The 144,179-nt window shown below is 39.3% G+C and overlaps 2 protein-coding genes across 2 annotated transcripts; both read right to left on the reverse strand.

Annotated features, from left to right (window-relative positions):
- Window positions 1–5,824: 5,824 nt before the first annotated feature.
- On the reverse strand, window positions 5,825–16,249 carry LOC128742430 (E3 ubiquitin-protein ligase CHIP). The gene is made up of 5 exons (XM_053838793.1): window positions 15,825–16,249; window positions 7,416–7,756; window positions 6,794–6,899; window positions 6,676–6,732; window positions 5,825–6,608 (listed from the first exon to the last, which is right to left on the reverse strand). Exons 1-5 carry the CDS (start codon window positions 15,942–15,944, stop codon window positions 6,366–6,368), a joined length of 867 nt encoding a protein of 288 aa, XP_053694768.1. The 5' UTR covers window positions 15,945–16,249; the 3' UTR covers window positions 5,825–6,365.
- Window positions 16,250–24,533: 8,284 nt separating this feature from the next.
- Window positions 24,534–69,603, reverse strand: LOC128740385 (uncharacterized). The gene is made up of 7 exons (XM_053835926.1): window positions 69,530–69,603; window positions 42,069–42,183; window positions 29,518–29,616; window positions 29,222–29,420; window positions 28,954–29,132; window positions 25,487–25,652; window positions 24,534–25,417 (listed from the first exon to the last, which is right to left on the reverse strand). Exons 1-7 carry the CDS (start codon window positions 69,601–69,603, stop codon window positions 24,534–24,536), a joined length of 1,716 nt encoding a protein of 571 aa, XP_053691901.1.
- Between the last annotated feature and the right edge of the window lie 74,576 nt (window positions 69,604–144,179).

Genomic DNA, 144,179 nt, shown 5'->3' on the forward strand with positions numbered 1-144,179 from the left:
TTGCGTGTTATAAAAACTACGCAAAAAAGAATTACAAATAATTGTCAAAGCTTTCGCACGTATATCGCCTCCACTTTGGTACATATATGTTCTTATATGGCGTGAAATATAACTTTTTCGTACAGATATGATTTCGTATATCTCAGTTGCAATCGAGATATACAAACCAAATGGTTTACTGGGAGCTCCCCATTAGATTTGTACAGCCACCCACCCAGTAAACCATTTGGTTTGTATATCTCGATTGCAACTGAGGTATACGAAATCATATCTGAACGAAAAAGTTATATTTCACGCCATATAAAAGCATATATGTACCAAAGTGGAGGCGATATACGTGCGAAAATTTTGACAACTATTTGTAATTCTATTTTGCGCAGTTTTTATAACACGCAACTAAATACTCCTGAATATATGATATAGATATAATCAAATATTGCAATTGTCTATCCTGCTTTATAATTCACAGTCATGAATTGTATATGAAGACACGCACGACTGTAAAACAACTTATTGTTCACTTCGATTTGACATACTCTAATCATTATACAACTCCGATATGAAATTGACATGAAAACGATTTAATGTGAACTTTCTATTACGATTTTGTGTTATCTGGGCAGGTGAGTGGTGTCAGTGACAATCGCAAATTAAGCTCTCACCTAAAAAGTTTAGCCCCCGTTCTTTCGACACTTGACACTCGACGGTGACTGAGTCGAGTGGAGTTGCTCGACATACACTTAAATAACAGGGCATACAATTAAAATAAGATCCCATAGTGACCTACGTTGTCCATAGAAAACTTGCCCATTCAGCCGCATTCATAGCAGCCAGTCGTTCAAGGCGCAGTCGCGAACCTTGAATGTATTCTCAGGTCTTTTTGGACCGATTTTGTATCATAGCGCTTCTTTGTATTTCTTTGTTCTGAAGTTATTATCGACGTCTTTGTAGCAATAGCTTGTGTGCAGGCAGAAATCTATTCATACAAGTAATGCAGGAAATGTATGAAGCATTATACCGGTAGCGTTGAATTTGTAAGCTACGGACGCCATCTGCTGATTGAGATCTTACTTGACGAAACGAAGTTTATGTGTCAAAGTAGGATCTACTGTTTTTAACTGCTTCTCGAATCGATCTGGAGTTCCGCAAGACAGCAATTTGTGCCCACTTCTTTTCTCGATTTTTATAAACGACGTTGCGCTTTTGCTTCCGCTTGACTGTTGGCTGTTTTATGCTGATGACACAAAAATGTCACCTGACTAACGAACTCCGAACCAAATCGACCATATTCTCATCGAGGGCCTGTTTTTCTCGAACATCACCAACGTACGCTCCCTACGAGGTGCGGATATCGACTAGGACCGTTAGGGTAACCAATTTTGGACCCCTTCAGCAGTTGTACATAATTTGGACACTTACAGCAAAATCAAATGGAAGTGTCCAAATTATGTATAGCTGCTGATGGGGTCCAAAATAGGTTGGTTATCCTACTTAGTAGCAGTACACGTGCGCTCAAAGCTATCGACGGTTTATACCTCGTGACAAAGCCGCCCTCCTTGGTTAAACATTCGGCATCTAAACCCGCCAGTTGCCGAAAACTACGCACGAGAACTGGATGAAGCCTCTGCCTTCCTCTGTGGAGCTAGATGCTTCGACCCTCGATGCTCCGACGGATGGAGCATGATACGCTCGGCCGTCAACGAGGCCGCAACCGCGGTGCTAGGAGTGGAAATTATTGATTTGACGGGGAATGCCAACAAGCGATAAAGAAGAAAAAAGAGGTTGGAAAACTATCTAGCATATCCACGAGAGAGAATTTGGCCAAGCATCGACGAGCGCGGATGAGTTGACTACGATCCTGAGGAGGAAAAAGCGCCAGAAGGAGGACAGAGATCGTGAGGAGCTGGAACAACTAATTACACGCGCAAGTTTTACGAGAAAGTGAACCAAACACCTGAAGCTGACATGTGTAGGGACGAAAGGAGACACAATGGAAGTTAACCTGACAACAGTGTGCCGGCTCCCGATCTCGAAGAGATCCGGCAAGAAAGTCGTCAGCTGATGAATAATACAGCCGCCGAAAAGAACCGACTCCCGGCAGAGCTCTACAAAAATGGTTAAAACCGCTAGCAATGGCATTTTATTGGATAATTTCTAGGATTTGGGAGAAGGAGAAACAACTGGAGGAGTGGATGGAAGGTGTAGTTTGTCCCATCTACACAAAGGGCGACCGGCTAGATGGCTGTAATTACCGCGGCATCACGTTAGTCAACGCCGCCTACAAGGTGCTCTCTCAGATTTTGTTGCGTTGTCTATCCCCAGTACCAAGAGAATTCGTAGGGCAGTATCAGACGGGTTTTATGGGGGCCCGTGCTACAACGGATCAAATTTTTACTCTACGACAAATCCTCCAGAAATGTTGAGAGTACAACGGGCCCACGCTTCTTATTTTCGTGGATTTCAGAGCGGCATATGGTACAGTTGAACGAGAACGGCTACAGCTACAGATAATGCAGGAGTACGGGTTTTCCGGACAAACTGACGCGGCTAATCAAAGCTACTCTGGAGCGAGTGGTGTGCTATGTGCGTGTTTTGGGGACACTCTCGAGTCCTTTCGAATCGCGCAGAGCAAGAGGGTTGCGGCAAGGGGATGGACTGCCCTGTATGTAATTCAATATCTTTATTGAAGGTGTGATCCGGTGAGCGGGCATTGAAACGAGAGAAACTATCTTCAGTAAGAGTAGTCAATTACTAACCTTCGCTGACGACCTCGACATCATTACTAGAAACCTTGGGACGGTGGAGCTAATCTACGCCAAACTATAAAAGGTAGCTAGGACGATAGGGTTACAAATCAACGCGTCGTAAACTAAATATATGGCAGGAAGAGGCTCCAGTGAAAGCAACGATTGCCTCCCACGGAGAGTGACTTTTCATGGTGATGAATTAGAAGTGGTTGATGAGTTCGTATATTTGGGATCTATGGTCATCGCCGACAATAATATGAGTGAGGAGATCCAACGACGCATTCCAGCTGGAAATCGAGCCTACTTTTCCCTCAAAACGCCAATCAGACCGGTAGTCCTCTACGGACTTGAGACAGTAACTTTGCTTACGGAAGACGTACATGCACTACCCGTATTTGAACGAAAGGTGTTGCGGACTATTTGCGGAAAGCGGAGAGTGGCGGAGGTGTATAAATCACGAGTTACAGGCACTACTTGGAGAGATTCCCATTGTACACCTGGCGAAAGTTGGGAGACTACGGATGCCGGGTGACTATGCAGTGAAATCCGTTCTCTTCAAGAACTCCACCGGCACCAGGAATAGAGGGACCCAACGCGCTAGATAGCTCGACTGGGTTGAAGCCGACTTGCGTTTGTCAAGATGCGCAACGAATTGGTGACGAGTAGCCCAGGACCGAGTACAATGGAGATGAATTCTTGATACGGCAAGAGCCATCCTGGCTCTCGGCTGCAAAATGCATGTGATGTGTAATAATGTAGCTGGTTTCTTGCTTACTGACAAGCCGGCGTTGGCAGCTAGGTGGAAGGAGTACTTCCAGACGCTGTTGGGTGGAGAGGTAAACGTGGAGCAGGAACCGGATAAGAATTGTAGGCGATGGCCAAGCTGCGAAACGGTAGGGCTGCTGGGAAGGACGGTATCCAGGCTGAACTTCTGAAAGTGGGAAACGAGCGGCTGTACGAAGCAATGCACTATCATTGTCAGGATCGGCGAGAAAGATCAAAGGAATGGGAGGAATGGGTGTACGGTCTATTTTCAAAAAAAGGCCATTGACTGGAGTGTAATTATCGAGGCAATACATCGCTCAATTCAGCCTAGGTACAAGGTGCACTATCGTATTTTGTTCTGTAGAGTGACACCGTTAGCGAAGTACGTCGTCGGCGAGTACCACGCTAGTATCGGTTTTCGGCAGAATGGGTTAAAATCATGCGTCAGAATAACGGGAGAGCGCATTTGTAGCGTTGGATGGAATGAAGCAAGGAAATGCACTGTCTAAGCTGCTGTTCACATTGCCCTGGAAAGCGCGATACGAAGTGCAAACGAGGAGAGGAACGGGACTATCATCACGAAATCTCACATGCTTCTTTGTTTTCGTATGACGTCAATATCATCGAAATCAACTGCAGAGAAGTAGAAGACGTATCCAAGTGCTTTTTGGTTGAAGCATGGCTCAACTAACGAACCCTCAATTCGAGAATTTTTGCTGTATCATGGTGTCCCTTAGTTGGTTTCGAGGTACAATACTGGTCAAACACGCCAGTCGTCATATGTTCGAATCTGGTTAGGCGGTGCTGCTAGATAGAGTCAGTAGGATTGTTGTACTAGCCTCGTAACTGTCCTGTACTCCACAAACCGGCTGCGAAGTCTGTCGATAAAGAAGGGTCAAATTAGAAAGGACGTTTAAGCCCAAGGCTTTGCTTTTTGCTGTACATGGTTGCTGGCAGGGAGTCCAAGTGATCTTAGTGCTGAGGCGAAGCTGGATGGGTAAAGAAATGAAGTAGTTGAGGAATTCGTATACCTTGTTACGCTCGTGACATGTGACAATAATGTACGTCACGGAGTAAAACGACTAACTGCAGTCGCGAATCAGCTTTCTACAAACTTAGATTATTGAAGAACATAGATAAGCCACTCTTCGCAGATTCAATTGTCAGTAAAGTGGCTCCTGGCAGCAACAGGGTTTATTAACCTGTCGTAGTGTTCGTAGAGCGTTTTCATATGCATACGTTTGACTACATCATCTGTCACTAACACTTGTGTAAAGTGAGAAGGCGATACAAAGACTATGATAGTCTAGTTCACCCTACCGCCAGTACCTAGTGCTAGGGACATACTTTTTACTCATGTATGAGACTGGCGTATCTACTTTCTTGAGTAATCTATGCTACAGCTTACGTAGCCAGCTGAAGTTTGCAAATTTGCACAAAACTAGCGCTCTACAGAATATTAATTTTTCCAGTGGCCCTTTACATACATGAATCACAGACGCTAAACGCTGATCGACGAGTGCTTGGAGTTAATGAGCTTAAAATTCTACGGTCTATACTTGGTTTTGACGCAGACGCATGAACCACGAGCTATGTCAAGTCTACAAATATGCAGATATAGTGAAAGTAGTGCAATGTGGTAAGCTGCGGTCGGCTGGGCACGTGGCAAGAATGTCCGACGAAAGAGTAAGCAAAACTATTTTCAGCAAAGAACCAGAAAGGGGCCGCCGACGTCGGGCAGACCCACCATCCGATGGAGTTGTCGAGAACGAAGCACGTGTAGCTAGTTTTCGAGGGGATTGCACCACGGTAGCTCAGGACCGACATTACTGAAGGTTGGAGACCCCTAACTCGTTCGGCGCACGATCGATAACGGACCGTCGCCACTAAAGTAAAGTAAGTAAGAGATTATATAAGTGGTGTATAGAAAAGGCAATTGTAGAGTTTGTCTTGTTATTCCGTGTTAAGTATTCTTACGTTAAACAAAAGCAATTAATTTAAGAGTTGATCTACAATATTGTTGAAGAAAGTTAAGTTTTACCATTCTATTTATGGAGCAATGGGACCGCTACCCCGTTGGTAGCAAAAAAAAAACACTCTTGCTATGCTCTCTAGACCACGGGTACTCTCTAAATGAACAGGTACCTTACCATACAGCAATACAAATATGTCCGTCTCTGAAAGAGTAATAACCCCTTGTAAACTGCCTGCACTGAACTGTGTATTGGCAACTGGGCATCTTCGAATAGGTATTATGAAAAATTCAATGGCATGAATAGTTTACAGAAATACAAATTTTGAACTTGCTTTGTTCCATAATTTTATTTCTCACGATGCCTTTAATGGCCTATACAATAAAACTGTGGTTACAGTTGGATGATATAATAAGCTATCACAAATCTGTTGCAAAGAACACCCTGGAACATCAAATTTGTGTAAATCAGAGAAAAATTCAATAGAAAGAAGATGTTTTTTTATGATTCACTTTTTGAAAATGAAGTAAATCTTGCATATCAGACATTTCTTTGATATCGCTGCTTTTTTTAGATAACAAAATATCTTTTAAAAATTTTGAAATTTTATCTAGACGTAGTAACAGTTTTAAACGATTTAACTAAATCTTTGAACATTTTTAGCCGAAAAGGAACATTATTTTCTTTTTTTAATATCTTTAACATTCAAAAGTCAAAGTTTGATAAACTATGTTTCGGCAGCACCATGAAGTTTCTAGTTCATGTGCCTAATATGTCACTATCTTTATATTTTGCAATTACATCACGGGATTTCGCGAACAACCTAGTGCATTATTTTAATTAAAAGTTTTTTTTCAGGTCACCTAATTCAATACATAATTCAATATTCCAACGCCCATTCGTTTTCGGCAAGGAAAGCATCTACGACCTCTTTCATGGAGTAGTTGGAAATAAGTTGATCCTGCGTCAGTTTCACCCTAGTAACCGGATCAAAGTGACCGACGCGTTGTAAATGCTCCTCGATATCCTTGCGCTCGTAAGTCATACCGGACGGAGTAATAACAGGGTCGACTAATAGTTCGAAACTGATTTTTCCGCACAGGTAGTCGGGCACCTCACGCTTCTGTAATTTATTATTAGTTATTTGAATCAGTTCTGATTAAAGCAAATAAACCATTCGGAACTCTTACCCTTCGTCTATCGTCGATTTTAGCAAAAATGTTGTTCAGTTCGGTGGTGTGATTTTCCTGAATTCGTAATGAAAAAAACCGTTATTATGTATCAAAACGGGACATGGAAAAGCCTTACGGATTCACGCTCGAGTTCCGAGGTTTTTTCGCGAGCTGCATCCTCGTTAAGTGTATCGTCTAGTTTAAGCTTCGCTATTCTGTTTTCCATATCCTCATGTATTAGTCTATAGTAAAGATAATAGGTCAGAATAATAAGCGACATGACATATATGACTAATCGTTTCTAATTGTTAACGGGAAACTAGCAGTCGTTAACTTTTCGCCAGAAAGCCCAATTTCGGAAGCAGTTTTTGGGCACAAAAGCGGGGTTCTGTTTATAGAAATGTATTCACTGCATTCTTCTTACTAATCTGAGCACAGCGAATATGTTTTCATGAACAAAATTTTTGTTTCGAACTTTTGAAATTTGCAAAATCGATGACAACTAATTTCACCTCCAACAAAAAGAAGACTGTTGCGACTTCATTGAGGCAAAGGAAGACGCAATAAGCAAATAAAATTAATGGCAAGGTACGTCGATGTCATGCGAATCCTTTATCCTTTACTATCCATCAGTATTAATTAAGATTTGAATTATATTGTAACATGTCTACTAATCTGAATATTCGCGTCTTCGGGTGCCTCAAAGAGCCACATACGCAACGACTCTACTTTTAATATGACTAAATTAAGTTTCTAACCTGTTGAGATAGCTTTGCAGTTCGATCTCTTGACAGATTCGCTTCTCTTCCTGTATATTCCAGCGCTTTTTTCGTGCCAACCGCAGCTGCGAAGCTATATCGTCTCCAAAGTTCAGTTTCTGCTCCTTGGCCAAGTCGTGTGCACGCATCAGATGTTTGATCGCCTCATCGTACGATTCTAATTCCATCAGGCTAAGGCCGAGAAAGAAATGGCCTTTCACCAGGTTGGGATCCATGTCCAATGCACGCCGGCAGTCCGTACAGGAAGACTCCCATCGTTTCATTTTGATATGGCAAAGGGCTCGGTTGGTGAAATATGTTGCATTGGTCGGATTTTTTATCTGCAATAGATAAATAAGAAAAATTTTAAAAATAATGTAGTATTATGAAACAAGTAACAATGAAAGTGTTTAATTTGTTGAGCTAATTTAGCTCATGATTGAAACAAAATGAATTGGCATTATAATAGGTACCTAGACTTAACCTCATGTTTTAGAGGTGACTTATCAATGATGTCAGACATTTGAATATTTTAATAATGATAATCTTTACAATTGATGAAATTATACGTGACACAAATATTTTTAGAGCAGGAGCATACGTGAACGATAAAAATGGAAAAATTAGACAATCACAAATCATGTTAATTTTTTTTGTGCGAGTTGATGGGCTGCAGTGTATTGGTAATTGGGTCTCGGCCCGACACGCGAGTTAACCAAGCATAAGCCGGCTGAACTAACCTATGTTTGTCGATTGATCGCCGTTGCTCGAAGCAAGAGGACTTAAGTTGCCCGATAAATTTTGTTTTATATGTATAATCCATACTTAGTGATAAAATGGGGGCGGGATGTGAGTCATTCAAAGGCCACTAGTATTTTTGCGAAAGGTATTTCACTAGTTGTTCTGAGAAATGGTCCACTAAAAATATCCTTTTCTGTAGCTTAGATTGCATTGAAAATTTTCGATGAAGTTTTCTCTTCAATGAATTACATTTGATGCAAGTCAACCTGGAAAACCTGACAATCGAGTCAAAAACCAACAAAACGCTCAATTGTTTCATGTTTCTGGTAAATTCATACAAATGCAGATATTCTGGAGTAGGGTCCATTCTGGGGAATAGTTTTCTGTGAAATGGTTCATTCTATGGAATGTTTTTCTCGGAATTGGTTCATTCTGGCAAATACTTTTCTAGCAAGTGGTTTTCGGGCAAATGTCATACAATCAACAAGATTATGTGCCAGTACTTTTGGTAACGCCGCGTCTATTTTTACCGGTGTAAAAACTGTTTCCTGAACGTTTCCATGCATACTTACTTGCGGAACTGGTGAAAGTTCTTTTGAAAACGTCTTACGTTTTCTCCTGGCTCCCTTGGCTGCTTCGCATGTAGGGCAGTACCAGTCCTGGTACTCTATATCTGCCGTAACATCAACACAGATGAAATGATACCAGGCGTTGCATTTATCACACTGGACCATGCGACTGTCGTCCAGGTTCAGGCACATCGGACAATGCTGGTCCATTTCAGCATCGGCGGCATCTGTATCTTGGGGCTCCCTTATACGTCGCGACATGCCGGAATCCATACGAACTTACAGGTGCAAGTAAACAAACTTTTTATTTTGTTGACGTAATCAACAAGAGTGAAACAGATTTCCAAGCTTCTGATTTTGTATTGTGGATAACGACGACGACAAAAACTTCCTGTGTAAATACAAATGTACACAGATAGTATGTATATAGAAATATTTTTTCTACACTATGGTTAGTGTTTCAATCTACTTTTTCTTTCTCTTCTAACATCTCTCGTTCCTATTCGCTACCATTAGCGTTCTCCTCTATCTTGCATTCTAAATTACTAATTTTATTCGGTTTAGTTTAATCTTGCATGTCATGTTTAAATGTCTAACTGGTTCAACTTGTATAATGAAATTAATCATTAGCATTAGGGTAGAGTATTCGTACTATAGAACGTAACCTATAGAGCGATTTTTTAACAAGTTAGATTTAGTTTGCTTATTATATATTTACCTAGCATTTAAGCACTACTACGTAGCTTAGTCAAGTAAGTAGTTTTAGGTTCTAGTATGTAAGTATTTTATATCTAGTATTTAATCACAAAGAATTCATCGCACCGCGTGTAAATTAATAATTTTTTACCTCGTCCTCGTGATTAGATTGTTTACTTTTTAGTTTTACTTTTATTACCTTTATTACTGATGTTGACATTAGAGTGACTATATACAGAGTGGCGACAATGTCAAAATTGGAATGATAATTATCTGTCAGTGTCATTCCAATCGAGCAAACAACCTATCCAACGCGTATGAAGGAAAGAGAAAGAGAAACCTAGGATAAACCGCATTGCATACATTTGGGATGACTTGGCGCCACTCTGTATATAGTCACTCTAGTTGACATTATTGCTCCTACTGGGTTGCCAGATATTTTGGATTGTCGCAGAAAGTTAAGGCTGTGAACCAGGGGGCTGATATGACGTCATATATTTTCGTTGCTCACATGAAAAACATTTAACATGTGTGCTCACCTGTACCTTACATTAAATCTGTCGGAAGTAGTGCGCTGTATATCAAATTAGATGTGCTATACAGCGCACTACTTCTGACACGAGATTTAATGTTCGGTACGGAAGAAAAATCATTTGCCGTTTTTTCGGAAGTCCTGTTTTGTGCTGGATACCACCCCGCTGTCACAAATGTCATTCCCATACATTTTTCGTGTAGCCAACATCTCATCTAGCCCACAACAAACTTGTATTTGTGAGTAGCCCGCTCTAACTTCAGCCTCGGATGAATCTGTATTGGTAAGCTCCCGAACAAAGTTACTTTTTTGCTTTTTTTCTTTTTGTGTCGGACGTGTAGGAAGCGTAAAAAGATGTTAGCTACTTCTTTACCCTTCAGTTTCATACGCCTGCCTGCTGGATACACAATATGTAGTTTGACAGCAGAGATGCCAGATTTGCAGACATTTGTGCATGCTTAAATTTGGGAGTCACCAATTATTTCAGTTTCTGTTAGTTCCGGTTCTACTAATGGTCCTAAAGATTAAAGTACTTCATAAACTATGTACATTGTAGCAAAAATCAGACCGCAAAAATGAAATACTGCGGAGAAAATGATGGGGTCCCAAATTTAAGTTGATAGCCACACCACCGAACAGGGGGTCGTCACAAACTAACTTATTCTTAAGTCTCAGGTTCAAAAAATAAGCTGTCAAGCTTTATACGAGCCATAATGGCGAACGTGTTCGTAATATTTGAACGGCATTTTTGACATTTCCCTAATACATCGCACGTTTTCTTTCTGCGCGCTCACGGTATAACTAGAAGAATGTGCGGAAAGAAAACGGGCGATGTATTAGGAAAATGTCACAAACGCTGTTCAAATATTACGAACACGTCCATCATTATGGCTCGTAAAAAGCTGGATAATCTATTCTTCAAAAACTAGCTAGCATGAACATTTAAAAGATCAATATGAGCGAATTTTAAAATGTAAACAGAAAAGATGGGCTGGTACCGAATCGCCGAAACACAAATGGCCGAAATCCAAATGGCCGAATTCCAACAACAGTCACAGAAGGCCGAATCACGAAAGGCCGAATCGCAAAAAGCCGAGTCACGAATGGCCGAACTTTCCCGGAATACCTAAATAACTATTCAAAAAACATGAAATGACAAACAGTTGACAAATAACTTTAATCAAACAAAAAACAAAATAAGCAACACAGCTATCTATACCTATAAAAAAGGATTTCTGTCTGTCTGTCTGTCGGGATGTTCCTTATCCAGCTTTTTACGCGCTACAATGGAGGACGCTATAAATTGTGTTCGTAATATGCGAACAATCTTTTTGACAACTCTGCATACATCAAAACTGGGCACTCTTCTCCTGCACGGCAGTGTTGCTCTTTCTTTCGTTTACGCAAAAGAAGGAAAGTAATAGTTTTGTTTACATTTTGCACATTTTTGCTCTCCTTCTTTGGCGTAAACGTAAGAAAGAGCACGGTAGTGTTGCAAGAGAAGAGTGCCAGATTTGATGTATGCTGAGTTGTCAAAAAGATTGTTCGCATATCACGAACAATTTATAGCGGTCACCATTATAGCGCGTAAAAATCTGGATAGAATCGAAAACTACTGAACCAATCGGCGTGAAAACTTGCAAGTTTTCCGCAAAATGGTATGCGGCGAAATGTTATATAATCATGGCGAATATTTTAATGCTAACCGCTTTATTTTATCAGGCTAAGCAATGGGAGGTGTTGTTTTCTACTTTACTGAGGAAATTTTTTATATTAAACCACCCACAAACTCCTCAGAAACTAACAAAACTCGAGATTGTGACAAAGGTCATCCGAGATTCAGGATTTATGTACAACATAGGTTAATTTGTGACAATACGAAGTTTGTCGGGTCAGCTAGTTTACTATAAAACAAAAATACATATACTTCGAGAACACCTTTGTTTAGCACTTAACAAAAGTGCAACTGCGTCAACAAAATTTTTATTGCTCATTTTGTGAGACCTTGCACATTTTGAATAAAGGGGTAAGCCCCCCGCAGAAACCACTACTATTTAGGGGCATGCAGTTTCCTATAGGTTTACTGACTAGTAGGGATTATCTCTTAGTTAAGTCCAAACGAGCGGCAGCGAGTAAGGACAGCATATACTCAACATTTGAAAAGGGCGGATAAGCCAACTGGCAAACAGAACGAGTGAGAGTTCATTTTCCTATGCTGCTCCAGCAAAAAATAACTCTCGCTCGGTGTGTTTGACGTTTGGCTTATCCGCCCTCTTCAAATGTTGGTCGACATTTGTGCAGGGTGAAGGCCGTGATTATTTTCGACCGAATATGACGTTCGGTCATTCGTGTTTCAGCCAAGGGTAAGTCGCTTAAAACGTTGAGGCAGGCTCAATTTAGGGAACAGCTGACCTCATTGATTGCAATAGACCAAATCATCATACCGTCAATTGACAGATAGTGGCGCCCTTGTTTACATTTTGGAAAATTTTCCTTTTCGTTTATAGCGAATATAGCGTGTGTTTTAACATTTTACAGGTATAATGGCGTTTTAAATTCAGTCATAATGCTGTTTAAACAACAAACTTGCCGTTTAACAGCTGAAACTTTTTTATTATCTGCGGTCTGTTTGTAAACAAGGGCGCCAGTATCTGCCAGATGACGTCACCTTGATTTGGTCTATAGGCGAATAAACGCAAAACTAATGAAGCCCATGCGACTCCTACATTTGGCTGTTTGAACTAGGAAAATGATGATCAGTTACAAATTTTCGCTGGACGGATATACAAATCAAAACATTTTTCAATTAAATCTCAGTAAAATGAATATTGCGAACATTGAATTTTCTGCAGCGGGTTAGAAATCTTATTAACCAGCTAGCGCACTGGTGGTTGCAAATGAAATGTGTACTTAGGACAAGTAAATTGAGATCCGGATTTAGTTTAGGTGTGTGTGGTTATGTTTATAGGTTCCAGACCGAAAAATTTAGATCCAGATATATTCATGAAAGTGTTCTATATATTGTTTAAGGTAATTTCAATGATTTTAAGCAAAATTATAACAATATTTCATACAAGGCATGTTGAATCAATGTCCTTATTGTTTAGTATTTATTATGTAATAAAATTATAAATGGTTTTAAATAAAATGCAGGCAAATAAAAATTATAGTAAGTATATATGTTATTTTCTAACCCAACCATAACATTTGATTGATTCCAAAGCGCGCAGTTTAAAAAAAAATTCAAATTCGCTTCTTATGATTTTAGTTTTCTATGTGTTTTGACAGCTCGAAATAAAAATATCATCATTTTTACCGCGGCGCCAACTACTTGTCGAATGAAGCTTTTGTTCACCTATTGCGGTACCCTCATTTCACAGTTTATGGCACACTGTGGCCATCCTTTTTGACAATTAATTTTTGAAATGTGAGAAATTGGCAGCCCTGCCAATGTTTGTTAATGTCAAAACAATCAAACGGTCAAGCTGCAGCTCACAGGGGGGATCTATCGGTAAGGAATTGTGAAACTCACATGTGAAGGGGCAGGCAGGTGACCATAATTTTCAATGCCGCTCTTGCTACTTTTTTTCTTACCGATTTGCTGCTCTTACCTGTATGTGTAGCTTCCGAAAAGTTTATTAGTTTGTTTTATTTACGCTAAAAAGCAAATAAATCCATTATCGGGATCAAAACAATACAAACGACAATTGCGCTGCGTGTTTGGGTTTGAGTTTCTGTCAACTGCAGCAGACAAAAATAGAGTTGCGAGTCCCTTGGCTCGAAATCAATCACACGCCGTTTGGTCCATGACAGTACAAACGTCATGGACCAAACACCATCTGCGGTAACGCACACATGTATGGAATCTGACAGCAATAGATCCCCCCTGGCAGCTCATGAGCGCAGGCGAATTTGACAGGTTTCACATGATGAGCACCTCGGCAGCACAGTAAGGCACAGACTGAACAAAATTTCCATGAAAGAGGTGAACGGAATGTTCTCAGCGACTTACCCTTGGTTTCAGCCTTTTGTGATTCGGCCGTTCGTTTTTCGGCTTTTTCGGCCATTAGATATAATATGAGATATGACATTTGTTATTTCGGCCATTCGTAGGTAATTCGAAAAGATATTGCGGAGTTTCCACCTGTGGTGATTTTCTGCGTTTACCACACATGTTGCAATTTAGCAATTTGAACCATCAGTTTTTCGTTAGTGCCTCCCCACTGCACCCCTCCTTGCTTGACAAGCATATTTTCAATGTATTTAGTAAATACAGGATCAAAAAACGAATTTGTGTAGGACTCGTAAAATTGCTGCCAGGTGCAATATTTGTGTATGAAAAATATAAAGCTCACTGACTTGTTGCTTTGAATGCACGATTTTACCCTTTACACTTGTATTGACGCAAAGTGGAAACGCAAAGAATGGGACAATAATCTGGAATACCTACATATACTATGAAACACCCACTTGATATGCAAAGTGCTCCTGGTATGCCAAAAAATTTCTTCCAGTTCCCTTTTACTATTATTACAGGTTATTACCTGAGCGAAGGCTTACTATTGACGAAGCCGCACGTATGCTGTTCCATTCTATGGAAACTTCGAGCCGTTTAGTTTAGAATGAACTCTTTTGATATTAAACATTTAAAATGGAACTTGATAGCACACTACCAACGATAAGCTTTTGCTCATGCCATACCAGGCAACCGAACTTCGTACGTTGAGCAAGAGCTGGACTATTTTTATGTCTATAGCGATTATTCGCTTTGTTGTTTACAAATATTTTGTGGCATTATGGCATACTCTATAAGATTTTTTTATGAATGAAACTATCCGAGCTGCCGTAACATAAATTGGAATAGTATATTCGTTCTGTTAAATTTAGTAATCGTTAATTAATACCAGGATTGAAATAAAACAGGATTAGGTCAATGGATGAAATTGATAATAGATCCAAACTAGTATTAGGTTGTTTAAATTATCGATTCAGGTGTGTATATCTTCCGTTAGTTGAAAGATTTCTATATGTTTTCCGTTCAAAACCTTGGATAAATGTAACTTAACCGTAGGCAAACTGACTACGTTTGATAGGTACTGATAATAATTTTGAAAAATGTTGGGTATTGAAACCAACTTATCCAGCTTCTAAGCAGGTTTCCCAAAGCAAGTACTAACATGCTGAAAATACTGCAAATGAAAAATTACTATATTGACAATAATCATTTTGATATCCTATATCCTTTCAGTTTTATGTTAGATCCTGGTTTTAAATGTAAAAATCAATACAAAAAATGTTGAGAATTTAAATACATTTATACAATTAAATATATTTATTATCATTACTCAACTTGACGAAAATTTAGTTATGCCTAACGAAAATTTAGTTATATTGAACAATATATAAACGGATGATATAAAAGGTAATCACCTATGTGGTTAAAACCCAGCGAGAGGATTAGTCCTTGTTTTCTCATAAGTTTGTGAAATATATGTGTTATGATAAAAAAGCACTATTTTGTTTATGACCAAAACAATTGCAATAACTGCTACTGGTTAATTTGTCTTTTGCTTTTTATCTTGGTATAATTCAAATAAGGAGAAACCATATTTTTATTGATATAATAGTGACCTTGAACTAATACAAAACAACGGCCCCGCTTGGCTAGACCGATAAATTTAATCTTTATTGGCGTCATTTGACTGCATCGAAAAACAACACAATATCTCTCGAAACAAAAGAATGTTATGAAATAAACTTTCGCAAGCCTCTCTTTATTGTTGTTTGGTAGGAACACTTATACAATTTCATACGTAATATTTAGCTGTTGAAATGCCAGAATATATAAATCTGTGAGTTTTCAATACTTACAATTGCTTTTGTGTACAGATTAATTGCATCGTCATATTTTCTGGCCGAAAACATACGATTGCCCTGATCTTTCAGTTCAACGTCCGTCAGGTTTGCCGTCGAATACATATGTTTACTCATTGTGTATTATAAAATATTCCGAAACTGATTAGCTAGAAACAAAGCAAAATTTCCGAAGCGCAGTTACTCCAAATTAATCACAATTTTCCCTCAGTTTTGACACTTATTTAGTAATATTTGACGTCAATCCTTAATCAAGCTTTGACAGATTTCTGTTCCGATTGCAGACCTCAGCTGAATATTCAAGCATTCATTTATCCAAAGATTGAACTCCTTTTCGGTTCAAAACACAAATTTTCTCCAGGAGATTTTCAACTATTTTGAAAATGAAATGAAAATTACGCCACTCCCGTGAAAAAACTTTCTTCGCAATACGATTTGTATGGCTGTCAAATTCAAACTGAGCGCAATATCAATATCAAAAGCAAAAAAAATGACATTCAAAACAAATCAAAAGAAAAGGGAAAGAGGAAAAAACAGTCCCCGTAAAAAAATTGTTGCTGCAGAATTTTACAATCGACAGAGTCGACTATTACCGTTTCAACCGTTTGAGAAATAGAGATTAGTTTACTATTTGATTTAGTTGGTGTTCAATATTCCGGCATGACAGAGCTGTTAATATTTTTCTGTGCTTTGTGTTGAGAACAATATGTGTTCAGGACAGATTTCTTGTAATTTTGATGTGAAAAAGGACATCTAGAACAAAATTATTGACGCCAAATTTTTGTCAGTAATTTATATGCTGTATTTTAATTTTGTAATAAATATTAATATAAATAATCTGAGTTGAAAAAATATCTGGGTAAAGCGTTAGACATGAAAAATGAAAAAGGCAAATTGAACTATTTCTTACCTGGAGCTCCTCCAGATAACTATCGTATCGTTTTTATACGATGTTGCCCGTTAGAGAGCTAAACTGCCACTATTCGCATAGCAGTCCCATTTATATAGGAAACTCCATCGAAAATGCGAATAGCGGCAGTCAATGGGTTATATAGCCCAATTAACGAGAGCCCGATTAAAACGTATGGTACAAAGATAGCTCAATGAGCGAAAGTTGGTGGTAGTTTCTTTCTAATTTCTGTCAGAGATATTCCGAATAAAAGCGGTTTTAAACTGATTGGGCTAGTTTTCCTCTTACGAAATATTTTATGCTTAAAAATGCCCGTTTTTGATCTAAGCTTTACAACAGAACCAATTTAGCAAGGTATTTAATATGTCGCGTGATTTGTTGTTGCTGTTGGAAGATTTTGCACGTTTTTTCCGCGATTCTCTACGCGGGTGTCGTCCTGAAAGTAAAAACAAGTTAGATAAAAACTTCTCGGTCAGTGGTTTCTACAGTTGACGGAGGAAGAGACACAATTTGCGTGTCTAAAAATAACCCAAAACCAGATACGTCGCTGCATTAATAAGGCGGGTTGCGCAGTCTCCTTTTGTCCAACGCCTCTATGGTTCAAAGTAGAGATGGTCGGGTATGAAAATTTGAAAACCCGAACCCGACCCGTACCCGATTAAGAAAAAAATTAAAAACCCGTACCCGACCCGAACCCGCAAATTATTTTTTTTCAATACCCGAACCCGACCCGAACCCGGCGGGTCCGGCGTAGTTACGTATTCCCCCCTTACCTTTCCACTCTTTCCCCGCCATTATCAAAAAAATTTTCATTACTTTCCCTACCGTCCCTTCATCAATTGTAGAACCATCGTTTCAAAAAATATTAATAAAATATGTATGACCTCATTTCAAGGTCAAGACTAAAAACTCGAGGTTGTTTTTTTGTTTTCCCACAGTTATATCCCAGTAAAAAAACATACGGCGCGGTGAAAAACGACAAGTTTTTATAGCATTTCCCAGTGGGCTTAGCAAGCCCTATATAGTGCACAGTTTACATTCAATGTGATTTGTGTGTCTTGAAACTAAACTTCTATTAAGAGGAACAATTTATGTTTTATTATTTACATTCTTATTATTGGCTTGATGAATGGCTAGATGATGCGAACAGACCCCATCGTGGTCCTTCGCTTCTTATTCAGCAATTCCTATTCTTATCTACGAGCAATCTTAGCGGAGATCGGGTAACCAACCCCGGTGCGGTGGAAACTAAGATCGCATACCGACAGGAAAAGGGGCACTGTGTTGTCTCGGTATTATAAGAAAGCAGCCCTATCACGAGACTCGGTTGCGCTGTTCTAGTAAGGCAACCTACCTAAACCCACCTTATTACAAATATTTAAGCTAATACGGATCAGAACATTCGGCATCGACCTAGGCGACGAAACAAGGATGACGAATGGATACTCGGTACTAGTGGAACTGCAGGATGCGTAGATAGTGAACATGTCCTGCTCCAACAGCTTGAACCCCGTAAACCCAACGTAGACAATGAGAAGGAAGCATTCTACACGAGGCTGGAGGCAACGTACAACAGCTGCTCGCAACGGGACATCAAGATCGTCATTGGGAATATGAACGCCCAGGTCGGTAGGGAAGAAATGTATTGAACGATGAATCTCTTAGCCTGCGCACCGACATGAACGATAACGGTCAGCGATGTATAAACTTCGCAGCTTCCCGAGGTTTGGTGATCCGAAGTACTTTTTCCCACGCTATCCACAAAGCACAATCCACAATCCCAAGATATCCGCAAAGCCACTTGGAGATCACTTGACCAACGTACAATTAACCACATGTGAGGGACGAGGAAGGGAATTTAATTACAAACGAGTGCCAGGTGATGCAGGTGGAAGCAGTTCTTCGATGAACACCTCAATTGCGAAGTTGCATAACAAGACGAAACGGAAGTTAGCCTAGGAGTACCCAAGGAAGATAATAATGTCCCGGCACCTGATCTGCATGAAGTTAAACGAGAAATCGGGTTACTGAAGACCAACCAAGCCGCTGGTAAGGATCGTCTACCGGCGGAGGTTTATAAACATGACCGAGAAATGCTGGTAACGGCTCTACACTGGATAATTTACAAGATTTGGAGAAAGAGAAGCCAATCTACAAAAACAAAAGGCACGGCTTATCCGCATGCTGTTCAACATCGCTGTTGAGGAGGTGATCCGACGAGCGTGCATCTAAATGAGAGGCATGATTTTCACCTAGGGTAGTCCTCCTAGGCTTTGCAGATTACTTTGATATCATAGCCAGGAGCTTTGCGACGGCGGAGGCAATTTACGCCAGAGTGAAAGCGGAGTTTAGAAGGATTAGGCTAAAAATAAATGCGTTGAAAATCAAATTCATGAAAGGAAGAGGTTCAAAGGAAGTAAACGCGCGCCACTCACGGACGGTAACTGTTGACGGCGACGAACTAGAAGTGGTAGATGTATTCATGTATTTGTGATCGCTGGTGACCGCAGACAACAATGTGACGCTGGTCACAGAGGACATACGCGCCCTTGCCTTGTTCGAGCGCAAGGTACACACAGAAAGCGGAAAGTGGCAGACGCGTGTGAATCACGAGCTAGAGGCACTGCTTGGAGAGATTCTCATCGTACATCCGGCGAAATTCGGTAGGCTACGGTATGCCGGATACGTCGTAAGGCTGCCGGACGACAATGCGACGAAAACAGTTCTCTTCAACAACCCAACCAAGGTTAGTCAAGAGAGGTTTTCTGATGTTCAAATTTGTTTATCATCCCCACTGTGTTACCCTTCAAGATCACCGAAATTTTCAAAGCGAAAACTGTTGAATGTGATAAACAACGTCGATGGTTGCTAACCACTTGCTCCGCGCACTTCTGTTCTACAAACTGTGAAAACTAAATCACCTATTTTAACTCACCTTGAACCCAACGGCACCAGAGACAGCAGGGCTCAACGTGAAAGATGGCTCGACCAAGTCGAAAGTGGGAAATCGAGTGGACAACGAGTGGCCCAAGATCGAGTTGAATGAAGACGACTGCTTGAAACAGCACGTGTAAACCTGGCTCTATGCTGCTGCTGATAATGATGATGATGTTGCATCCTTATTACAGTTTTCATGACCAATTTGATCACCAGAACCGTAATAAGTGTCTAATAAAACCCCAATTGTTACCAACATACGTTTTCGTAGACTTTGTAAATTAAAAAAGCGTAATTTTACCTACAGATAGGCATTGTAGGCATCATTCGGCGTTCGAAACAGATATTGGTTTGTTGAGCGGTCATTTGGTATTAGGTGAAACTATACTTTTAAATATAATTCACTGTACACTGAGCATTTATTTGATTACTGGCTGAGTGCCCGATCTTACTCGGGGCGCTTTTGTCTCACAGCCAGTTATTGTAACCAAAATGCTTATAATGCAAAATTTTAATGTTTGTTCCTCTTTTGGAAGTTCCTCCATAATTGTCAACTCTCCCTCTTTTGTCTACCCGGCTTCTTGCACATCTGTTTTCTTTACGGAAATCTCTATAAAACCCAATAAACAAAGAGAAACAAAGACATTCGTACCTTCCGCATTTAACAATGGCCACCGCACCAATAGGAAATGCATAGCTTTGTTATTGTACTTTTCTAAACACAGCTTTTTATTTATTTATTAGTTTAGTACTACAGGGATACCTCGATATAAGACAATTTATAATTTCAAAAAGTTGTCTTATATCGAAATTGTCTTATATCGAAACATGATTTTTTCACAAAAATTGGGCATTAGTAGGCACCAATTTTGCTCTGTGTTGTGTGTTTATGTTTTTTGAACTATTTAATATTGTTTGAGCTATCAGTTGTTTACAATTTTTAGGATTATTTCGAAATAATGAACAAATTTATTGCGCCGCTTTTGGAATGGAAAATGTGCTCTGGTGTCGTTACCAACTATGTCAAAGGGATTTGTCTTATATCGAGGTAAAAATTGTCTTATATCGAATTGCCTTATATCGAGGTTGTTTTATAATGAGATTGTCTTATATCGAGGTATCCCTGTATGTACATACTATCCTAATAAACAAAAGTAGAAGGTGCAGCAGTGTTTCTTCCATGGATACAACAAACCTTGTATTCCTTTCATCTCACTTCAAGACAAAACCTGTTTGTAAACAATGTTTCTAGTTTCACCAATTCACAAATTATTGGCATAGCCCACTCTGGAGGATGCCACGTAAAGTTGACCATGGGAAAGACATGCTGTTCTTAGATCAATTCCACACTGTTTGAATGATTGCCCCTGTGACTCAAATAGAGTCGGCCAACAACACTTAGCACTTAAGATCGAACACTTTTTATACGAGTCACTTTGATTCGGTGCATAATTACAGTTGGTAAATCTACAGCTGCGAGCATTGCAGTTTAATGTTTCGCATTCTGATTTTTCCAGTTGTACGGATAAATTGTTGCAGTTAATGTGGGCATTACTCCCCCCTTCCTGACAGCAACCTCCGGTCATCAGCGACCACTTTTGTCCCACCGTCACGTCACTTATGGGAGAACTGTCCAAACATTTCGGAGAGTCCCTCTTTTGTAAACCCCTCAGTGTTGATTCCCTTATATCAAGGAACATGCGTGCCAAGTTTGGTGCAGATCGGTCAAGGTGTTCTGGAGTTATGGTGGAACATACAAACATACAAACATACTCACACTCACTTTTATATATATAGACTAGCTGATTGCCCGATCTCACTCAGGGCCGCTTTGTCACTCAGTCACATCTCTTTTGTAACGAAAACTCTCAGAAACAAAACCCTTTTTTCATTTGAATATGTCTACTCCCTTTGTTAGTTCCTCTCACGTTGTTCGTCGACCACTTGTAAATCTGTCTTTTTGTTTTTGAACCTCCCCCTTTTTAATGGCCACCCTATTCGCCCTTTCAGAAAAAAAACAACCATTGGCGGAACTAGCGCTCATTTCTAGGGGGGGCTATAGCCTCCAGCATTGTTTTACACCCTTTTATTGGTCGGCCAAGTCAATTTTTCTAGGGGGGGGGCTAAATCTCTCCTAGCCCCCCCCCCCTAGTTCCGCCAATGAAAACAACTTGTACAACTGCTATTGTTCCAGATGCAATAGTAACGCACCCTTTTACCCATTTGAACCTTTCTCTTCCCTTGTAAGAGACTGACTCCCTCTTTTCTCAACCACCGGCATAAAAGAATCAAGCTAAATAACATGTGACAAACGACGTTTGATGAAGAACCCCGCTGGTTTGCACGACGTGCAAATTAAAAATTGTTCAAATGTCATTCTCAACAAGCCATCATTTGCTTATGCAGACAATGCACATAAACACGATTTGTTTGTAGTAGTCTATCGTGTTTAATATGTTTCACATTGCGTTTTCCCAACGATTATGATAGAAATCCGATCGGAGAATGAAATATTCGCTGCTTGCATCTACCAACTGAATTAAACCACCAAAACAATAACAAAGAGTAGGGCGGCCAGTTCATACAAGTTCCAGCATATTTAGGGTTGCCAGTTGTTCAAATTAAAAACTAACCCCGTTAGTTTGCATGAGGAATCGTTCAAACGAACGGGGTTCCACAGTATATATAGATTAAAATCGGTTTTATTTACATTTCTGAACAAAAAAATCGCTCACAAATCACATAGGCAGGTTACAATGGTACAGCAAATAGCTGAAGGATCGAGGGACGTTTTATGTGAAATGGGTTTGAAAAAGCATTTTATTAATAATTTTTTATCATTTGTCGTTTATTTCGCCATTTGTTACTCCCTTTCTTTTGGTTTCTTCAGTACATCTTGCGTGATTTTACTTGTCTAAATATTTTCCTCTGTTATATACTGCCGCTTTTGCATTTCTGTATTTTGCTCATATTCCATGCCAACTTGCTCTATTAGTATAGCTGGTATTGTTTCGTCTCATATTTTTTTATATTTCTAGATTACAGTTGATGTCCATTTAGCACGTTTCATTTGCCATTTATATAAACGGTTACGTTAAGCTACTAGTACCATCGATATTAGTTTTTTTTATTTGGTTTACACAGTTTTGCTTGCTTGCGTTTGCTTTAACAACATTCAATGTTATTGGGTTTACTGGTTGCTCAGCATGTTTTGTTTATTTTGTTTATAGTTTGCAGTAAACATCGCTTTTTGCTGCGGTTTTCTTGTCTACATGGTCGACATTCACACAGTTATGGAAAAGCATATCGAACATGCAGGATACACTTTTTCCGCGTTTTCTTTCTCACTCCGTTTTTTTTTTGTTTCAAATTCTGCTTTGCTTAGTTGAATGTGAATACTTATTTCTGTTTATCGTCGTTTCGGTGTAGTATGACGTATCATAGAGACTTTCCTTGATATATCGTTCCAATCTTTTCTCTTTGTAGTTTGTGCAACGATTGATAGAAAACATATTAACATATTGCAACAAAAATATACTCTGTGTTCTGCTTTCAACTGAATAATTTCTGTTTTTTCTGGAAGCAATGGGCTATGTACATGAATTTTGTTTAAAATCTCTTGGTAATATAGTTTATGTATCACTTAAATTTTTTCATATGCTTGAGTTTGATAAATGATATTTCGTGTTATATTTTCCTCTGCCTGGTTTGATAAATATATATATATATCGTTCTATGGGGCGTCATTTCGACATCTTATTATCTCGTTCCGCAGTATTGAATATACTTTAAATATATAGTTGTTTTCCTATTGATTTATAAAGACTCCATCAAAATATTGACAAACGCAAACACAAAACAGACTTAATTTGTAATATATCTAGTAACTGATTATATGCTTCTATGTAACATTTTGCTTTGATAACAGGTTGATAATGCTATATGACTACATTGGCTCTGTTGCATGGTTACACAAGTAATCTAAAAGCGGTAATTGATCAACTCGTCAAGAAATCGTGTTGTTTTTTCGGCGATAGAATAGTAAACAAACAACAAAACCTGATAGCTACTCAATTTTTGGATCCTAAACTTGACCAATAATACTTAGATCGGTTTAAGCTTCATTCTTTTTTCAACTTAAACGCTACTGAGCCGAACACATTAGTGTTTCATGTTACATGTTGTTATTCATTGTGGTTTCGACATACTTATACTTTTGTAGCAGTTTGGAAGCGTTTATGGGGTCACAATTAGGATTGGGATTCGTGGGATCTTCCTAGTTCGATATAGAGCGCAGACTAAAAATTTAAACGGCTTGTATTACCGTATATTTGTCCAAAACAATTATAATTTTATAATTTTGTTTTGAAAAAAATATGCTAAATTTAAGATAAACATTAAATTGAACGTTTTCAGAAACACCCAAATGCTTAGATAGTAGAAAATTGAAAGAAAAACTGTTTGATCACTGGTGGACTAATAAAACTGCATTATTAATTTTACTAAATGGTTTCTTTCCTAAAATTTGAAACTACAGAACATCGAACAATTAATCGTAGATCCGATTTGCGCTCAATGAACATGGTCGATCAAAGCACGATTGCGTCTTGTTTGAGTGTATTCATTTTTCAAATAGAACAGTTTCACCAAGCATCTCGTTTCGTACATGTATAAATATAATACCGATCATCATTTTGTTACAAAACATGACATTAGGGTTTCATTTCCGGTTTTACATCAATTCCCGCTCGATTGTGCTGCGTTAGAGGCTGAGACAGTTTTTCTGTCCCACAGACTCTATCGTATAGTTGGTTGTTGCTAGGGAAAAAATCTATATATTGTGAAAGTGTATAGTATACCTACTGTCCTAATTTCGCTGGACTTAACACTATTTCCGGTTCGGTCTTGGTAGTGGTCACGGCTGATGATTGTAGCAATGATGACGTCGTGGTGATGGTATTGGTGCCTTGTGTGAGTGGATCGTATAACCCGGGACTGATTGCAGGAGAGGAACCTGGAAAACCCGTCATTGGAGGAGGTGAAAGCAGATAGCTGCTACTGCTGGTGCTACTATTGTGCGTCAGTCCGATCGCTGTGGGTGATGGAGTTAGTGGGGAAATGTGAGACATTAACGCTGCCGCACTGGGTTGGTAAGAGGTCGACGGCAGCGGTGATAGTGATCCTGGTACCGGTTGGTTTTTTATACTGGGAGCGAGGATCACTCCGAAGGCGGACTTAGAGGAGGTTGATTGTGTAGCTGATGACGCAGTTAACAATGAAGACGTTGCGTTTAGTGACGCAGTTATCGGCACCGCGAGCGTTGATTGTGGTTCTGATTTAATTGGTGTGCTAACTGGCGTCGGACCGACGATCATAAGTGAAGTTTCCATCAATAAACCACCACCTGCTACTGCAGCACCACTACCTGGGGACAGCGAAGACATCGAAGATTCTGTTGCTACTCCATCCTTCGGTTTCTGTTGGTTGACTGAAGTGCGTTGACGTCGGAGTTTACTGTCTTTCCGCTGGTGGTGCGAATCTGCGGAACGTGGTTGTTCGTCTTCCCCTGTAAGATCTATCACCTGGGTGTCGGACACACCTGCATCTGCGACATCATGCGGACGATGTTTATGACTGCGGGCGTCATCGTCATTATCCTCGCCGTCTGATAAACTAACGATGTCTATCACACTAAGCGTGTCAGCCTTGAGGGAAGTTATTTTCTTCAGCTCTAAAGGTGGTTCTGAAAAGGTAAAACAATCATCTATCTGATTTATCATCTCTTTCGGTGCAATCGGTAGGCCATACTAACCTTCTGTTTTATCTGGCTCCTTTATTATAGGAACAATGCGGTTGGATGAAACTTTTTGTTCGTTTTGAAGAAACAGTGAGGTGGTTGCTATCTGTCGTAGTGCTTCCACGCCCTCGTACGTTTTAGTTTTCACAATCGACTTAGGATAGATTTGCGGCTGCTTTGTCTAAAATATAATTATAATTTGAAGAGATTAACGTTAGCCCTCAGGAGGATAATTGGGTCGCAAAAGTATAATCAATATATATAGAATGCCAGTGTCGCTGCAGTGCGCGTGGTAAACATCACACTTGTTCAGATAATGTATTTACAGTATATATGCATATGTGTGTGTTCCTGAGATTCATCAAAAAGGAATCTCATTGTCAAACTTTGACAACCAGTTTAAAATTTCAAATATGGCTGCCAAGTAGTGTGATTGGAAACTTCGCTTGCTGCAAATTTCTGGAAAAATCGGTGCAAAAGGGCGCAGTTGTGGGATTCAATTCATCCGGACGGAAAGAAAAAGAACGTTAAAAAACATTTCACTGGCATGAAAACACAGCGATGAGCGCACTGATGACAGCACCAACGAGCGCACAGATAAAGAACAGATAAATAACAATGAGCAACTTTGACAATGAAGTTCCCGATTCACAGACTTGATACAGATTGTTAGCATCATGTTTACCACAATGAGTCCCGTAGTAAAACAGCGACACTGGCATTCTATATATATTGATTCTACTATCGCAAAGCTGTAACTGTGTGACCCGAAGACCCGGTGAGTCCACCCATACAAATTACACCACTACCCAGAAGCAAGTAAGCTTAGGAGAGATTGGGTAACCAACCTCGGTGAAAACAATGTCCTATGCCGATAGAGTAGTCATGCTAATGCTGAAACTTTGCTAGTCTTTAGCTTTTGCCTCCATTTTAAGTACGGCTGATGCCACTGCATGGTGGAATATCGTCTCCTTCATTTACAGAGCAAGTGCACTCCATGTTAGGAGCGGATCATAACAACGTCTGATTCGAAATCGGTCGCCGAATTAAGAAACGTGTTATCTAGAACGTTAAAACCAAAATAGCAGCCTCATCACAAATCCGTTGCTGGACTCTAGTAAGGCAACTACGCCTACGAACAATCAAGACTCGGAACATTCAGCATGGATTGAGTCAACGGAATAAGGACATGGAAGCTTGGTACGTGGAACTCACAGAATAGAAGTATATGGTTAAATTTAATCACATATATCTCACCTTCTACGGATAATAGTGAATCGAGCGGTAGAGAGAGACTCTGTTACCAGTTTCCGATCGCCGCGTTGTTCGAAATTCCACTTCTGTTCTATGTGGAACTGCAGATTGATGAATTTTGTGGGTGGCAAGACATGAGAGATGCATGAGAGATTCCGTTACGGCGATAGAGTGTGGATGATTCGGGGAACCAACACCCAGTTTTGGTGGATGCTTTAAGAAGCTGGAAACGGGACTAGAAGGCGATCAGCGAAATACTGTGATAGCATTGTCAACGTACTCGATTCTCACAAAGGTAGACCTGACGACGAAAACGAAGCGTTCTACTGGACGTTGATCTCATCGATAAGAAGGGTGATGGGCTTGAGTGGAGTCCAGTCCAGCGTCTCTATGGTTCAAAGTTTCAAGTACCAGCGAGCCACATGCCATGGCGGGTGTTGTGGGTTCAAATCCGGTTATAATCTTAGATTATAGCTTGGTTCGACCCGTACACATTTCAGCATTGGACAAAAGGTAGGAGCCATAACGACATCTTGTTAAGCGTAGCTAACAATAACCCCCTCCCCCTCACCTTTCCACTCTTTCCCCACCATTTCATAAAAAAAACTTTTCATTACTTTCCCCTACCGTCCCTTCATCAATTGTAGAACCACTGTTTCAAAAAATATTAATATATGTTTGACCGCATTTCAAAGTCAAGACTAAACAGACAAAGGAGGGAAAAGATGGTTATCTACCTGATGGACAAGAACGGCGACAAGTTGGACAGTAAGAACTATCGTGCGATCATCGTTCTCGATGTCGCCTACAAAGTCTGTCCCAAATCATTTTCCGCCGATTGTCGAAAATTGCGAAGATTTGTGGAAATTTATCAAGTCGGCGTCGTTGAAGGTCGGTCAACAACGGATCAAATATTTACACTGCGACAAATCTTCGAAAAAGTTTGTGAATAAAGAATTCCCACGCACCATTTGTTCGTTGACTTTAAAGCTGCAGATGATACCATCGACCGAAAGGAACTATGGAAAATCAAGGACGAGAAGGGCTTCTTCAGGAAGTTGATCAAACTGATCAACAAATCTAGTCAATTCGTCTGCTTTGCTATGGATATTATTGGTAGAATATCTGTGACAGTGACCAATCACGACCAGTACAGCAGACTAAAGCGCGAAGCAGAAAAGATTGGGTAAAAGCGAAGAGCCCATTACTAACAAGACTGGCATTTTTGTTATTTTTCCATATAAACATCATGCGTCACCATCAGCGGCGCTTCCTTACTAGTTTGGATATGTTGGCATGGCGGTATGAACATTAGTTACTCACTCACACAAAGCATCTAGGGACTACCTTGGCCAGTAGAGCAAGCATCAGTGTTTCCTGAATACTGGCAGAGCTGCCAGTCTTCTTGTTACAGGAGTCTTCGGTTAAAGATAAATATATCTAAAATTAAGTACATGATAACCGGTGGACCGAGGTCGATCGAAGCCGCTTTGGCAGTGGTGTAACGATCGTCGGTTTGTTTGAGTGAGTTGAGAGGATGAGTTTGAGGTAGTTGACGAATTTGTCTATCTTGGCTTACTGGTAACAACGGACAACTACACCAGCAGCTGTGCGATTTGTAGGTGTATTATCAACAGAAGTCGTGCTTAGAGTGGGCTTCACAAGCAGTTGCGTCGAACAGACTAAGCCGCCGCACAAAATGTACCTTGTGCAAGGTGCTCATTGGACCTAAAAGACAAAAGACGAGTGCTAAGAACGATCTTCGTTGCGTACAGGAGAACGGAGTACGAAGGCGGGGAATGAACCATGAATTCGCACAGCTCTATAGTGAACCTAGTATTTCAAAGATGATGGCTAAAGCTGGACGGATGCGATGGGTAGGGCATGTTGCTAGAATGCCGGACAACTACCCTGCAAAAAAGGTGTTTATTTCAAATCCTGTAGGAACAAAACGACCAAGGGCGCAGTGAGCAAGATAGTCAGACCTGGTGGAACGAGAACTGGCGGAGAGTACACGGTGTTCAAGGAATTGGAGACGCATAATCGAGTGAATTGGATAAATCTTGCTCAACAGGCTATGTCTTAAGACGGCAATTAAGTAAATGAGTGAACCTAACACTGGCGATCTAAATTGAACCGAAGTACAAAAGGCAGTGCCTGAATCCACTATTTTGGCCCGTGTGAACCGCAGATTTCCTAGGAGTGTAAAAAACGTGAACAAAGTTTACCGGTATGTGAGGTCCGCGTGCTATCGATACTCGCTTGCTGTCGCCACGTAGCAGGGAAGTCCGATGGTCGGCGTCTATCTTAGCGTTTTTCTTATTCCGTGCTCTACGACTAGATGATAAACAGTGTGACGGGCATATACAAAACAGAATACGCAATATACAACAAAATAAGCCGAGACCTAGGATAAATAGAATCAGATAATTATTTGTTTTATCTTGGAATTATGATCTGATTTCGAGCTCGGGAGCAGGAGCCCGTTTACCATACCGATTAACGATGGTCCGATAAGTCTTAGTTCAACCGTTTTGAATCCTTTCTCGCCGGTACCGACGAATGCTATAACTAATCCAATTGCTATCGTACCTAAACCTACGTAAAGGAAGGCATTGGCGAATGAACTGGGGCCTCGCAGCACACCGAGTAAGTCTTCATCGTCCGAGGAGCCACCCAACGATGAGTCTTGTATCTACGAAAAAGAAAACATTAATATTGCATTCGACATAGACATTCAAATGTAGCTCGTGAACGCGTGATACACGTTGTGATCCTTCGTGAATCCGTACCCGATTGCGTTTGACCCATCGTCGATGGCAGGAGGCGGGTGTTTCTTGTACGCTGCACCGTCTACCGCGTTCCAGCCATGCGGCACGACCTTGGGCACACTGTTGAATGAATCAGTACAAGTGGGAAGAAAAATAGGACAAGAAAGAGAGAAAAAAAGTGATTAACTTATGATCTCTCATGAAGGCAGATCCAACATCTATCTTGCCAATTGTTTTAACAGTTTACTTTTACCAAGGACAACATTTAGATTTTTTTATCACACGTACGAGTACGATACAACATCGGGGATGGTACATAATTTAGTTATATTCAACGGTTGACTCACATTGAGATTACATAAATTTAGATTTTCGAAGCTGCCTTAATCCTACATCATCAATGTTATGTTCTCCAAGGTTTGATGTTTTTTTTACGAAATCACCAATCATTTCAGTTGTCACAACTTAAACATAAACTAGCGGAAATCTATAGAGTGTTTGAGATAGTAAGATATAGTAAAGAAAATAAGCTTACCCATAGCAGAAGAGTTTTGTGCAAGAACACCGTGATTTGTTTGCCAACAGCATTGGTTTAGAGAGTGAGATTCAGCTTTGCATTTGGTAAGTAAATTGGATGCACGTACTTAAATCAGGAACACTAAGATAATATACGCTAGAATAGAACAACTACTTGAAGCGATACATACTGGTTATGTTTGTTTTTCTATACGCATTGTGCTTGAGTACATTGAGGTTCTGTTGGAAATTCACTGTTGTATCTATTGATGTGTCTGTATGTTGTTAGTTCAGTTACACAATTGTTTTCATAATCGATTTTCGATTCCGATTGTTTCCGAGTATGTCCAATTGATGTGGGTTTAGTTACGATTAAGATTTTCATCATTTATATCATCAAAAGTGATGTTCGTAGATGAGATGTAGGATATGTTACTAGCGATGTTATTTCATGCAAATCATGTTCGTATCTATCGTATCCAATGTTTTGCTCAAAAGGATTCGACGTGTAGGTAAATATTGGCTCAATCAAAATGATAAAACGATACGAAATAACATTACGTAGTTAATGGCTCAAGCTGTCAATATTTTGAATATTTTATGTTCATCCTAGATAATTATTTTAGTAAATAATTTGGTTCTGGTTCGACATCACGTTTGTATTTATAGAGTATGCTCCATATTGGTTTTAGGTTTTAGTATCTTAAAATAGAAACCTCATTCTTCCCAAATTTATACTTTAGAACCGACTGTTGCCGATACTGTAAAAAGTGTAAAATCCAATTTGATAACAAATAAAATACATACAATATTTCAATTCACACTCTCAGTTCGCCATTCGAATTCAATTTCAGAAAACTATAATTAACATGTTTGTCAGTTTGAAAATACTGTATCGTTTTTCCCTGAATTTCTTTTTTGTAAATGCAAAAAGTCTATTTTGAAAATTTGATTAATTGAGTCTCACGAAACCATAAGTAGACCAAATCGAGGATTGCCTTGGAATCCTCTAATGATGGAGTAGTTAAATGACCTCGACCTAGCCGATGACATTGTCTTGCTCGCACTACGCCGAAACGATATGCAGAGCAAGTTAGATGACCTCTCCGAGAGCTCCCAGGCAGCAGGCCTCACAGTCAATGTAGCGAAAACTAAGTCTATGGTAGTGAACACTGACAATTCCACCAACTTCACAGTAGCGGGACAACAAGTTGAGCAGGTTGGGCAGACGCCTTTCAATATCTTGGTAGCCAGACAACGCCCGATGGCGGTACCAAGACTGATATAGCCACACGGATCAGGAAGGCCGGGGGTGCCTTTGCAGGTCTGCGAAACATTTGGCGCTCAAACCAGAGCACTCTACGTACGAAAACCCGAATGTTTAATTCAAACGTTAAATCCGTACTGCTGTATGCCTGCGAAACGTGGTGCGTCTCAGCGGAGACAACCCAAAAACTGCAGGTATTCATTAACCGGTGCCTGCGATACATCATTCGTGCCTGGTGGCCTGATAACTGGATATCCAATGAGGAACTCCATCGTCGGTGTCATCAACGGCCGATAGCCACAGAACTTCGTGAACGTAGGTGGAAGCGAATTGGATACACCTCGAGGAAAGGAGCGAACGAGGTTTGCAGAGAAGCACTCGACTGGAATCACAAGGACAGCGTAGTAGAGGCAGACCCAGAGGCTCATGGCGACGCAGCCTAGCCAACGACATCCGGGCTGTAGACGAGAACCTGTCCTGGCGACAGATAAAAGCCATGGCGGGTAGCCGTCAGCAGTGGAGATCTTTGATTTCATCCCTTTGTTCTGCTGGACCGACGGACATGGACACATAAGTAAGTAAGTAAACCCATACTTTTAGAGTCGGTACTATAAATGTCTCCAGATCTATTCCAGCAGTTCATTTAATTTTATTGTTTTTAAACTTGTAAAATAATAATTGATTCATCTTCTTTTCGATTTCCTTTTTCATTTTTTAGAAGAGCTTATACACAATTTTTATACTGAAAATTTTACTTTTATGCTTACATGGACGCCATTTTGATTTGTTTACAATTTTTAAAATAGATTGGTCTAAGTCGTCGTATGTTCGAATCTCGGCTGGGCGATGCAGCTAAGTAGATTCAATAGTAGGATTGTTCCACTAGCCCTGTAATTGTCCTGTACTCTAGCGAAGTCTATCGATAAAGAAAGGTAATGTCTTAGAAAACCGTGTTTAAGTTCAGGCCTTTGCTTTGGGTCTAACAAAATCAATCAAATGTACTTTCTGGCCATTTCAAAAATATCATTTCCAGATAAACCTTTAAGCACCAGTTCTTGGAACTGCATAGTAACAATCTTTTCGAGTTTTAAAATAGTGACAATAGTAATTTTATATGTCTCAAAAACCTTCGTTATAGATAAACAAGAGTCGATGTTGTTTTATGTTTAATTTTTAATTTTTAATTTTTAATGTGCAGAATATTATGAATTGAAATTTCATTTTAAAGCTTAATCCTTCCCCTTTACAAATCCGTGTCGGTTATTTGTTTTTTTTAACTAGTTTAAGGAATACAAGTAATTTTTTGTCTCAGTTAGTTGATGCCAATGCACATCTAATTTGATTATTGTATTTAATAGCATTATTTCTTAGCTTAAAATAAAAATCGGTTGGTGCGCTCATGGCGAAAAAGGTGATTTGCTGATAAAATTCAACATGGCGACCAAATCTAAGATGACCACCAAAAAATGTTTACTTCATTTAAAAGCTCTATAGTAGGGGGCTACGTAGCCGCAAGGTTACCGAGATTGCTTTGACAAGCGAGTGGTCGTGGGTTCGAATCTTAGTAGAATCAAGCCATTCGATGTCAAGCGCCTTCAGCATGGGTTTATTCTCAGGCCCACCCCACCTCATTTACTTTTGCTTCATACTGAATTCTAAATTTACCCACTCTTGACAGTGCAAAAGTCCGTCCTATAGTTAAGTGTGCTGGTCAGAGGAACGAATGAGTCCTCGAACGGCTATAATATGGGATAGTACTGGCAGTGAGGAATAAGTGGGTAAAGTAGATCAAGCTTTGAAGGAAGGATAAACCCCACAATACACACAAGCACGCATAAAATTTAATAAGTATATCGCGCATTCAATAGCGATTATAGCAAAAAGAAATGCAGTGCAGGTCATACAGCAAACACCCGGGCGATATCACAATAGATCAGTATATTTCGCAGTGTCGCAGGTCGCAGTGATGAGTCCACACAGGAATAAAAAAGCTTTATATTTCTTCTTTACAGAGCCACGTAATTAATCATTTGTTACATTTCAAATTTATGTTCTCATGATAAAGATATCAACGTGAAAAATTCAATTTTTTTTAAACTGTCCCGCTGTTTCGTATTGTTTCGTTTCGAGGTATTTATAGTGTTAGTATCATTTTTGAACCATTTTCAACCATTTTTAATTTCAAGCTCTCGTGTGACAAACTACTTGCGCTACTGTACAAGTAACAGAGACTATAGATTACAGAGGCCCCGAGACACTCAAAATCCGCTAAATTTTGAAACAAAACGGAGAGTACCATCAAAAATAAAGGTAACTCTCCGCTTTCGTTCAAACTTTAGCGGTTTTTGAGTAGATCAATGAATTCCAGGAATCTCTTCTGCTGATGTGCGTAGACGTTGAAAAAGCGTTTTGACCGACCCAACCATGAAAACATCCGGGGCGTACTTGGGCGTAAAGGAGTTCCAGATAAGCTAGTTCATTCGTCTAGTCGTTCATTGAGACTCGGTACAAGGCGTTCTCGTGCAAGATGTTACATAACGGCGTCTTGTCCGACCCTTTGACACAGAACAGACATCATCCCAAGCTAAAATAACGGTGATTATGAGTTCACTAGTAGCGCTACAGAAGATCAGTCAAATCCGATCATGTTGCAACATTGTCGAATCCACATTTGGATGAAGGAAGACCGCTAGCCAATTGTACGCTAGGCGGTCAAGGGGCCCGTAATGATATTTGAAGTTGATTGCCACCGTTCGTTCTTCCGCCTGGAATTGCGCACTAAACGCCTCTCCTTCAGAGATACTCAGCAGCTTATAAGGGGTGGGAGATGTAGCAACCCTACCCTTTAGCGAACATCCTTTAGAGATTTACCTTGGATCCGGAAGATCATATCCCGGTCAATTCATGGCAGAGTAGCCGCGCTGGTCCGAGAGTAGAACGATCAACGTATAAAAATATTTTTGGAATGTGGCGGCCTTCTTCGAAGACACTCGCATTTAAGTACAAATAAAAAAAAACAACTTAAACTGTTTCTCTGTATGCCTAGCTCGGAAAAACAAACATTGAACAGTTCTGCTGAATTGCGCAACGTAATCAAATTTCAAGCTTTCGTTCGAGCTTCGTTGGCCCTCCGGCGAAACGGGGGGCTGGTGTAGCAGGCTTTGCAAGCCGTCTCCACGAAAAATACTAAAGCACGGAACGAAGAACAAATATATTCTTACTGGAACAATCGGAATAGACCTACGCGACGAAAAAGGACTATGGATTGGAAACTCGGGACGTGGAACTGCCGATCTCTCAACTTCCAAGGGAGCACTCGAGTGCTCTCCGACGTATTGAAGAGCCGCAAGTTCGACGTCGTAGCGCTGCAGGAGGTGTGCTGGAAGAGCTCAACGGTACGTACGTTCAGAGATGGACATACCATCTACCAGAGCTGCGGCAACACAGACGAGCTGGGTACAGCTTTCATAGTGATGGGCGAGATGCGGAAATGGGTGATTGGGCGGTGGCCAATCAATCCTCGAATGTGCAGGTTGAGAATCAAGGGCCGATTCTTCAACATAAGCATCATCAACGTGCACAGCCCTCACCTCAGAAGTACCGATGACGACAAGGATGAATTCTACGCGCAGTTGGAGAGTGAATACGACCGCTGCCCAAAACATGATATCAAGATGGTCATCGGGGATTTCAATGCTCAGGTCGGCCAGGAGGAGGAATACAAACCGTTGATTGGAAGGTTCAGTGCACAGTGAAATGGGCCTAAGACTTATCGACTTTGCCGCCTTCAAGAATATGGCCGTACGTAGTACCTTTTTCCAGCACAGAATCCACCATAAGTACACCTGGAGGTCACCAAATCAGATAGAATCACAGATCGACCACGTTTTGATCGACAGTCGGCACTTCTCAGACATTATCGACGTCAGATTCTATCGAAGCGCTAACGTTAACTCGGACCACTACCTAGTGATGGTTAAGATGCGCCCAAGACTCTCCGTTGTGAACAACATTCGGTACCGACGTCAGCCTCGGTTAGATCTCGCGCGGCTGAAGCAGCCAGACGTCGCCGCAAACTACGCGCATTCATTCGAAGCTGCGCTGCCGGAAGAGGACGAGCTGGACGAAGCCCCTCTCGAGGACTGTTAGTACACTATCAAAACAGCCATCAGCAGTGTAGCGGAGAGCTCCATCGGGCATGTGGCCCGGAATCAGCGGAACGATTGGTTTGACGATGAATGTAGGAGGGTGATGGATGAGGAGAACACTGCGCGGGCGGCCAAGATGCGCAGTGCCACACGTCAGAACGTGGAAAGACACAAACAGAAGAAGATGCAGCGAAACCAAATCTTTCGGGAGAAAAAGCGCAATCTGGAAGAGCAGGAATATGCAGAGTTGGAGCGGCTGCATCGTTCTCAGGAAACGCGGAAGTTCTACCAGAAACTGAACGGATCCCGCAAAGGCTTTGTGCCGTGAGCCGAAATGTGTCGAGATAAGACTGGCAGTATTCTGACGGACGATCGTGAGGTGACGGATAGGTGGAAGCAGCACTTCGACGAACACCTGAAAAGCGCCCTGGCGGAAAACCATGGCGGCGGGGAAAGCGATTTCGACGGTGCAGCAAACGGGGAAGAGGTGCCAGCCCCAACGATAGGCGAAGTTAAGGAGGCCATCATGCAGCTAAAGAACAACAAGTCAGCTGGGAAAGATGGCATCGGAGCGGAGCTTATTAAAATGGGACCAGAAAAGCTGGCCGTTTGTCTGCACCGACTCATTGTTAGAATTTGGGATACGGAACAGCCACCGGAGGAGTGGAAAGATGGGGTTATCTGCCCGATCTACAAAAAGGGCGACAAGTTGTACTGTGAGAACTATCGAGCGATCACCGTTCTCAATGCCGCTTATAAAGTGCTGTCCCAAATCATTTTCCACCGTCTATCACCAATTGCGAATAGATTTGTGGGAACTTATCAAGTCGGCTTCCTCGAAGGTCGGTCTACAACGGATCAAATATTTACACTGCGGCAAATCCTCCAAAAGGGCCGTGAATACAGAGTTCCCACGCATCATTTATTCGTTGATTTCAAAGCCGCATATGATACCATCGACCGGAAAGAGCTATGGAAAATCATGGACGAGAACAGCTTCCCCAGGAAGCTCATCAAACTGATTAAATCTACGATGGATGGTACACAGTGCTGTGTTCGGATTTCGGGTGGATTGTCAAGTTCATTCGAATCACACAGAGGGCTTCGTCAAGGGGATGGTCTTTCATGCCTGCTGTTCAACATAGCGCTACAAGGTGTTATGAACCGAGCGGATATCAACACGCGGGGCACGATATTCAACAAATCTAGTCAATTCGTCTGCTTTGCCGATGACATGGATATTATCGGCAGAACATCTATGGCGGTGGCTGAACAGTACACCAGACTAAAGCGCGAAGCAGAAAAGATTGGGTTAAAGGTAAATACGTCTAAAACAAAGTACATGCTGGCCAGCGGAACCGAGGCCGAACGACACCGCTTGGGCAGTAGTATATTGATCGACGGCGATGAGTTTGAGGTAGTCGATGAATTTGTCTACCTTGACTCACTGGTAACGGCGGACAATGATACCAGCCGTGAGATTCGGAGGCGTATTATCAGCGGAAGTCGCGCTTACTATGGGCTCCACAAGCAATTGCGGTCGAGCAGACTAAGTCCCCGTACAAACTGCACCCTGTACAAGACGCTTATTAGACCGGTTGTTCTCTGCGGGCATGAAACATGGACAATGCTCGAGGAGGACCTGCGAGTTTTCGAACGACGAGTGCTAAGAACGATCTTCGGCGGCGTACAGGAGAACGGAGTATGGAGGCGGAGGATGAACCATGAACTCGCACAGCTCTATGGCGAACCCAGTATCCAGAAGGTAGCTAAAGCTGGACGGATATGATGGGCAGGGCATGTTGCAAGAATGCCGGACAACTACCCTGCAAAGATGGTGTTCGCCTCAAATCCGGTAGGAACAAGACGACCAGGAGCGCAGCGAGCAAGATGGTTAGACATGGTGGAGCGAGATCTGGCGGAGAGTACTCAGTATCCGAGGAATTGGAGAGCGGTAGCCCTCAACCGAGTTACATGGAGAAACTTTGTTCAACAGGCTTTGTCTTAGGACGACAAGCCACCTAAGCAAGTAAGTAAGTAAGTAATCAAATTTCAATCGCTAGCCGCTTGGGATATTGCATAACTGTGATCTCTTGGTCAACCTCGTTTACCAATTTACTTACTACTAAATGTGGGGCGTATGTGAAACGAACTTATGCGAAAAAAGAGGAAGCAAGGCAGTCACACGCGGAGTGACGCGGTGTCATTAGTTAACCTTCTGCGGCTGAGGTGGTAGTCTGACAGACACCAGAAATCAGAAAAATGTAACAGATGCGTCAAGTGTTGTATTTCGATTCTTATGTTTGCAGTGTCTTCCCGACTCATATCTGCGGTCCAATTACATCCAATAGGTTGCTAAAGATGTGTACTGTATTCGAAAATAATTAAAATCAGAATTTTCATAATTCAATAATAGGAATTATTAAGTTGAGTTTAGGTGTCCAGCAGACGTCAGCATAATCGTTAAGATTAGGGCACCTCAGCTGCAGAAGGTTAAACTAGGACGACTCGATTTTCACATAGAGAAATCGCTTAGGGACCCAAAGTAGGTGGAGATATTCCTCTTTCATTGTCGTTAAGAACAAAACTCACTGCTATGTGAAAAATATATGATTAGACTCTGAGGAGTTGGATGATTCGGTTCGAGACCGTCAACCCTTATGGTTGGCGAGTAATTAATTCATTGTTTTAGTTAAAAAGTTGCAGCAACTCCCCTTGAAAGATTTCATCAAAAGCTTACAATTTTTTTTCTTAAAATTTTATCATATCAATCCTCTCAGATACGACGTATCTCGAAGTACGAAGTTTCGCCTCGAAGTACGACGCTGACCAAACGAACCAGTCGTCATAATATGACGATCTGCGATCCTATTGATATTTACAGCCTCTTCCAGTTGAGATTCGGATATAATATAATATATCCAGTTGAGATTCGGATATAATATAATATATCCGAATCTCAACTGGAAGAGGCTGTAAATATCAATAGGATCGCAGATAAACTAGCCTGCAATTGTCCTGTACTCTAACAGCTGACTGCAAAGTCTGCCGAATAAAACCGATAGTTTGCTTTACATTTTTTTAAATCATGTCAATCATCAGTGTATCGTAAAAACAGGTCATAATTGTAGCAATTGAATTAAATGGAACACTGTTTTACGCGATTGAACACACTCTAAAAATCGTCACGTCGCATCCACGTGAAAAATCATGTAAACTTCTGTACAGCAACTTACATGAACTTCATGCACTAGTTAATGGGCAAGTTGCCAAAATTTACCAGGATTGTACGTAAACTGGTTAGTATGAGTGCAAGTTACCAACAATTCACGTGAATGTTATATGAAAAGTGTGATGAATGAGAATTACCTATGTTTTCACGTAATCTTGACGTGCCGATTTTTTTGAGTGCAAGTCAATATACTAGCTACAAGTATTTGTATTCACATCCATATAGGATTAATAAAAGGGCACCGTGTCATTTACAGCACCGTCAAATGAAAGCGGTGAAACTTTCGAATCCTCCTGTGTTTAAAAACTTGATGCTAATCATTGAGCTTTTATTGTTAAAATTTAATACATTCGGACTTCTGAAGACTTTGTATCAGTTCGCTATTACTACGATTATACAATCTTTAGACTGGGCAACAGTTTTATCTGACTGTGATGTTGACCACGCTGTTCTCCGGTTTTATGATGTGATCTTTCATAGCACCCACGAGAATCTCTATTAGACAAAGACTTCCCCAAGTGTAATGCACTCACGTTTGGTGAATCCCTGAGCTGTGAAATCTTATAAACAGATTACGAAAAGCCAGAAAATGCTTTTTTAAGCTACGGTCTGACAAAAATAAGCGGTTACTTCGCGACATGGAAGAGCTTTACTCCAGTTGGCTCCACACATTATTCCATGAGTAAGTATTGCGCAACGAGACGAACGCAAATCAGGATCCGTTTACTTTCTGGACTTTTGTGAAGAAGCTTATACATAATTGCGGTATTTCGCACGAAGTTGTCTTCAAAGATGCTCGTGCAGACTCCGCCGTAGCTGTTACCTGTTACTGAACTTTTCTGTGTTGTTCAATAGTGTGTTCTCGCATATTCATCCTTCTCATACACCAGAAGAACATCGTGATAGGCTTACCGGCATAACGCATCATAACATGTATCTGCCCCAGTTAAATGTGGCCATCGATAATGTGAAAGAAGCACTTACAATTAGTTTCATTTCTTGCTTCTCCCGTCTCACAAGTTGTATCCAGCATTCTAATACGTAAACCCGGAAATATCCACGACATTGAGAACTATCGCGGAATTTCAATTCTAAGCTGTCTCTCCAAGGTTCTTGAAAAGATGGTGTATCATGCAGTTCACCCAATAATTTTCGAACACCAACACGGTTTTCGAGAAAACGGTTTACAACCACGAATTTCGTGGTGGTTGGTATTCGTCAACTCATTGATCAAGTATATTGAAAAGAGAGGACAAGTTTATAAAAGTTATATTTCGACTTCAGCAAGGCGTTCGACAGGTTCCACACGCATTGGCAGTGGAAAAATGAGGTGTATAGAGTGATCATGGGCGACACAGTGGATCCATTCATACCTTACCGAATGTTCCGCTTTTATCAGCACCAATGCAATGGTATTAATTCGGTTTGTTTCGAGATGACAACTGGCGTGCCTCAAGGCAGTCATCTAGGGCCTCATGCATATCAGTAGAAAAGAGGCCATCTAAAAAATTTTTTTGAGATACGCTCTGCGTTTTTTGCCCTGAACCGATCCTCTAAATCTACCAGCCTATGAGAAACGGTGCAATCTGACCGACTTGCATTTGTTAGCTGCCACAAGAAAGTATTGCAAAGACTTTTTATTTTCGGACTATTAAACGGAGATGCTGGTTGCAGCTCTCTTTTAAGCCAGGTAAACATCCATGTCTTCAATGATGCCGGTGACGTGTACGATTTCGATATTACGATACGATATTAGCAAATTCGTTTATAAGCGTAAGATACAACTATTAGAGTAAAACTAATAGTCTGTACAACTACATGTTGCAGAAATAATAAAAATAAAAATAAAGTACGCGTGACTTCCATTCAAAATAAATGAATCACCCTACTAGTTGCATCAGTACCAAGAGCTTTAATGAATCGAGAATTATTTATTCTAATATGTAGGCAGAATCGAATTAGACTGAAACACTGTCTTTAACTTCAATGACGTTCCTTTTAATGTCACATCATCGTCTTTATTTGCTTCACTCTTATCGTTGCTGGCGTCACCGTTGTTGGTTGCTGTTGCTGAATATGATTACTATCATTGCGAGGCACACCATGGCAGAGGAGCGAAAGAATTTAGTGGCTTACACTCCGGAGGTTTCAGCCCATATCAGTTCACAGTCCGGAAACACGCATTAAAATTCGGCTAGAATGGGCAAAGCAAAGGCGTGCAGCTGGTTGTCGTGTTGTCACTCGGTATCTTCTTCTGCTTGGTTACGAGTGGGAAGGCAGTCGTGGTGAGGACTCTACCGTACGGTCCTTTCCACTGATTCATCTAACCAACCATGGAGAAACAACCAGACTGAACAACCGTAACGTTGTGGCGGTTATGGGCTATTATTATGTTCGGTTAGGAAAACCAAGATTTTTCTATTGTTCACTTAAAATATCTTCTGTTGTAAAAAAACACGCGCCTCTCAAATATCAAAGTCTTCAATATCTACATGTTGTTTTCTGGAGTCACGGCACAAGTGAAATGATGTCATTTTTGGGCACCCTAATGCGGGCACACCATTTTCGGCGTACTGTCGTTTCTGGTACTGAGTTTTATGATTTTAAGGCGCCTTCTAAGTGTACATACCGAGTACAGCACTAAACGGAGATAAGTTAAGGAAAATGTGATGTTTATTACGTTTCTGCCTTTCTCTTCCTTGGCTTCACTTGTTCGCGAAGAGCAGCATTATCGTCATTAGGGGTTGTTTTGGTAGAGATGGAGAAGAACGTTACACAATCTGATAGTACCTAACGTGACACATTTTAGGGTCCACTGCTGCCAGTGCCTTGCTAACTACATATGCTCGTTTGTGGCTGATTTGCCACGTTTATAGCCTTATCCGGTTGTTATCTAAATGTAGTTCTAATTGACTTTTAAGTTAAAGAAGGCAGAGAGGTGATATGGATAGATGTCTACAAAGGGGAAAAAATACTTTAAGGATTTTGATAACAAACGGATTTAGAGCATGTTGAGAATGCTTCAAAGTTACTATTCTATTTTTCTTGGGAGACAAAGTATCCCATAGCGAAAAATGTTGATCATTTCATTAGTTTCATTTATTCCTAATTTTCAGATTTCTCTAGTGAATCTCCTTTTTAAACACACAAAGATTAACCGACTTAAAGTACAGTTGAAGATACCGAAATTATCGGTTAATTTAGAGCTTACTTATTCAACAGGTTCACTTCATCCTTTGCTTTGCTACCGACCTATAGGTAACTCTCTAGCGGGAAGTGTTTAGCACCGAAATGTTTATTTATTTATAGTAACCTTCTTGCCCGGATCCTGCGGCAAATTGGTAACAATAACGGCCTATCTGCTGTGGCGGATAGCACATCGCCGAAAGAGCCTTAAAAGTGTGCTCACCATGATGGTGTTAGACGATTCCGGTTGCTGTCTGGTGGTGATGCTTCCTTCCGTCGTCGGAAGCACGCATTGTGTTTTCAGTCGACCCCATTTTATAGACGGGTTTACACCAAAGCTAGAATTGCGAATGAAATATAAGTACAGCAATTTGTACTTTCAGCTAGCTTTGGCTGTCAGTGTTTCACGCATAGTGGAAATATATGGAATTTTCCTGATGCTTTTTTAGAACAGCAATCAGACAAAGGCAATATGGTTGATGGCTTAAAGCTCATTTGAATGTTATTAGTATGCAAATCTGGTCGGCCGATGTTGAAAGAACCGTAATAAAATTCCTATAAAATGGCTGCCTGAGTCCCCTACGATCTGTTGATATGCTATTTCGTACGTTTGGTTAGAATTTTAAGGTTGGAAATATTCGTATACGTTCTGAAAGACAGGCGTTCTTCCTTGCGAATTATTGAATCGAGCCGGAATAATTTCAACTAATTATTTTGACACACTATCAATTCAATTACGAATATTACTGTCAGTTATAAAAGCATATACCTACCAAAACGAAAAATAAAAACCCGATTAAATCCACCTAGTGGTGAAAGGAACCTTTGTTATACGGTCTTACTTGCTATTTGAGATAGAAATCGACACGTCTTCGGAACATAATTCATCTATTGGTTGTAGTTGCGTAGTGCGTTGGTTTACATAATATTTTTGAAAATTGAATAAGTTTACAAAATTTGAACAAAATAGGAACACTTTTAAATTTTGATGAAAAAAGGATCATGAAATTGCTGAGTAAGGATAAGTAAGTTGTTATTAATCTGAGTAAGTGCAAATAAAAGTAAGTTGTAAGAGGAAATCTTATCCTTTAGCATATACATTGTCTAGTAAAGGTCTAGTTTATAGGTTTTTGAACTATGCATAGTTTCCTGTAATGCCATTCTATTTGAATCAACAAACTTATTGTGAGCAAAATATCATAATTATTCAATGCATTAATAATTTTAATTGTTGGGAAAATTTATGCAGCAAAACTAATAGCAAATGTAAAATGTTTAAAATGTATCCGTCTGCTGATGGTCGAGTAATTCGGAGTCAAAATTAGGGTATTCTTTATAATCAAAGTTCATTTTACAAATTCATATACAATAAATAAGATTTTTCTATCTTCGCTGCAGAGATAGAAGGTAACTGTCTTTAGCAAAATTTCTTGTAATAATATGCTCTACAACTTTGCAGAACACATCAATGTGTTATATTGACACTGAAGAAAAATATTTTTTTTATTTCACTTTTAGGGGGATTAATCAAAATTTAAATTCCACCAGACGATAGAGCTTCCAATTTCAAGAAACTCTTCCAAAGGTTCGATAAACCTAAAACCAAGTTTTTCCAGTCAAAACTCTAGTGCACACGTTTTCTTTGGTTTGGGGCTATTGTGCGCGCGAGTAACTGTGTTACGAAAGTTGGCGCGAGTGTTCGACGGTTAATATCTTTTAACCGGTAAAACCAATTCTTATGAAATTTTGCATATATATTCGTAGTCTCAAAACCTCTCGTTTGATATTAAAATAATTGAAATTAGGTAAATTATCTTGGTTAAAACCATTATAAATTATTGTAAATTTTGGTGTGGTGTATACGGTTGCTCATAACTTTCAAATTAAACGTCCAATCAAAAAACCATTCAATAGTGATCTATTAGGATATATTATCTTTCAAATGAGACTAATAGCGCATAAATCGGTTTGGCCATCTCTAAGAAACAGGCGATAATTATTACCTTGTCAAAACAGGTTTTTTAAGCATAACTTTTAAACTACTTATTTGTTTTCAATTAAAAATTCCTAAACAATTTAGCTTTAATAAGGGCTTTCATTTGATACTAAGATCGTTGAAATCGGTCATGTAGTTTTGAAGAAACCCGTGTCACGTATTTTTCACATTTTTGCTTATAACTTTTAAACGAAACGTCGTGTCACGAAACAACTCAATAGTGATCTACTAGACAATAACACCTTTCAAACAAAAGTAATAGCGAACCATTCGGTTCGGCCATCTCTGAGAAACAGGCGATAGAAAAAATCATTACATACATACACACACACACACACACACACAGACATTGCTCAAATCGTCGAACCCTATCGATTGGTATATGTGACTTGGCCCTCCGGGCCTCGGATCAATTTCGTGTTTTTCGACCAATTTTTAAACCTTTGTTATAGTATAACAAAGGTAAAAAGGTTGGTAGAATTGAATAGATCATTTTTATATTTTTTTAAAGTTTGGGATTCTTATAAAAACTAACGATTTCAACAACTTCAAAATACATTTGACACGACTATTGAGTGTCAAGTCTAATCCAATTTCAAATTTGTCTCCAATTTCAAATTCAATTTCAAATTCAATTGAGGCCCACTTTCAAGTCTTTTATAATTCCAATTTCATCTCCGACCTCAAGTCCAATTGCATGTCTAACTTTAAGTACAATTGAAAATTCAATTTTAAGTTCAAATTAAAATTCAATTTTATGTTTGATTTAAGTTAAGAAATTTAAATCATTTCCATTCACAGGTTTAATTTCAAGTCGATTTTTATGTCCTACTTCAATTCTAATTTCAAGTCAAATTCAATTTCAATTTCAATTTCAACTTTGATTTCAAGTCCAATTTAAGTTTCGTAAGGGGGCTTCTACTAAAAAAATCTGGTACAGCCTAGCATTAAGGAGTTTATTCAGCATATTGGGGAGTTAGTTTTACTCAAAAGCAATTTTGGTTTTAACTGTGTATTCCTCATTAGACTAAAAATAATTGCATTGAAATAAAAGAAAACAGGGTACGGGAGGGTATTTCCAGCCCATTAAGCGGTAGCCTCAACTATATTCAGGAATTACGTTGACACTATATTTATTCGAGACAAGATTTTTATACCAGTTAATAGAATAATATTTACTGAATATCGGCGTGTATTTTGGTATTAATAAAACGCTACTGAATTGGAGTTATAGTCGCGAGAAATGATGAAGTCGCTGCGGCCAAATTAAGCCCATTTTCTAAAGCGGTGTCTGTGTTTTTTAAACCCGAGAGGCCGAAATAGCCAGCACAGCGATTAAATGCTTTTCAAAAACAGATCAAGGAGACAAGGAAAGAGAGGCCGATGGATAACTTGTCGCTATTGCCTACATTCCGGGCTCATTGAAGATAATTAGTTGTGCATTGACAACAGCTTGCTGCTGGCGCTAGTGTATTACTGAATCGTTCATATACATTAGCGCCAGTTGTCACTCAAATACCAGCTATGTCAACACGATAGAAGCATTTCAGTGGATTGCTAGTGAATGAAAATTTATTTATATTTTCATATCAGAGGGGAATTTTTGTGTTCTTCCGTGATAAAAAGAAGTAGTATTGTTCTGTGATAGCATATTCACAGCTGTTTAGTTTCTAGAATAAGTAAACGCGATCATAATTGTGTGTTTTCCAAACCATCATCAAGAGCGGATGCGCGTAAGCGATTGCTGCTGGTTTTTTCAGCCTTGTTACGTACTAGTGGAAAAACAGTGGTTTTGATGTTTATTGAATAAAATTTAGCAAATTACTTACATTTTTATGAAAATAGTTATAACACATTAAAGCCTATGAGTGCTACATTCGTTTCAGTATTGTTATATAGCGGCAAAGTTTTTATTTTGGAAAGTGTAGCCAAAAAAGGTAATGTATGCCGAAATTAGTAGCGTGATGGGAATACCCTCCCGTACCCTAGATGTTAAAATCGGTTTCAAGGCACGTTGCATGTTGGAATTTCGACCGGGAGAGGCTGTTAGGGCCAATAAGATCGAGTCTCTTAGAAATGCGACGAGGTTTGAGATCCGCTTTTCAACATCGCTTTGAGGGGGTGTTCCGACCAGCGAGCAACGATTTTCAGCAAAGAAAGCCCACTCCTAGACAACACAGATGTCTTTTTTGAATGAAAGAGATATCATTACAAAATTTTGTAGGTTCACTTCCATTCCGTTTAGTATGCACCAATTTATTATCGAAACGATGTTAGCTTGGATTGCACAGCAGTCAATCTTAAAAAAATTTGAGATCATCTGCAAACATGTGTTAAGGGGACTGTATGATGGTGACAAATCGTTCACGAACAATATAAACAGCAGTAGGCCTATATGGCTTCCCTGAGGTACACCCGATTCAATCTTGAGATTCGACTGTATCTAGCGAGTTAGCCATTCGGGAAATCCCATTTTTTAATATAATACCAATATAAAGTGGGGAATCTTCGGATACAGCAAATCGAGGACGTTGCTTTCAAATAAATAGCCTTCGTAAAACGTTACGATCAAGAAGCATACGTCGTCATATGACGCTGACAATGTACAAAACCCGAATAAGAACGGGAGATATTCACGGAGGACATATCCCAAGTAACACAATTGGTTTTAAAGAAGAATTGACAACAGTTTTAAAACAAACAAACTTTCGTTTTCTATACTTATTTACAAATTACGACTGAAAAAGCGCAAGAAACGGGATTCTGGGACATAATAAAAATTATGCCCAAAATCTGGTGAAGAGCTATCGATGGACACTCTTTCGGATTTTTTTTTTAAATTTTAAAATTAGACATTAGACAAAATCAAATTCTACGTATAATTTTGAATATTCACATATAAACTTTTTTCTTAAACCCAGTCGTTCTCATGTTATTGCAAATTTAAAATTGACCCACATGATGCAATAAGGCCATTGCAAATTATTTTTAAAGTTTTTGTCCCCTTCGGAATTGGCTTGAAAAATCGGGGGCACAAAATGATTTGTAAGATATGAGTTACATTTTTTTAAATAGGATTTATTTCTGATTTGACTAAACACACTTACCTTCCGATCCCTGTACTTTGAAATCACCGAAAAGCGAATATTAAAGCATATTATTGAAATTACGCAACTGACTTTATTTCTTAAATTCGTCGTACCGTTTTAAAATCCGTCCATCAAAAGTTTTCATCGTCCGAACTAAAAATCACAACAATGTTTACGAAGCTAACGCGCATGCATTTGTGTAGGACGGCATGACAAATGTCGACAATGCCTTGCGTGTGTTATTTTCATTTATGAATGACGGAAATTAAAACGATTAGTTGACATTTTCTTTTTCGTCGCACGAAAAAACGTAGGTTGGTAGGACTTTTTTTTTAAATAAAAAGCATTTATATAGATCTTAGCTCACTTTGATTGATCGCGTATGATAGACAACAAACTAAAATATTAGCGAATAACTAGTTTTGCATTGTGTGTCATAAAAATGCTGATATTTTTAATGATTTGTGTTGGACGGAACGGGAATAGGCAATTACGACGAAGCAGCAACATACCCGCTTTACAACTACAGCCTGAAAAACTCAAAAAATGAGTGTACGAGTTGAGTTAACGCTTCCAGCACGAAGCAGAAATGGAAATTCGAACAATGGAAGTTCTAAAAATCGTCCAAAAATATTCTTTCGTTTTTGTCTTTCGGCAAGAATTTCGTAGATTTTTGCATGGAAAATAATACCGTATATATTAAAAGCAAGAATTGATTTGGTTTTCACGTTTAAACTTTAAGTAAAAATGCTTAAACCCCCTTTTTTTGATCGATTAAAAAAATCTCTTTGTTTTTTTCGCTTCCCCCCTTCCCCTTCAGTGGCCCAATACCGGAACGACAAAAACTTTATAAAATATTTCTAATGGCCTAACTTGATAACAACTGGGTTTAAGAAAAAAGTTTATATGTGATCATTTGTTCAAAGTTATGTGTAGAATTTGATTTTGTTTGAGTTTGAGTTTGAGTTACAAAAAAATTAAATTTGGATATTTTTGAAAAATTTGTCTAATTTCAAAATTAAAAAAAAAAAAAAAATCCGAAAAAGTGTCCATCGCTAGCTCTTCACCAGTTTTTAGGACATAATTTAAGATATTTAAAAATATAGATAGGTAAATCGGAGGGGATATGGTTTTGAGATAACTGACATTTTATGATTTTTAGCATGGTTTTGAAAAGTTTTTTCTTTCAGTGTAATTTTTTTCTGATTTTTTCCTTTGATGCCAAGATATGTTTTGAACAAAAGTAGTCTCATTTCTAAATATGCCCTTTTGGAAAGTTACTCTTGACGAACAAAATCAAGTACCGTGGAAAATGAGCTCTTGCGTGGTATCCAACAAATCAGGAAAATTTCGTATTTCTAATCAAAAATAGTCGAGTCAAAAATGGCATTTTGCGGAGAATATTTGGCGAAGTGCAAACTCAAAGCGAAGCGGAGGCTTCGAACAGTCTACCTACACCTTTCCCCGTGGCTATGCCCAATTTTTTGTGGATATGAAATGGGGAAGGCAACTATAGGAAGAAGCGCCCAGCAAATACTCCAATTCAATTTTAATTCTTGTGGTCGTGTGGTTTTCAGTTCCTGATCTTTCAACTAATATTTTTAGCTTACTAATATTTTTGATAGTCTTTAATCTATTTTCAGGGAACGCTATATCCTTGGCCAAATGCAGCCTGGTTACTGGTCTAAACACCGTTAGTTAATCCCCGAGGGCCCGAAGTATCACTTAAACTTTATTAGCAAAGATACTTCCAACGATTGTATTGTAAATATATTATGTAGAAAGCTTTTGGTACGGGAGGTCCACGCTTTCTTCCCTTTCCTTAATTTCAAGGAGATTAATGGAATTAGGTATTAGAGTAAGGAGGGGTAAAAGTGCGATTCAATAATTTATCAGTGTAGATTTCGAGTAAATTGACTACATTGGCATGGATGGGTGACTACTTTGACAGCTTGAATCTATCGTAAACATTTGTTGTTTACGAAGAAGCATAGTTGCTGAGTTATGGGTAAATGTAATTTTAGAGCGGTTTTGATGTAATATTTCCTTATATGGTAAATACGATATCAACAGGAGGTTATTACTTGTCGAAAAATTGTAGCAGCGTTTTAAGTCACTCACATATTTCTTTTAAAGATGAAAAACAATTTACAAAATATCTTTTGTTTTTGCATAACTTGCTCAAACCCCGTTAAGCGCCTAGTGGGGCAAAAGTGTGATTTACGGACGGGGCAAAAGTGCGATTCATGGAACCCCACAGCAAACTGGTGTCAAATATGGTCAAACGTACTGCGGAACCAGCGGCTGTCGTCAGATCAAAAAACGGTGCTCTATCTGTTCGTGAATGGTAAAACAGAGCATCGCCGCTTAATGTACATCACTCAGCGTATTGATAGTGAACAGTGCTTGTATTGTCACGCAGCAGTAGAAACGTTGGAGCATAAACTGGTCGAGTGCCCGCGAGCAGCCGATGCATGGAAACTGCTGCAGCAGATAATCGCAGCGTGCCTTCCCGGACTACGAAGAATGGAGTATGTAGATATTAAACAACCAGTACTCAATAGAATATCGAGAATAAGCAAAACCGAAATACTAAACCTAGTTTCAAAGTACATATGTTTTCTTAATGACTGCAATAATGTAATAGACACCAACTCGCTAAAAGCTATTCTTGAATTGTAAATATTAATTTAAATAAACATGACAAAATAAAAACAAAAAAAAAATGGACGAATCCAAAATGCATAGGTAATTATATACCGACTTAGGCACTGTATTACAGATACTAGAAATGGAAGATCTGCAGGATACTGTGTGCTCTACAGATGCTGGCCGAAGCAAAACAGTGTCATCGGCTGATAATATAAAAAATAAACGTTTGGTAAAGTTTCGATCTGGCGGAGGCTGCAGTACATCAGCGGAAAATAAAAAAGGTGCAAATTGAGAATATTCATTTTTGAAACTTATCGCAGATTGAAGATATTATGGCTTCGTTAGATACTGCTGTGTCAATTTCATAAACTTAAGCTACGCACTTTTGCCCCGCGGTATTCGCACTTTTGTGCCGCTGGTGGGGTAAAAGGGCGATTCGGCACTTGATCAGAAAAATGAAGAATTTTTTTTACATAACACTATTAACCCAGATGATATAATTTTAAGCCTAATTTTAAGTTCATTTTGAGTCCAGTTTTGAATAAAAAGTAACGTCCAAGTTCAAGTTCGAAATCAAACTCAGGTAGTATTGTGACAAGTAAATTAATTACGTAAGAGAAAACTGCCATCTTACGAATATTTGGTAGTTTTTAGGCAAAACTCGGTAAGGTCGGTGCCCCATTTTTTGTTTCTATCTGGCTACTTTTTAAAAACGCATTAAAACAAAAATTTAACTCGTATTGAAGTCTTGACAGTTTTGCTGTATGTATTGTGGCTAGCAACACTCGATGTCATCAAGCGTGTCTGAGCTGAGCGGCTCACGATGAGGCTGACGCTGAAGGTAATAAATTTTATATGATACCGTCGTCGTACTTCCGACCCAATTGCTTGGCTACGGCTCGATAATCTGTTGTGTTGGCAGAGCTTGAAACGATAGTTGATCAATAATCCTTATAAGCACTTAATTCCTTATTGTGGCTTTGAAGTTTAGTGGATGTATGCGCTTACGGCTTTCACATATAAGCTCGTTCTAATAGTGTTTTTAGATTACGATAGGAAGAAAGTATTTTGTGTTTAATGCCATGAATTCACAGTGCCTTTTATGTCGTAGATGTGGCTATTATTGATTGTACCGGTTTTACGACAATTGTGTTGATTGTGAATTGTTTGATGGAATTAAATGTATTTTATGGATTGTTCATAAACCAATTGAATGGGTAACCGTTCAGGTTCGTTTACGATTGTCTCAAACTGTGTCTGAATAATTGCGTATATGTACCATGCTTCGATATATCGATTTCGTGACCTTGTGACAGAATGAAATTATGGAATAAAAGTTTTAACATATGCATTTATCTATGATCTCAGTAGGAAAGAGCAATTGAGCAAACATCAAATGATGTAATGTGAGTTTTGTGTTTATGGATTTCTGCATTATTAAACATCTAGATAAAATATACTTCGGTTACATTGTCTAGACTATTTTCATATATTTACTTTAAAGAAAATGAATGTCAGAGCGTTTTTATATGATTTGAAGAAATTACTTTATTGAACTGGACTGCAACCTACAGGATAAAGAATGATGATTGTTGTTGTTCATCGACCGAAAGCCGGGGTGGCTCCTGCCGTATCAAGAATTCCTCTCCATTGTATCCGGTTTTGAGTTACTCGTCGCCGCGTCTCGACACACGCAAGTCGGCTTCAACCTGGTCGAGCCATCTATCATGTTGGGCCCCTTAATTCCCGATACCGGTGGGGTTCTTAAAGAGAACGGATTTCACTGCACAGTCGTCCGGCATCCTGGCGACGTGGCCGGCCCACCGAAGTCTCCCAACTTTCACCAAGTGTAATGAAAATTTATCATTCTGTTCCGACAGGCGCATATTTTTTGTTTTGGGTATAAAATATGCTTTTGAAACTCCACAAATCAATGACGCGTGTTTGAAGCTTAAGGGAACATAGTACTTTTTTAACCATATTTTTTGCCTTATTTAAATTTTTTTCTCGATTATACGAAAGGCGAATCGATTCGAGTTTTTTGCATTCTAAACATTGCATTTACAATTTTGTTTACCTGTAAGAACCTCTTCCCCACTGCCTTGAACATGATTATTCGAAAAAACCACCTTTTTTTAAATTCTAACACATAACAAAATGGCGGACATTCAAACATAAAAGTCCGTTTTTTAGTCGCAAAATTGACTTTAAACCTTTCTAACAGATAGGGCATTGTCGTTATCGTGGGCCACTGTTATGGTCGGTCCATCACGATTTTACAGTTTTAGTAACTCATGATATCTATGATACAACCATTGAAAACTTTTCACAATATTGTGAGTTTCAATCGTGTATTCAAAACACCCGTACTGAATTCAGTGACTAAATCTTATAAAAAAAGTTTTCCAGGCGCAATAAACTTTCTTCAAGAAATGATTCATGAAATGCAATTATCGAGATAAATTTTGAAAATGTATGAAGTGTGTTGTGCTGCACACGAAGACTATAGAAAAATCCCCTCCAGTAAGGTGTTTGGGAAGGCTGAGGCGAAATACTAGAAAAGTGCTATTTGTAAAGGTCGGGCCACTTGAATAGTCATGGTTGGGCCACCACAATTTTGCGCAGAAGCGCAATAATCGCTAAAGAATGTCAGTCACGTAAAATGTGATAAAATAAGGCAAAATAATTACGATAAAAACCTAGATTTTTGTTGTTTTTTTTTTCATTGTAGTTGTACACTTCGGAAAAGGCGATTTAAGCAATATTGATTTAACAAGTTCGCTAAAATTTCGCAAAAATGCAATTAAAAAAAGGGTATTTGTATCTATATGAGCCGTTGTTCACGGAATTCATTTTTTTCAAGTCTCTATATAGAATTTCAATACGTACCATCATCCGGGGCGAGATTGTGCCAAAAAAGCATATATTTTTGTTCTTTGGCTCAGTATACACACAATTTAGGAACTAAGTTGATGTCAAACCTGTCAATATATACTAAATTGTTCAATTAACAACTACCGTAGAGATGGTTTAGTTACAATGAAACCTTGTTTTACTGGAAGTGCATGAACTTTGGCCCAATCTCACCCCTTCTAGGGGGTGACATTGTGCCAAAAACATAAAGTTAGGCTAAAAACCTAAACAGTGAACATTAACATGTTTATATACAGTACACATAAATATCCGTATAAAGTAGTTCATATGGGACCGTCCATATGAACTACTTACCGTCCCGTCCAGGGGCAGGGGATCGTCCAAAAACGACGCGTCATACAAAAAGTATGAACGAAAATAACCCGGAGAGTGAAGGGGTGTATCCTTAGGGGGCATACCTATTTGATCATTTAACAAAAGTAACCATTACTTCGTTCGAGAACCCACGGCCGCAACACATCTAGCCTATTCCACCCCCTCCCCCTCCTTAAAACTAGCAGTTTATACACGGTATAATATATTCGTCTTATATTAAAGTGTTTATTCAAAGTATCTGAAATTTCCAGAGAAAAAGTAAAAATTAGTTTAAATTAATTAGCAGACCTATGATGCTGTTTGCTCCAAAATGGATGATGCTATTTAATCTATCAAAATATTGAGCTCAATAGTGAAGAATGTGAGTGTACTGGTGTATACTGACGTATTTTTGTTGTGTATGTGAAATCCACAAATTGGATCGATCATTATGGCTTGGCACAATCTCACCCCCGTGAAGCTCGAAGAGTACAAAGTTTCGAAACATATTATTTTCGTAATCAAAACTTATCCAACGCATAATAACCTTTCAATACATTGTAAATGATTAGTTTATATAGCTTCAAAATAGCAAGTTGATGCGATTTCATGTTTGGGTTGGTTTATGTGGGACATTTTTTACAAGCGTTATTTCCGAGTATTTTTAATCGCGAACTTTGAAACCCTGTTTAGGCTAAATAGTTTGCTAATATTATCTGTGTTCCATTCTAAGTTATGAATAAATATGTTATGTTCATCATCATTTTGAATTTAGGTCACCAGTGTCTATAGATATAATAAATTTTCACAAATAAACATTTTTGGTTTTTGGCACAATCTCACCCCGGATGGCGGTATGTCTTAGATTTTCTGCGGTGGCCCAACCTGTACAATATGTCCCGACTATGACAACATTTTTTGTCTTCACGTAAACGCCTACAACTTTTTTATTTTTTAAGCAATCAGTTCAAAACTTTTCGGAAATATACGTTATTCTTAGACCTTTGCAACGATGTATTTGGATTTCCAAAATTCCTTTTGAAACGAAAGTTATGGGCGAATTCCAGAACGTGGCCCAACCACGACGGCACTCCCCCACTCCCCTACATAAATTGGAATATCTAAAAAAAGATGAGTCGAAGACAAGATAATTTTATAAGCTTTTAAACACAAAAAGAAGCAAGTGAATTGCTTGAGATATTTATGGTACCGAGCTTGAAAACCTGGTTTCGAGAAAAACGGCGTTAAAGTTTTTATTTGCTGTGTAATCGCTCCAGACATGCGCGATACAGATAGCTGTAACTTTGTCATTTTTTTGGATTCAGCGAAACGGCTTCAAACACATATGCTTAAAATGTTAATCTTACGATATAAACAATAAAAAAATCGAAGTATTTGACGAATCACCGCCATTAATAAGGATAATTAGGGTCCTAAGAATAAACCCATGCCTTAGTAACTCGACATGGAATGACCTTAATTTTAGTAAGATTCTAACCCAAGACAATTCGCTTGTCAAAGCAGACTCTATAAACTTGTGGTTACGAAGCCTCCTAAACTGGACTTGGAATTGAAGTTGAAACTGAACTTTTTTTTGTTTGATTATAGTCACTTTAGCAGCTTAGGTAATTCGTGACTTCTGCGGGGTTGGGATTCGAATGCTTCGGTTGGCGTGAATGCTAACCACTACGCCGGGACTGAACCCATTGTATCCCAGCAAGCATGCGTTTGTAACAAACGCTATAACGAACGCTTCCGCCATTGCGGCAGCCTAGTTTTAGGAGTTTATACAACACGTGATTGAATGGTAAATTTTTTGGTTGCGTTTAACGCCTAGCTGGGCAAACTTGGTGCGTTTTGTCCACGGGCTTTGGCGTTCTGCCTCACATAATGATTTTGACTCTTGCCAAAAATCGTCAAAAATAACAAAAAATACTAGTTTTTGTTAGGAAATTTCACCAGGAGTAAGTGTAAAAAAGATCCCAAAGTCTTCTAGAAGTTGAAAAATGTGGAACAAACACGCCGTTGCTCTGCAAAATGATGTTTTGCTTAACCCTACCCTACGTACGTTCAGAGATGGAAAACCATCTACCAACTAGTGTATATTGCCGCAGATCTACCATTCAGCTTGCCGCAGATCTACCATTCAGCTTTCATAGTGATGGGCAAAATGCGAAATTGAGTATTGCCAATCAATCTTCGAATGTGTAATTTGTAAATCATGGGCCGATTCTTCGACATAAGCACCATCAACGTGCACAACTCGTTGTACCGATGACAGCAAGGAGGAATTCTTCACGCAGTTGTAGCGTGAATACGAGCGCTGCCAAAAACATGATATCTAGATCGTTAGCGGGGATTTTAATGCTCAGGTCGGCCAGGAGGAGGAATACAAATCGGTGATTGGAAGGTTCAGCGTACACCCGCTGACCAACAAAATGGGCTTAAGCCTTACTGGCTTTGCCATCTCCCAGAACATGGTCGTACGTAGTACCTTCTTGTAGCATAGACTCCTCACAGGTACATCTGGAGGTCATCAAATCAAACAGAATCGTAGACTGACCACCTATAGAAGCGCTAATGTTGACTCGGATCACTACCTAGATAAGATACCTAGATACCTGGTTAAGATGCGCCCAAAATGCTCAGTTGTAAACAACATTCAGTACCGACGCTAGCCTCGTTCAAATTTCGTGTGGCTGAAACCGCCGTAATCGTCGTCGTAAACTACGCGCATTCACTCGAAGCTGCGCTGCCAGAAGAGGACGAACTGGCCGAAGGACTGTTGGAAGACCTTCAAAACAGTCATTAGCAGTGTAGCAAAGAGATCCATCGGGCACGTACCACGGAATCAGCGGTACGATTGATTTGATGATGAATTTAGGAGGGTGGTTGGTTGACCCGAGCAGGAGCGAAGAGCAAAATAATATAAAACAATATCAAACTGTGTTATAATGGTATATTTTGTTATTGAATAGATATGGAGATACATTGATAACACATGTTGTTATTGAGTAGATATTTAAAACAGTGGTTGTAAGATGAGTTTAATCTTATTTTGGCCTTAAAATGACATTCGGTATATTTCATGCAATTTTTTTATGAGATTTTAGATTATAAATATTTTATAAAATGATTTTTTAATATCTCATATACTATTGCATTTGTTATTTAATACCTTAATAATACCAAAATATGTTATTCGAAACTCTGAATACAGTCATGTTATTGCTTTGTTATTCAAATAACATAAGTAGTTATTCTTTTGGCCTTGAAGGAGAAACATTTTGATATTATTTTTTGTTATTTTACCAACTATGTGAGCCAAAACAAGACCAAATTTTGAAATGAGTTATTCACATTTAACACATTTTGATATTATTTTGCTCTTCTGCTCGGGGAGAGTGCCAGTGCCACACTTCAGAATGTGGAAAGACACATACAGAGAGGAAGAGCAGGAGTAAGTGGAATATGAGCTGCTACATCGTTCTCAGGAAACGCGAAAGTTCTAGCAGAAACTGAAGGTTTTGTGCAGCGTGCCGATCTTTGTGGGGATAAGATTGGCAGTATTTTGATGAACAATTGTGAAGTGACCGCACTTCGATCAACACCTGAAGGCGGAGATACATGGTGGCGGAGAAAGCAATTTCGACGGTGCGACAATATGAAAAGAAGTGCCACGATAGGCGAAGGCCATCATGTAGCGAATGAGCAATACATCGACTGAGAAAGATGGCTTCGGATTGGAGCTTATTAAAATCAGACCAGAAGAGCTGGCTACACGTCTGCACCAGCTAGTTGATAGAATTTGGGTTACGGAATAGCTACCGCACGAGTGTGAACTATAGTGTTATCACCGTTCTCAAAGCCTACACAGTGCTGTCCTAAATCATTTTTCCCCGATTATCATCAGATTTGTGGAAATAAATCAAACCGGTTTTCTTGAAGGACGATCAACAATGCATTGAATGTTTACACTGCGGCAGACTCTCCGAAAAGGCTATGAATATAGAATTCGCCGGCACTATTTGATCGTCGATTGTAAAGCTGCATATGATTCCATCGACTGCAAAGAGCTATGAAAAATTATTGATGAGAACGGCTTCCCCAGGAAGCTGATCAAACTGATTCAATGTAATGGATGGTAGAGAGTGCTGCGTTCGTATTTCGGGTGGATTATCAACTTTATTCCACAAGTAAAAATTTGGGTTCTATTACACTCTTATGATAGCATTTAAGACCAAAATTGGTCTTGAAAACCGCCATAAGAGTACAACGAAACTCACATTGCTGCTTAGGTCGTGCCTCAAGATGGTCGCAAACACAGATGACATTGAGACTAGTAGTAGATGTATATCGCTATGTTGGAAACATCATAAATCTTGTATTGTTTAGTTTGAGAGACAGGGCGTTTTCAGAAAAAACAACAATTTTTAAACCTTTGTTATATAGTATCCCGAGTAAATGATTATAACAAACATATAACAAAAAAATATCTCAATTAGATAGAAATAACAGAACTTGTTATATTTTTGATCAGACAAAATAATGAGGTTAACAGAATTATTACAAGTTTTGCTCTTATATCAAAATTTGTTATAATTTTGTTACAGAGCAATTTCAGCTTGTTCCAGCTTGCAAACGGTTTGTCTCGACTAGTTTTGATTGCAATGAAGTTTTGCTAATTACAATCCCGCACTGAATCATTTTCCATGAAATATATTTTTTCGTCAAGAGTAACTTTTAAAAAGAGCGTATTTAGAAATTAGAATATTTTTTTCAAAAAATTCTATCTCGAAAATTATTTATTTTATGAAAATGACGTCAAAGCAAAATTCGTAGTAAATCAAGTGTATTTTCAGTAAACTATTACACTGAAAGAAAAAGCTTTGCAAATACGCGATAAAAATCATAAATTGTGAATTATCTCAAAACATGTCTTTTTTAAAATATTTTTTAAGCGCAAATAATGCTCTAAAATCTGGTAAAGAGCTCTTTCGGAATTTTTATAATCTTTGAAAATTGACAAGTTTTTGTAAAACTAAAACAAAATCAAGTTCTACGCATTATATCATATAAACTTTTTTCTTAGGTCGTTCTCAAATTATTGAAAATTTAAAATCTAAAAGTCACGTATTAGGGTAATTCTACGCGAAGTATCCGAGATGTAATCGACCTTGACGGATTTGAACCAAATTTTGTCAGATTGTTTGTTTTAGGTCAGAATGTAAAAATCCTAAATTTGGTGCTGGTTGGTCCGCCCCACGATTAATGCGAGCAAGAACTAAAAAATTGCCTAATCTAAATGCACCTTAAGAAACATACTCGATGCAGTAACACGCCGCTCCTGCCAAGTCGCGCTTGAGGAACCTCATGCAGTTTATTACTAGAAATTAAAGAACGTATTGACAGAAGTCTTTGTTTAAATAACCTAAAGAGTTATTTTCGAATGTCATTGTAGAATTTCATATATGAGAGAACCAGTTTTTTTAGTTAATGCTATATGCTATATGCTTGGACTGAACATAACTGAGATAAAATAAAATCTTATCATATTCTCGGTTTATGTATGTTTACAAAGTTTAAAAGTAGTTAAAATTTTCTCCAAACCTTTACCAACAAAACAAAAAATTATCTAAATAGTTCGCATAATTACTGAGGAATAGATTCTTCTACACATCATTTATTTATTTATTTACTTTTTAATTAGGCTTTCAACAGTTCACATCATTTAAATAATTAATTTCATGGTTGTTTTTAATCTTTTCTGTGGCTGAATCTTGCTAAAATGAACAGAAAAGTTTACAGACTCGAAAACTGAAACATAGGAGTCATTGCATTATTCAGGTTTTATTCCCGGTTTGTTGCTCAGTAGATGCTCATTTGACTACAACGCCTCAACTAAACCGAATTCGAAAAAGTAGTGTAAAGGGCGATTGTGGAGCTAATTATTATCTACATTATTGTTGAAGAAAGTATAGTTCTATCGTTTGTATTTATGGCGCTATGTGGCTGCTACCCCGTTGGTAGCAAAAAGAGACTCATTTGTAGCAATCGGGGTAGCAATCGCATAGCGCCGTAAATAAAAAAGATAGAACTATACTTTCTTCAACAATAGTGTAGATAATAATAAGCTCTACAAACGCCCTTTACACTACTTTTTCGAATTCTGTTTAGTTGAGGCGCTATAGTCAATTGAGCATCTACTGAGCAAAAAACCAAGAATGAAGCCTGGCATTATTTTCTTATATGGTAGGTGTTAAATCAGACCGGACCAAGCCGCAAAATTTTAAAAAATAAGTTAATGACAGCAAACGATTGATAATTTCCTAAGCTATGTTTTACTCTAATCAGATTACATAAATGTTGCAAACAGCCAAAGATATTAAATGATTTCGAATGATTGATAGCTTTAAACTACACAGCAGCAGCAAACTTTGAACGTGTTTTTCTCGAAATCACTCAGTTGGTTCGGTCTGACTTAACACCGATCATATAAGGTCGTCGTTAAATCAAACCGAACCAAGTGACAAAACTCTTCTAGAAAAACGTGTTCAAAGTTTGTTGCTCTGTATATTTAATACCTATCAATCGTTCGAAATCATCTGATAACTATGGCTGTTTGCAATATTTATGACAGTCTGATTAAAGTAAAATGCAGCTTAGAAAATTGTTGATCGCTAGCTACCATTAACTCATTTTTTGAATTTGCGACTTGGTCCAGTCTGATCTAACACCGCAATTCGTGCAACATTCTTAACCGTTATGTGTGCAACAGGGTACCCGGGTACCTTTTCAGTTTTAAAATAGTTATAACTCATTCAGTTTAAAACATACGTCATTGAAATTTTGCGACATCGTAAAACTCGTTGATCTTAAGTAATTGGTGCATTTTTGGTGCATATCCATAAAGGGGATTAGCCATGAGAGGCACTTGAATTTTTTTATTACGTAGGAGGGCGACAAGGGTACCCGGGTACCCATGATTTGATATGTTCATAACTTTGGCTATCTTGAACCGATTTGGATGAAACCAGTGGCATTTGATTCGTACATTTATCTAGTTTTGATTAGATAAAGCACTTGGCCATCAATCGGTCGGGAATCGGTAATTCCGGAGTAACGTCCGGTAAAACGTGGGAAGCCGTTTGTTTTGAAAGAATATCAGCTTTCAGCAAAGCTATTAGCTTTGAACTTGACATTGTGGACCCTTTTTCATCTTATTATATAAATTGGTGACTTTAGATCGCATTGGCCATTCCAGAATTGGATTTCTGTAGGGTTACAGATGGCCAGTTGGGTGCCTAATCCAATATTAGAATTGGTTTAGCGCATCTTTTAGATGATTTGAACTGATATGGCCAGTTTAGTACTGATTAATAATTTCGGAACTGGTTCCAAATGTATAACGGATGGTTCTACGTTTTAAACTGTTCTGATAATGCTAAGCATTATCTTGAATCCTGCGGTATCATCTGTGACCCCGTAGAAACCATTTTCGAAATAACCAATCAAAATACATCGAAATGTAAAAAATATCACCTACCGAACTAATTCCAAGAACTTTGATACCCATATTGCTAGGTTTTACCTCCAATCCTAGACTGGCCACCCATGACCCCACAGGAACCTACTTCGGAATGGCCAACCTGATTCATCTCATTATATGAAATAGTTCATTGTATGAATTTTTAGAGTTTTTATATCCGCATGACTGATTTTCCTGCAATACAAACAGTTCCCTTCCTCACAGCGGACACTCTGTCGGAATTCCGGATTTTCGGGCTCCGTATATCTTTTAATGGCCAAATGGCCCAGTAAATCAAAACTAGATTAATTAACGAATCAAATGACACCTATTTCATAAAAATTGGTTTAAAAGTGTTGATGTTATAACAATATCAATTTTGGGTACCCGGGTACCCTTGTCGCCCTGCTAAAGGTGTTTTTTTTGTCGCACACATAACGGTTAATTAAGGGGTTTTTGGTGTATATCCATAAAGGGGACTAGCAATGGGAGGCACTTGAATTTTTTTATTACGTAGGAGGGCGACAAGGGTACCCGGGTACCCATGATTTGCTACAATCAGTTCTCTACCTCACAGCGGACACTCTGTCGGAATTCCGGATTTTCGGGCCCCGTATGTCTTTTAATGGCCAAATGGCCAGATAATTCAAAACTAGATAAATTAACGAATCAAATGACACCTATTTCATCAAAATCGGTTTAAAATTGTTGATGTTATAGCAATATCAATTTTGGGTACCCGGGTACCCTTCTCGCCCTGCTAAAGGTGTTTTTTTTGTCGCACACATAACGGTTAAAGTGGCGCAACTTATCATGATTCAATTTCTTTGTCTTCTTGATTGGCTTTGGATTGAACGCTTATTTTCTATTTATAGACAGCTCGAAGCAAAAACTGACAACCCCGAATGAGCTATCGGCCAAATCATATAAGCATTTAATATACCTTCATTCAAGAGTAGTTCTAGCACAGAGGTTAAGACTGTTGCATTCTGTGCGATGTGTCGTGAGTTCAATCCCGGCCGCGGCCGGAACGATTTTTCAAATGTATGAAAGTTTTTTTCTGTGCTATTTGTGAATGTTCCTGATAAATAGTTGTACTATTTTTGGCAATTTAGCCGAAATAAAATGTCGATATAGCAGATAAAGGCAAAGAAGTTTTTGTTATATTTTAACAAAATTATAACAAAACCTGTTACAAATATCATAACAAATTTTGATATAATTTTGTTCAAAACATAACAAATTTTGTTATATTTCTGCTACTGCTGCTAAGAAGTTCTGATAGAATTTTTGTTATTTTAACTACTAACGAGACCAAAATTATATCAAATTATGTTAGAAATACCGTCATAACAGAATATCATGATTTGTTATAATTTTGTTATGTTTGTCTGATCGGGATAACAAAGGTAAAAATACTGTTGCAACAATGTCTTATTTGCTAACATTTGACCTTTTGTGTCGTCAGCGTCCAGGGCACGAAAGGGAGCAGTCATCAGCGAACAAACGTGGTTTCCCATGTAGATATAGGTTACCAATATCCTCTATGTAGATTATGAATACTAACGAATCTAGATTGCTTCCATGCGGAACACTCATTATTAAATTGCAGACACTACTCTTTATCCCATTGATCTCGACATATTGAGTTCGGCCATAAAGATAGCTTTCCAACATCTGATTGGTGGTGTCCGGTGTTCTGAGCTTCCGAAGGTAGAATTCGGTAATAGAGCGCGCCGCATTTTTTTTAAATCAAGGAAAAAAATTGCCATGAATTTCCCAATGATATGAGTTTTGCTGGTGTTGTCACAAATTCAGAGGCGGCAGCCAAAGATTGGTCGGTAGTTGTTCACATCTGTTTTGCTATTAGACCTTTGAATACGAACTACACGGGATATTTTGAGGACGTCAGGATAATGTCCAGTTTAATGCATTCATTGAATACGTGCTTCTGTAAGGTGGAGAAGAAAACGTGATTTGCTTTAAGGAAGGAGGCTGGAATGTCATTTAATGCATTATTTTGAACTGCGTTTGGCACTCTTAATTTCTCGCAGGTATTTTTGTCCTATAATACACGAGCTAAGTTCGTCTGAATCTGATATACGATGAGTAATGTTGAGGTTAGTATTGAGAGCTCAAAGTTTCTTCTCAAGGTTTTCACTAGTATGTATTGGTCATTGGAGAAACACTGCTTCAACAGGGCTGAGCCGGATCGAAGGTGACTTGAAATCGTGCAGATGCCGAAAGAAAAGTGACGATGCGTAGGCCTGGAAAAATGGAGGTGAGTACTTCAGACCGTACAAGCCACAAAATATGTAAATGTCTAATTTATGCCATAATCAAGTACATAGTAGAAGGTAAAAATCACATGAATGGCTCTTAACGACTTTTCTTCACGCTTTACGGGTTTCATCTAAAGAATACCAGCGTAGACACAACAAATAATAAATCAGTTTGAAAACAAATGACCGGTTTTACCAATTCATAAGGAACAAATTCACAACAAAAACAATGTGTCTTTCAAATATTTCAATATCTATTTTTTATGAGTATGAGGTTATCGACACAGAAGAAATAGATTTTTTTTTGTGTTAATAAAATTGTTAGATACAATAGACGAATATATGCATAGTATATAGGGCGGGAAATAACTAAATTTTTGGTCACAAAACATGAACGCAAATAAGCGTAAAGCGGGGTACGCTGCTGAAAAGTAATGGGTAAAAAGATAGGACAAGAAATGCTCAAGAAATCGATTTCGTTTACGATTTCTTAAGCAGTACGCACTTCATAAGAAATATTATTTCACGTTCAGATGGCGCAGTTTTACATGCAGGTGAATTAAAACGTCACTTTTCCGTACGGAATAATATCCGGCGCAATTATTACCACAAGAAAAAATGACAGGTGGTTGCTTGCATTGGAGTTGTCAAAATTTCTTCGGTAAATAGCAAGATTTTTTCTTGAGCTGTTTTCTTTTCAGCAGCGTACCCCGCTTAAACCCAGAATCTGATTGCCACATTGTATATCAAAAACAGCAAACACATCGACTACTGTTAGTTATCGAATAAGTATTTTAATCAGAGAAGCTCTGTCTTTCACTTCTTAGCGTATATTGTTAAAACGTTGCCTATTAAGCCACAGACACAATGCATACGGATTTTACTACGTTGCGGAAATTTGACAGAAAACCCAGGTAAAAACTGTCAAATTGCCGCAACGTAGTAAAATCCGTATGCATTGTGTTTGGGGCTTTAGTGTTTGAAGTTATGCAAAAATATTAGGCTAGGAACCTTCGATTTAGTAATTTTTCTTCACTTCAAAGCTACATTTTACAAACAAGAAACTGGCTATTTGAAGCAACATCTTTAATGAAAAAGTGTAGATACGAAAGTTTTCAACTCAAACGGACTAATTTCCTAGCTCAATCGAACGATTCCATGATTAACTTGTACCATGATAATTTTGTGTCGGATTGAGTTTTCAATTTGGCGTTCGTAAAACCCTAATGGAAATATAACCATAACCTTGACGAGCGTGCTTCACAATTCAGTAGGTACTAAATAACGAAACATCGTATTCTAAAACGGAATCAGCTATTCCGAACAACCTTCCATCGGGGCGGCGGCGAACTGGTTCGGGTTACTTGGGTGAAATGTATTCCGGTTTAAGTTGCGGCTGTTGTACGCTTTACGATTATTACGGCCGGTTATTGTTATTGTTATTGGGTCTAAACGAGTCCGAATATGTCCTTTCTGCAAAATGGCCTCGACTCGGCCGGGCAATGGACTTGGTTCGTGTATCGGTCCTCGGCTGGCGCTGCTGTTCGCTAACAACTGAATGACGCGATTTTGCAAAGCAAACGTAGCTTTTTATGACAGGACGAGTAAACGATGCTGTGAAGTTTAGCATATCGTCGTGATGGTATAGTGACTTGCGCCATGTACCCACCGTTGATCTACGTTAGGCCCTGTGCTATGGGAAAGGGTAGGACGCCAGCGACACTATGGACAAAGTGGACTGAAATATGCAAGGAAGTTGAGTCGTGTTGTGCCGGACGTTGGAAGTGAGCTGCAAATAATGGCGTGTAATGGCGATGGCGGCTTGTCCTGCCGATGTTATGATTGTGCATTAGCATTGCGAATCGCGGGTTCGTTAGTCAAGTACCAAACACTTGTGCACAGATTAGCTCAAGGGTCTGATTTGAAATGATTAGGCAGCAATTACAAAGTGTAAGGGAAAGTTTATTATTCATGGCTCGGTGGGATTTTTCTAATTTGCTTTCTGATGCCCCGTTGAGAAATTGAATTTCAAGTTGAGTGGTATGGTGATAATTGTAGAGCAGGGTTGGAATAGATGTCACTATATGGTAGAGAGTAAAAATTTTGACTGTGTAATTTTGAAAGTGTACTGTTTATATCGGCATCGGTTAAAATCTACTAATTGTAAGTGGTTTTGATCGGTAAGCAGCTCGGAATCGCATACTCAAACGTGTTCTATGTGATCAAGACGTTCAAAGAGCATCCGACTACCAAGCGAAGGGATGATAGTAGTGGGAAACACGGCACCGTCGATTAAAAAAAATGTCAGAACGGTAGTTAATCAATTCTAGCATCAGCTCACCATTTCGATTCGGGACGTGGCAAAAAAGGAAGCTTTAGATTGTTTTGTACAAAAAACACTCTTCTAAGTCGTGGACTACATACGTAATAAGTTCTGAAGGCACCGAACCGGAATAACTAACAGAACACGGTGGCCAAAACTCGCACAAGGAAGCAGTACAGGAAGGGGCTCTCAAAACCGCTCCGCTTTGTGATAAACGATGAAACCTACAAAAATGCTTTGATAAGATATATTTGATATGTTGTCGTCTCTAAGTTTACAAGTCTCGAGGAGAACGCGCGGCAGAAGAAACTGTAGAAAATTGCTAATAAATTCCTTAATTCACAAGCGGCCTGTGGAAGTGGCAAAATAAGTCAGTCATTCATCACATCAGGAACTATCAACACGATATTGCCTTTCTTAATATCTCACAAATACCTAGCACTGGTTTGGCTGTATTTGGCATCCTACTGCCATGGCCGGTCCCTCTTCGGCTGATACAAAAACAACAATGTCTTGTTTGAAAAGAGGATTGACCTCAAAATACTTCAGAACTTCGCTCCGTTAAGAATTAGTTGACCAAGTTTAAGGGAAACTTTCGGAAAAACCGAAAAGTGATCGAAAATGAACTTAAAAAGAAAGTGTGGTTAAAAGTGTCTAAATAAGTCGGCCCTAGATTTGCTCAAAATTTCTTGAAAGGGATGAAGGCAAAAAAGTAGACAGGGAAGGTTGCAGGTTTTACAAGATTTGCTAGGTGGCGTAAATGCGAGAATAGTCAACATTTTTGACTTTAATGTTCGAATTTTAGTCATGGTAATTGTTCTTACTCTCGAATAAGTTGAACAGATATCAATATTTGTAGGGAACATGGTTTTATGGTAGATAAAACTGCGCATAAATGGAAGTCAATCAAAAATGCATCAAGTTTTAAACTGAGAGAGCAGATCTCTTGCAAGCTAAAGGCAGACGGTTGGTACAAAACATGCCTAATATTTATTACATGCCTACCGTCCATTATGCCTATCGTCTATTATGCCTAATATATTTATGCCTATCGTCCGTATGCCTAATAGGGTACACACATTGAGTATTATATTGATTTCTAGTCTAGATTTCTAGTCGAAAAAGTCTAATGTAGAAGACGCACGTAGTTTAGAAGATAATTACTGGAATAATTCACGATAGCCGTACAGAAAAAATTGTTAAATTTGCTGTGAAAAATTTGGGATGGAGAGGGCATCTGCCAGAATATAGAGATTTGTGCGCCCACCTAGATATAGACATATTGGACAGTAGGTACCAGATTGCAGACATTGGTTTTTTTCTTAATCTGCAGAGGGGACGATATGATAGTGATTATTTGATATCTAGAATAACAGTGAATCAAAGTTCAGTAATTCTTAGGAGACCTAGGCTCTTCATCTATGACAATCGACGAGCTAATTATGCCCGTAATGAGCCAGCTTATCGATACATGATGCTCGTGAAAACCTCTAGAAATGTAATTATTCTGAATATGTCTTTGGAAACCATAAAGCAAAAACTGACTATTTTTGAGAGGCAAATTATATTAATTTTAAATTAGATGACGGGCAAGCCCATATATCTGGACCAGCCACGTAGCCAGAGGTGGGGGCCAGGAGTCCTATCTTGGCTCCTAATACATTATATGCATATCTTATTGGTTATAACTATAATATATTATAATATATTTAATGTAGAACCACAAACGAAAAAATATGCACATAAAACAGTTAAAATCAAAATTGGGCCCCCGGGCCCCCCCTTCTGGTTACGTGGCTGACTGGACAAATAAATAAATAAATAATTTTAGGAAATTTTTGATTAAATTCGTTGGCAAACTGATTAGAGTGACTAACAAATTGATTAATCGAGTAATTGTATGATCATTAATAGCAAGATTTTAATGTATTCTATAAATAGATAACCCCAAATTACCCATTTGGGTATTTTTTCTCAAAATTTTCGGTAGAAGTTGTTGAGAATGTGCTGTTTACAGTCTCTCATCGGAACATAGGAAAACAACTCGAAATCGTGCACTCAACGGAGAGTCGTGTGATTAAACATTATTACGAAACTCTGAGCATCGAATGGAAGGAGAAATGCAGTCAGAATGGATGTTCTATTAGTGATTAGGATCACAAGCGTGTCCTGACAGCGTTTAAGTGGAATCCCAACGCTTCGGTCAGGGATGTGGCCTAAAAGTTGGATCTGTCCAAATCTTTCGTTCAGATAGCCAAGGAGGGACTGCATACAGGGTGTTCAATAAACTCGAATACACTTTAAAAATGTGTTTAAAAAATGAACCCCACCCCCTTTGTGTTTTATGACGAGCCGAGCTTGAGACGTTTCTTAAAAGAAAAGCACCTAGGCCATGGGCATCTCGTCCCAGATCTTGGAAATGAGCTTCTTAAATTGGTCCATAGTGCTCACGTTATGTTCGCTCTGCGTGGCCAGCATGTACGACCATACATAAAAGTCCAGGGGATTAAGATCCGGGGAGCTGGGAGGCCACAAAGTCTTATAGAGAAAATCAGTCAAATTCTTCCGACACCACGGTTGGACGATATTCGCCGTGTGGGCCGGTGCGCCGTCTTGTTGAAAGACGCAATGATCTTTCCCGTAGAGGTCACGAAGTGCCGGGGCCACAACCTTCTCCAGAACCTCGGTATTATAGTACGTGGCTTTGATTCTCACGTGTTTCTCGATAAACACCAGTGGAAGCTTCCCACGCTTGGATACGCCCCCCCCCAACCCATCACCGACGCGGCACTCTGGAACCGCAGGATGTTTATGTGGGACGGGGGGATGCTGGCCAACGTCGTCGCCCACAGCCGATCATTTTGGACATTGTGCGGCTGTTGCAAGAAGAGAGTTTCTCATCAGAAAATACGAGCTACTGACCAGCGTGCCACGAAAGTATCAGTTTTGCTCTGTCCAGCCTCTTCTTGGTTGTAGCCTCCGTAACCCCATGAACCATGCGTTTCTTGTACGGCTTGCATCCCAGGTCCTTCACTATAATGGTGTGGGCAGTCCCGATCGACACATCCAGGTCAATAGCGGTCTTCTGGATCGAGCGGTTCATTTTACGACGAACCCGATCCCTCACCACCTTGATGGCTGCTGGCGTCCTCGCCGAACGCGGCCGCCCGGATCTAGCACGGTCCTGGACGGATGGTGTTATAGATGAAATTACGCTTCACCTCGTGGGATTTCAGCCGCCGAAATATGCCGCCGGGTCGCTTACCTCTCGCAAACAACCTTACTACGACGTTGCGGTACTCCTTCATCGTGCGCGGTAATCAAATAACAAATGACATGAAGTCGACACCTTGCGCGTCGGTTTGCCTATATATAAGGCTAAAGTTGACACCAATACCAATACACAGAATGCACATGATGCGCACATACCCAACGATGAAAAGTTGTATTCGAACTTATTGAACACTCTGTACATATAAATGGAAGAAGGTTCCAAATTGTGACGAACGGCAAAATACGGTGGGAAAGTCACGGGCCCTGAAACAGTACAGATGTTGACTCATCTCATCATAAATGCTGAAGACTTGCGACAAGGCGGACTTCCGGTAGCTTTCGGGGCTACTGTTCTTTACCGCCCAGCACAAGTTTGATGTTCCGGAGGAAAAAAAGAAGCAGAAACTTTCAAAGTTTGCCAAGAAAAACATGAATTGGCAAGCGATCAAAGCAAAGCCTAGGTGCTACATTCCGTTATCGAAACTTGACCTTCTGTTTTTATACGACAGACTTCGCAGCCAGCTGTTAGAGTACAGGACAATTGCAGGACCAGTTGCTACGATCCTATTGACTTTAACAGCCTCTCCCAGCCGAGATTCGAACATACGACGGCTGGCTTATTAGGCCAGCGTCATACCTCGAAGCCAACTGGCAAGCGATCAAAGTTCCTAAAAAGGAGACCTAACAGAATGCTCTAAAGTACTCTGTAAGATATTACTCAACCAGGAGTTTATTACTGGATTCCGTGTTGGTGCCTTGCTCTGCATTATATTGGAGCAGATCGACGAATTCCAAAACTCTTTTCTGTCGGTGTTCGTTGAGATCGAAAAGGCATTCGACCGACTTTACTACGAAAACATCTGTCAAGTCTTAAAAGGGCAGTTAGAATACCGAAAGTTCGGCATGGTTGCACTGTACTAATTGTACTAATCTGTTGCGGCAATTTTAACTGAGCAGTGGAGCCTTTAATGAGCTGTAAACGGGCTTTGTAGTATTGGGTATGTAGTATATTACGCACAAGTTCTGTGGGAAGGTGAACCAATTGGTACCGATTAGGTTTAACGACGGCCCTACTACTGATCGGATATCACACAGTTAGACAAATCTTCCAGAAATGACGGCAATATAAAGTCCCCAGACGTCATATATCTATTGACTTCAGGGCAGCATTCGATACAATCGAGATTGACAGCTTTGGTAGCTTTCGTAGACGACTTTGACGTTATTAGTAGGAATTCAGGAATGGCAAAGACAATCTACGCCACATTAAAAGTGGAGGTTCACTTCAAGATTACTTCTAGCGCAATCCATACCTTTCGACTTGGCCAAGAAGCTCAATTTTTTCGTCTGGTTCGTCCAGCAGACAATGAAGCGGGTCGGACCTCATGTCCTCAAGGTTAGGAAGGTGCCCCACCAAACCGTTAGACAGAATCCAGTGGCTGAATCTCGCGCTAGGAAGCTTACAGTGAATGGTTGGTGCAGCCAAAATGCATCGTAATGGACGACGAGATGTATATTAAAGCGGCCGCCATGCAGATCCCCGGCCTGGAGTTTTTCGTTGGCAAGTCAGGCGTTACGTCTGGATGTTGCGGAAAAGATCCGGAAGAAGAAGGTTGATAAATATGCCATTCCATGGCTGCGGCAAACTCAACAAGCCGTATGCCTAACAAACGGTACCATCATCTGCCAAATATATATTTAAAGAAGAATGCTTCCAGAAGCGCTTGCTGCTCTTTCTCCGGTCCCACGAAGGTGACACTCTGTTTTGGACGTTTCTGGCATCGTGCCATTACGTGAAACCGGCGATGGAGTGGTACGAAACCAAAGATGTTTTTTGTGCCACCAAACTTGCCAGAACTTCGTTCAATAGGAAAATTCTGGTCGATTATGAAGGGCAAGCTCCGCAAAACGGAGAAGGTCTTCAAGAACGACCAGGGTTTGAAAAAACAGTGGATGACAGTGTATAAGAAAGATAATATAAGTGTTGCACAGGATTTGTTGGATAACGTTAAGTCCAAGGTTCGAGCATTTAGCCTAGGAGAGGAGGTTGAATAAACCAACTTCGCAAAAACATAACTAATATGTGCTTATTTATTCCCTGACAGTTTCAAAAATATCCCACTTAAAATGAACTTTTGGTGATCATTCTTGTCTGTTGCATTTTTTTCTACTACGGCATTTAATCATCGTATATTCCCAGGTAACCAATAAGCATTTCCAATGCAATTTAAATGCAAGCCAATAAGCATTTAAGTTGCCTTAAATGTTACATAAATGCTATTTTGGCAAAATATGCGGCTACTTTACTGCTAGCCCTCTTATAGTGCTGACAATGCTTATTTGCAGCTAGTTACCGACAAGAAGAATTTAAATAGAATTGTGGATGCCAATTTACAACAACTATGCAGTCAAAAGGCTGATAAACAGCAACTTGCAGTATAAAACGCCAGGGATGCTAATAAACGATTGATTTACTGCTTATACTAATGCTTATTGGTTACCTGGGTTATGATGTACGGAAGTAGGTATAAATATATCCTTTGGTCGTAATTCACCAAATGCATTTGCATTTGCTATAAAAAAAATCTTGAGAAATTTAGAAGAACTGCAAAATTAGAAGTGTAATTTGTGACAAAATAACCTTATTTCCGTTTTTCCGTAATGCTGTGAGTGCATTATTTTTCTTTGCTCTAACTTTCTGATAATTAGTATAACAATATTGCTGTTTACTAATAACAACAGTAGTTAAAATTGTATTCTTTAAAATTTATATCAAAATCGGACGATATAATTCAGATAGAGAACGGAGACTGAAAGTCTCAAATAACCCATTAGAACATTTACGGCGGTAACTCTTGAATAGTGCATTGCAGTGAGTCGAAATATTATTACTCGATCAGGGTTGAACAGTCAATCTATTAATCTAAAATCCGTATATCGAACTAACTGTCTAAAATGTGTTATGATAAGCATGTGGTGTGTCTTTGTTTGAAATGTACGGCGGCATGATGCCGAACCACTCGAAACATTGAATGAGTGCGCGCCGAGAAGTACTTTTTTCCAATCCGTAATAAAAGAGCATTCAATTCACAATAGTCACCTAGTAGTAATCGAAAAGTCCTCAGCGGAAGTACGGAATTATTGTTACGCTACGGAGAAAATCGCAAAGCAATGAGTGCAAAGCAAATTTTGGTGAAAGCTTTTGCTCTGGTACTGGCAATGGAGTTTTTTATGGTGGCCAACAGTAATGTCGACTGTCAATCTGTTGATTCTTCCGAATCTGTTGGAAACGAAGCGGAAATTGAGCAAGTAAGTTGCACTTGAGAACAGATGTTCTCCAACCTGAAATGTATACGTTTACTGACAGTGATATTTGTTATAGAGCAACATAATCGATGCTCCTATCGTTTGTCCCCCGGGACAGCTGCCGGACCCTAACGGAAAATGTCGACCATACTGGGGCAGAAGAAGACCCGAAGAGTGATTTGTGTTTGCTTGAAATTGATTTTTGTAGCGGTATCTGTATACGTGAAATACGATCTACATTGCGTGTAATTTGTGTAGCTACAATTCAATTATCTCGTTACCGGATGTAATCGATCAATGATAAAAAATAAATGTTACAAGTAATTTAATAATACTGTTATAATCGGTTGGCTAACTCTATCTAAATTGCTATTTTCCTTTCCTGTATCTTTTCGATTGATCATAATTATATTTATAATTATATTTGTGATTTATTATCAGCAGTGATTTATTTATTTCTATTGTTTGTAGTTAAAAGCTTGTTTCTAAATATCAAAAGTTTTGAGTGATACCAAACATGTTTGGTATATTATGACATTCGTTGGGGCTGTACTCTATACTTTGTGATGACATTTACTGGAAACACGTCACAGGCGAATGTAAAATACATCATTTGCCTCGGGTGGTGGTCTACTCTCCTTTTGCAATCGTATACGGCATGATTGTTCACGCCAGAGAGTGACCGATGAAGTTGATATACCTCACTATGAATTTCGATACAATTTACCAATGACGTTGCAAATTTATTGTAATTCTACCTCCCACTGCTTGCACGTACAAATGCTTATCAAGCCTCCCGCCGCCAACTGCACGGAATGGTTGGACATCGTTACAGTGTACAATTCATTCCGTTGTAAAGCATCAGGGTGGAAAATCGAATTTTCACCATCGTCGTTCGATGACTTGCTGGGGCGGGGAAACTCAATTTTTCAACACGGTCCAGCAGAAACGACTGGCAATTTATCCACATTATGAGCACTGCCGAAGTCATCGTTAGTCAACGGGTGTGTTGAGGCTTGTTGTAGACTGCACCCGAAATACGGAAAGGTCAAATCCACTGCAGTGTTCGCATCAAGGTATATTATTTCATGCTGCACACAGGTATCAAACTAATGCAGCATGAGTTGTGGAATGTATAATAAACCCGGAAAGGAAGGTCACATCCGCTTACTTTGAAGATCCAATAACGAACCGTAGAACGTGCTCAGACATGAAGGCTTATTATAGTATATTTATGCATATATTTCCTCATAAGATACACTTTATATTATACTTCATAATAACAATGTATAATATGTATCGCATGAAGGACAATGATAATCTAGGTCACGTAGACCGGCTTTGTAAGGAAGCTTTTAGCTCTCATAATGATGTTAATCAAGGAAATTATTATACGTTTCTTAAGATGTGCTGTCACTAGGATAATATGTTACTTGCAAGAATCTATTCATGGGAACATAATTTAAGCACATATCGTGGAGCTGGTAGGGATGCTGAGCGGTGTCTAGAATCGGTGCACAATTCACCAATGATGTAGTAAAGTACCCTAGTTTGTCTAATATTGTGCTAAAATCGTTAAGAAAGGCACATGATCCTGACGGTTCGATTCAATAACAAAATATTAATAATTAAATAATAAATTGTCTTCTAAGTTATACTACACATTGTTATTAAAATGAAGTAAGCTGTAAGCGCCAACGGCAATGAAAGGTACTATAGTTGTACTACCAACAATAAAAAATTGATCTGGTACATTCGGCTTGGAGCCAGGCAACGAAATCGACATAGAATGGAAATTGTATGAATGGAATTGCAGATCGCGGAATTTCGCAGGTAGCGACAGGGTCTCACTCGTTGTATACAAAGTGCAGCCTTTTGATTCATTACAATGAGCAGAACTGCTGTGATAGTGGAAAATCATTCCACACAAATAGAAAGAGTTCACAAATCAAAGACAAGTGTTTTTCTCATCTTCACTGATATTAACTGAGAATCTTTCGACTTTGTTGTCGGCAGCGGCTGCAGATTGCAGTAAGTATAAAAGGTGAAGTGGCACGGAAATCGAATTTACCATATCCACCGTTTACTAATATGAAACGCATCTATGTAATCAAAGTGTTAAGGTTCTGTTGGTCCTCAATGAGCTGGTTGCACAATGTGCAGGTTGCTACCGTGGGAGAGAGAGAGAGAGAGAGAGAGAAACTACGCATCATATTCGAAACTGTGCAAATTGCAAATATCCTCAAAAGAGGAGCCATCCCTGACCAGAGCGATGGCGCATCTAACCTAAGAACGGGCTTTGTAGTGTTGAGCAGATTGCGAGACCGCTTGATGGACTGGACGGCTATCAACGAGAGGATATGTCTGTTGAGGATAAAGGGCGTTTCTTCAACTACAGCATCAAACACGTACACTGCCCTGTCCGTAAGAAGGTAGAGAAGAAAGCGTTCTACGCGCAGCCGAAGCCTGCTCCCCACGGGACATAAATATCGTTATCGGGGAAAGGAACATCTAGGTGATGATGTTTAGTGATAGGACCGCTTGGCTTGCCCGTCGACACGAATTATATCAACCAGTGCCTCCAGTGGTACATTAGCTTTGCAACTTCCACGTTTTTATCGATGGCTGGTTTTTCTTGAACATCACCATGGACTGGTAACAGTCCACGTGCGCCCAAAACTATCAACGGTATACAATTTGCGACAATATCGTCCTCCTCGGGTAAATATTCGACAATTGGACAACGGACAACCTGCAAGTTATCGGTTAGGTGCCTAAACTCGTTCAACTCGAAAAAATATTGTTAGAACTTTTTCAAGCAACATTGAACAGACCCAAGTAACATTTCTAAAGCCGCTTAGTTTTATTTGAGTTTTATTAAGATTTATTGCGGTATTAATCACAGTGCCGATTATCCAGTGGTTTTATCTGGTAATAAAGCAAATTTATTGTTGCTGCTTATACCTACTACCACGATAAAATTAGTTGGCTGCGCTGCATCTCTTATAAACAAGCCATACGTAAGGCGTAGTAATACAATATGTCGCGCCAATCAAAATTGATCTTATTGCGGTTGCTTGTCAAACCGCAATAAATCTGTTAGCTATATAGCGCTTTTACAGGGTATTCAATAAGCTCGAATACAACTTTTCATCGTTGTGTAAGTGCGCATCATATGCATTCTGTGTATTGGTATTGGTGTCAGCTTTAGCCTTATATATAGGCTAACCGAGGTGTCGACTTGATGTAATTTGTTTTTTGTTTACCCCGCGCGATAAAGGAGTACCGCAACGTCGCGTCGTAGTAAAGCTGTTTGCGAGAGGTGAGCGACGCGACGCAGCGACTGTACATCATTGTATGACATTGTACATGAACATCACACAAATACATTCTTTCAGATGGTTGCGATCACTAACGCTTATAAGCAGTAGTAACTCCCTTGGGATGAGAGATGGCGGTAGTAGTATCAGCCTTTGCTGTGTATATTCGAACCTCCTACTATGCCCAGTCGACCTACGCGACGAAATAAGGACTACGATTGGAAACTCGGGACATGGAAATTCCAATGGATTCCATGATGGAATTGCAAATCGCTCGGCTTCCCGGGTTGCGATCAGGGTTGCCACAAGCTCAGATTATTCTGTGTTTAACAGATATTTGAAAGAAATCGCCTGTACAGAATCTGTATGCACAGAATACAGTTTTTCGTCAATTACACAGATTAAACAGATTTTTGAGCTCTTATATGAGAGTGAAAGAGACGGAAATAGCCAGCAAAATGACTCTCCGTCTCTTTCACTCTCATTGTTTTGCCTTGGACAGATTTTAACACAGATTTTTTCCTCGCTGTACAGATGGCCAGATTTTTCCAACAAAAAACACAGAATTTTAAGTGGCATCCCTGGTTACGATAGGATAATCTATGATGAACTACACCCCCAAAACTTCGAAGTTGTAGCACTGCAGGAACTTCGCTGGACAGAACAGAAGGTACAGAAAAGCGGGCATCGAGCGGCTACTTTCTACCAGAGCTGTGGCACCACCAACGAGCTGGGAACCGGCTTTATAGTACTGGGAAAGATGCGCCAGCGTGTGATTGGTTGGCAACCGATCAACACAAGGATGTGCAAGTTGAGGTTTAAGGGCCGTTTCTTCAATTACAGTATCATCAATGTGCACTGCCCTCACGAAGGGACCCTCACGCAACGGGACGTGAAAATCGTCATCGGTCACATGAACGCGCAGGTAGGACGAGAAGCTATATATAGACCGGTAATCGGGCCAAACAGCTTGCATGCCGCTACGAACGACAACGGCCAACGATGCGTAAATATTGCAGCTTTCCGCGGTATGGTAGTCCGAAGTACCTTCTTCCGCCGCAAAGATATCCACAAGGCCACCTGGAGATCACCAGACTAACGAATAGAAAACCAAATTGACCATATTCTAATCGACGGTAAATTCTTCTCTGATGTCTCTGATTATAAACGTTCGCACTTACCGCAGTGCGAATATAGATTCGGACCATTTCCTAGTTGCAGTCTGCATGCGCTCAAAACTCTCGACGGTGTATAACACGCGTCGAAGTCGTAGGCCGCGACCCAACATCGAGCAGCTACGAGACACCGGAGTTGCCCAGGAATACGCGCGGCAGCTGGAAGTAGCGCTACCAACGGAATAGCAACTTGGCGCAGCAACTCTTGAAGATGGTTGGAAAGGCATTAAGACCACCATCGGTAGTACTGCTCTAGCGGCACTAGGTATAATGAATCCGAACCGAAACAATGATTGGTTCGACGGCGAATGCGAGTAATTAGTGCGGGAGAAGAATACAGCACGTGCGAGAATGCTGCAACACAGTATGAGGCGAATGTGGAGCGATATAAACAAGCACGGAACAGGCAAAACTCGGTCTTCCGGAGGAAAAAGCGCCAACAGGAAGAACGAGATCGCGAGGCGATGGAAGAACTGCACCGAACTAACGATAAACGTAAGTTCTACGAGAAGTTAAACCGTTCGCGCAAAGGCTATGTGCCGCAGGCCGATATGTGCCGGGACTCAGACGGTAATCTTCTCACGAACGAACGTGAGGTGATCGAGAGGTGGAAGCAGTATTATGGTGAGCACCTTAACAGCGATGTAGCTGAACATGAAGGTGACGCTATGGCAATAGATCTTGGAGCACGTGCAGAAGACTTCAGAATACCAGCCCCCAACTTCCAGGAGGTAGCAGAAGAGATCGTTCGGCTGAAGAACAATAAAGCGGCTGGGGCTGATCAGCTACCCTGCGAGCTGCTGAAATACGGTGGCGTGGTGACGCACTGGCTAGAGCTCTGCACTGGGTCATTGTCAAAATTTGGGAGGAGCTACTACCGGAGGAGTGGACGGAAGGCATCGTGTGTCCGATCTACAAAAAGGGCGACAAGTTGCTTTGTTGTAATTACCGCGCAATCACACTGTTGAACGCCGCCTACAAGGTACTCTCCCAATTTTTATGTCGCCGATTATCACCATTTGCAAAGGAGTTCATGGGGCAATATCAAGCGAGATTCATGGGTGCCCGTGCTTTCACGGATCAGTTTTTCGCGCTTCTGCAAGTGTTTCAGAAATGTCGCGAATACAACGTGCCCACGCATCATTTATTCATCGACTTCAAATCTGCGTATGACACAATCGATCGAGATCAGCTATGGCAGATTATGCACTACTACGAATTTCCGGATAAACTGACGCGATTGGTCAAGGCGACGATGGATCGAGTAATGTTCGAGTATCAGGGGCAGTCTCGAGTTCCTTTGAGTCACGAAGAGTGTTACAGCAAGGTGATGGGCTTTCATGTTTGCTGTTCAACATCGCTTTAGAGGGTGTGATAAGAAGAGCGGGGATAGACACGAGTGCTACGATATTCACGAAGTCCGTCCAGCTTCTTGGTTTTGCTGACGACGTTGACATCATTACACGTACCTTAGAGAGGATGGCGGATACGTACATCGGACTGAAAACTGAAGCCAAACGGATTGGACTTGTCATAAATGTATCGAAAACAAAATACATGAAAGGAAGAGGTTCTAGAGAAGTGAATGCTCACCTCCCTCCCCGGGGTTGGGGTTTGAACCCGGGACCTCGGCGTGAGAGACGTGAATGCTAACCACTACACCGGGACTGACTCTGTTGGCAGGGGATGTTGCTAGAATACCGGACAGCTACCCGGCTGCGAATTAAGTAATGCATCTTCTATCAAACATTTGGAATTATTTCTTAGAAACTAGATGCAAAACTTACCGTGGAAGAATTAATCGTGAATTTCACTATTACTAGTACAGGGATGCTCCAGTAATGGAGGGACTATGTCAAGGGATAGTATTTAAAGACAATTAGAACGCACAGTTTCCAATTGAACTATATGATAATATGGTGCACCATAATGTGGGCTTTAAATACAGACCAAAATTATACCATTCTGTTGGTTAACAGATATATTAACTATAACTATTGCTTTTCCTGACATTAGCCTGTGCTCCTAAAGTAGTGGTAATGTTCCTCTAATAGTGGAAAATTTGCTTCTAATAGTGGAATTTTGCATTTTTTTTAATAGTTGGTAGGCTTGTTAAAATGCTATGAATTATTACGAATTTCTTAGCCGATTGCACCTTATTGGTCTGTACAAAAGAAATTTGTAATTTGTGTACCAGCATCCTAAATTTTCACTACATGTACCTTAGATAAAACTGTTAACAAATATATATTTAACAATAGAAAATTGAAATTATTCTAAAGTCCGCCAAAATTATGAAATGTTTCGAGTTTCCACTATTACTGGTACACCCACTATTACTAGTACATCTACCCTAAAATTGTTCCAATAGTGGAATTAGAGTTTTGCTTTTCAAACTAAATTAATAAATAGTCGATGTTTTTATGAGCTTTAGAAATTACTGGTACACCTACTACTACTGGCGCATCTACCCTACACTATGATGTTCAACATAAATTATTTGTTGTAAAACTACCTCTATGACTTCCACTTATAATACCCCTTTTCGTAGCAGTAATGCTATTTGGTGATGAATTTGTAAACAAATTGTATTTTTTCATACGTTAACAACGGCTTAACAATGTAATTTAAATGTAACTTTTAAAATCAAATTTTTTTGAGCGAATGCCATGTTCATGAATCACGGAACATAGCAACAACAACACAACAAGTCCTGCCATGGATGAGAAAGGCTTCCTGTCAAAGGCTTGGTTTTAGTTACAGACCGATTAAGACTCTTATAGTAAGTGGATGAAGAAGTTATGATCCACGGTCAGGATTAATTCAGGCAAAGTGTTAAAGTATAGGAAATCCTAGTAACTCACCTATTAATTTGGTTTTGATCATAGATTATTTTCCTACTCTATTCTGCCCAGATAGTGAGATAAATACTCTTCTACATACATGCTTCGACAAACAACAACATAGCATAGAGCGATGCTTTTCTATACATAATTTATTTTATGTTTCATCAGGAATTCGAAAAAGCTGGCGTTTCTGCATAGCTAAGCAGAAAGTTCGAAATAGATAGAACCAATAGAGTTGCCATGAGCCTGATAGAGTGTGCTAATTTCCTAGCATAGAGCTCCCCTTTCGGCACCACAATCAGCAGATTGTTCACTGGAATTGGGGTTGCGTAACTAACCGATCGTGAAAGCTCGTGGGAGTCTAGGAGCGCTCTTGTGCCGACCGCCGTGCACGATTTGTGGTCAAAATTATATTCACCGCAGAGCCTATTATTGGATAGACTGGGACTATTTCTGTAACAGGCACCGGGCACTGTGTACGTACCGTGCTTTGATTTCAGTTTTATGCTTCCCAAGGTAAACAAATTGTGATTCGGCCAGCAAAGGGTGGTAATTGAATGAGAAAATCGATTGCGGTGGGGTTTGAAGTTTCAATAATTGATAAAGTTTGTTTTGCGATGGTTTTAATGTGTGTAGCGTCGTCGAATAGGCATGTATTGTAATTGGACTTTTAGATGCAATGTATAACATTGACCAGCATAAACGAATGTTGACTGGCGAAAAACATGTTTTATCGCTCATATATTACTACTGTGATTAACAATTGAGCACTTGTTATTTTTTAACACATATTTAAATTGTTTTTCAAATACACTGCTGAGCTGAGTAGCTGAGGGCTTTTTATACATTGGAAAATTATCATAGGGACCATTATCTTTTATTGCAAATTATAGAAACTAGTCGTATTGCACATATTGCTCACAGCTTTGAGCCGGCTGTCACATTAAAAATGCAAAATCACTTGTCGAATTAGTGGTGCGATAAAGCGGCGTTATCTGAGCTGAAAGGGGGAAATCTGGGCAGCGAAGGCTAATCCCGGCGGAAACATTTGCAATAATTACAACTTTCTCGTGTAACGGTCACCGGTCGGGATTCAGGCGAATGCAGATTATCATAGCACAGGACACAGCACAATACGCATAGTCGAGTACATCTCAATCGTTGTGCTGCGGGCTCAGGAAAGGCGTGGAGAGGCCGGATATGATTCCACGGGAAACCGTGGCACAAGTGCGACGGGCTGGTTATTAAGGCGCATATAGCTGTATAGATTTTACACGCCGCCCGGTGTAGACGTGAATAACCATGAAAATGGCACAAACACGTTGTTATAAATGTAAAGTGGAACGGCTTGTTTGCATTGAAACATATGTTCAATGAGTAATTTAAAGCTGGATACAAAATATAAAAATTAGAGCAAGCGTGCTGGAGGAAATGTTTTTCAGAGTTAGCCGTTCAACGAAATGTCACTATTTGTTAATAATGAAATAAATTTAAACTTAAAATGAGAACTGAATAATAGAAAAAAGTGTGTAATGCCAATTTGTAAAGCATTGTACAAAAACTTTCAAGTTTGTAAGACTATTAGTATTGACATATTGACATATTGACAGACTCTAATGAACATTTTTGGTTCAGATCAGGATTTGGTTAGACAAATGAATTTCATATTCAGAAAAGATTTGAAAAGAGAAACCATTTTATCACATTGTCATTTATCAACTTTCTAAACCGATTAAAATAATAAAATTGTTTCTAGCACACTTTTTTCCAACATGTTCATGCAGATGTTTAATGTGCTGGTAAAACTATCTTAGTGACTTATTGAGGTAGGCAGGGTAACCTATGATAAAGCCATCTAAAATTGATTCTTCCGAATTCCTGACCTTTATCTGTCAAGTAGACTAAGTCAACAATAAATTTCGGAGCACTGCTCATGTCTAATCCACTCTACCACCTACTTGACAGACCGAAATAGGTCTCCTGTTTTATTGCACTTTTCCACTCGGAGGTATCCTTCTGTAGGCTGCATTCAGACAAGACCAACAGCGTGAAATAACAGAACCACCGACAAGTCGGAGATTAAATTAGAGCACACCTTATTTAGGTTAAAATGTACTCTGGGAAAATCTGACTTGGGGGACAAAACACGGGGGAATCATCACACCTTGTAAGAACAATACAAATCAATGAATGTGAATCCTGTAAGGATATTTTTTAGCAGGGCTTTGAATATTTTACGCTTGAGCGCCCTGGTACCTACCGACATCGGAACCAACAAGCAGAGCCTTCGCAGCGCAGCTTATTGGGTTTTATTACCTTCAATTTGATGCAGAATTTAATTCCGCGAGGCTTATTCATGTGTGAAATTGCATTGCTGGAGGGTATTATGGCAAGCGAGCATGTACATAGTTTGAATCAACAATACCTTGTTGTTAGCGTGGCGGCTGGTAGTACTGAATTTGGAGGCGTTGCTGCCATTGGTTCTGCTATTTATCCTAAGCGGTTTCTCCAATGTAAAATTTTTATTTTATGGAGCAGAGTCACAGATTTGTTACGGTACGTTCAAGTAGCTCACTCCTTAAACTATCATAACAAATTGTGAATATAGTTTACTCTCTGCTATGTGCACTGCTGTTACCTAAAATATAAAAGCTGATACGGTCAAAATTTGGTCAAACAAGTACGTGGAAGACGGATAAATTTTCTATTCTATACTGACCGCAGAACGCTAGTTTGCTTTAAAAATTTTCAATAATTTTTTTTTCAGTTTTCTTTAGGTTCCGCAATACCTAGGTTAGGCGAAGCCCTGGCGTGTTAGGAGCGTTACTGTTCTTGGGAACCACCGAATACACCATTATATGGTCGTTAATCCGTATTGGAAAGATACCAAATCCGGCCAAACCAGCACGGAACAATCGTGTTCACGTAGATTTCCTGATTCCGCTACAAATACAGGTAACCTGCCAAACCAGATATTCCTTAGCGAACTTCAACAGTTTCATATGCTTGAAAATGTCTGTCACTATTCTCTTGCCGATTGCCGTAAAACTCCTATCCAGGAAGTTGTGTAAAGTTGCCTTTGACGTAGGTTTCTTCGTCCATCACTCACCACATTTTCTTACTCGTAAAAAGATTGGTAAAGTAAAGTTTCTTGGAAGTGTCTATTAATCAATAGCAATTCACATTTCAGTTCCGGGAGCTGCAACATTGATGCGTCTTTCTCCGGTTGCGCGCCATTTACGGCATCGGTACGCGGGATGGTTGATCCGTCCATAAAAAGCAGACCATCACCATCGTCGCTATTAATAATTGTTAACCAAATTTTCGAGGTCAATGTCGAGTATAGAGTGGTGCTTAACTTGTGTTGCCATCTTAGTTACTAGAACATCCCAATTTAAGGTTGTTGTAAAATAAATGGAATTAGGCTATTTGTACAGAAGTCCACACTGCACTGATCTCTAACTATCTCTAGTTATAGCTGTCCCTGGCGAGGGCTGGCTTCCCCCTTCTGACAAGTACACTTAACTATAAGAGTGGCATTTTTGTACTGTCAAGAGGTTCTAACGGAGTAGAATAGAATTCAGCATGAATTATGAGCATGAAGGACAATTAAGGGGCCAGAGCATTAACCCATGCATAAGTCGCTTGACTTCGAATCACCTTGGTTCGAACCCACGACCTGTGTGTCCCCTTGCGACTACGTAGCCCTTCCTGTTTTCTTGAGTAGCCCGACTACTCCTTTCACAAGCTTTACCGAAAAATTGCTTTGAAGCTCTTCGGCTATTGGCTTTGATGGCAGTGAAAGAGTTTTCATCGGTTCTTGCATTAAAAGAAAATTTCGTTCCAAACTGTCAACATGTGTGTGATGGCAAAAGCAAAAATAGTACCACACACGCAAAACCTTGGTCCAGATGGTATCCCTTCGGCTGATTTTAAATGATGCAGTAACATGCTATTTTTTTCAATCGCCAAGCTACATAATATGTCGTGACTGCAGAGCAAATTTCCTGATCGGTGAAAATTTTCCTATTTATTTCCAATTCATCAGAGAAGACAGCGAACGCGATATTACTAAATGTCGAGGGTTCATGTCCATGTGCGCTTACCTTTAATCGTTTGAAATTACCGTAAAAGACGCTTTGTTTACTATTTGTAAAATCTATACTGACGGTGACCAGTAACAATTTTTCCGAAAAGTTTGGAGACCACAAATCTGATGCAGTTCGTTTTGCGTTGTTTGTAAAGTTTGGATTGTAGCTTTCAAACCAAAGCTATTTACCTGGTCCTGAAAGCCGCTTTCGTTCAAATATACCACGGGATACTGATCGGAAAAATGGAGCGACTGGGTATATCAGCGAATGTTGTATGATGATTAAAATATTGCTGCCAAACAGAAGCTTACGTGTCAAAATAGGATCAATTATCTCCAGCTGCCTCTCCAATCTGGAGTCACGCAAGGTAGCAACCTAGGCCCTCTTCGATTTTTTCGATTTCGATACAAAAATGTTGTGCTGTGCTGCGCTGTTGGATAATGGATTGATATTTAAGAGCCACTCCGCAGCATTATCTACAGAGCCAATTGTCAACTTGGATTCATTTTTTAGATCAAATTGCTTTACTGCTCTAGACTACTTCTGTCATTTGGTATTCTATTCGCCTATCGTCTTATTCATTTGGTATCCTAGCAAATCGAATGGACAGCGGACAGCGTTGTTACTAGAACAGCTGACTATATAGCATTCCCCATGACCGTTACGTCAGAGAAACTTTTCCATTTGGAGGCGCGGAGTCATTTATGTGGAACTCATAAACCTGCTGGAATTATGTGTCATCGTTTTAAAGATGGGTTTTAGGTATTCAACTTCAATGTGCCAATACATACCGTTTGCTTAGTGTTAGGAATTAGTTGTAGTAGTTAGAAATATTCATTGACAAGTTTATGGTCAGATAAGTACAAGTAAACAAAGTATTTGTCTATTATATCTTAAACTAGGTAGTTGAGCCCGAATCTTACGATCCGGAAAATATAAATGTCTGCTCAGAATTCAGAAAACTGCGGATACATTCCATTGATCAGTGTTTGTTAAGATGTTTAATCTTTGTATTAGTTCTTTGAGTTCTTAAATTGCATAATATAGCTCTAAGATGTTGTACATAATAGCCGGAAACTGAAACAAATAGTTTTTACGGTCGTATTGTATTTTATTTAACTGAGAAAAACTTCTGGCTGTTTGCAACATTTATGTAGTCTGAATAGAGTAAAATGTTGCTAAGAAAATTCTTGATCGTTTGCTATCATTAAGTCATTTTTTAAAATTTTGCAACTTGGTCCGGTCTGTTTTAGCACCGATCATATGATATCGTGACAAGCAATCGAGTTGAGCAGGCGAGTCTTGCAGTCGAATCAAGCAATCGAGTCAAGCAGTTGGGTCGAGCAGTTGAGTCGAACGATCAAGTCGAGCAGTCAAATCGAGCAGTCCAGTCGAGCAATTAAATCAAGACACATTCAAGCGTTACGGGACACTATCCCTATTATGCAGATCAGTTCCTATTTCATCAAATACCTGGCATTCCAGTGGAAAATGAAGTACTTTTTAAACAACTATTTTACAAGAAATTTGCCAAAATATTGGTGAAACAGGAGGCGATTCACACGGTAATAATAGGTGCAAGTTGTTTCCCGTAACGCTGGAATGTGTCTCAAGCTGTCCAGTTAAGCAATCCGGTTGAGCAATTGAGTCGAGCAGTCAAGTCGAGCAGTTGAGTCGAGCAGTTGAGTCGAACAGTTGAGTCGAACAGTTCAGTCGAGTAGTCCAGTCGAGCAGTTGAATCGAGCAGTTAAGTCGAGCTGTCGAATCAAACAATTAAGTCAAGCAGTTGAGTCGAGCAGTCGGATTGAGTGGCTAAGTCGAGCAGATGGGTTGAGTAGTCTAGTCGAGCTGTTGAATCAAGCTGTCAGTTGAGTCGAGTAACCAAATTGAGTAGTCTAGTCGAGCAGTTGAATCGAGCAATCGGGTTGAGCAGTCGAGTAGCCGATTCGAATAGTCCAATCGAGTAGGTGAGTTAAGCAGTTCATTCGAGCAGTCGAGTCGAATAGTCCAGTCGGGCAGTGGAATCAAGCAGTTGAATCGAGCAGTTGAGTCGTGCGTCCAATCGAACAGTTGAGTCGAGCAGATGAATCATGCTGTCCAGTCAAGCACTCCAGTCGAGCAGTCGAATCGAACGGTCCAGTCGAGCAGGTCAATCGTGCAGTTAAATAGAGCAGTCGGGTCGAGTAATAAGTCAAGCAAACCTGCCAAGTAGTCGAATCGAGTAGTTAAGTCAAGTAGTCCACTTGAGCAGTTAAATCGAGCTGTTCAGTCAAGCAGTCAAGTCGATCTGTCCCATCAAGCAGTTCAGTAGAGCAGTTCAGTTAAGCTGTCCAGTCGTGCAATCAAATCGAGCAGTTTAATCGACCAGTCCAGTCGAGCAGTCTAGTCAACCAGTTGAGCAATCGAGCAGTCCAGCAGTCGACCAGTGAGGTAACTGAGAATACATCCCATTGCTACGAAAGCATGACGTCCTGTCAGGGACCTGTTTTAGTTACCGATACACCTCTTATAACGTCCTGTCAGAGGCCTGGTTTTCGGTACAGACATAAGCCTCTTATATAAATAGATGATTTTTTGACGATTTCGTACTAGCATCGTTACACATCGCTTTCTCGACATAGAGAGCACCTGTACTCCATGTTAGGAGTAGCTCACGACAGCGGACGGTTAAAGCAAGATACGTGTTGTTTCGAATGCTAAAGTCGAGATGGCAGCTCCATCTCGGCACTTGGTATCGTGACACTGGTAAGGCAACCTATCCAAATACAGCAACTACATATATACAGATATTATAAATACATATCGCAGATCGGTGGAGCCTCCAACAACTTGGGAATGTGTTTTGCAGTATTGGATAGAAAGCGAAATCGCGCGATGAATTGGAAAACAGGCTTCATTTTCGGTTTTTTGCTCAGCAGATGCTCATTTGACTACAGTTGTACAGCAAAACAGAATTCGAAAAAGTAGTGTAAAGGACAATTGTGGAGTTACTTATTTTCTACAATATTGTTGAAGAAAGTATAGTTTTATCTCTTGTAGTTACGGCACTATGAGGCTGCTACCCCGTTGGTCGCCAAATGAGTGCTCTTTTTGCTACCAACATACAACAGTTATTTACCACGGAAAATCAGGATCTTCAGTATGGAAGTAATGTATAGAGCGATGATAGGGCTCCGACACGATCTATAACGACCACCGGTGCATCACTTTTGCAGTTTCATGAGGCCTGGTGAAGTACTTTTTTTACCATAAAGATATCTGAATAGACCACGCAGCGTTTTTTCCGTGGTGCAATTTGATATGGGACACCCTTTGAATACTTTCTGAAAAGAAATCTCTTCTGGTTTTCGTACAAAGTACAACTCTAGCAAGCGGAATACATAGCCTAAGAAGCTATGATCTGCGTTACCACTTAAGGTTAATGTCTTTATAAAATTCCGTTATGCTTTATCATTACTAGACTTTCTGTAACGGATTTTTTAAAGAGGAGGTTGGTGGCGTTTATGATTATGAAAATCAAAAATAGGACTTAGCGTGCTCGAATCCGCTAAACTGTTACACAGCACCAGGGAACCAAAATATCATTGTTCATACGCAGAAATAACCGACAAAAACGAAGAGCGATAAACCGGTTATACTGTGCCTATAAAACAAACATACGTAGCAACCAGAATGTATCACGATAACAAAATAATAGGACAAATGTATGTCCCTTCACACCAATGAGAAGGATAACTTTCGGTGAGAATATATTTTGATACACACTCGCTCTCAAAAGCGCTTGTTTGTTGGTGATGCAGGTAAACAATAAAATGTGTCTTTGTCGCAACAAGTCAACTGGTTAAAGACATTTTTTTATCAGCAACTTGAACAAAAGAGACAGACAGCAAAAACCTTAAGAAAGTGACTAGCCTGCTTTGATCCAAAGTCTGGTGTACAATGTTACCTTACCATGGCAAACACCAAACACTGCAACTGCTGCCACAGTGTGACATGATTAGAATTGTCATGAAACATCTGTATCCATGATAAACAGCTACGATAACTTGTTGTTGTCCTAACTTTCATGCAATAGTGACAAACTTTCATCATACATTGTCGCAACATTTTAAAGTAGGGATCTCTATCCTTGTCTCTTGTGCGTTCGTAATTTTAGATTCCCTGCACAGCACACAAATGTTTAATAAGTTTTTCGAAGCTTAACCATAAACAATATTTTGGAATCATTTAGTCAATCCCCTGCTTAGCAAAGCGATAAAATAATGTTTCCAAAAAATACTCTACGAGTTTGGGACGTTATCGATTCTGGCAGCACTAAATTTTAAACTGTTGTTTACAATATAGCATCCAGACTGCATTCTGCAACGAAAACTAAACAACAAAAACAATCAGGAAGGGTGCCAATTGAAGTTCAGCTAACTTCAGGTGCTACGATGAACTGACACCGGAAGAGCAGAGAAATGAATAGCAAAGTTGGTTAACCTTCACCGAGGTGTTTGGGTTGTTTTCTGTTCTCGGTTTCCGGTTTATTCAAACAAAATTCTTTCCCAAACTTTGATAGCTGCTCAGACGTGAAAAGTGGTTTTATTACAGACTGAAAGTAGATGACGGCAACCACCACGATGTGTGGAGGAAAAATAGCCTTCCGTGCAAGAAAATAATGAGCCTCTCCAACTGTTCTCTCGAACGAAGCACCGTGACGTATTCGCACGTAGTTCCTGATTTGAATGCGGGATAAGCTGTTGCCGTGCTTGATTGACCCGTGCTACCCGAGCTCGGGGTGAAAAGGTAAGCATGAATCACGTATGTGCACATGAGTTCACATAAAAATCGCACCGCTGTCAAGATGTGAAAAGGTCACGCAACATGCAAGTCAATGCGAAGTGGTCAAAAAGCAGCCATATGCTCGTACCACTCGACTCGGCTGACATAATTTGGTAACACACCTATAAAAGGGGAATAAATTAGGAATAGTGAGCAATATGCCAGAAATAATGTATAAAACGCAAGTCGTAAAAAACTTCACAATCTTTATGGTTCCATTGAGAAGAATCTCTGTTCATGGGGTTAAAAGTTGACGAAAGTATATTTGCTACTTTGCCTTGTTAATTAATTTGTTTTAAACATTTTAATTGAACGTTGAAATGCACTCGAATGTGCCGAGCCGTAGAGCGTCAGAAAGTCCGCAGAACTGCAGTTCGTGTTGAGTGTGTAAACACTCGTTCGCCGTAATAAAAACTTATGCAAATTTTTGTTCTGAGATTGCTGATATTTCTCAAGTATAGAATTACCGTGGTTATTGCTAATTACTATTAGCTAGCTTGCTTTCGTGCAAAGGTTATAACTTCTTCCGGATATTACCAATTGGTTACATATGGCAGATATTGATCTGCGATGGTTGTCGTTCGCGTAAATACAAAAGATTGTTTCCTCAATTCACTCTGGCTATTTTCTTGCTCACAATCAAACCTTTTGACCTACTTATTTCTCTTGCTAGAGGAATACGCTTGTCGTACACAATGGGCAGGAGCAAGGTTTTGTGTCTCGTTAACATGATACCATAATTTAACATAGCATTGCATTTTTATCCTCCACTTGACACTGTCGACTTCCCTCGGCATCGTCTTGCGAAACACCACACCTCGTTGGCTGCCATTTCTGTGGCTTGAACTACCGTGGAACGTAGGAAAACATGGCACTTGGGAAGAATTGATTTTCAGTACCGGCACTCCTGCGCAGTTTCACGTTAATCACGTCACGTTCACTATAGCATCGGTAACCGTATCAGACAGACTGGTGTCGACCAGAGGGCGCACTGCGTGTGAGAGTGGCTTAACGTGCCTTTCCCGAAGTATCATGCGGCACGAATTTCTCCGGAACCGTTTTAATCATGCAAATTGACGAATTAATCACCGGGCTTTGATCTTTAATAGGCCAACGGCAAAGTCAAAGTCAATGTTAAATTCGAAAAATCACAACCCATATGTAAATGCCATGCAATGGTGATATCGATCCGCTAGCTGTAGGATTTGTTTTTTTTTAACATGGTTTTGGGTTTTATGGTCATACAGACATTTAGGTAAGAGTTGAATGTGGTCATATATGAGCCGTTCCTAATTATAGTGGTCTATTGACCATTTAGTTAATTTTACAGAAGGTGCAATTGTCTAAAAAACGCTATAATAAATTCTATACAATTATGTTCTCCAAACTAAGTGTTCTAATGCGTAGTGTATTAAGTGATTCAATATGCCAACAAGCCATGGGAATAAACGTCCTGTTGAGAATTTGACCCTTCTTTATCGACAGACTTCGCAGCCGGATATTAGAGTATAGAACAATTACGGGGCTAGGTGCAACGATTCGACTGGCTCTATAGCAGCACCTCCCGGCCGAGATTCGAACATACGACGACTGGCTTGTTAGGCCAGTATCGTACCCCGAAGTTAATTGATTCAACATGAGAATACATAAAAATCCTAAATTTTGCCAAAATATGCGATTTATTCACACCAATGTACTTAGACCACTATGATTTCATATACATTTTTACCGTAATCCCCAAAACGTTCCGCAACATAGTGGTCTATATCCATGGGATCTGTAAATGTCAATAAATGATACAAAATCTCGTGTAAAATGGGTATTGATGAAAGAGTATTACGACTGGGTATGGAATATTGTGTTCTGGCGCCATTTTGGAATAAAAGATGGCGGCTTCCGGTTTTCTGAAAATGACCGTATATGCGGTTTCAAACAAGAACGTTTCCAATAAGGACGGTCTCGAGTGATTCCTTATAATAGGGTTGAACTTCCTTATTGGAGTCTATGTAGCATATGGGAATTGACTTAATGGGTTCCAACATGGAATAAGTCGTGATCCTGATCGTACTTCAAGTGGTATGGAAAATAGAGCAGAATTGTCTCACTACGTGGCGTTGGTGTAAGTGTAATATTCTTATACAGGTTGTATCTTGCGCTGCTGATTGTCTAGAAAGTTGCGGTCTTCGGCAAGGTTATTCAAATGACTGGCAGCTTCAAGGTGGTATGCAGAATAGCGCAGAATTGTTTCACTACGTGGCGCTAGTGTATATGTATTATTCATATACAGGCTGTATCTTGCGCTGATGACTATCTAGAAAGAAAGCTGCGGTCTCCGGGAAGGTTATTCAAATGACTGCCAGCTTAAAGATAATATGAAAATAGTACAGAATTGTCTCACTAGTTAACTTCAACGCTCAATTTTTTTCTTTAGCAACGTTCACTGCCTGTAAAAAATCCATCTGACGGGTGACAACTAAAATTTTGGAATTTTTTTCTCAAGCTGTCAACTTTACGAATGCATCTCTTGATTCTACCCATCCACTGATTGCAATTCGTGGTTCTCCAGTTATTTTTGTACACCAAGGAACTCAAAATCTCGAAGAAATCTTTGATTGGGCCCTCTGAGACAGATTTTTCAGGTCGTGGTTTTAGGGTAAAAATGGGATCGAATGGGTATTCATGAACGATTGTGTTTTTTTGGCGTAATGCGATGTTGCTCTATCCGGCCAAAACACGTATTGTCCATCTGCATGATGTTTTTGTAGAAACGGGATCAAAATTTTCTTCAAACATTCGTCTGGTGCATCTTAATTGATAGCCAAACCAGAGGGCTTGTTGTTGAAAAAACGAGAAAGAGAACGATGTCCTTCTGCGTCCATAATTTTGGCTGGTCTTCCACTACCTTGCTTGCAAATAGTTGTTGAGCATCTTAGAATAGGGTAAACAGTCGAAGCCGCTACATATTCGCTTTTTAAATGTTGTATCGTATACTTTTTTCCGAGATTTCTGTGGCAGTTCGTAAAAGTGTACAACGCGTTCCCGAAATGCTTCGTGTTTCGATGTTATTTTAAGCAAAACAAGGCAAGCATTAACAAAACAATAAATATTGACAAAAAGAGGAGAGAGAGCTAACACATACATACTCTCATTTCTCTCTGAGCTCGTTTGTTGTGGAGTATAGGGGCCTCAAAATAATTCCAAAATTTTAGTTGTCACCCGTTACTATATATTAATACTATTTCTTAAAAGGCCCAAAAAATCCCACCAACTCACTCAATCTATTGGTTTCAGCCACGTGAACACATTCTCAGCTACTTTCTAAACATTTGGCACGATTCATGAATAATTGTATAATCATAGAAAATTGTTGCATTTTTTCACTAATTCTTTTAAATCGAAACTTGCAACAACTTAGAACGTGAAGCTAAAGGCATACGTAATTCAGCTTTCTCATGTTGCAGTATATTTTTCATGTCTGTTGCAAGTTTAATGCGATCTGTGAAAAATTCTAAAGAATATTATCGAATAACATAACTTTACAGAGATTTTTTTTGGTGGTCAGTATTGTGTGGCATAACGAGCAAAATAACCGAGTCAACCAATGAGAAACTCCAATCGGCCAAACCAAACGTGGGATTTTTGCTTTTCGACCCAGTACGAACATTCTGACCGAATTTGGTTGAAGACCGAGAAGCTCCATTACACCGGTCTTGGGCACTTGGCATGGAATGACCCAAATATAATAATTAATTATATGCTTGGCCGCATTAAAGTTCAAGACAAAACACAAGTTTGGTCATGTAAAATTGTCCGGCGATCACTTTAAGAATTGCGAATCGAAAATAAAATTGGAGATGTTTTCAGATTTTCGCGTTTAACAAAAACTATGCTGGTAAAAAACATTTGAACGTGAAAAAGCTTTATTTCTTAAACATATTAGGAAAATGGACAAGCATCACTGCGAGGGGGATTGATTACTTCGGATAAAACTTTGGAAAATTGAATGTGGGGACGAAAGGAATAATTATATTAAATTTAGTTGAAGTCGGAGATGCTGTGATCACAGTATTTTGGATTTGAATATGGCTTTAAAAGACAATAGTCGACTTACGCTTATGAACTACTTTCACTTAATGCCCAAATTATGGCAGTTATTTCCTTAATCCCGCATTTTCTAATACTATTAGAAAGTTCTCATAAATCGAAGACACATCGCAAAAAAGTAAGTTGATATCTTTAATAGTTTCGTCACAAATATCGATGTCCGTCTTCTTTTCAATCCCTCCTTCTAGCACAGTTGTTACAATCCAGTTGTGGCAACCGATTAATGACTCATTTTAGTCATAAATAAGTTTCTGCAACAATAAGTGCGAAAAATGTGCTACAGAATTTAGCAAATAAGCCATTTAATGTGTCCCGCATTCATCCAGAAAAACACTGGTAGATTTTGGCTAAGTATCGACGAGCGCGGAATGGGTTGACAACGATCCTGACGAGGAAAAAGTGCCCGAAGTAGGACAGAGATCGTGAGGAGCTGGAACAACTCTTCCAGGTTAATGACATGCGCTAGTTTTACGTGAAGGTGAACCAAACTCATAAAGGCTACACACCGAAACCTGACATGTGTAGAGACGAGGGAGAAAATCTAATTACAAACGAGCGCGAGGCGGTCGACAGGTAGAAACAGCTCTTCGATGAGCACCTCAAAAAACGACAACATCATGTCGGCTCCCGATCTCGAGGAGATCCGGCAAGAAATCGGTTAGCTAAAGAATAATGGAGCCGCCCGAAAGGACCGATTTCCGGTAGAACTCTACAAAAATGGTCAAGAACCGCTAGCAACGGCAATTACACAGCAGGATTTGGGAGGAGGAGAAACTACCGGAGAAGCTTCTGGAAGGTGCAGTATGTCCCATCTACAAAAAGGGCGACCGGCTAGATTGCTGTAACTACCTCGGCATTACGTTGGTCAACGCCACCTACAAGGTGCTCTCTAAGATTTTGTTGCGTCGTCTATCCCCAATAGCAAGAGATTTCGCAGGGCAGTATCAGGCAGGCTTTATAACGGTCCGTGCTACTACAGATCGAATTTTTACACTTCGACAAATCCTCCAGAAGTATCGAGAGTACAACGTGCCCACGCATCATATTTTCGTAGATTTCAGGGCAGCATGCGATACAGTTGAACGTGGACAGCTATGGCGGATAATGTACGAGTACGGTTTTCCGGACAAATTGACGCGGCTGATTAAAGCTACCTTGGAGCAAGTGATGTGCTACGTGCGCGTTTCGGGAACACTGCGGCAAGGGGATAGACTGTCCTGTATGTTATTCGTTATCGCCATTGAAGGTATGATCCGGCAAGCGGGCATTAAAACGACAGGTACGATCTTCAGCAAGAGTAGCCAACCACTAGCCTTTGCAGACAACCTCGACATCAGTACTAGTAACCTCGGGACGGCGGAGGCAATCTACGCCAGACTAAAAACGGAGGCTAGGAGGATAGGGTTACAAATCAATGCGTTGAAATCCAAATATATGGTAGGAAGAGGCTCTAGAGAAAGCAACGTTTGCCTCCTACGAACAGTGACTATTGACGGCGATGAACTGGAAGTGGTTGATGAGTTCGTATATTTGGGATCTATGCCCTAGGGTTGTTACAAAATTGTTGTGGTAACCGAAATATGACTAATTTCAGTCGTAATCCGGTTACTTCAACAAAATGGACTTAAAGTGTGTTACTTGGGTGGTTACCCTTGATAATAATACGAGTAAGCATATCTAAGCTGGAAATCGAGGAGCATACGCCGCCGCACAAAGCTGACGATGTACAAAACGTCAATCAGATCGGTAGTCCTCTACGGACTTGGGAGAGTAACTTTGCTTTTGGAAAACATACGTGCACTTGCCATATTTGAACGAAAGGCGTTGCGGACTATTTTTGTCCGAGTACAAACGAAAAGCAGAGAGTGACGGAGGCGTATGACTCACGGAGCTACAGCCACTGCTTGCAGAGATTCCCATCGTTCACCTGGCGAAAGTTGGGAGTAGGCTGGGCCGGCCACGTCGCAAAGATGCCGGATAACTGTGCAGTGAAATCCGTTTTGTTCAAGAACCCCACCGGAACCAGGAATAGAAGGGCCCAACGTGGTAGATGGCTCGACCAGGTTAAAGCCGACTTGCGTGTGTCGAGACGCACAATGAATTGGCGGCTGGTAAAGTAAGTTATAGCTTAAGTGAGTTGATTGGCGAACGGACACACAAAATGGTATTCAGTTGTTGAAACTGAATGCATTGATGTCTGTATTTCTGTTTTTTGAAACTTATTTTCCAAAAATAATCATTATTCTAACAAAGTTACACAAATTTGTTACTGTTTGGCCTGAATTCTAAAGCAATATATTTTTTGAATAATTAAAAAGATTCCCGATTACAGAGAAATGAAGGATGCTGATAGATTACATTTTCTGGTTATATTGTTACCTTACAATTTACTCTTTTCACCGGCTTTCACTATTCACTTGTTCGGCAGTCAGCTGTGAAATCTATCGAAAACGAGGTCAGAATTTCCTAGGGATGCAGAACCACCTACGACTCTCTGTGTCACAAATGTATTAAAAGGTATTGTGCGTGTCACATTTCCAGCTGCCATTACTTTTCCGCTGTAGATTTTATTTTCTATACATTGTTGCTCGCACAAGTACGACTTTTTCAGTGTATGCGTAGCGTACACATGTCAAATTAATGCGAATAATAAAAGAATTCCAATTTCCGTTGCGAGCAAACTGAGTAGGGATAATTGATGTGGCAGCATGTTAATTAAAATCGCGTTTTCAATGGTCAATTGTTCTGAAATTACGTTTTGTCTATTTACGACAGGCATAAATACTCATTTGCAAACATAAATGGGTTCATTAGTAAGCGAAGTAATTGGCGGGGAGCAGTTTAAATTTCAAATGTCATGCATTGATAATAATCACAACCTTCATTCGAGTTGAACCGTTGAATTTATGACGAGCTACCGGTTTCAAACCGAAGCATTCAAACGGTAGGCATGTCCGGAGCTATCGGAATAAGCTATCGATTAATCGGTACTCCGGTGAGCTGCCCACTGTTATAGATTATTGACCATATTTAAACGCAGGTACACTTGTTGAAATAGGAAATTATTCTCCTGTTGACTCTGGTATGACGGTTGATCGCTTATAGAGTCAAAAAGTGTTTGTAATTGCTATTAGGATTACTGTGGTAACTGCATTGGCATCATATATAGGAAATTATTTATGACGACGGCCTTATTCCAGTTCCTTCGATGATGCAGCATCTCATAAAACCATCCGGATGACTAGCTCAACCAGCTTTCCCACTTTCTTGAACGTCCGGGTCTTTCTGGTAGAATTATATACCGCTGCCAACACTGCCAGTTCAACGACAACCAATTGAAATTGCTAGAGTAAAATCTCGCATAATTTTCGAAAGAACGAAAGTAACAATGAGAGGTTCTTCTAGTCTAGTCCCCTTTTCCACTTGACACGGTGATCGAAATACACTTGAATGCATATGCTGGAAATGAAACAGCGAATGAACGGGAAAGTGCGGTAAAAATAGGGAAGGGAGGGTCATTGAAGCGACGCTTATTAAGTTTGTATAACGTTCCTCTGTATCCAAACGGGGGAATTTGCCGATCGAACCTAGTTATAATGGGAGCCAATTATAACCGGATTCGACCTTAACTTTTCCCCCTTAAATTAACTAGTTGGAATCCAGTTTTTGAAACTACAGGATTTTTCAAAAATTCAGTAAAGTAAAGATCCGTCGTAAAAAGCAAATCCACAGTGGAAAATGAAATATGTCGTTTTTCTTTGATTCTAAATATATAAACTTGTCGCTGAATATTGCTGCTTCATTTGCCGCAGAATACTTTTTTTTGCTTTCCTGTTCGGAAAAGTTAATCATTTTCAGTATGATTGTACAAAATGGTATTGCAGGTGGGCAATGCAAAAATTTACCATTCTCAGTCAAAGTTACATAAATGTTTTGGTGGTGTCTTCGTCCCATTCTAAATCTAGCTTTTGTGCTTCTTATCATGAACAAAGCTTATAGTCAGTCAAGAATTTGGTTTATTTATATTGAAAGCGTGTGAAAATACTAAACTAACCTGGTTGATACAAATACGCGGTTCCAATCAAATATTCGAAGCACATAGTTTTAGGTTGATGGCGTAGCAATAAATCATATGAGAACGTTAGCATGGGTTAAAAGGCACGTTTGAGTACATATTCGATACGGCACAAGAGGTCAGCGGGGTAAAACGTTTTGCACAGCTAGATGCTGGAAGTACTCTTCTAGGGAGCCCATCCATTGCACTCCGTCAGCTTACGTAGGAAAACGGCTAGCCTGTCGATAAGTCAACCATCGAAACGAATGGGGGCGTGCTTCAATGGTCTCTCCGGGACTGTGTGTGGCTCTATATTGTGAAAGCATTACTAAAGGCGGAACAAGGCATGTGCCAGGTGAAATGAGTTCCTTGATGACCAACACTAAATTGCTTATCGATTGGTGCCGGTAGCATGCGACCAATTGAGCTGTTAATTTACCTGTCGAATCAACGACGACGATTCCACGTCTCAACGTGATAATTACGATTACCACTCATCGATACGGTGTGCAAGCACGTAGGTAAACGAGGTGAATTAATTTGAAGCGGTCTACAATGGACAATTCAATTTGGCAAGTTCCTGACCTTTCTGCGGAACAGGAAACAGTAGGACAATCTTCATGGCAAATATATCATTTCTTAAGATTAGATGAGTCCAATAGTTCTGATCATTCAAATGCAAAAAATAAGGAAATTGCAATTGAGGCTTATTACCTGAACTTTTGTTATTATAATTTTCGAACAAAATCAAATTTGGAATAAAATCTCGATTTCAAAATTTTACTGTACGCAGTTCAAATGCTCTATTTGATTTTTTATTATTTCTGATTTGATTAAATCTCCCAGTTGGCCTCGTGGTACGACGCTTGCTGGTCTAACAAGCCAGTCGTCGTATGTTCGAAACTCGGCTGGGTGAGGCTGTTAGAGTCAACAGAATCGTAGCAGTAGTCCCGCAATTGTCCTGTACTCTAACAACTGACTGCGAAGTATGTCATATAAAAAGCAGAAGGTCAAGTTTCAATAACGAAATGTAGCACAGAATGTAGCACGGAATGTACCAGAAATATTTCTATTTAATGCAGGATAAACATTGTTCATCGATATGGAACTATACGGCAATGATTCTCAGTTTGCATGTTTGCTGTCTAAAAAAGTGGCGATTTCTGGTGTCGTTAACTCGTTACCCTATATGTTTTCAAAAAAAAACACAGTTACGTTGCTAAAATTAGTTTTATATCCTTTTTATCGTTCATGTTAATCGAGCAGACGCATCAACCATACTAATGTAGGGCCGACTATCTCATTTTGGTTCTAGTTGCCTATACGAGACATTGTTGTCTATATGCAGGATAAATCTTATAAACTATAAATAACACCTATTCCTATTCAAAGGTATTTAAAAAATACTCCAAAATCTGAAAAGTTTCACCCGGATTTACGGTACTTCAAACTTCTTGTCGATAGATCAGTAACCAGCTCGGAATCGCACATTTAACCGTATCCCAAGCGATCAGAATGTTCAAGAAGCATCACCTTTTGGTTTGCGATCCAATGTCAATCGCTCCTTGAATCATTGCATTTTCCATATGAGCGAACAAAATTCTTTCACGCGTTTCCACTTAACTCGATTCCATCTCGACCGAAACAAAATGCATAACCATAAAATTTACAGTAGTTATGTAAGCAATACACTGTAAAGGTAAGGCAAGCTGTTTCAAGCAGTCGTCTCCATTCAACTCGATTTTGGAAAACTCGTTGCCAATTTCCCAGTCGTCTCAAAAGTCGCAACCCATTTTCGACATGGTCGAGCCATCTTGCACGTTAAGCCCCCTGTTCCCCTGTAATTTCGTGTTCGATCTTTAATTTACAGTACAATTGGTCGGTGTTAGATCAGACCGGACCAAGTAACAAAATTTAAAAAAAATAAGTTAATGACAGCAAACGATCAAGAATTTTCTAAGCTACATTTTACTCTTATCAGACTACATAAATGTTGCAAACAGCCAGAGTTATAAGATGATTTCGAACGATTGATAGCTATAAACCATACAGAGCCGCAAACTTTGAACGCGTTTTTCTCGTAATCAACGTTTTGTCACTTGGTTCGCTCTGATTTCACACCGACCAATTTCAGGTTTTTAAAGACTAATTTAATCTCGATTTCAAATGAAATTTCAAGTGTATTGTGCGTCATTTTGAACGGATCGATTAAGTACATAATCTTCGATATCGGCAAACTGACTTCTCGTGTTTTTTGCTTATATCGATACTTCGGATTTCCTCCATTTGTTTTGTGATGGCTACGTAACCACGTTACACCTCTAAAATCGTACACGAACTCGAATAACAGTGACCGCACCACCAACCTCGGTGAATCCTGATCAATTTCAAATGCCAAACTTACATTCTTTTCTCTCCCATATAATGCACACTGAGAAATATCTGCGATTCTCAAGTATCATTCTGATGAACCTTTGTACAATTTCATTAGATCTAAATCAATCGCGGGCAACTCACAGACCTTCAAGCTATACTATCCTGTCTCATGTCCCATTTTAAGTCCAATGTCAAGTCCGATTTCAAGTTCAATGTGAGTCCAACTTCACTATCCGTTTTCTTACCCATTGTTAGTCCATCTTTAAGTCTAATTCAATTCTTATTTCAATCTCGATTTCAAGTGCAATTTTATGTCCCATTTTAGGTGCAATTTCAAGTCTGATTTCAAGATCAATATGAGTCTAATTGCAATGTCCATTTTATGTCCCATTTTAGGTCTAACTTTTAGTATAATTTATTTCTAATTTCAACTTGGATTTGAAGTGCAATTTTATAACCCCTTTTAAGTCCAATTCATGTCTTATTTTAAATCCAATTTCAATTTCAACATGAGTTCAATTTTAATACCCATTTTAAGTCTAACTTGTAGTCTAATTTAATTTTAATTTCAAATTTAATTGCAAGTGTAATTCCTTGTCCCATTTAAAGTCCAATTTCCAGTTCTATATGAGACTAATTTCATTGTTCATTTTTATGTCCCATTATAAGTGGAAATCAAAGTACAATTTAATTCTAACTTCCACTTCTATTTCAATTTCACGTCCAATTTTATATCAGATTTCAAGTCCAATTTAATTTTAATTTTGTCTCTGATTACAGATCCAATTTAAACCCGATTGCATCTTCGATTTCAAGTCCAATTTCAACTCTAGGTTTGATAAACTCCAATTTCAATTCTAATTTAATTTCAAACGCAATTGTAGGTTCAATGTAAGACTAATTTCAAGTTGAATTTAGTGTGCAATTTTACTTTCTATTGCAAGTCCCAGTTCATGTCTAATTTCAAGTGCATTTTAAAGTCCAATTCTCAGTTTAATTTTAAGACCAATTTAAAATAAAACTTAAAGTCCAAGCTAATGCCCGAATTTAAATTCAAATCCATACTCTAATCCTATGTTGCAAATCCAATTTCAAATCCACTGGTGGGCCCAGGCTGGCGCAAGTTTTCTGCATTCTCTGCAGAATTTAATAAAAAAGTCTCGTAGCGTGACTCGAAAATCTGGAAACAAATCAGTCATCCTATTACTACTTGATTTTTCCAGGTCAAAATATGCTTTTGAAAGGTCGATGTCGCACCGTTTGGTTGTGTCTAGGCACGCTAGTGCCAATCGGTTACCTAACTTAAATCATGTATGATTAGGGTATGTTTCTGCTTCGTCGTAATTGTCTATTCCCGTCCTATCCAACACAAATTATTAGAAATATCAGCGTTTTTTATGACACACAATGCAAAACTAGTTATTCCCTAATATTTTAGTTTGTTGTCTATCATACGCGATCAAGCAAAAATCAATAAATGCTTTTTGTCATTAAAGAATTCCCTCCAGCCAAATTTCCTACGTTTTTTCATGCGACGAAGAAGGAAATGTCGACTAATCGTTTCAATTTCCGTCATTCATAAATGAAAATAACTCAAGCAACGCATTGTCGTTATTCTGCAGCCGGGAAAACTTGTATGACCAGCAGAAATTTTGCAGAATAACATTTGTCATGCCGTCTTACACAAATACATGGGCGCTAATTTCATAAACATTGTCGTGATTTTTAGTTCGGACGATGATTTTTCGGCTGATTACCAATTGTAGGAAATGCAATTTATTTCCATTTAAAGTTAATTTTTTTTACCCAAAATTTGATAGAAAATTACATACGTTTAAACTTAAGTCATCGTTATAATGAATTAAAACAGTTTCACTGACACTGATTGAAGCCAGTTTTGAAGTAAATTGAAGCCACTTCAGTTGAATCCAAAAAACTACGGTTAAAAGTGATCTCGGACGCTGCACGTAATTGTTCACAACGCATTACATTAATGATTAATGAGATATGAGTGTAGTATTTGTGACTACTTAATGATCCGTCGTACTTGAGTTGAAGAATGCTTTCGAAAACTTTTGAAATCACAGTAACGTAAATATTGTTGTTTTGTTGGTTGATCGTTTAAAGGTAAATAATAAAGATAAAGTTTCATAGGGTCAAAAACTTAAACATGGGGTCAATCCCGGTGTAGTGGTTTGCATTCATGCCACTCACGCCGAGAACCCGGGTTCAAATCCCAACCCCGCAGAAGTCACGAATGACCTAAGCTGTTAAAGTGACTATAATCAAAACAAAAAAAAAACTTTGAAACATATGAATTCAATTTGAGGGACTATTATTTTAAAACTTGTTACTGGTGGACATGACATGTCCAGAGATTGCCATTTCTATAACAGCTTAGATTTCTGCACAAATTTCTCACCTGCTGAAGCGCGTCCATTTTTATATCCAGTGACATTGTAAGAAACATTGTAGAATTCTGTTTTTGAACTTGTTTGGCAGAGTATAGTCATCAAGAACAGTTTCGGATTTCATAAGCAAAAGAACGGGCCGAAAATATCGAAAAAAATTTTTGAAATCAGCAGCATGACAAGCATTCATTTAGTACGGTGCAGGAGCATTCCTTCTTAAAGTTAAGGTAACATTGAACAGCTTTATAACCATTTTTTTCGGGAAGTTTCATACTGTGTTGATTTTTCTGTAATGTAGTGTTGTGTTTAAATTGTTTGAAATTCTGTAGATATGTGATCAATAACATTTACTAGGCTGCTTACTGGCTGTAATTATATTCATATGTTAATTATTATTCGATAGGTAACTGAACTAGCAACCAACAATACTGGGAATAACTAAACTTGCTAACTAGGCTATCTAAGTTAAACTGTAACAAACTGGAAAACTCCTGAATGAATTAATTATATAAAAACTAACTACAAATAATGATAACAGTGTGAGAATAATATTAATGTTTGAAAGAAAAAATTCAAATTTTTAAATGAAAAATCTAACTACTGATGACTGGTTTTAATTTTGACGAATATTAATTATTGCAGGCATTATACCGAGTTGCCAATGAAATTCAAATTGTTAACTGTATGGCATTGAATGGTAGAATGAATTATTCAATTGTTAACTGACGGGCTTTAAATGGGAATAATTGTATACTTTACGGAAAACGAATGGAACAAACATCAACTACCATATTTACCCGCTTTGCAGGAACATTCCTAAGCGAAAATGTGTGTGTTGTTTCAATAAAGCTGATATAGTCACTCACTTCTTTTTTTGTTTTGTTAGTTTATTCAACAACCTGCTAGCCATAACTTATATAGCACGATTTTTATACATATATTTAGGTTGTTTGGTATTAGAGAGGAATAACGAACCCTTTTCAGGCGCAATTGTATGGATTCACTTCAACGAATGTCTTTTGTTTATCATAATACTATCCTAATTTAATTTAAATATATCGCTAGTTTGATCTGATTCGGCTCTTGAGGCTTGTGATGTTAAACGCTATCGTCGGTTTTAAATTTCTCTAAAAACACCATAAATGCACACTTCAATTGAGTAAGATCAACAACAACGTGTCGGCGAAGTTGAAAGTTTTTTTTGAATGTGGATTGCTGGTAACGATTCTCGATTACATGTTGGTATGTTTCCCGGCCGCCGGGTGAGGGGCGAGCGAGGAAGCGAAGACGAAGTTGATTCGATGTTGAAACGGATGATGTTTTGCGCGGACACTCTGGCCCGGTCGCCCGAAACGTCGATGAATGTTGTTCAAGTAGTCCTACATGACAGAATATAGCGAAGGTTTTGTGAAGGTCGTCCACTGATGGCAGCGCAGTTGATGTGGCCGAGTGTAGCTTCTTTCGATTGTGTTAGCTGGATGGAATGAATTGATAGAATTTTCACTGGTTCCTTGAAAGCACGGTGACCGATCACAGCTCTTGGTACTACTTTTCCGATAAGAGCTGGTAGTTTTTGGTCTACGGAGGAAATCGACATTATTGCGGCGAATGATTCTTCCCTATGTGAACAGTTTGAAATATTTTAAAAGAGACAGAAATAAAAGAATTGTTTTTAAACATCCTCATGATAATAAACTAAGGGAAATTACCATTAACTAGGACAAATTAATTGTTTTTTCACAATCACATTTTTAAATTAGTGATACACAATTGAATTCGAAATCAAAAAATAGTTGGGAATGCAGTTTTAGGAAAACAACTTAATTGGTCAATATTAACTCAAATGAAAGAACGGAAACAGAAAGAATTACCAGCGGAACTAGTCGATAATTTAATTGTGAAAGATGAACTTCTCACGTGCATTTTCTACTTGGTTAAAACCCATTCTAAGTGAAAAGGCGATTGCATGGGCAATTAAGCAAAAGTAAATGAGAAAAACGAACATTGTTTTCGCTCTATTCCCTTGCTTGTTTTACAGGGTTTATTTATGAGCAAGCCTGTAGCAGCAGGGTTCCCTGCCATTGCAAGCTGTTCACCAATGGAAGGACCACGCAAAAGCGCTTTCAAGCGCTTTCGCCATTTGCTGTAAGTTTCGATTTCCCCTAGGGGCCGTAGACCACCGCGGGCTGTGATCGGATCGCGTGCAAAGGCTTCGAAAGTACCGACTGGTCGGAATGGTTGATTATTAGTCAAAACCGTGGCATTCATTGGGACCCGACTGTCCGGTGGAGTCGATGTGATGAGCCAGCCTCGTTTGGCGATGTGTGTGTGGTGTAGAATGGGCGACTTTGATTAGTTGTATACCACAGCTTAAATGGATTAGCCAAGGTCACAAATGACGAGCTTTCCGAACGATTTCCATGATGATGTCGATTATGTTTGTAACTGTTGGTTCGAATCGCTACGGTGCCGGTTTTCTTTCTATTTTTTTGGTTGTTGTTCGTGTAGGTGACAGGATTGGGTAATACTGGATCGGACATCCTACTCCTACCCACAACGCACTCACTCCAGATGCCCTTCCGCTCGCTTTCGCTTCGGTGTGATGAAAAATAATCTAAATATACAGCTGAATGGCTACCGTGTACGCAAAATGGACGAAAATACTGGGGTTTCTGTTTCTATGGCCTGGGTGATGAACGAGATTAATTAAACGGTTCGCATGGTAGGGCAGGACGTCCCAATCAATTTATCAGCTACATCGAGACACGCGTCGACTTACTGAAACGTGGTTGTTTGTGTTTGCTTGATTCGAAAATAATATCAGTTTTCGTTGTTTCATGTACCTACCTACTTACGAGCTATGCATTTGGAGTTGTGTTTTGATTTTTGGATTTTCATGGAGGTGGTTTTTCCTGGTGTAATCTAATGTGCTAATGTTATCGTACTCCTAATTGTGTAAGTGTTTTGTGAGTTGCTATCAATGCTAACAAACAGTTGTAGGTACAGCTTTTTCGTGATTTTTTAAATGATTTGATGCATCTTGTATTTTTCTAATGTGTATTTTCTGTGCGTTTGTCTATTTGTTGTTTAAGTATCAGTTTTTCAAACTACAACCTGTTTTCTTCTATGCTTAATTGAATATCTGTCAGATTTTGTGTATTATTTCTATTTGATGATGGGATTTACAATTCTAACGTTGAATAAAAAACTTCCGACTCAATACTTTAATGATCACAAAATACAAGTAGATAATCGATGTGTTTTTGTGTTTTATATCATGTCAGTGTGTTTCAGTATAGGTGAATAAATAACATGTTGTGGCAAGTGATTTGTTGTATAGGATGGGTGAATTTTTTTCCACAATGAGGTTAATTATAGTTTAAATTAACCCGTTACATTTCAGATTTATTTATCTTTTCACCCACTCTACTGTAAATGCCTGTGATTGATATATACGAACTATATTTTTATGTAATGGAAGGAACTTTTTAAGAGATGAAACAAAAAATGTTAAAATGTAATAATATTGGTTGTATGCTGAGGGAAAATATGGTTATACTGTAACTGGAACTTTCATGAAAATTTGTTTTGCCATACTTGCTAAATTTATAAATATACGAAAGCTGTTGTTGACTCTTTCACGCACGAAATGGAACGTTTGTCATATCATACAGTTTATGGGCGATTTTACTGTTGGACAATACAAACAATGTTAGGCTAAAATGGCTGCATGCTTCAATTGCTTTGGAAATCTATGTTACGTAGTAAGAATTTCACATAAAGATGAGTTTGAATTCAAAGAATATAAATATATTTGCTGGTGATTACCATATTGAAGAGAACTATTTGATAAAAATGGATTTATGTCTTAGAAAACATTGAATAAAATTGGAAAGGAGTTGGACTGAAGAATAATTTTTGTAACGTAGCAAGGATTATATTCGGAATATAATAACTACGATCAAAATAGCAGACGTTTACAGGTTACAGGTAAGTTTCACCAACAAGACTTTTTTTTTAAACAAATTTTATAGAGGATTCCAGAGTAGGCGAAAAATGTGACCTAGTTAGGGCCCACCCATGAACTTACATTTAATATTAAATCTAAAATTTGCATTGGTATTAGATGGTATGGTAACAGTAGGATACAAAATGCAGTAAAAACAATACAATTTATTGTACAAAAAGATAACTAAACTATCAAACTTATTGTTGTCGACCATAACTTTCATGGTTTTCAGAGATTCTACCATAAAAATGACGGGTTGTTAAGTATCTTAACAGTAATAATATCTAGTTTTTCACGAACAAAAATTTTCATTTACAGTAAAAGTTATCGTCCTGTAATGGTAATTTTTTAGGCGAAAAAAAAAAATAATTGAAAAGGCAGTAAATTTATGATGAAATAAGACCAATTCTATGTAGGGTAGTTGATCCAATAGTTGTGGTAGTACCAATAGTTGCGCTACTATTCATTATTAATGCATATTTTCGTCACTACAGCATTTTAGATAAAACAATTACATTCATTATATAAAACAGGCTTTTAGAAGTATTGGTAGTTAGACTACACCATTTAAAATTAAAGCATTATTTGCTAAAATGCCAATTTTCCAAAATCAATCCAAATCAAAATCAAAATCTATAGTTTTGCTACGATGTTTTTTCACTTAGCAACCTAGCAATGTATATGCAATTAAAGGAACATCAAACTTAATTAAGGAAACATTAGCGCAACTGTTGGTACAATATAATTGAATCGGAAAATTCATTTTTTCTTTATAAAGTTTCTCGTACAACGAAAGCAATTGTCTTGCCTTGTGACAAATACCTTGTATTTGATAAATTTATATCCCACAAGCATTAATTGAAGCATATACCTCAATAAATAAGCAAAATAAAGTTATATTGTGCTTAGTGGTGCAACTAATGGATCATCTACCCTATAACGTAAAATAAGAAACAAAATTTGAGTTTGAGGCAGTTTTACAATAAATTCACCATAAGTTTCAATGTTCACAATAAAAACTGTTGTAAATGCAAAAAGTAGAAACACTACAAAAATTAATGTAAATTTTTTTTCGGGATCGAAATTGGATCGCAATTAAATTTCAAATGGCATTTGAAATTGTACTGGGTGGTTAAATTGAATTTGAAATTGGGCTTAAAATGGGACACTAAATTGGACTTAAATTTGACTCTAATTGTTTTTGAAATTGAACTTAAAATAAGATTTAAAATTATGCTTGGAATCGATCATAGAATTGGTTAAAATCGGACATGACATGGGAAATACAATTGAACTCATATTAGACATCCAATTTGACTTGAAATTAATTGTATAAATCAAATTTAAATTTGACCGGAAATCGGACAAGATAATAGATATAAAATTGGACTAGAAGTCAAACCTGGAAATGGAATTCAAATTTGACTTAAAATTTTATGTGAAACTCGACTTGAAATTGACATTAAATTGAACTTAAATTTGGATCAGTTTACTATTTCTAGGGTACTTTTCCACTTGAATACACAGCAGCTTTGCGTGAATCAGTTGCTGTTGTTACTATCCAAGCAACAATTTGGGATTTATCACACGCTTATGATGGTATTTAAGACTAAAATTGGTCATGGAAACCGTAATAAGAGTGCAATAAAACTCACATTGTTACCCGGCTAGTTAGCTAAGTGTTAAGAATATTCTTTGAAATACATTTATACCACCGTAATAATCGAAGAGAGGGACACCAAGGAGAATCTCTCAACGTTACTTAAGTCCTTTTGAAAAAGTACCTGTGATTTGCCTTTACCAATTGAATTAGAAATTGGACATGAAACTGTATTTGTGGTTGAATGAAATTGGAGTTGAATTTAGAATACAACTGAAGTAGCTTCTTATGCGGTTTGACCAAGTGACCCGCTCCTCAGAATGTTTTGGATAACCGCTATAAGAATCAGGTTATAAGTTCAAGTAGTCGTATCATGCTCTGCTGAAAGCAGCAATAAAACCGGTTATGCTTTCGCTGCTTGACAGCCATCGCCATAATTTAAAAAAGCTTTACGCTTTCCGCTCTTGCAAAAGCTAAATAAGTTCGCCAGCTTTATCAACTTAAACATCCGTGAGCAGCAAAGTTAAAGTTTTACTGCCAGATTATTCAGATCGATTTGGTTTAGCTAAAGCGACCATAATAAAATATCCCATTGAATGTTTAATAAATTTCAAGCACTTCCGTTGGTTTGCAGCATGTGCCCATTTAATTTTATTGTGCATATTGATATAATAGGTGGATAAAACCAACGCCCCACTGACATTTTGCAATTTTCGAAAACTGGCTGCTTTAACAAAATAAAAATATTTAGTTAGTCAATCTCAATTTCTAGCAAAATCATTTTAGTTGCTTCCTGTGACAGGAAAACCGATTGATAATAACTTTCTTTTTGCAAAACACTTTGCCTTGATGAATTTTTGTTTGCGAGCTAAAACAAAATACTAGAATATGGCAATATGGTCTCGCATAAAAAAATGATTTTAGTGTTGAACTTTAGTATTCTTCATAAGAGCAGCAAAAAACTGCTTGGTCCGGGTGTTACCGTTTTAATAGCCCTATAAAACTAATAGATTTATTGCAGTTTGATAAGCAACCGCGATAAGATCAGTTTTGATTGGTGCGCCATTTAGTATTGCTTTCACACTTATGGTAAGTTTATAGAAGACGTGGTGCAGCCAACAAGTTTTAACGTGGTAATATAAGCAACCACAATAAATTTGCTTTATTAACAGTTTTATTATGGTTTTCTAGCCAGCTATAAGTGTGTTTAGACTCGTATCCTCTTGGTATTGCGCAATACCACAATAAAACCAGTGGTAATGCCTAATGCCGCAATAAAACCCATATAAAATTTTACTAAAATCAAATGGCTTTAGACTTGTTGCTTGGGAACGCTATCTCTGAAAGGTCGGATTATGCAACTTTGATGTACATAAAGTTTTCTGTTACTGCGCTGCCCATGGATGCATAGTTGACGTAAAAACCAATATGACCAAAATGTACTTTTTCGGTCCTAAGCACTCTTAACTATGTTGTTCACATGCCCAATGTTCAAACAACATATGTTTGTTCGAAAATATTCGAGAAATTTAAGAAAATTGAGCTACTCTGCAATTGGTTTCACGTAATGCTTATGGTTGACGTAATTCCATGCATAATCAATCAGCATAGCAACCTATTTGTTTTTGTAGCTTTACGCCAAGTCATGTGAATAATCGTTCAAAAAAAAAACAGTCTGTTTATTCGCATAAACTGGCGTTCGCATTTTTTAAACACAATAAATGATGAATAATTGATAAAACCCCATCAGTCCTGTTTTGATTAATAAACTCTACTAAACTGACAGATTATTTGGTTGAAAATGTTTATAGCAAAGATTATATGGCTTTAAGCGCTTTCACGATAAAAATGCGTTTTCTCAACAATCATGATGCTGGTCGTTACGTCGACTATGCATCCATGGGCAGTGCGTATTAGCACAAGTTTTCACGATTCATTGCGAATCATAAATCTATAGCTCTATAGCGAAAAAAATGAAAAAGGTGATTTGAATATTTTAGCAGTTGAGTAATTCTTGTTGGTATGGGGCCACTACTGGTAAGAGGTTTTTAAATATTGAAATATCAGTACTTGATTAGTTGAAAATTGTTTAAAATTAGGACTTTCAATAGCTCGAGACCATGGACTATAAAAGCAGATGGATAGGTTCCGACCCATATTTGTTCAATCGTGTAGTGCCATTGATGGCGTCGACACCACAACCAACGCATCGCTTCCACGTCATTTGACGCTATCATATGAACTCCGATTGCTGCTTTGAATGCTTTGAATGAGCCACTAAAGAACGGCGTCGAGCAGATGTTCTCGTTGAGGGATATTCATTGAAAACAATGATGTAAAAGTTGGACTCCGTTAAGCAAGTAAAAAAGTAATTGATTTTAGGGTGCACGTCCACGCACGTTTTGATAATCAACCAACAGGCAGTCTTCTTTTCATCGTAATTTGGATTTTGTTCAGTAGAATGCGCGGAAGGCTCAGCCCTCTCCCGCTGTGAGGATGCATGAGGCATCTATAACATCATCGAACGAGTAGCACTTGCTTGAATTCGAAGACCTTTCTTTAGTTCAAAGTTCAGCACGAATATAATGATTTCTGCCTGCAGAACGCTCGTACAGGTTGGAGAGATTTCTAGCATAGTTTTTAAATTATTCCATTTTTTAAATTCGGTTTGGGCAACAAATTACTGAACGTATTAAAGTATATTTTGGCATATGATAAGCTTGTCTTTAAATGTTTCAAATTTCAAAACTAAAAACTTCGTCCATGCATTCCACGTCGGAAACTGTAATTCAAGAGAATCAACAACCGCAACCGAATCGACAATAACTGCCACAAATTTGCTGACAGAACAAGCTGTCGTTCCGGCCAGATCCGGTGTTACGCCCAGCCATCCAGTACGGAATCGGCGGAAGAACATAACGTTGTATTTAATCCCGACCGGCAACCGGTGGATTTTAATTTGCATTCTCTCGCGTTAATACGTACTATAAATTTTAAGAGCACAACAACAGCGGACAGTTTACTATAGGCATTTTGTTCGGTTTCAGTCTGGTTGCATTTCTCACAAAGCTATGTACTACGTGGAACAAGGAAGTCGTTTATTACCTAGACGCGCGAACAACGTTATGCTTTAACCAGCACAGCGCAGCGGTTGGTTTCGCGGAAATGTAGGAAGGAATTAGTCTGATTCTGGGTTTGCTTTTTTACTAGCAATAAATGTCGTTTATTTATATTTACCATATTTACCAACGGGAATATGAATTTTCTTGCGAAACTTTTAAATCTCAAAATGATGGTTAATCATTTACTCAGAAAATGATGAAAATTTAACATGGCCATTGCACAACTAGTTAGTAACTAGTGAATCACTAGTCACTATTGACTTCGAAATTCCTCTATGCAATTTGCACTGTGGACAAGCCGTTGAGGTCACAAGGAGAAAAATCATCAAAGGATTTTGAATAGACGGACTCAGGCAGACTCTGCTTGAAGCACAAAAAACTTCGAAAATTCCTTTAAAGTGAAATGCTAGAAAGGTAATGAAGTCAGCATTTTTCGTATTAGTGGATAACATCATAAATTTATTATCCAGTTTATGTTATCCTTCATTTCCACATTTGGTTTTAATATGATTTTCGTGAAAGGGACTCTTTCAGTGAGTTCAGTTAATTATTATCTGTTTGTGTGAAATTTGCATCAAAGTTGCAACATAAACGTTATTTGCTTGAAGTCACTTTGGAGCTCAGCAAAAAGTTTAATAGAAACAGAATGTTTTTATCCCTGCCAAACAAAAGCCTGTTTCGTAAAAAGTCATTTGTGCTTAAGCTGCTCACATTGTCAAACAAATTTTCAATGTAATTTTTTACCGCGATTAGGTTCGATTTCCTCAGGTTTCATTTTCGTGTCACGAAGGACAACTGTTGGAGGAACAGCACGACACAGAGCTACGGATTTGTTGGTGTAGTCTCTCGTAAAATATTCATTCCATCATCGCCGCTTGGTGATCCCCGCTGCCATGTAAATCCAATTTATCAATTTACAACCAATCGAATCGTTTTATTGGCTATTCGTTAAGCGTACGAGCAAAGAGGATTTTTTTTCGAAAAGACCGGAAAGCATTGTTGTTACATACATATGTTGGATGGAGTCAAGTGAACAGTAAAAATAAATTACTGTAGCGCACCCGAACGGATGAAGTGAAGGATCTACATACAGCGCCGATGCACACGTATCAAAAAGCAATAAATCCCGTAAATTTCACACATTGTACGCACGTTTTCGGTATTACTTTGCATGCTGGTGACAGCAAATCATAAACCGATTTGGGGCTGGTTTGGATGTTTAAATCTGTGTAATAATTTTACGTTAGCAATTACCAGCCAAACGAGTTGGATCATTTTTGCCCTTGTTCGGTTTTAATACGTTATTTGATTTACAATTCGAAAAGACGGTAGTTCTTACATTTCTGGTGAACATTTGCTGTAATTTGTATTTTTAGTGGCGTTGATTATATTAAGTTAACCCAACTAACTATAGGTAAAAGTGGCCTTAAATGAATACATGGGGTCATTCCACACTAAGTGACCGAAAACAAGTTCAAACGTGTAATCGGCCTTTTCGGATTTGATCTGAATCTAGACAGATTGGATATTTTGAGTCAAAAACAAAAAAAAATTCACGTTTGATGCCGATTGAATTTCTGTTTATTCATGGTAGCAGACCAATTTATTTTAGAAAGTTGAATCTTTCTAAATATTGTATTTTGCTTGTAGGGTAAGGAATGGGTTAATCAGGAATCACCAATTATAATCTGTTGAATATAAATGAGCCTAAAATGCAGCACTTTGTTTATATTTTCAAAATCTTTTGATAAGAACATCATCTTGAATTACTTAACCATAGATGTAATACATACAAACACAACTTACTGTGTTTTCGATGAATTCAAAATGGCTATCAAAAATTTGCATTTTTTCAGCTGCTGAAGCGAATTGCCACCTCGCTACTACTGAAAAGAATATCCGCTTCGCAACTTTGAGCATGGATTAGAGCATTTCTAAAAATCAAACACTTAATTTTAACATGCCATATTGTAGTAGACTTGTGAACGCTTTCGTTATTTGAGGACATGGTCACAAGCTGATAACAATGATAATTTTAGACAAGTTAGTAAATTTCAAAACGGCTCAGGAAAGAACGTTGGTGATTAAAATGCGTTCGGGTTGATTAAAATTAGTTGCAGCGCCTCAATTTTTGATATAAAAATCAAAAGTTTGACCTAATAGTAGTAACTTTTAGCGGTAACAGCTTGAAGAATTAAGGTTACCAAGAAGCCTAGTCGGCTGATATCCCACACTTAGTTAACCCAACGCTTATAATGAGGTAAAACAATCAGTGATACGATTAGGCTGCTTAAAATAGGTTCTTGACCTTACATATTTCTGGAAATAGAGGTTTAGGAAAAAACTGGTTTGAATTTGCATTTTGCTCTCAATGAGTGTAATTTTACCTCAAAACCTCCAACGCCGACTGTTTTACATAAATATCTTACATCATGTTTCTAATAGTGTTGTCATTTTTTCATTTTTTCGTATGATGGTAAAACTAGTTAACTAGGTTTAAAATATTCTAAAATACCTTAGTTGTTTGATAATTGTGTTGCTGAAGACATTGCTCGCCAACAGACGTGAGTTATTAGCTCTATTGTAACTTGTTGCTGTGGGACTAATACTCCCATGACTAGTGTTGCCAATTATAAACGTGAAAAGTTGGCAATACTGTAAAGGAAAACTTCATTAGGATTATATACTGTCTAAAGGGTATTATCATTAAAATTCGGTCGCCTTAAATTTGACGCACTTTTTAAATCGTGTATTTGAAAACCAGAACATCCCTTATTTTGTAGTAGTGTGCGTGTTGAATAAGATTTTGCCATTTACTCTTCAGCTATTAAAATGGCGTCCAAGTAAGAGGAGAGACACATCAAAATCCGAACTACTCGCACGTTGAGCTCGCAAAATCGTCAACTGTCAACTGCCATACGGAGAAGCCCCCCGTAGTCGCAAGGTTACAGAGTCTTCTTTAGATAGCGAATGGTCGTGAGTTCGAAACTTAGTAGAATCAAGTCCATTTAATGGCAAGTGATTATTTCGTCATCGTCGTCGTTAGCCGGGGTGGTGACTTGTGCTATTTTAAGCAGTCGTGTCCATTCAATTTAGTCGTGTGCCACTTGTTGTCAAATCCTCAGTTGTCTCCGAAGGTCGAGCCGTCCTGGTGCCGGTGGGGTTGTTAAAGAGAACTGTTTTCGTCGCGCTGTTGTCCACCATTCTTATGGTGTACCCGGCCCGGTGTAATTTACCGACTTTCGCCAGATGTACGATGGGAATTGCTTCAAGCAGCGCCTGTAGCTCGTGATTCTTACGCCTTCACCAGTCTTCGCTTTCAGTTTGTACTCCGCTGAATATCGTTTGCAGTACCTTCTACTCGAACACCGCAAGGGCGTGTGTACCCTCCGTCAGGCTTGTCCTGGACTCAGTGATTTTGCTTTTTTAACTGTAGCACCTCAGTCAAGCAAAATTCGAAAATATTGCATATGGGGCATTTATAGAGTAAATTATTATCCATAAGATTGCTGAACTAAGTATTGCTCTATCTTTAGTACATACGGCGCACTCCCAGTTCACACTGGCTGGTGCACCAAGATGCGCCCTCCGACAAGCCTGCCCTCCGTGAGTAGCGTCATAATGTGCATAAAGAACCACAAGGTTAATAGGGTTTTGCATTATTAGCGTCGCACGGTGGCGTGAGCGGTGAGTGGTCTTCATAGTAGCGTTTTGCGTAAAGTTCTCCTTAGTTATGTTATTGTCCGCGGTCACCAGCGAATCCAAATCCGTGGGAGATATGCGCTTGTTTCCTTTGAGAATCTTCCTTTCATGTATTTGGTCCTCGACAGTCTGGCGTAGATTGCCTCCGCCGTTGCAAAGTTCTTGGTTAGAATATCAAAATCATCTGCAAAGCCTAGAAGTTGACTATCTTTGGTGAAAATCGTGCCTCTCGTTTTGATGCTCGCTCGTCGGATCACCCCCTCAAGAGCAATGTTGAACAGCAGGCAGTAAAGCTGTCCCCTTGACTCAATCCTTGCCGCATCTCGAATGGACTCGAGAGTGTCGCCGAGGTGCGCACGAAACACATCCCTTGAGCAAATGTAGCTCTGATCAGTCGCGTCAGTTTATTCGGAAACCCGTGTTCGTGCATTATCTGCCATAGCTGGTCTCAGTAGACTGTATTGTATGCTGCTTTGAAATCAATAAAGATGTGATGCGTGGGCCCGTTGTACTCCTGACATTTCTGCAAGATCTGTTGGATGGTAAAAATTTGGACCGCAGTTGCGCGAGCCCCCATGACGTCCGCCCGGTAATTCTCTATGAAACCCTGTGCTATCGGTGACAGCCGGTGTAACAAGATCTGGGAGAGTAGGCGGCGTTTACCAGCGTTATGGTCCGATAGTTGCAACAGTTGAGCCGATCACACTTTTTGTAGATGGGACCGGCCACTCCTTCCATCTGTTCCTTCGGTAGCTTCTCCCTCTCCTAAATCAAGGAAATAACCCAGTATAGAGCCGTTGCCATTGTTTAATGGCCATGGCGATTATAAAGCTCTACCGGTAGGCGATCCTTACTAGCGGCTTTGTTGGTCTTCAGTGACTTATTTACTTAGTTGGCTTACCTTCCTAAGATAAAACCTGATGGACAAAGTTTCTCCGAATTACTCGGTAGTGGGCTACTGCTCGCCAATTCCTCGGACACCATTTGCACTTCGCCAGATCTTGCTCCACCTGGTCTAACCATCTTGCTGGCTACGCTCCTGGTCCTCTTGTTTATACCGGATTTGAAACAAACATTATCTGTGCAGGGTTATTGTCCGGCATTGTAGCAACATGCCCTGTCCATCGTATCCGTCCAGCTTTAGCCACTTTTTGGAAACTGGGTTCACCATAGGGCTGTCCATACTCCGTTTTCCTGTACGCCGCCGAAGATCGGTCTTAGCACTCGTTTTTCCAAAACTTACACGTGATTTATGCCTGGGTTTATACTCTGGCCCCTCACTACCCTTTCTTTACGCTGAGTTCTATATTACCCCTGTAACACTTCATATAGTTTGTGTACTGGACGGACGAGCTATCTAGGAAGGACTTAGCTAAAGATAATGCGGCTACGCCAGGGTCACATGTATAACGAAGCGAAACTGGTTAGTAGAGTAAGCTTCGAAGGAAGGGTTAAAACTTATATACACAAGCACGCATCGAAAAATAATAATCGCTACTTACTCAATAGCAATTATTGCAAAAACAAATGCAGTGCTTAATATATATCAATAGATCTAAATGTTCAACGATAAGCCCATACTGGAAACAAATTGTCATCAATTTAATTAAAGTATTCGGGAAACGTTTGTCGATAGCCAGGAAATCAAAAATCTGAGTCCGCAGAGGCGACACAAAGAGTGGCCAGTGCCTTTAAGCGGAACCTCCTGCATAATTAAGCTAGAAGCACCGTTTACAACCGTTGCTCATGCTAAAAACTGAGTTGGACTGTCGACTTGGTAAGATGGTAGTGACTCCAGAGCGCGATGATACACAAACAAACGGTAAAGAAATAGGATCAAGCAACTTCCTGAGCAGAAGTTTTATTTGGCGGATATAGGGGGAAAAGCCAGACATTTTCAAGCATATGAACTATTGATTTTCGTAAATACACTCAAGTACTTTTTTTACACGGTTTAGTTTCTTGAGTATTAAAAACGGGGTAACTTAGAGACCATTAATTTATTTCTCAATACATTTGGGAGTAGCTCGACATTCCTCACGTAGATTGTAAATAGTTCCTTAGCTGCACCGTTTTCGAGTAATCGAAAAAAACAAACCGTGTAAAAAAAGACTTGAGTGTAAATATTTCATTTGGCAGGCAATTTGTATCTTTGACTTGAGAAGCGATACTTTTATTGCAATCGGAATGATCAGCCAGCAAATTTAAGTGAACTAGTGGTTGGAAAATTGTTCGCTACTTTTCGTGAAACAAAATGAATGTTCCGTGCTGTTTTGGCCAGTTTTAGCATCCTGACATTCCGAAACAAGCACGGAACAGGCAAACTCGGTCTTCCGGAGGGAAAAGCGCGAACAGGAAGAACGAGATCACGAGGCGATGGAAGAACTGTTCCATGCTAACGATAAACGGAAGTTCTACGAGAAGTTAAAGCGTTTGCGCAAAGGCTATGTGCCGCAGGCCGATATGTGTCGGGACTCAGACGGTAATCTTCTCACGAACGAACGTGAGGTGATCGACAGGTGGAAGCAGTATTATGGCGAGCACCTTAACAGCGATGTAGCTGAACATGAAGGTGACGGTGGCAATAGATCTTGAAGCCCGTGCAGAAGACGATAGAATACCAGCCCCCGACCTCCAGGAGGTAGCAGAAGAGATCGGTCGGCTGAAGAACAATAAAGCGGCTGGGGCTGATCTGCTACCCGACGAGCTGCTGAAATACGGTGGTGACGCACTGGGTCTTTGTCAAGATTTGGGAGAAGGAGCTACTACCGGAGGAGTGGACGGAAGGCATCGTGTGTCCGATCTACAAAAAGGGCGACAAGTTGGATTGTTGTAATTATCGCGCAATCACACTGTTGAACGCCGCCTACAAGGTACTCTCCCAACTTTTATGTCGTCGATTATCATCATTTGCCATCATCGTGCCACCACAGATCAGATTTTCGCGCTTCGGCAAGTGTTGCAGAAATGTCGCGAACACAACGTGCCCACGCATCACTTATTCATCGATTTCAAATCGGCACATGATACGATCGATCGAGATGAGCTATGGCAGATTATGCCCTACTACGGATTTCCGTATAAACTAACACGATTGGTCAAGGCGACGATGGATCGAGTAATGTGTGTTGTTCGAGTATCAGGGGCAGTCTCGAGTCCTTTTGAATCTAGAAGAGGGTTACGGCAAGGGAATGTTGAAGAGTTACGCAATATCGGCGGATCGTTGGTGGCCAATTAAAAAAGTTGGGTACGAATCCGGTTATAATCCCAGTATAAGTTGGTTCAACCTTTTAGCATGTCAAAAGTACCGAACTACGAACCTAATAAGTACTGTTTCAATAACGCTTCCTTTATCTATTTTTCCACTCTTTCTCCTCCATGTCTTGTCCCTTCCTAGAGATATAACAAAACGCCTTTGTTTCATTAACTTTGTACTACCATGCTCTTTGTCGTTTGCAAAATTATTCAAACTATGCCTGAAACGAGGTTGAGTCGATAATCTATGCATGTACAAATGGCAAATAATGCTAGACAAAAGCGTAAAAGTGAATTTGAGAGGTGAATGCCTTTCTGTTGTCATAGCAGGCTGGATATAAGAATAGTAACTAGTTCTGTAGATAGCAACCTTCTGTTTAACTTCCCAATTAAAAAAAATTAGGGAGTTGCATGACAAGACATTCTAATTCCATTATCTACATTTCGAATAACGAGGAAAAGCGTTCGGTAGAGTATTGTTGTTGATTTGCTAAATGAAATAAAAATAAAACAATTCTTCGTTCAGCACATTTTGCAAATTTTATCCTGCAGAAGTAGATAATGATATTTCTAGTTCGTTTTCTACCTGCCCGGAATATTATCCTCTTACAAAATATCATTCACGTGGAAGTTTCAATTTTCCCGTTTAAGGGAAAAAAGCATCGCCGATGAATAGTGAAAAAAAAAGAACGGACCGTCAAGCAGCGAGATAATACACAGTGCTGGGCTGTGAAGCGACGACCGAGCCAAACTTTTTACTGCTCAGCCTTTGCCCGGATGCTCGTTAAGCTCGTCAAGCAGTTCCTGGCGACAAAGTAGATACGGTTAGACACGCGAAAAATTGAAATCTCTTCCTCTTGCCGTCACACCGCTTCGCCATTGTGGCAGTGTTTTTTTCCCTTTCTCTCTCCTTTCTACTGAAAAGTGAGTCGGATATCCGCCGTTTCCTGTTTTGTCCTCTCGATTGGATTCGAGTTAGAAAATCGAAAAGTCTCTGCTGTTTTCCAGCGGTTGCGTTCCTTTCTATAGTCACAACGCTAGCTTAGTAGGCAAAGTGAACACGCTGAATTTTTTTTTGGCGGTTTATAGGTACGCCGAGACTAGATTTGCATATTTCAATTACTCTACGTGTCAATTATGATTTTGTGACAGATTTTCTAGGAAAGTGCACTGTGCATTGGATTTAAATCAGACTTATTTTGTTTGAAGTCAATCGGAAAACAAATGCACCATTGCTGAATTGTTGTCTTTGCAGCTAGGCATTTTTGATTTTATTTAATTTTTTGTCCCCGATCTTCAATTTGATTTGTTATTGCTGATTATTTTTTTCTCTTCATTATAAAAACATTATAAAGGTTAATAATATTTTACTTTATGATGCGGGTCGCCAATGGGAAATAATAAGTTGCCTACAGTTTCTTCGATGAGCGTCAATAAAGTATGCGTAATTTGCGAAAAACATAACTTTTCTATTTAATTCCGTATTTCGCCTTTGATTTGTAGGTCTCATTGTGATCGAAACAGACACTGATGAAGCCTGCAGGTTGAAAACGAAATCTATATGTATCTAAAAAATGATTAGATAGAGAAATTAAAAAAAAGTTTCATCACTCTCTTGTATAACATAATATTTCAATGTATCGACGTTTTCAATTTAAAACGTGAAATCGATACTTTGACTCAAATGGTACCTAGTATTAATATTTTTTACTTTAGAAACGTCCCTTGCTGCGTCCGACTGCGTTCAAACGGCCTGTCGGAAATGCCAAATGCCAAAGAACCGTGCATATTTTGTCGCAATTGCAGAATGTCACTCATATCGCACGCTTGATTTAGCCAAGTGTTGTGTTCCGCTGCTGGATGTCGCTCTCGAAAACCTAATTCCGTAATGGAATTGCGCATTTCCCTCAGCCTGCCGCATACGCCGGATGGTTGGCCGCGTGCGGCATTGCACCGGAGACAGGTACCGACAAGGATAATCAGCCCGAACAACGGTAGACGGTAGGTCACGGCAGCCATAGCCCTAGCCGTACCAAGTATCAATATCATGTACAATGGGCTTTTTATCTGCATGTAGTACAACCTCGCGCCACCGCGCCCGGTAACACCTATTGAGGCACCTACTGCAATCGTATGCATTTTAGTCACAGGGAAAAAGCGCAACCGGAAACGTAGCCGCACAAAAATAACTTCCACCCACGTCAAATCGATGAAGGCTACGCGATGTCAGCTTTGAAGTGACCGAGGAGCGAAGGGTTTGGGAGAAATTTGCTTGATTGTTGACCTAGGGTCCCTCGCAAGGAACGAGCTTGATTATCTACTTTCTTTTTTTCTGGGCTTAGTTTTAGTTTAGTTCGGAGTGAACATTCTTCCCTCAAATTATATTCTCTCGAAAGCTTCTAATCATGTTCAGATCACCCTACGGGACACCCTTCTCGGTGGAAACAAAACTATGCTGGTAACTGTTTACAACCGTCGCTATTTTATTTTTCGGTCCGGTATACGATTATCTTTTCATATGAGCAGACCTTGACGCTGCTTCTGGGCCGCCCGGTGTGTGCGGCTGAGGCAAAGTGACATTCCAAATGTTGGCTCGTTTTGGTCGGAGCTGCTATTTTTGGAATGCGAAATCTCCGGTGGTGTGGTGGCAAATGCAATGGTCTAATAGAATTGAGAGCCTAATTTCCGTCCTAGGGAGAGCTGCCTATATGGGGTATTGATTATCAATTACATGTCTCTGTTCGGTAACGCAATATTTAGGTTGGACGCAATAATGGACGTCGAAATTGGCTCTCGGAATGTGGTTCCATCCTTGTCATTTTGTGACTTTGATAGGCCTTGACGGTGGCATATCGATGAAGCCTCCAAAGCGGATGAAAGCGACTATGGCAGCCTGCAGTTTAAGTGGGTTTTGTTATTTGATCTCGTAACGACATGCCTGCCTGGCCGGATTGCAATGGTCAGCCGGACTCGATTTTGTGGCGGCACTGGTTTTGCGAAGGATTTGACTGTGACCACTTGTAGGGATAAAATGGATTTCGTCGGATTGTCAACGAGCATGGGATTTTTTGTCATGGGAGTCGACCTGTGTTTAGAGTTTTGTTATTTCATTCGATTCAAGTATACTAAAGCTTGTAGATTGCTACACCGAATAAATGTTTCAGTTGGTTCATCCCACTTTTTTTACATAACGCAGTAGAATAACAGTGAGAAGAAATGGACCGAAAGTTTTATTCTGTAATGTATCCATTTATGAGAATTTTATGAATGATAATCATTACCGTTAGCGACGCAATATATTCCTTATAAGGCTTTCACTACTTAGTGCCAGGAGCTAAAATTATCGTAAACTGAATCATACACCTGCTTTTTTACTCTTGTCTTCAGCTTCTTGTTTAACACAGGTAAAATGAAATTGCATTTCAGTGGTTTATTTCAATGCGAATTTTTTTATGCATATTTTATGTTGAAACTTTTAATTCGGCTTGTTACAAGGCACTTGCGTTCACTTGTTTTGGTCAGTTATAAACACAACTGCAGGCTCGGCGTGAATGTGCATGAAGTTCACGACAAATACAACAGACAGACTTCGTAGGCGGCGTATGAACCACGAGTTGCAGGCACTACTAGGAGAGATTCCCATTGTACACCTGGCGAATAGTTGGGAGACTACAGTGGGCCGGCCACGTTGCAAGGATGCCGGACGACTGTGCAGTGAAATCCGTTTTCTTCAAGAACCCCACCGGCACCAGGAATAGACGGGCCCAATGGGAAAAGAAATATTGGGGATTGGAAAAAGGTAAGCATATAGGGGAACTGTGGGTAAGACGAACAGGTTAAGAAGAACAGCTAATATAATACAGAGAACTTATGTTTTATAAAATCTAAATGCAGTTTACTTCAGTTCAATATATTGTTTTCAAAAGCAGCTAGTGAAATATTTAACAAAAAATGTTTTTCAATGTGTATTTTGAGTATTAAAAATGGTCCGAAAAAGTGAACTTTTTTAGTGCTGCGGGTGAAACGGACAATGTGTGGGGGTAAGATGGACAGGTATTGTAAATCGCCCCAACTGAGAGCATATTATTATTTTTGACCCTTAACAAATTGAATACGTAAAATTAGGTAGTGCAGCGTGCAAAAAATGAAGGGGGCCCACCCCCTCCCAATAGAGGCAGCCAATAGGAAATTGTTTGGCAGCGGCAATATGAACAAGCATTCCAAAAACTGTTTCAGGCCTGGCCGCTGCTAATTTGTTTGAAGTTCACGTTTGCCGGTTAAATTTTCATTTATATGCTTGAAATATCACTAAGAAGCAAAATCAACCATTTTATTATAATATGTAATATGACCATCTTACCCACACTAGCAGTTGTCCATTTCACCCCACCATTATACATTTTTTTAAAGTGTTCACAATTTTTCATACGCAAATAAAATTACGTATTATTTCAATGCAGACGTTGCTTGAAAAGGTGATCAATCGAAATACTTCATGCTATGGGCAACATTTTGGAATTAAACCACTCAAAAAGCTTAATTTCGATGGAAAAAAAGTTACATCCAGACGCAGTATTTTTTCCAATTTTTAGTTTTTCTGCACTTTATCAAAATTGGAAAGTTCTAAATGATGATGGAAACGTTCAGACATCATGAGATAGCAAGATGGTTGGATGCCCATCAAAATATTTACGAATTTTAGTGCTTAACTAGTAGAATCAACCACCTGTCTGTCTTACCCACCCTGTTCGTCTTACCCACAGTTCCCCTACATATTGACTTCGATTCTGGCTCCCTTACAGTATAAAATAAGTACTGAAATAGTTAGCAGTAGATAGATTCTTTGTTTTTTCAAACTTTTTGGGTCGAAAGGTCCCAAAATTACATGAAATTATGTTTACGGGCAGTGTATGAACTTATGAATGCAAACAATAATTTCGTCTGCTACTTTCCCTGAAAACTTCATTCAAAATTACTGTTCTTTCGACCATTGCTTAATTTAAAAAAATATAATTTTAAAACTTGTACCTAAACTTAACTAAATTATTAAAATCTACTTGGAAACATTCAAATGGGAAGTCTTATCCTAATTGCTATATTTCATAGAAATTGGGCAGTATGAAGCAGTCGTGTAAATCTTATGGGAGCGAAAAAATTAACCCTTGTATTCATAGGGCCTGTTGTGTCATCTGATTAACAAGATTTTTGTAGCGACCAGATAGGTCGCTACGTTAATAAGTGGGTTGCGCAGTCTTCTTTTGTCCAGCGCCTCTATGGTTTAAAGGAACACGGGTACCAGCGAGCCACACGCCCTGGTAGGTGTTGTGGGTTCAAATCCGGTTATAATCTCTGATTATAGCTTAGTGCGACCCATGCACCTTCCAGCATTGGACAAAAGCAAAAAAATCCCATCAAAAAGACTAGCATCTCTTCCTCGCGCCCATACAAATGGCAAGCAACAGAATCAACAGCGCACCGCTCCCGACAAAAGTTCAAGCTGTGTGTACATGTATTGGTGGGAAAAGAAGTGTGCGAGCGTGGCAATGCATTGCATACGTGTGTGTGTATATCCATATTTTGATTTACACACACTAGTATGTGTTAGTTCAACTTTAACTCGGTAGATAGCGTTGCTGTTACTGTCTCCCGAATTTTGGCAGACTTGCCAGTCTTCTTGATGGAATGTTTTTGACAAAAGATAGGAGTCATAACGACAACTTGTTAAGCGTAGCTATCTATTACCCTTCCTTTCCACTCTTTCCTCTCCTTTCCCAAACAAATTTTCATTACTTTCCCTTACCGTCCCTCCATCAATTGTAAAAACCATCGTTTCAAAAAAATATTAATGTTAATGCCTGACTGCATTTCAAGGTCAAAGACTAAAACGCGAGTGGTCAAGATAAAATGAAACCAAATTAATTTGAACAAAATCTGGGCTGTTGTTCTTTTTTTATTATATTGGTAAACCTCGGAGAAGGCGATGGTGATAATATTAACCTTGGGAAGACCAAAACAGTTAAAAGTTTCGCTTATATGAAGGCATTAAAAATGGTCTTAAAATACTTTTATCGTCACGGTATTCGAGCCTTGCCTGAAACATGTGTTAAACCGAACGGAGTTTTATATCGAAAACGGAGCTCTGCCAAAAACATGTTAAACTGAATTTAAACTTTGCGACTATTTTTCGACATTTTCCCGCCCAAGAAACAATGTGAGTTTAAAATAAAACTCTTATGGCGGTTTTTATGACCAATTTTGGCCACAAATGCCATCATAAGAGTGTAATAAAACCCAAATTGTTACTTGGGCTTTAGAGTCATTATTCTACCGTCGTAAAACTTCTAGGGGTTTCGGTTAAAAAACCGGCTACCTAATTTTCGATAATTTACCGCAAAAGAAATAGGTATTTTCTGGCATTGTTTTGATGGAAGACGTTATTTGTTGTTATTTTGGTCGGTCTTCCTTCCAGCTAATAGTAATGCCAAGTTCCGTTCTCGCCATCAGGTTTCCCTCTGGAGGTTAATCATTACATGGTTCAATAGTTTAATGGTGTTATATCGTTTTTGTGGCATTTTTGGTTGTTCTTGATGGCGTCTTTTTATTGTCTCCTGTAGCCATTTTTAGCATTTTCTTTAGTTGTTGTTGTTCCATCTGTTTTATAGTTTCTTTATCACCTTTTTGCATCCGTTTATAGTCTTAATGTCGTTCTTCATTGTCTTGACATTTGTGTTGCTTTTTTAGCGTTTTCCGGCTTCTTGTCATGGTTTTCTGTCGCCTTTAATCTTTTTTCATAGTCTTCATCGACTTTTCCGTTATCTTTTGGTGCTTTTTGCTCCTTTTTGTCGTCTTTTTAGTTGCTGTTTTGGCGTTATTTCGTCGTTATTTTATCGTATTTCGTCATTTTTCATTGTCTTCTCGTCTTCTCTTCTTGTCATCTTTCCGTAGTCTTTTTGCTCTTGCTGTCTTTTCGTCGACATTTTATCGTTTTTCCTTCGTTTTTTTCGTTATATTTTCATTGACGTCATTTCGTCATTTTTGTTGTCTTTTCGTAACGTCGTCCTGTTTGCCGTTAAGAATACAGCAAAAATGTTGTTCTTTACTGCCTTTCGTCGTTCTTTCGTGTGTCTGTCATATATTCGTCAACCTTACGTCATATTTTTTTGTATGTTTCCTCTCTTTTTTGACGCTTTTTATCGTTCTTCCATCGTTTTTTGTTGTTTTTTGGTTTTCTTTTGCATTATCTTGGCGTCTCCAATCACATTTTGATGTTATTTTTATTGTATTTTTGTCGTCGACTTCTTTTCATCTCATTTTCGTCATCTCTTCATCGTATTTCATCGTATTTTCGTTGTCCTTTCTTCGTATTTTAGTCATTATCGCCTTTTTGTTGTGTTTTTTGAAGGCTCTGATGTTCAACAGTTTTCAATTATTGCGTAATCGCGTTAGAGTACAGCACTATTGCGGAGCTAACGTTAATTACTCTAACAGCTTCTTCTCCCAGCTGCAATTCGGGCATTTTGTGTGGACTTATCATTGCGACTAGTAGGTGTTGATCTATTGTGATATCACCCGGTTGTTTGCTGTAATCTGCATTTCTTTATGCTAAAATCGCCATTGAGTCAGCGATAAACCACAGACAACCAGACATAACACTCATTCTCCCATTCTTCGCACGCTATAATAGTCATTTCATGGATTGTTTGTTTGAGAATGTCTCCGTGTTCGTCTAAGTGGCGCTTTTTAACGAAAAGAGGGGAATGCCCCATAAAAAATAACTGGTTGTTCGAGGGATACTCCTCCAGTAAGTTTGTTTGGAGTAAGGTTATTTGGGAATGACGGTAATAGATGGTGCTAGTGTTCAGGAAAATTGTACGTGACGATAATTTTTGTATTTATCTTTCAAAAGTTATGTCAGTTTGTCTCTGGATAAAGCTTATGAAATATGATTTTGCCAGTATTGGGTTGACCCTTCTTTCAATCCTAGCTCTACTTCACCCACCTTGCTTCTCCATGACAGTACTGTCTCCAATTACAGCCATCTCTGGCGGGGTTGACCAGTATATGTATTTAACTATAAGAGTGATTTTTGCACTGTCAAGAGTACTTCACCGGGTAATATAGAATTTAGCTCAAAAGAAGGGTAATCATTGCTTATTAGTGTAAACCCTCTTTATTATTCTATTCGTTTCTTTCTCTCAGAAGAATTCTATTAGATACCGAGATACCGATTTTTTTCCCAAACCCTATACAGACCTTCACAGTCTTCAGCTTGGTTAAGGATAGCGGCTCAAGTGGCACGTTTTACTCTTATGATGGAGGATTTGAGCTATTTTTTTAATTTCGGTCAACTTCGGGCAAATCAAATAACTGTTAAAGCATGTTTTGTCTGCAAAAAACAAGAACTTCCATCAGCACTCCGAAGGAACTTCAATGCAAAAAAAAACAATTGAAAATATTTTATAACTCGCTAAGCGAAAGAGATAGAATGTTAATGTATTTAGCAAGGTGGCTTATTTTAGTGTGTTCTACAACTTCTCTGAAGACATTATATCTTTTTAGACGCATTGCAAATAATTTTTTTATCTGTCTAATGAGTGGAACGAAACTATAAAAATCACAATAATTTTGTATAGCATAGAATGCGTACTTTTTCAAGGAATGTGTCTTTAGAGAAGTTTATTAATAAAATATCAATCGTTTTACATTTTTCCTGAGAAGACCGAATATCAGCCTATTAGGGTGATACAAATATTCGTTTTTTCAAATACACTAAAAAATAGGTGTCTTCGCAAAAGTTGCAGACCACACTAAAATGAGCAACTTTGCAGAATACAATATTTTACTGTTAGCGAAATATAATGATTTGTTTGCAAAAAGCACTTAAAAATCATTTTGTCAATAACCTTGCACACGGTTTTTTAGTGCTTTTACATGTTCAACAAAATATTTTGTATGTTAAAATACACATTGTCGCTGAAGACAATTTATTGTTAGGATGCATATTTATTGTGTTAGAAAGCTTGCTTCATTTAGAATTGGAACAAACTTTTGCTCATATTGTTACGCTCTTGGTGGACGGATGTGTTAGTTCTTGGCGCCCACGTGTAGGAAATTGTTTGCTTCACCTATGTATTTTGGACATTCCGCAAAAAGACTGTATTTTGTAAACAAACAACATGGAAGCCGAAAGAAGGGAAAAGTTGTGCACAGTTATTGCAGGAAAAAACTACTACCTATTTGTTATAATATGTCACGAACTTATTTGAAGTATCATTCCCAGATTAATAATAATTGACGTTAAGAAACTATTTTCGTTTTCATTAAGGAACAGCTGTAATTTTGCTGTTTAATCACGAGTATCAGAGCAGATTTGTTGCCAGAAAAATAATTTTAAGTCAATATCCATATTTAAAGCATTGTTTTGAAACTGTCACATTGAACATAATACAAAGACAGTTCAGATAGTCTGCAACTAAGTCAGCAAAGCATTAGAGCAAAAGCATCTCTCTGTACTATCTATCTTACCCATTCATGGCAATCGTCGCCATCATTCTGTGAATTAATAGGGCACATTCACTTCTAAAGAGCTAATTCAATTCCACCGTCCGATTCCAACAGGTGTGTGATGTGTTTCAATTCCGACCCATTAGGGCTTGCCTTTCACACAGGCGGGACAATGGTTGGTGCTTTTTTAGTGCGCCTCCTGAGAGGTTTTCCGCATTATTGTTCACAGTGTGCTTGAGCGCGTTCGGTATACTTACGTTTTCGCGAGGCCAGTAAAGAATGGAAAATTGGCTGGAGGGTTTTTGACTGCATGGGCAAAGATTGGGTGTGAATGTGTACTTTTAACTTTTATTTTTATGTAAATGTTTGTCCCATATCGCTTGCTGTTTTGTTGCCATTTAGATGTACCATAATTGCGAGAGCTTGGTCGGTCTGCAACCCTATCTTAGTGGCTACCGCCACCCGTAGCGTCAGGTGAGTGAGTTTTGTGTGGGAGGCAAAAAAAAAACGGTAATTGCAACGACACCGGGGTGCTGCGAGTGCTTGACTCGCGCGGTCGGACAAAAGCTACAAACTGCGGTAATGAGAAACTCAAGCCATAAAGGGATCACCAAAGATTTTAATGAGCTTCCTTTCGCTTACGGCGGGTGGTCCCGGCTCGTTGCTGGTAGCAATTTAATTTCGTTTGGTTCGGTTGAGTATCGTCAGTGGCTCCGTATCCGGTTGCAGTCTGCAGAATGGCCGGAGTTAAACTAAACAAAGCCAACGCTACGTTGAATTGAATTATGTTTTTAGATAATTGTTATAGTTTTTTCATTCATGATAAAAAAACGATTCGTTAGTTTCGTATTGTTTTGTCATCTCAGTGAATACTAAAAGCATAAAAATATTTCGGATTTAATTGAAACTAAATATTATACTTAAATGTGCACAGAGCAATGTGCGATAAAAGAGACAGACAGTGGTAAAGTTCTCCACCGGGATAGAATTGACCAAGTTGTGCGAAGGAAGAGTGAAGAAATTTGGCAAGGATATAAACAAACACGCAACTGATTACCGCGAACGGAAAAAGCACTACCATACAGACAGCAAGGACAATAAAAGTGTAGCCCGAAGCAGTAGCAACACCAGCAACACCAGCTTGCATAGTAGGGAGCAGATAAATTTGATTTCAAGCAGAATCCTAGAATTAGGTCGGAAATGGTTGGCAGGGTGGTAGGCGAACCAACAGTTGGAAGCGTTGGAGTTCGCGAAACCTAACTGCAATTGCTTACATAGCCCCTGGCGGTTGAATAGAAAGAGGTGGCAAGTGCTTTGCTTTCTGTCAGTAGACAGCAGTGTGGCGCGGAAGTGAATGTGCGAGATTTGCGAAGAAACAATGGCAGCATGGTTGCAATTATGCATTCCAAGGTGGCTTTGCGGAAGGAAATTGCACTGTCGAGATTCGTTCGTCGTGCAAATCGACGTTTTAAATACGAGTTTGAATACAACCGGATCGCCCGAGGTAGATTTACAGCATTGTTTCCGAGCAAAAAAAGGGAGATATCTTTGCGTTACTGTTTATGACAGATGCGTTTCCTGGTGTGCCGTACAGAGACGGCATAATACAGAGCTGCCAAGACGCTTACTTGTTTTACTAAAAACAGCGTGAACAGTAATTTGCTCTTTTGTCTGCTTGTATTAACTATTACATATTCAACTATCATTTAAACATTTAAAATTCCCACATATTTCTAAGCGTAAGATTTTTCTTTGGAAATGTATTGTATATCAAAAAAGTGATACTCAGAAGTCTGTTCTGTGTAACATGAGTAAAAAAATGGTTTGTTAAAATGTTCATTGCATTGCGCTCTTTAAAACCCTATTTTTGTTCCATTTGACGACGCTCACAGCATAATCCATAAGCGATTAGCATGATTGGAGATTAGAAATATATAATCAATATCAATTTTGTTAATAACACATTTACACATTCATTTGGAATGCTTCCATTCGTAATCCATCGGTTGATAGAGTATCGCTTCTATTTTTTTTTGTTCGTCTATATATCGAAAACGTGCTGAGCAGAGATTGATAGATTAGCCAAAGCAGTGCAGCCATTTTACCAGCATATATATGAAAGTAAAACAGAAGAAAAAAGTGGTACACTAAAACTAGATGTGATACCAGAGTTGATCAGATATAAAAAAGGTGGTGGGTGATGGGGGATTATTTTTTTCACCTACATGCAGGACAACGAATGGAATGCAAAAAGTAGAAAGCATTTGTCAGGGTGTTTTATTGTTATGGCATGATTGCGATACCAAACTAAAAAGAGCGGAAGCGGAACTAACTAAAGCGTGCTTGATATATCGAGTGCGCGCGCACACATACACACACAGAAACAGTAAGTTACATTTGCACTGCATGCAACATAGCTTTTTTTTTGTTGTTGTTCGCGGATGCATAATGAAAGACAGATAGTTTGGTAGCAGCTAGCTAGGCGGGAAAGTGGCGACAAGAACGTTTGACGTAAAAAAGCGAAGCGACAGGGCGGAAGGAGTTTTAACAATGGCCCGAATTCCTGTTGTCTAAGTTAGTATTATGCACGCAGTGTCTGAATTTATCGGCAGTTATCAATTAGAAAAAAGGCGATGCGAGACGTAGGGGCGTAAATTTCCCTATTAGGTATAATTGTGACGATTTTTAAATTAATGTAGCAGTAAGATATGACAATATTTAAACTGAGGAATGCGAATAAACAGTTTTATTTTACTTTGTTATCTAATTAGTTCGAGTTTTTGAAACATATACAAACAATTATACCAACTTAATAAGCGTTGCTCCACGTCCTTCTCTTACCTAATTCCTGCTCGATTTTTCTTTCACACCTTATCTCCCCTGAGCTAGTATCAACACTTTTGTTTTATTACTTTTTACTACCGTTTCCTCCGTCGATAGTAAAAAACTACCGTTATAAAAAATAATCATTCTGTTCTGATAATGCAATGGAGACGCAAGGCGTTTTGTATTTACCTGCAAGGAAACTACTTGTTTCAGCAAACAGGAACTAGAAATATTGATTTCTTTTCTAAAATATCAGCTTTTTAAACAAGATATAATAAAAGAGGGTCTCTTTGGTCCTTAAACCATCATACCACGAACAGTCCAAAAATACGGCATACAGCTATATATTTTTAAAGCTTATTGTTACCAAAGACATGCGAAATTAGAATGAAATAATCCATCTGACAAGGAAACATCGCTGTTAGTCAGGGGTTTTAAGCCTAACCACATACACCAAAGTACAGTCCTGTCGATCAAGAACTTAACTTGAAATTTGTACGAAAATCAATGGGTCAATGGAGACACATGGTACATTGTAATAGTACGAAGCACCAGAATAGCTCTGTTGCGGCAGAAAGCCGCATTGTAATATTCTCTCGCAGTTAACTTCTGTTGTAGAGCCGAATCTAGTCACCCAAGGTTATTGACCGTTCAAGCGAACGTGATAAGTAAGAGCTATTGTCCTGAACGTGGAAGAAATCTATTTACTACTAAGTGTATAAAAGGCGATCAATAAATAAGCATTCAGAATTCAGTGCACTAGCAGCCACCGCCGTTGGCGGATGGTGGCCGTAAGACAATTCTGTGTTCTATTTTACTGTGTGAAAAAGCCAGTCCCGTCAGTAACAACATGTGTCTTTTCTATATTTAGCACACAGGTTCTATATTTTTTGTTTATTAAGAACGAGACCACTGCGACTAGAATTTAAATCTATTGTGGTAAAAGGCTGAATATTTTTACCTTTGTTATATTATAACAAAGGCTTAGAAACTGGTGGAAAAGCACAAAATTGATTCAAAGCCCGTTGATTCGATAAGGTACGACGAATTAAACAATGTCTGTGTCTGAGTGTGTGTGAAGCTTGACTTTAATCGTCTGTTTCTCAGAGATGGCTGAACCGATTCGTTCGTTGTTACGCTTGTTTGAAAGGTGTTATTACCTTGCAGATCACTGTTGAAGTGTTTTGCGGTCCGATGTTTCGTTTAAAAGCTATAAGCAAAAATGCTCAATTACATGACACGATTTTCTCCGAAACCACTCAACCAATTTCAACCATTTTAGTATCAAATGATAGGTCTTACTTCTGCACAACTTTTGGAAGAGTTTTGTTAAAAACAAACAAGCAGTTCAAAAGTTATGCTTTAAAATGTGTTTTTGCTAGGTATCAATTAGGCGAATGCTTCTCAGAGATGGTTGAGCCGGTTTATGCGCAATTAGTCTTATTTGTAAAGTATTATAGCTTCATGAGTCACCATTGTTTTTTTAGATTGGGAATTTAACTAGAAAGTTATGAGCAATTTTGTAAAGTTACAATAATTTAATTTTTACCGATATAACTCATGATAGGTAGCAGACAATAATTTTAGTATTAATTGAAAGTTCTCAATGCTCCGAACGAATACGAATCTGTTCTGTTGGTCAAAAGATATTTACATATTTTTTTCAGAAAACTGATTTGATAAGAAACAATAGCAGTTCCCTAAAACATATTGAAATTTAAAAGTATTCTGATTTTGTTCATGTTATGTGCACCTTTTGAGTAAATTTTAATTTTGTTTTTATTTATTTATTTTATTTTATTTATTTGCATACTATTTGCATTTTACTGACGTCCCTTTTTGAATAAGAGTTGTCGCAAAAATCGCAATTTATGCCTATCTTTCTTTCTTTCAAAATTTATAACTTTAGAACCACTGAGTTGATTCTTATGATTTGGGTGTCAAATGATAGTTGTTATATCGAGATTTTTAGGAAAAATTTGAGGGTAATGCATAAAGTTTTCAGTGCACGCAAAAATATTGAAAAGTGACCTTTTTTTTAAACATCGCGGGGGCTGTTTATTTATACGGCTCTGTAGCACTTTTCGCACAATAAAAATGCCAGATTCGTCAGATCGTAAGTTTCTTGTGTATTATAACGAAAAATATTTTTCATTTGACAAATATTTTTTTTATAGGTATTTAAAATGGCAAAGAATTCAAATGTTTCATGAGTGTTGTCTCGCCTTTAAAGCATAGTCTTTAATTGCGAAGTTTTCTAAAAAATAAGATTAAAGGAAAATTTACGCCGCAACTATCGAATTATTAGTAGGTACGAGACAAGTTTAATAATCCTTTTAGGTCGATAAAGTGGGAGATCATGAAATACGGGTTGCGTAATCAAATCAGTAACCTAGTCTTTTTGCTGTAGGTACATACTATTTTCAGGTGCTTTGACACTATTACCATGCGTCTCCATTGACCACCACCATATACCATGCATCTCCATTAACCAACATTTTCATACAAAGTTCCGGGTAATTTTTCTTTAAAAAGTTCCTCAGACCTCACCTATATGAGCAGTGCAGTGAAGCTGTGGATCGGAAGGACTATACTATGGTGTATGCGGTATGTTTTTTCCTGAAAATTAGTAAATCTCTAAACAAGTAAGACTGGAAGTTTCCCTCAATAGACATTGCAAGAATTGGTGTCCCACCCGTAGCTTGAAATCAGGACACGCCTTAAGATTTAAGTTAACTATATTATTCGCATTCCCGACACTGTTTGAACCTAGTCAACAATAAAGCAAAATTTTCCTCGCCTGGTGGCATTTTATTGTTGGATGCACTGACGGATTGTTGGATTATAATTAGTGAAGTGAAGAATGGAAACATGGGAAGCCCGTGAATGACAGGTAGTCGTGATAGCTCGATCGAGTTTGATGTCTCCTTGATCGATGATGATCGTCTGGATTAGAGTATACATGAGAATGAAAGAGGAGATACCGCATTATCGGAAGGATGTGTGTGTATTTGCGTCTGCAGCAGCAGCATTTGTACAGCGTTGCATTGGGCGACATATAGATATGGCAACAAACGCGGTTGTTCCATACTACGTATGTATACCGGTTGCTACGTATGCAGATTGCAACATGAAGAAAATAAAACGCAAAACACGATGAAGGATGGCGAATGTTGAAACACATTGAAAAGAAGAGCATGGAACGGAACAATGTTAACAGAAAAGGTACATTTAAAAGCACAGATTTATACCACTTGTACACAGTGTAACAGATATTTGTAGTACATACTATTCAATTATCTAACCTGAATTTGAAACTCGGAAACGGAAGGAATGTGTAGTAGTAGTAGTAGTAGTAGAGTAGTAGCGGTTGTATTATTTAGATATTCGTTTTCAATTCTGTTTTGGCACTAAGAGCTTGATTCCTTACGCACAGCCGTTGGAGCGTGACAGAGCTTTCTATTATTCACAGCGGTCGCTTGAAAAAGTGTGTGCGTGTGTGATACGTGACAGTTAGTTTCTTCTTTTTATCTACAGAAGTGGTAGGTATTGCGGTGCAGAGTGGCAAAAAAAGTTGAGAAATATTTAAAATCTGTACAGAGTTCCCTCCTAGTTGGCTTAGTTTGCTTGCTTGCTTGCTAGCTAATATAAATATTCTATCACCGTGTGAGATTTGACAACAGTTGTTTCTTTTTTTTTAATGCTGGCTGGTGTGGATGCTTAGCTATTGCTATATCTTGGTAGGATTATCCCTGAACTATGTTTTATTTCTGTTTTTGTTTTTTCTGCTTAGAGGTGAAAAAGTTAAATTTTTCATCCGAGTGGTTAAGAAATTGTCTTGTTTTTTTAAAATAGAAAGCTTGAATATAGATTTGATTTACTTGCAGTTTGTACGAATACTATCAACTAGAAAATTTTGTGTGGTTGTGAAGTTGTGGAAGAAAAATTACATTGTCTATTATATAGTTTGGCTGTAATTAAGAAGAAAAAGCACAGGAAAGTAAGGTAGAAGAAAAGAAAAGAATGAAAAATGACGATTAATTAAATTGAATTTGGTCGTTAGTGTTGTATGGTATTTTCAGTTATCTGGTTTTGAATCGGTTGGGTTGGAGGTATGAAAGGGATATACATGAACATCCAGGTGAAATGTTATTGACCGAGGAATGATATATTTTACAAAATAAACGCACAATGGTGATGACAAAAATAGAAAGCAAGACTGGACGGTAAGCAGTGTTAATTTATATTTTACTTCAAATTCAAATTTTACTTCAAACCAATATAGAGAGGTACATTACGGTGATGTTTGAAGGTGCATCATATCGCAATTATGGTTTAACTTTTTTTATTTATAAAGTAGTTCGCTGCACCACGACGAGCATTCTCCTATTCGATCACTGTAAGATACTGTAAGACAATGAGAGTAACCTGAGGCTGATTCGTTGTCTAGAACTGTACCACCTAATTTCTACGTGTAACTACTCGGGAGCACAGTTGGGCCCCAATGTTGTAATTCGAGCGAGAAGCAAACGATGCCGACCCGTACGCGATCGAGTGTGAAAAGCATAGCATCCAACGCTTATTCCACTGACGCAAGCGTACGACAAACAATCTACTGCCGACACACCAACAAAACCAACACGTGAGCTGTAAACAACCCGCGAGCGTGAGTAGGAAGCCTTACTTATAATTTACCGCTTCATCATACGCGAGTGCGGAACGTCGAAAGCTATCGGTATCAACTGCTCGGGTTGCAATGACGAGCGATAGCGACGACCGTGGTTGATAGCTGAATACACACTCACAAAAACAAGTCGCAGGGCATGAAAAAATAAGAGGGCAGGTGCTCATCCTAAGTAACAATGTGAATTTTATTGCGCTCTTATTGCGGTTTTCATGACTAGTTTTGGTCATAAAGGCCATCATAAGAGTGTAATAAAACAACAACGATGCTAGTGTGATCATTAGAACGAGAACGCGTGTGTCAGAAAATTAGACCACAGGCTTGGGGATATTCAAATGAGGAATTTTGCTTCTAGTTGGAATTGTACTTCATGTTTTGGTTGAAGCTTGGCTTCTTTCCTTCCAGTTCCTGACCTGAGAGTTGAGAACAAAGTATATACGATGGTCGAATATCGAGTCTAACCGCTATCTGGTCTTGAGGTTTACGAACACGCTGGATTATTGCACAGAAAGAAATCCACCGAAAAACTAGTTCAAAACTAGATAAACTAGATAAAGAAAAACTAGATTGAGGCATAGGGCAAGAATTAGAGTAATCGCATGCTCACTAATGGCTAAGCATCAGAACATAGAGTGGTACTGGGTCAAGGGTAAAGTCAATTGTCGGTAGAAACGCAAACACAAATAGCACAGAAGAAACCCTTTTCAATATTGCTGAATGTTGAGGAAAAAATAGGTTGCAAGAATCCTGGCTGAATTTATAAAAGCAGAAAGTGAGCGATTACACCATACAGTGCACCGGATAATATTCCCAAGGATATGAAGGGATGAACAACTGGAAGGTTTTATTTGTTCTAACTCGAAAAATTGTTCACGAGTATGGATTTCCAGATTAACCGACGCGGCGCGCCCATTATGTCCCACGTGAGCGTTTCGAGAATGCTCCGATCCGACGAGTGGGCCTGGGGTTGACATTATTACTAGATTCTTTGCAAAGAAACAATGTATCTAATGTTAAATATACGATAAGTAAAGCGAAACGACATGCTGTTTTTATTCGGCAGACTTCGTAACCAGCTGTTAGAGTACAGGACAATTGTGAGGCCAATGCTACGATCTTATTGATCTTAGAGCCACTCCAGGAGAGATTCGAACATACGACGACTGGAGTTAAAGATTTACTTCGAGATCATGTGAGAGGCTTACAAGCCGAGGGAGGTGATAAGCAGAAGCTCAAGAGAAAACAACGTTCGCCTCCCGCGGACAGTGACTGTTGACGGCGATGAACTTGAGGTACTTGCTGAGTTCATATATTTAGGATCTGTGGTCATCGCTGACGAAAACACGAGTAAGGAGACTCCACTATGCATTTAAACGAGAAATCGGGCTCGTTTTGCCCTCCTCAAGACGTTTCGATCAAAAAGCATCAGCTGTCACACGAAGCTAACAAAGTACAAATCGATAATTCGATCAATAGTCTATGGACTTGAGACTGAAACCTTGCTTATTGAAGACATACGTACACTTGCCGTTTACGAACGAAAGTTGTTGTGGATTATTTTTGGCGGAATATTCGAAACGAGCCACGGCTTGGTATGAGGTCCCATCGACATCATGAATAGGGGATTTCCATATGCTAGACGGCTCGACTAGATCGAAGGCGATTTTCAGGTATTGTGATCAGGGCTTCGACCGATCCTTTTTTTCTACCGCAGTCACACCAACGCGCATTCAAGTTCACACCGTCCGTTTAGTGGCGGAATACGAACGCTATGCATAACACAACTGGCAGTTTGCTCAGTCAAACGCCGATTGCACGCAGTAGAACGAACGCGTTCTAAAGTTTTTTAACATTTTCGTTTCGATCAAGTTGCCTTTACCGTTTGGAGCAGCGAATGACTGCAAAACAGTCAAATGACTGGCAGTCACCACTCTGACGAAAAACAACCGCACAATCGTATAATTCAATACTAAAAAAACAACCATTACATGTGCATGGAAGAAGTCGGTCGGACTCCGTCCAATACAAACGAATATTTTGCTTGCGTCGGACCGACGTCCGGGTGACAAACTATTACTGTGAGCAGCCGGTTTGGAGACAGAAAGAGAAACGAAAAAATACGTCACCGTATGCTTCAGCCAGTTTGCAATTTATATTCTCAAAGGCTTGTGACGCACAATTTGTGACGCTCAACGAATTTACATACTCATCGCAACGAGTCTCACAAGTGGAACAAGGTGAGTTCTTGATACGGCACGAGCTAGCTCGGTTCGGTTGTTAAAGAATAAGAATAAACAACAGAATGCTAAGAAGGACAGCCTTGAGCGAGCCTATGAAACATTGTTGAGGTTAGAGCAATAGTTATCTGTAGTATATACTTTCCATGTTTGGACATCCGAAGAACACCCAAATGGGGAAATCTGATCCCGGGTGGACTGAGTTCTCAGGCGCTAGTGATGTGAGGTTTTTCAAGGGTTGAATATTGACTCTGACTTATCCAAACTACCTCGTCGTTTGGAAGATCCGTGTACGGTGGTTTTCGAACGTGCGAATGAAATATCGCACCGAAAGGACGATGTCTTTCAACATCCAGCGGTTGGAAGCTGATGGCGTGGCAGCTAAGTCCCCCAAAAAGCTGGATCAACGGAAGGCAGAACAGTGGTAGAAACTGTTAAAAGGAGATGTCAGAGGAGTAGAAGTAGGTCAGGAATCGCACACTTACAGCACGGACCTCCACGGACTTGAATCTGAAACCTTGCTTGCGAAAGACATACGTTTTCTTGCCGAATATCTACGGTATTCTACAATGGTATTCGTGAACCACTGAGCTAGAGGAATGATCATCTGTAATCGGGGAAGCCTGGTCCCGGTTGACTGTGTTTTTCTCATGGTCTAGTGATGTGAGGTTTGTCAAGAACCAATCGGAGATGCCTGGTCGTTGGTAAGATCCGCGTACGGGTGTTGGTTAAGTTGTTATGAACAAATATTCATGGTATCATTGACACGATTTCTAGGAAAGTGTTAGGTAAAACCATACAAAACAGTGTGACAGCCACTGTTGGTTTGATGCCGGGTTCAAAAGGACTACAGAGAGGCAAGAACCAGATTATGAATTGCATGTTCACAGAGGCTATACGCCAGAACACGAAAAGATATAGGAAGGTCAATGACGCTGCTTTAAATAGAGTTCATCGTCGGTAGAGATGCGAGCATGTTGAAGAGTATGTAGGTACTAGTCAGCGCAGAGAATAGCTTCGGTAGAAACGACGTAGGGAACTTTCCACAGAATAGCCATCAGTCATTGTCAGAAATAAGCCTACAAAGTGATTTCCCAAGTTATCTTCCATCGACTGTCGCCACTAGCTAATAGACTGGGAAGTTTTAAGGCCAGCTTCATGGGAGACCTGTCTACAATAGACCAAATCTCACCCTGCGGCAGAAATACCTCTTATGCCGAGTCTCCACGCATCACATGTTCATTGATTTTAAAGCCGCGTATGATAATGTAAACCGACAAGAGCTATGGAGAGTCCTGGACAGCTTTCCGGGGAAGCTTACTAGACTTATAATGATGACCATGGGTGGAATCCAGTGCTGTGTGAGTATGCTGGCTAGATTATCGGACCCATTTGAATCTCGCAGGGTACTTCTGTAAAAAGACTTTCCTGCAGATATTCAACATTGCTTGAAGGTGTTGAGAGGCAAGTGGCGATTGACATGCGGGGTACGATTTTTAATAAATCCAGACAATTTATCTGTCAATTTGCTGATGACGTGGATGCTGTTGGCCGAACATTTGAGGCGGCCAGAAGACTAAACAGACTGACACTCGAGATGAAGAAGATTGTATTGAAGACAAATACGTCTAAAACGAACTATATGCTGGCGGCAGGCGGGACCGAGAGCAACAGGGTCCGCTTAGGGAGTTCCTTGGTAAGCGATAGAGATTAGGTTGAGATAGTTGACGGGTCCGTGATACCTTAGTTTCACTGACAACAGAGTACATCAATACCAGCGGTGAGATTAAAAGGCATATTATCAGCGGAAGTGAATTCCACAAATACTTGCGGCCGAATATTCTGAGCCTCCGTACAAAGTGCACATTGTACAAAACGCTAATTAGACCAGTTGTGAAGGTCGATGGGCATGAAACGTGTACCTAGAAGAGGACCTGCGAGCACTTGGGTGTTTCGAACGGCTGCTGCTAAGAACCATCTTTGGTGGCGTGTAAGAGAACGGTGAATGAAGAACACGAATTCAAGCGTCTCTGTGACGAATCTAGTATCCAGAAAGTGGCTTAAGATTTCCAAACATGTAAGCATATGTTGGGTTGGAAATGAATAAAATGTTGGCGGGTCATTCAGGTCAAGCGACGAGCCCAACATCTGCATTTGCCATCTTAGTTCGTGGCACTCACACACAGCCGAGCGTGTTTGCCAAACCTGAAATCACCAACGTTCGGAAAACATGTTCGTACAATGGGGGCCTTAAAGCTGGACGAACGGACGTTGGGCAGGACATGTTGCTAGAATGCCAGACAATTATCCTGCGAAAATGGTTTTGCATCGAATTTGGTGGGAACAAGACGAATCGTGATGATCTTTTATTTATTTTTTTGTAGGTATCAATCTAGCTTGTTTTCGAGAAAGTCTCTCAACGACGGATTAAATGTTTATTCTGTGCGTTTCAGCAGTACATTTTACGGACCAATTGTCGCTCTGTGGGTTTTAAGGCGACGTACGATTCTGTTTAAAGAAGTAAGCTATGGCAGAAGATGCTTGAACACAGTTTTTCGTCGAAACTGTTTATGCGGATTCGAATGGTGCTGAAGGAACCAAAATCATGTGTACGACTTGTCAGATACTTTTGTAAAGTTAGCTGGACTTAAGCAACTTTCTACTCAACATTGCTGTTGCAGGTACAATACGACATCATTGGAACCGATCTTAAGCTGTGTAAAAGACTCTAGGCGTTTATAGTAGGAAGTCGCTAGATTCGAAATAATCGTCAATTCCATCGAAGCAAATGTTAGCCGGCAGATAACGGAATCCAGTGGTGTGGGTGCCAATATGAAGCTGTTTCGGGAAACGATTTCAAGTTATCATATGTTTTGATATGCTCATGACACATGACAACAATTTGGATCGTGAAGTTATGTCAACAGCCTGGGCCTGTGACCGGAATGCTTGACAAAAGAGTCGGCTAACTATATTCAGCCGAAAACCAGGACGAGGTTTTCGACTCCGAGCTAGGCTCCGTACTTGATGTTCGTGCGTTGAAGACCCTGAGTAACGGTCTCCTCCTAGGCAAGGCTTTTTGGGCGTTCTTATTTTTCACTTTTATTTCACAGTGAACAAAAATGCTAGTCCGGCAAGGCAATTACCTCTCAATTCAAGCCGAGAAGAAGTCGTACTGTTAATATTTTTGTTTACTCTCAAATCCATTTATTAGAAAATTGGAAACGGGGAAAATCCAATTTGTCTATATTAATTTACCGCAAATGAAAGAAAACGAAATGTTTCTATTAGAATCTAGCATATTCGTTATTTTATTCTTTCACTCTGCGTTGTTCCTTTCCCTCAACCGGGAACACCTGCTATCGGCGTACATTAAACTCTATCGATTCGCTCGAAACACCACTAGATGTGGCCGCGATAAAATGTCACGGCGGCGCTCTTGCTGCTGGTAAGCTCGGTGGCCTTTTCTGCCCGCTTTCGGTGAACTTCATTCACGAATGTTGGTACAGAAAATCGGCAGCTCTATACGACGATAGTAGCACAGCTAGGGAAAACGTCGCGTGGGGCGACCTTCATTATTGTGTCAATAATAAATTATTATAATTTTACCGGTTTTTCTGCATTACCTACCAGCAGCGAATAACACGATAGGACAAGCGTCCGACGGAAAAGTCGTCCTAGTCGTAAAAATCACTCACTCTTGAAGTAACTGCTACAGAAGGCGGAGGTTTTATGCCGGGAGCATTGGCATGAATGAAAAATGATCTTCAAGCACCTAGTAAAGCTAACTACGAACGAAAGGAGACCGTTTACTGTCGTCTAATTTTTATGCAGATTTTCCAAATTGTTTCAATTACGTAATGTCTCTCGGGCCTGTCCATCATCTCCGGCCAGGTGGACTGCGTGAACGCGTGGCCTAGCTAATAGCCAACCGCACGTCATCGGGTGTAAGTTTGGCTTCAAGGCCTGGTAGCGTAAAATGTACAATTGAAGGATTTTTCTTGTACTTTTGTTATTAGGCTGAAGCATTCACTGATAAGTTCAACACCTAATCTTTTTTGTTATTGAAGTAAAAAATAAATTAATCTTATCAAAAAATGGCTGACTGTTATTTACAATTGTTACAAAATCTGTCGAGTAAATGATAGGTTAGAAAAAATAAAAATATTTTGGTGAAAAACCTATGAATGAGTAAATGACGATGAAGGGGATTCTTTTTACAGATTTTTACTTCAAATTCGTATGGTGGGAAGTGGAAATGTAGGAAGGTATCGAACGTTTAAAAACGGAACCAATAATAGCGGAAGTTAGTGAAAGAAAATATTAGGGTATCACTGAATATAAGGAATAACGACGTACCCAGTGACCCCTTCCGGAAGATTGTTGCTTGCTACGGCAACAGCAGAAGAGAAGGTTTGTTTTTCCATCGCGTTCTAAATATTTAATGCTATCGACAGAAATCGTCGCCGTGTTTCGGCTTGTATTCAAATTCCTCGTTTTTTTGTACGTGTGCTTACGGTCGACCCAAAGAGAAAAAAAGCTCAACATATTCGCACTGGGAGCAATGGGCTGTTTTCCCCTGGCTGTGGTTCCGGTTAGTGTTGTCTTGAGTAATGCTCGTATGCTTTCGCTGTGCTGGCTACTTGAATTGCGATTTTTCCACTAGGCCAACCAAGTTATGCCAAGCCAAACCAAGAGCCAACCCAGCAAGCAGGGTGTGCTTGTGAAATATTAACTTTTATTATTATGAATTTTTTTCCCAGTGCCTGCCCGCATTCATGCAGTACAACACGTCGCGGCAGAGGCCAGAGAATTCAAGCCCGTCCAGCCAGTCAGTGTGGATAGAAACGACGTGCCGTGGTGTGGTCGACGAAGATTAATCATGTGGTGTGGAAATAACAAATGAGCTTTCGTTTATTGGATTATATTTTTCGCCGCGCCCGTTGGACGGCTTGAACTTTTCACGAATGGCAAAAGGATTTGTTTTTTCCTCAATGCAATGTAGCTACGAAATCGAGGCGATCTAATACAAATCTGCAGTTTAAAGTTTTGCCAACTTTTAAGTTTTCACTGTGATCGTATTCTGACTTGAATTTCATCCAATTTGAAGAAAGATGAAAACACATAAGCCACCTACTTGATTTTGACTTCACATTTTTTTAAATAAAAATCAATACATTATAATGATAATAGTTTTCCGATTATGAAAAATCTAAAAAAAAAACGATCAATCATCAAGTCATGGTCACTGACGATCACGATAATCCATCATCTGCGCCTAGTTGGTATCGGCTCCTGTCGTTTCTGTCGATAGCATTTTCCAGGGATGAGTTTTACGTGTCACTTCAGTATCTATGTAAATAACTGAGAGAGTCGCTTGTATCATTTTATGGAATGGTTGTTTTTAGAAGCGCTTTGGTTCAATAATGCGAGGATATTCTATAGAGAGGATCTACAACGCTAGTAGAGTTGAATTATCAAATTCACTAGTTCAGAAGGAGAAAACGGTACCGAAATGGTGAAAAAGATTTTGGAAAAAAGTGACGCATCGCATTACAAAAGAAACAGAGTGACTAGTTACAGTGAAGCATAAACTTGGTGTCACTAGTAGAAACACGTGAAACAGGAGTTCAAATTGAGGTGAATCGGCTGTGAGAATCGAAAACTATTTGAAGTGAGGTGGTGAAAAGAAGGATATTTGGTGAATTCGTGAGTAACTGTGTGATCAAACTGAGATAGGCGATAGGATTTGATGCTTAGTTTTGGAAGTCGGAAGGATTGCATATTTTACAGCACTTGGTGTTAAGCCAATCGCTACATCATCTCTATTTCTGGTGAAAACGGTGGTAAGAAAAATATAGGAAAATGAATTGACTGAGCGTTACTCTAAAGAGGAGAATGAAGGAGGATTTATTGAAATCTGAAAGGCGCTGATTATATGTACTCTATTTAAGGATCATTAGGTAAAGCGAATTAAAATAAAATGAAACTCATACCCAAGATACTGGTGGGAATGGTGGATACGGTGGAATTTCTTTTGTTGCGACATTGCTCGGTATCTCACCCTTTCCTTTCTTCAAACGTGATACACGTTGCTTTGATCTTAACATCAAAGCCGCCTGCATTTTGATTTTTTTATTTTTCCGTTTTCCTCTTCAATCAAATATTTCGTTTTTGGATGTCCTCTAAATCTTCTTGCTGTTTTTTTTTGTTTTGGTTACTGGTTTAATGTTTTTGTTTTGTTTTTGTTTACGAAGTTTAAAAGGATAACGTAAAGTTCAATTCCCTTTTTAATTTTCGTTTTATAGGTGTGTGTTTTAGCCTTTCACTGTCTCGCTAGTTATGGTCATTTCTTTCTGCTTCTGCTTCGGTATAAAAATTTATCATCACGATAATACTTGTGCTGCTCGAATATTGATGATGTTAACGTTTTACTGCTGATCGCTGCAGCTCTTCGTATTAGGCAGAACACTTGCTTACACGTTTGGTAAACTAGACGACGTCGGATCATCATTATTACTATTTAGTAGAAATTTGTTGAGGTTCAATTAGCTAGCGATTCTATTTTCTTCTCGTGCTACTAAGAATAATTGGTACCAGAAGAATGTGGTCGTAAGCACTGGGTTTCACTTCACTTAGCCTTAGAAAAAGATTACTATCACTAGTAGATCAATATTTACAAAATTTACACAGCACTATTTTTTTTTAACTTCGACTTTGTGACGCAGAACAGGACGTTCTCCGCAGATATCCTCTCATTCAGCTCAATGGTTAACTATTATTCCTAGCATTTCGAGGCGATTTTTTTTTTACATTTTCTGCTATCTTTGGCTACACCAAACCTTAACACTCCGCGCTCTTCGGAGGGGCCGCCGAGCCGACCAGGGTGGCCACAAATGTCCCCACTGTAGCATGATGACTAGTTTCTTTCCATTGTACACTTTACGGATCACATTGTGAAATTTTTCTTGAGCAAACAAAAAAACAAATCTTCCCCAACTCACTTCAAATCGGAACCACAGCAAAATCTTGAAAAACAAACGAACACAAAACCGTTATCGATTATATTCCCTTTCAATGTGGGAGCCGCCGTCTGTCTCGGGACTCCTTTCTAGGCTAATTCTTTTTTCGCATGTTGATCGTGTTGTGTGGGAAATCGTACAGTAGCGAACATTTCCGCACTTGCTTCACTGTTACCATTGTGTCTCGATTGTCTGACCTCTGAGGTGCTACCAGCGCCACGCACCACTCCCGCAGAGGCCTTCCGGTTTCTTTAATCGTCGTTACACACACTGCTGTTGTTTTCTGTTGCTGTTGCAGCTTTCAGGTTCCGTGCAATCCTGGTCGACGGTCCTGTGTGGGGGAAATCAATCACATTTTTATTACTATATATTTTGACCGCAGGCCAAACGATTCACCAAGTCATACTATTCCGGGCCAAGGATTTTTACCTGTCGCAAAACACGTTGCACTGCTGAACTATATCTTACTAAGAAAGGCTGAATGTGATTCTTTATGCTATATATTTTCATGGATTGTCATCGTTGCAGCGATTTACCGAGATATTAGATCACAAGCTGGTGGCTATAATCGAGAAGAGTGTGTGCCTGGTGACCTACCCGACGCGGTACAGACGCCTACACCCAGAAACGGGTGAGGAAGAACAACAACAATGCGTCGAACAACCAACCGACGGACCGACAGACCGACTGACCGCCCAACGATGTGGGTGGGCAATAAGATTCTGCCGGCACAACAAAAAAAAATATTACTGGTAACGTCCCGCTTTTGCTGCTGCCGACACGACTGGGTTGAGATGGTGAGATGTTGGTGAGAGAGCAAATTGTCCTTGCGGAGGTATATAGCACGGATGCATTTCTACGGAATCAGAGAGTCACGGAACTTCGAAAGAGAGAACGAACATGTGGTTTTTCGTAGCAGCACACGAGAATGCAGAGCAGAGCCTCGGGTGCAACTAGAACAGCTGAGTAGCCTATGGGAAGTGTCCGGACATAATTTCCTTATCATAACGAAACGGAGGCGGATGATGGGATGTTAAATTTTGTTTGAACCAGACTATTTCTTGACATATGTGTTTGTTTTTATTTGCATGCAAAGTTTATGCGGTTTATGACGCGACCAGGGTTGATTTGCTCTTTTTACTTCTTTTTTGCTCTTTTGACTACATCGCCTCAGCCAAACAGAATTCGAAAATGTGATTTATAGGACAAGGGTAGAGTTACTTATTATCTACAATATTATTTAAGGAAGTATAGTTAAATTTTTTGGATTTATAGCGTTACAGAGCTGCAATGCCATTGGTAGCAAAAAGAGTGCTCTTTTGGCTACCAGCGGGGTATCAGCCCCTAACGCCATAAATATATAAGATAAAACTATACTTTTTTCAAAAATAGTGTAGATAATAATCAACTCTACAATAGGCCTATGCATCACTGTTTCGAATTTTGTTTGACTAGGACGCTGTAGTCAAAAGAGCAAAAATAAAGTAAAAAGAGC

The sequence above is a fragment of the Sabethes cyaneus genome, chromosome 3 (assembly GCF_943734655.1).
Source record: "Sabethes cyaneus chromosome 3, idSabCyanKW18_F2, whole genome shotgun sequence".
NCBI lineage: Eukaryota > Metazoa > Arthropoda > Insecta > Diptera > Culicidae > Sabethes > Sabethes cyaneus.

Bases quoted from the DNA above. Each gene is read 5' to 3' on its own strand.
- LOC128742430 (XM_053838793.1), bottom strand. From the start codon at position 15,944: ATGAGTAAACATATGTATTCGACGGCAAACCTGACGGACGTTGAACTG. The intron at 7,757-15,824 runs GTAAGTATTGAA...TATCTATTGCAG, and splicing joins ATCTGTACACAAAAGCAATT to ATAAAAAATCCGACCAATGC. The intron at 6,733-6,793 runs GTAAGGCTTTTC...TTACGAATTCAG, and splicing joins CGGAACTCGAGCGTGAATCC to GAAAATCACACCACCGAACT.
- LOC128740385 (XM_053835926.1), bottom strand. From the start codon at position 69,603: ATGAGGTCCGACCCGCTTCATTGTCTGCTGGACGAACCAGACGAAAAA. The intron at 29,133-29,221 runs GTATGGTAAACG...TATTTATCCTAG, and splicing joins TATCGGACCATCGTTAATCG to GTCTCGGCTTATTTTGTTGT. The intron at 25,418-25,486 runs GTTAGTATGGCC...TTACCTTTTCAG, and splicing joins GGAGCCAGATAAAACAGAAG to AACCACCTTTAGAGCTGAAG.